The sequence below is a fragment of the Diabrotica virgifera genome, chromosome 6, assembly GCF_917563875.1.
Source record: "Diabrotica virgifera virgifera chromosome 6, PGI_DIABVI_V3a".
In the NCBI taxonomy this organism is placed as follows: domain Eukaryota; kingdom Metazoa; phylum Arthropoda; class Insecta; order Coleoptera; family Chrysomelidae; genus Diabrotica; species Diabrotica virgifera.
In genome coordinates, this window is record NC_065448.1 from 203905534 (window position 1) to 204049712 (window position 144179).

A 144179-nucleotide genomic window follows, 5' to 3' on the forward strand; every position below is an offset into this window, starting at 1 on the left:
TTTTTCAAAGTTCGCCACTCACAGCAATTTTGGGCAATTTTCCTTGTTATTTCGCAAATATTGTTCTGTAACTTTTTTCTACGTAACTTTAGGTATATGCAATGGTACACGTAAGATGAATAGAAATCAATTACCTTTAAAATGGTCTACTGTATAATGTTGTACGACTTCTTTTAAAGAGGTTATCTTTTTCAAGACTTTTAACGAGTTTTTATATTTTTAAGATTATTCTTTAAATTTCGCATTATAACTTTTTTTCTATATGGTATATATTATATAATAAAAAAGAAAGCTTATTCTGTTTACTTTAAAATGGTGTATTATAAAAAATTCTAGGGTTATTTTTGAATAAGATATGCTTTTTCAAATTGTAATAAGTACTTGCAACGATTTTTGATTTTAGGATTATTTTTTAAATTCCTCATTATAACTTTTTTATGTGATTGTGTGTTATGATTGAATCTTATTTTCTATAGGTAATACTTTTGATCCACTTGACTCGGCCGGGCAAACTTGAAAATATGGATTAATTCCAATATTTACTGTCAAAGCTACTGCACCACAAGCTTTGCTTGAAAAAAATAGCATGAAAAAGTACCAAAGGATGTACAAAAAACTGCGGTTGTAGGAAGATAGGAATTAGTTGTTCAATATTCTGCAAAGGGTGCATGTGCATGGGTACTAATTGTGGGAACTCTAAGATAACTGAGGTGTCAGAGGAAGATATTGAAGCTAATGCTAACGAAGAGATGGACTTTGATTTTGAAAATTTTTTAAATGTCAACGTTTAAATAATTTTAACTAAAGTGATGTTTTTTAAGACTTATGTTTTTGTAATTTTTGTAAAAGAAATATTTTAAATAATACAGGTAAAAAAATATCAAAGAATCACTCGGTTTCCATTATGTATTTAAATATAGATGATACACCATTTTAAAGAACAGAAAGTAAGCCTCTTTGTTGCGCAATATATAGATAGTATATTCATGTACAAGAAAAAAAAAGTTATAATGAGAAATTTCAAAAATAATCGTAAAAAATGTAAAAAATAATATTTTTTTTATATTAGGTATTATATAATATATTATATAATAATTTTGTTTTATTTTTATATTGTATTGAAAACTTTGAAAAACCACAATCTCTTTAAAAAAAAGTCGTACAACGTTATACAGTAGACCATTTTAAAGGTAATTGATTTATATTCCTATTACGTTTACAATTGCATATACCTAAAGTTACGTAGAAAAAAGTTACAGAACAATATTTGCGAAATAACGAGGAAAATTGCCCAAAATTGCTGTGAGTGGCGAACTTTGAAAAATCATATTTCGAAAACTGTAAATCCTAATGACCTATACCAAACATCATTTTAAAGATAAAATATGTGATTTTTTTTTGTGAAGCAATGTCTATACCTATATCCCCGTGGACAAAAGTTATGGGGCAAAAAACAAAATTTCTTTCTTTTGGGTTTCTTTGTGCTTTTTTTTGAATATATTTTTGTAAAAAAAAAGTATCTTTGACTTTAAAAAGTTATTTTTAGATAGAAAATTTACCCAGGAACAATTTTTATGTAGACGTATTTGTACCAAAAGTGCATAGAACTCACCCTAATGTAACCTGTGCCCAGGGACTAATTCACCCATTTCTCAAAAACGCACCGCTTTAAATGGTAGCACTCCGCGGTTTTTTCATAAATAGATGTCCATTGACCGTATCAAATAATAAAACCCCGTTAACGTTGTAGTTCCTTTTAGCTATCTTATTTTGAATATAATCAATAGCCTACTGTGGGTTTGTTATATTATAAGGACCTCTTTTTGAGTGAGTTTGTGCAAAAAAATCCAATGGGAATAATTTACCTAACAGGGGCGACGATACAGCCTGGATTATATTTAATGGATTAGGAATTAACATTCAAAACTTAATACGGAATTTCCGACAAAACTCTCGTTATTATTTTGTGTTATTATACACTTAGTTACGTAATAATTTATTGGAATTAAGTATCATTAAATTGTATGATCATAATTTATTTTTTAAGCACACGAAAAACGTTAAACATTTATTCAATTAGAGCATTAAAATTTAATGAAAGTCCTTTCGGAGGACATTACAAAATAGTAATGTTTAACGAATTATACTACGTCCTGTTAACACCAAAGCTCTTATTAAGATTTTAAAAGTGACCATTGCACCTTAAAGAAAATTGGTATATTTCCATAATGGTAGTACTAATATTAAATGCAATGACCTCGCGCGTTATTATAAAATTATGGTACCTATTAAAGTTGCAGCCGTTTTTCTCACTCTTGAGGAACTGATACTATATTAAATGTACCATTTAAACTTACCTCTTGAGAATTATTTTGTTCTTTAATGTTGAATAGATTTGGATCTATAAACTAATACATAATTAGAATATGTAAAGCAGAATAAATGCTCTAGACTTGAAAAGAAGGCAGAATTATACCAACATTTAAGAAAGGAGAAGTAACAGACTGTAACAACTATAGAGTAATATCTCTACTTCTACTGAGTACAACACACAAAATTCTAATAGGCCCCATCAGACAGAAACTCAATCAATTCACGGAGAAAAAAATACTGGACTACCAGCTAGGATTCAGAGAAGGCAGATCCACTAGATAATCCGGTCAACTTAGACATCAAAATGCTTGGCAAATAACAAAAATTGCCGGAGAGCCAAATTTTGGTGGAGAGCTAGGGTATACCATAACAAATAAAGTTTAAAAAGTCCCCATCGATCCCATGTGTGCGTCAAAAGTTATTCGGGGTCAAAGGTCAAAATTTGAGATTTTTTGGATTTTTTTCGAAAACGGTAAGTTTTATCAAAAAAACCTCAAACCAAAGTTGTAGATCTTAACATTCTCTACAAAAATTGTCCTTACAATTTTTTTCCTAAGAGTTACCATTCCTGAGATATCGCGATTTTAAAAGTTACTTTATACATTATATGCACATGTAAGCCACGTATATACATATGTGGCCCTTAAGACAAGTATAAATGCCTATTTGTGTCTCTTTTATATAGCATATTATACTATTCTGAAAATATTTCTTCAAAAGGTAATCAGTCCCAAATTGAATTTCCTCTATCCACGTGGCCTTGAAAAACATTTGGCTATAAGTACCATTGTTTAAAAAAGAACAGATTGTCTATTATAGGCAATGGCTACAGTATTGTCCGTAGGTCTGGTTCATAATATTTTCTGTTTCTTTTAGTGCTAAATGTTCAGTTCAAGTGAATATAAGTACTTATTACAAGCGTCTACCATTTAGTACCGTTACCGTTATTTGTACAATTTTATAGTTTTAGAAATGTCTCAGTTTTGCTTTATTTGCAATAAACTTTTAAGTGAAACTAAAACAGTTGTGGTTGATCGTGGAATGCCAAATTTAATCGAGGCTAGTGTCGAGGAAGGTGATGAGTTTATTGAGTATTTAAGAACTCAAAAATCCGTTACAATACACGTGAATTGCAGAAAATCATACATTCGGAAAACTTCAATCGCTGCAGTGAAAAGACAACGTGAGGAGGAACAGGCTAGTACTTCAAAAGTACGTCCACCTCATACTAGAACGCGAGTAAGTAAATCACATTTTTGTTTTAAAAAATACTGTTTATTTTGTGGCAATGAAGCCAATGAAGAATCTGAGATAAAGAAAGCACAGCATCTTCGAAAAATAATTCGTAACGTGACTACACTAAAATTCAAAGAATCCCTGTTGAAATTAGCTAAAGATCGTTCTGATGATGTTTCGAAGGCTGTTCTTGAACGTATTAATTTTGAGTATGATTTGGTCGCTGCTGATGCAAAATACCATGACAGTTGTTACAAATCTTTCTTAAAACCTAATACTGGTCGTAAAATTGGCCGTCCACAAGATGAAACTGTAAATTCTGCGATGGAGAAAATGTTTCAATTCTTAGAAACGAGTGATGATTGCTAGTTTTCGTTGGATGAATTAAGGAATGTTTGTCAAGATGTAGTTTTAGATGACAGAACTATAAAAATACGATTGAAATTGAAGTATGGTAGTAGAATTATTATTACAGAAGAGAAAAGCCTGGAAAATTAACATTTATTTGTTTTATTGACAATTACCAAGATATTTTAAGTCAAGTTTGGTCTGATAAAAAAGACTTGGATGAAAAAGACAAGCGGTTAAAAACTTTGAAAGCCGCAGCAGCAATTGTTCGTGAAGATATTCAATCTTGTGTTTTCGATAATACTATGTACCCCCCCCCCCCCCACCAGGTAGAATGTTCGAGGATATAAATAACGATATTCCCGAATCATTGTCATATTTTTTGGAACAAGTCATCTTAAAAAACAAGCGTCATAATTTAGATCATATAAAATTAGTTTGTACGAATATTAGCCACTGCATCATGACAGCTGTTCGGCCTAGAACCTTTAAATCTAAACTACAGCTGGGTCTTTCAGTTTTTTTTCATCGGCGGTTTGCTTCGAAACGTCTCATACAAATTTTTTCGTCTCTTGGTTTATGCGCCTCTTACAGTGAAACAATGAACTATGTAGCACTTCGAAATAAGGGGGAAGATAAAAGCTTGGAAAATTTAGATACTGCTTAAATACAAAAGGGTCGAGAAAACTAGGGGATATTTCTAAAAACTACTTTGCTACGGCGGCTCGTGTTTTGGTTGGAGAGCTAAGGTTGTGAGTTCGTTAAGAAGAAGTTAGGGATTAGGGAATATTTACTACTATCAAAAATTTAAACAAGGGTACTTACAGATATCCTGGGGTGTTAAATATAAATCCTGGCTATATTTTGTTAGGGCGCCTTACCAGGAGTTTTACTTTCTATGATCATCCAACATCTTAAAATTTGACTCTAAAAAGCTTTTAAAGTTTGTGGTTAAAATTTTGCCAATAGGTTAGCGGTAAATAAACAGGACAAAATACACAGTTATGGCATTTATTGAAAAATTATTCCTTGAGATAACAAAACTTTCAGATTACATAAAAAATTACCTGTAAAAAAAATACATCTACTTTTCTGAACATAGGTTATGGTGCACCAAAAGATAAACAATAATATTATTGCATTGAGGATTTGATATCTGACTTAATTATGACTTGTATAACTGACTGACTGACCTAATTATGACATATATTATAGCATTTGCATTAAAACAAAAATTTATATTCATTCAGGGAACAATGTTTACATTAAAGAATTACTGACTACTCCTCGTAGTACTTAATTATTGAAAATAGCAACAACTATGTCACCTGTCAAATATCATTCCGTAAATCTTTTATTTTTAACTATTTCAAAAGGTTTCAAAAAGGATTTTAACATTAACTTACAATTATGTCTTTACAATAATATTTTAATGATGGAAGCAAAATTATTCTTTGTTCTGTTCAACAATTTACTTTTTCATTTTTGTATTTTAAGTTCCAAAAAGATTTATTTTTTTATGTTGAAAGAAATTAACGTTATTAGTTTGAGAATTTTATAATTATTAAAAGTCACTATACCTTAAAATTCAAAACTTCACCATTGTGAAACTTGACATGACACTTGACAGCACGTACGTAGTTCATACGTCACTCGAAGGGGAAAATGTCAATGGAAAATTACTGATTGCACCATATACCATTATACCATGAAAATACCATAAAACAAAAGAAATTTGCTTATTTACCTCGGGAAATAGATTTTCTAATCCAGGAGACGGGAGGCTTGGGTTTAATTCATCACTACGATATTAGTACTATGCCGGCTTTCATAAATACATACGCAGTATTTTTACAAAGCGTATATTACACTTTTACCATCAAAAAAGGAACTGCTACACCATCAAACTGATGGTACACCTACTTAACAACAACACAGAAGAACTTCGATAGATCCCATTTACTTGGAAATTCTTTTTGCGTCACAAAAAAGCCGGTTACTGACTATCGATGTTTACTGATTCACTACCATTGTAAGAATGCCTGCTTTCTTCTCCGTCTCCTGCCAAAATTCCTTGATCCTGTCACTACGCAATTTCCGGCTTCCGTTCTTCGGAGCCAATTACGAGCTTCGATCTTTGTACCAAATTCAAACAAACCAATCAAATTGATTTTCAACATTTCTTCTAGAAAGTTCATCTACGCATTAGAACTGTACTTTTGTCAAAACTTCTTACAAATTCTGTTTTTGCGTCTCAAATAAACAGGAATCTTGTAACACATTGAAATGTGCGCAATACTTTGTAGATGTATACAGGTGCGGTTTTAGAAAATTCCTTGCAATCTGAATTTAAGTAAAAAACTGAATAAAAAAATTTGGACTTCTTAGAGAGGGATTGTAAAATCTATACAAATCTAAAGATCATATCTTCACTGGTTTTCTAAACGCTACAACTATGAAGCAGCAGCAGTTTTCAGTCATCCACCTCACATTTTACCACCAGAAACAGGCACATTCATCCAATATGTTGCAGACAATGGGTGGAATGCATAAAACGTAGTACCTGCTAATGCTTCAAGTATGTACTACTTTTTTGAAGATTTAACTACACTTACAAAGCATTAAATGCTTTGTAAGTGCAGTAAAATAATTGCAAAGCACTTGTAAGTGTAGTAAAGCTGTGTAAGTGTAGTAAAATCTTTTAAAATGAAGTACATACTTGAAGCATTAGCAGGTACTACGTTTTATGCATTCTACCCATTGCTGACATTAATGTAAATACTTTGGACGGCAATGATACGCTTCATATAATGGGTATTATCCAAGTTGTGACTCCCAAAAATTCAATATTACAAGAAGAGCCGATGCCACGAGTAACTGAAGTTCTTTCGGCAAAAGATTTTGCAGCAAAGGCTCATGTACCTATACAGGTCTATCAAAACTGGTGTTGTTTCCTTAAATTATCCTAAAATTGTCAAAACAGTTAGTGGAGTAGGCCTACAGGGGAAACCACGGTAAAAAAAACGCGCCCAGTACACTACCTCACAGGTGATGTGGAAACGTGTGCATATCATGTATAATGTGACTCTTTGAATCGAGATATCTCAGGAATGGTAACTCTTAGGAAAAAAATAGTAAGGACTATTTTTGTAGAGAATTTTAAGATCTATAACTTTGGTTTAAGGTTTTTTTTTGATAAAACTTACTGTTTTCGAAAAAAATCCAAAAAATCTCAAATTTTGACCTTTGACCCCGAATAACTTTTGACGCACACATGGGATCGATGGGGACTTTTTAAACTTTATTTGTTATGGTATACCCTAGCTCTCCACCAAAATTTGGCTCTCCGGCAATTTTTGTTATTTGAAATGTCTATATAGACCGGGTTATTATATGTAATTTGTATATATTATATATTATATATTATAGAGATACGATACATATAATTACACAAAAAATCGAGAAATGCCACGAACACTACATAGAACTTCATACCTTTTTCGTAGACTTCAGACAAGCCTTTGACTGTATTGGAAGAAATAAATTATTTATTGAAATAAAAATCAAGACATACCGGCAAAGCTAATCAGATTACCAAAAATGATTATGGACGGGCCTCAAGCAAAAGTAACAGCAAAAGAAGGTAGCACAAAATTAATTGCAATAAAAGCAAAAGTGCGACAAGGCGATTCCCTGTCAACCACATTATTCAACATAACAGTAGAAGAAATAGTCGATATATTGGCTCTTAATGCAGGGGAGTTCGTTAAGGGGGGCCGAAAAAAAATCTATCTTTAAAAAAACTCGAAATCGTCAAATTAAGATAAGGTAAGTTAAGTACATGCAAAACAGTGTATATTTTAAAAATCTAACGATTAGAACGCCAGGGGCGTAAGGAAATTGGCGAGTCCCAACGTTTCACAAGAAAAAAGCGAATATTTCGCGAAATGAATGACAGATCGAAAAACTAAAATATACGTGCTTAATATTTTTCAAAAATCTATCGAATGATACCAAACACGACTTCCCACGGAGAGGGGTGGGGGTAAATTTAATATTTTAAATAATAATCCAGCGATGTTTCGCGATATGAACATCATAACGAAAAACTGAAAATAATAATACTTATTCAATATTTTAAAAAAATGTATCTAATGGCACCAAACACGACCCCCCACGGAGGTGGGGTGGGGGGTAACTTTAAAATCTTAAATGGGAGGTCCCCATTTTTTTATTGCATATTTGGATTCCTTACGTAAAAATAAGTAACATTTATTCGGGAAATTTTTTCGAGTTATAGATAGATGGCGCTATAATCTAAAAAACGATTGTTGGAAATGGAAAATTAAATTAAAAATGGAAAGTCCTCACTAACATGGAAAACTTTACTTAACTATTTTTAGTTTGAAGACCTACTCTTCACAACCCAATAGGTCCCCATAACGCTCGAGTGACTGCACATTTAGCATACTTTGCTCCCCTACCATTTAAAACTATTCAAAAATATATTCAATTTAATAATTGATAACATAACTCCACCTTTGACAACATTGCCAATATTGTAAATATATGACAGACAACAATTTTTAGTGTTCATGTGCACATAAAAGATATAATATGTTTTCAAAAAAAGACTACCGAAGTACCAGAGTACCCGCCCACATCTCAGAGAAAATTAAGGCCTAGACCAAACAACATCGTTTGGGAGTTCTCAAAAAATTGTCAAAAATAGTGCCCTTTTAGCTTTTATATGTCTGACGATGTTTTCAGTACCATACAGAGTCAATAATTCAGCATTACGGCTCATCCTCCCTCCTCCACTCTGCTCTCACTTCATTTCTTTGAGGGCTAAATATCATTCTGAGAACCTTCCTTTCAAATACCAGCAGTGTCCAGCAGATTATTTATTTCCCGCTGTTGTAGAGTCCATGGAAGCGAAATTTGACTTTGCAAAAACTATCGCTATTGTTAAGTCAATTAGCAAATAAAGATAATAAGAACCAAAAAGATAGATAATAAGAAAACAGAAGTTCTGCTAGGTTACAAATTTTCAGCCAGTTGTCTACAAGAGGCACTAAAATCACATAATAGACAATCGTTTAAGAATCAAACAACAACGTATCATATTACTTAGCTTTATCTTATACATTTATTTTTGATGTTGAAGACTTCATTTAAAACTAATTGCATAATGATGATACAGCAAATCGAATGCTAATTTTTTGCTTTTGTGTTATAGATACATATTATACATATAAGTTCTGCGTGAATAATGGGCTATGTATTCGTTAATAAAATAGAAGAGAAGAAAAAAGCTATTCTTATAATTGATATGTCAAGAAACCGTGCTTATGATCAGAATATAATTATGAGATTGACTGGATATTGTAGTGAGAACACAAAAAAGTGTGAGTACAAATAATTGATTTTTTGTAAAGTATTTAATTCTATACACTTAAACATGAGTGTACAATGAGATCACTATGTTTTTATATAATTACATAAGAAAGCATGAAGTACAAAAACAGTTAAAAAACTAAAGAGCAAAAAAGCTGTAGCTAATGATGGGATACCAAATGAGTTGTTGAAATATGGTAGAGCCGCAATGAGGGATCAACAACTGACATCATTAATTAACAAGATTATAAGATTCAATAGAATACCAGAAGAATGGATGACCAGTGAGCTAATCCTGTTATGCAAACAGGGCGATTTGAAACAACTAGAAAACTACAGAATTATCAATTTGCTAAATACTACTCTGCAATTGACAATTAAAATTTTGCAAGAACGAAAAATTAGCTCATATTATTAAACATCGTTTTCGTACGGGAAGGTCGTGTACCAATGCAACATTCGACATACAACAGAATACAGAGAAAGCATTAGAATATAATAGACTCGAAGTTTTATTAAACGCTTTTTTTTTAACGCTTTTCTTTAGTTCAATAGGTTGCTTCAAATCTTTAGACGTTAATTTGACTGCCTTTTCTTCAATGCAAATGAATGAAAATTTGCAGACATATGCATTCGCGGGAACAATACACGAATAGTCAATAAATTCTTTTTATGTTTATTAATTATTGTTTAAATAAAAAAAAACGATTTTAATGGAAAATGCTTAAATTTTCTTGTTTTTTACAATGTAGAAACTTGAAACTTTTACGGATTGTAGCTAATGATATGAACTATACATAATTTCACTTTTTACGTTAATTGTTTACGTTATGCTTTATAAATAAACAATAAAGTTTCAAATTTTGAACGCTTAGATATTTGTTTATATAAAAGTCGGTGCTCAATCGTGTCAAATTTCAATACGATATGAAACAAAACTTCAACCAAAACTCGAATTTAAAAAATTCGTGTTTTTATCGCAGTCTTAGAAAAACCACCGGTAGAGACGTTTTGTGCTACAATTAACATTAGAATTCGTTTTGGCGTATTAATTAATTAAACGCTTTTCTTTAGTTCAATTGTTTGGGTCAAACTTTTGGACGATAATTTGACTGTCTTTTTTAAATGCAAATGACTAAAAATTTGCAGACAGATGCATTCGTGGGAACAATACACGAATAGTCAATAAAATTTTTTTATGTTTATTAATTGTTTAAATAAAAAACGATTTTAACGGAAAAAGCTTAAATTCTCTTGTTTTTTACAATGAAAAAACTTGAAAATTTTACAGATTGTAGCTAATTATATGAACTATACATAATTTCATTTTTTACGTTAACTGTTTACGGTATGCTTCATAAATAAACAATAAAATTTCAAATTTTTTGCCGATTCCGACTACTTTTCATGTTTGTACAAAATAATAAAATAAATATGTCTTATACATATTTTAATAAACATGACGATATATTTTAATACTTGAAAAGTATAAGACTAAAAAGTAAAAAATTAAACAATATGAAAAAAAATTAAGAAACGCTTTTATTTAGTTACGAGTGACTAAAATTAAACATATTATAAAAAAATCGGGCAACATTAAATTGGAGGGTCCGAGAAGTTAGCTACAGATATAAGGACATGAAGGCGTGACAGTGTTGCCATGTGTTCTTAAAATAAATCGGAAAAGAACGTGTGATATATTTTTATTAATTTATTTATTTATTAACATGGAAAACATTAACTATGTAGATAAAATAACGAGAAAAAATTTTAAATTTCTCTAATTATGGCGACATAACAAGATTTTAGTATCAATAATAAAGTTAAAAAGTGTAAAATAAGTAAAATTCTGCTGCTTCAAGATTTTACTTAACATTGATTAAAGACAGAAATATTAAATATAATGTAAATAATAACAGACTCCAGAATATATGCAACTGAAAACACAGATATACAAACAAGTCCACAGAAATATTAAAAAGCTGTGATAATAAGAGGCTCCAGAATATATGCAACTGAAAATACAGATATACAAGTCCACAGTACTATTAGGAAAAATAATTTCTCTAAAATGGAAGTTATATTTATATGGATAAAAGGACTATAAGTCTTTCACGTGCTACAATAGTTGTAGGCATTTTAATATTTAAAAAAATACAAAATAAACCCAAAAATAGCGTACTGACGAAGTGAACACTTTTCAATAACTAAGGGCATTTCAATATCCAGGTACATTCATTTCAAATAATAAAATAATAAAAAGAAATATTTATAATATAATAAAAAGAAAGTCATAAAATGTATATCTGCGGAACAACTGTGCAATCTGGAAAACGCAAATTTAAACGTTCTGACTCTATTGCCAAATCTCTCCAGAAATCTATCAGGGCAATTGCCACAAAAAAATTTCTAGTAATTAACTGCAATGAGTATCAAAACAAACAACGAATATTTATTCGTTCGTGTTTTACATGAATTAAAAAATATCAAAATCCATAGAATACTGTAAAAAGGTAGTTTTTGAAGCTTTCTCTGTATATTTGAAACCTGCAATATATTATACATTATATACATTATAATCACATGGCAACACTGTCAAACTTCAATTCAACGTTCTATGAAAATCTAATGTGGCTAACTTCTCGGACCCTCCAACTTAATGAAGTCCAAAAAATCAACTAAAAAGCAAAAAATAAAAAAAATGAAAAAATTTAACACATTCGTCAAAGAAAAGCGTGGCGCGTCTTCATCATATAAACGGTTTTCGTTTTCGCACCACGCTTTTCTTTAACGAATGTGTTAGATTTTTTCAATTTTTTTTATTTTTTGCTCTTTAGTTGATTTCAACCGAATTTCATGAAATTCGGTTGGGAAGAGATAACCAGACTTGCGAGCTCCCACGTCGCATAGGATTAGCCTGGGCAGCGTTTGGTAAACTGAGCTATAGTAATGTATTTAAATCGGACTTACCCATATGCCTGAAAAGGAAAATCTTTGATCAGTGTGTATTGCCTGTACTGACTTATGGAGCGAAAACATTAACACTCACAAAAAAGGTAGTGAACAAGATTCGCATAACTCAGAGGGCTATGGAGCGCCAGATGTTGGATGTCTCCCTGAGGGACCGAATCCCAAACGAAGAAATACGTCGTAGAACAAAAACAGCGGACGCCGTCGAAAGAATCGCGTCACTCAAGTGGAATTGGGCAAGACACGTCGCCAGATTGTCAGACAACCGATGGACAAAACGTATTGTCGAGTGGAGGCCACGAGAAGAAGCACTACGGAGCAGATGACGACCACCAACCAGATGGGCTGACGATCTGAAGCGTATTGTCGGCAACTGGATGCAAGCCGCACAAAACAGAGAAAGATGGAAAGAGCTGAGGGAGACCTATGTCCAGCAGTGGACGCGTGCAGGTTGATGATGATGAAGATGAGTTGATTTTTTTATAATATGTTTAATTTTAGTCACTCGTAACTAAAGGAAAGCGTTTCTTAAAAATATTCTTTTCATATTTTTTTATATTTGATCGACTTAAAGACAGTGGCAGATCCAGAAATTTAGTTTGGAGGGGGTCATGGGTCTTGAGAATGATTTAATTACCTATCTCTGATGCAAGGTCACTTAGTCTTACCAACCCTAGGATACGTGGGTTTACAATTATGGGGGGGTCATGACCCCCGTGACACCCCCCCTGGATCCGCCAGTGCTTAAAGAAGGCATTCTTACAGAGTAAGACTTCTTCTTCTTCCTTCTTGTATGTAGGCTTTAAAGCCTGTTTCTTCTTCAATATTAGCCTCCTAAATTGTTTAAATTATCGCAGCAGTTTTTCTTTGTCTGCCAATACTTCTTCGTCCATTTGGTGACATATCTCGTGCTATTCGTACTATCCTATCCTCTGCCATTCATAATGTGTTCGTTCCACTCCTGTTTCCGTTTTGTCACCCATCCATTTATGTCTTCTACATTGCATGATCTTCTTATGTTTTCGTTTCTCTCCCTATCCAACAGACTTTTCCCTGAGTATTTTCATCTCTGTTGTTTCTAGTAGTCGTCTCGTTTTAGATGTGTCAGGTCTTGTCTCCGCCGTGTGTCAATATAGGTCTAATTGCTGCTTTATAGATTCTTGCTTTTGTGTCTTGCCTTAGGTGTTTGTTCTTCCAGATTGTGTCATTAAGAGATCCCGCCGCTTTACTTGCTTTTAAGCTTTGTTGTCGTACTTCCTCTTCAACATCTCCTTAACTGGTCATATCTATTCCCAGATGTCTAAATCCGCCTGATTTAGGTAGTAATTATAACCTTTGTCAAAATCTACCCTATACCGAACTGCGCTTTTGCCCTGGGGGTGAAAACAACCCCATTTAGGGGATACAATTTTTTTTAATCAAATTAACTATGGAAATCGACAGAGTGACCAATTCTGAGTAAATTTTGTTCTATAAAATTTTTTTGCAAAATTGACACTTTCCAAGTTATTTGCGATTGAAACTATGCATTTTTAGATGGACACCGTGACGGATCTAGACATTTGACTTGGGAGGGGAACTTGCCTTAGGGGGGAACTTTCAATGAAACATCAACCAAAAGACATAAAAAAGATAAACCCAAACTGCATAAAAGACATACCTAAATAATATCTTATATGCATTAAGTTCAGTTAATTTTCCTAACTAGCGTGTTTATTAGGTTGAATTTGTCTGTCTGTAATTTAGGTTTCATGTCAGCTGTTATATTTTTATTTTCAACAATTCTTTTTGTTTCATTTTGGACTTTGTTAGGGGGAAATTCCCCCCTCCCCCATTTTCCCTCTCTGTAGATCCGCCACTGGATGGATAACTTATGGAACCCAAACCTAAAGGCAATGGGATAAGACAGGGGGATTCACAAGCCTTAGGCTATTAAATCTAATTACGAATGAAGTCATAACGAGCGTCAATGAAGGAAGAGGATACAGAATGGTGTACTATAAAGTTAAACTTCTTTGTACGAATGAAATATTGATAGCTCAAAATGTAGTCAGCCTTTAGCCTTTAAAGGCTATTCAACAGATTTAATACAAGAGCAAAAGATTTAACAAGACGAATTCAACTCATCATAAAACAGATAGAACAATAATAATGAGTAGATACCTAATAAGATTGAAGTCGATTGACTTAGCAGTGAACAAGTAATTATAGGTAATAGTAATAAACTAGGGATTACACGGTCCAGCTATGGAGACGTTGAAAAAGAAGTAAAAGTTAAAAGATCAAATACAAAGAGCAAATAATAATATGTTAGCAAGATGCCTAATATTGCGTAACTGGCACACCAACTGTGAGATGAAATCAAGAATTTACAAGGCCAATATAAGATCAATAATGACCTATTGTACCCATTAGAAACAAGACCCGACACAGCCAAAATGCAGAGAGTGCTGGAAATAGCAGGAATGAGAATACTCAGAAGAGTTACATGAAATACACTGAGGCCGAATAAGGGGTGACGAGATCGGAACAAAATGTAATGTCTTCTTCTTCTTCTTCTTATACTTTTTGTAGATCTGTCGATCTGTTAATTCCGACGTTAAAGTATTTCTTGAGAGGTAGACTGCCAGCTATCTCTCCATCTTTTTGGTGGTCTCCCCGGTGGACGCTTGTCTGCTGGTTTTCCTTCTAGTGCAATTCTTTGTAGTCTGTGCTCCTCCATTCTTTTTACATGACTGAACTATTCTCTTTGTCTTTGCTTACTCCATCTTACTACATCTTGCACGCCACATTGTTCCCTGATGGTGTTGTTTCGTAATCTATCCCTTCTTGTATTCCCTGCAATTGCTCTTAGTGTCTTCATTTCGGCTGTTTATAGCTTTTCGTTTTTGGCTTTTGGTTTTATTGGTATCTTCTCTTGATTCAATACCATACGTCATAACAGGTCTGATGCAAGTTTGATAAATTCTAACTTTGCTGTCCATTCTCATATATGGGTTATTCCAGACCACATCTCTTAAACATCCAGACATGACTGCGACATTGTATAGGCAGCAGTGTTAATGTCAAAATGTAATGTACAGCATATAAATGAGTGGACACTAAATAGAACAAAAGAATGGAACAATCACATCAGTAGAATGGCGGACGCATGAGTCATTAAAATAATAAGGGACAAATCACCAAGTAATGGAAGAATGAATTATTATCGACCGAACGTGAAAGAGATTGAGTAACAATCCTCCATAGAGGCAACAACTTGCCAATAAAGAAGCAAAATTACTTATATAAGGAAAAAAGAAGCCGCAGATTTTTTTTTGCAATTTATATTTCTTTAAAACTTCCATTTGGAATTAAGTGTAATAGGCATACAGCACAAAATATACAACCCAAATAAATAAAGAGAAACTGACCTGAAATAGAAATGGATACAAAAAATGCAAATAGTCTATAAGAAAAGTATATTGATAAATTAAATACGACAGAAAAAAAAAAAAGATTTAGTGGAAACTATGAATTTGCGGAAACTTTAGGTACTTATGTACTTTAAGTACTCTCAATCTAACAATCGTTACCTGGAATATAATTTCACTAAGTGGAAAAGAACTTAACTTATTAACTTGATAGAAAAAACGAATAGCAATTATATCCAGATATGTATTAGGAATCACTATCTACCTAAATCCAAAAAATAAGAACGAGGGAATGCCAAAGCTTATTGTAAAATCTGACCAGAAGAATGAAACAAGAAAGTAGGATCCTTTTAACCCTTAAACCAAAAAATAATAAACATACAATTTAGAAACTGGAAGAGAGAATTAAGATAATAAAATATAAAATGCAGTAGTGGAGGAAATAGTAACAGAAACATAAAAGGCCCTAGGTACCTACTTCAAAAGTTTACCTTATTAAATTAAGTTATACAATTTTTATACCTAATTAATAAAAAATTTTCATCAAGCAAAATCATTAATTCATATTCCCAGCAACGGATATAGATGCAAATATAGGTATTCATTGTTTTCATTCTTTTTTATTCATGAAAAAATGTAAAATATATTTTTTGTAAACCATGTTAGTGCTGCCCTCTCTGGAAGGTATCGAGAAATTGTAACTTTTTAAGTTTGCCAAGCGATGCCGCTGCCGGTATTATGAGAAGTTGTGTTCAAAAATTAAAAGAAAATATCTAAAGAAGGATCTTTTGATTCGAATTAATACAGTTTTCCTCCAAAAATTTGATTTATGATACTTTTTCCCGAAAGAAACGTTAAAACACATTGGTGTTGTATGGTCGCTTTGTGAATTAACACTTTTTTTAAAACGTTTTTCACCGGAAACTAGCGCACCTTCTTGTCACAAGTTCGAATGACAATTATGTCTCTGGTGAACCATACGCCGCCAAGCAAGTGTTATTCGTCGTTGAAATTCGCAGGTCTGATTTTCCTTGCCTATTCTAATTTCATAACCGAGATATCTGTACTTTTCTGTCAATTCTACCACTTGATATTGATCTTGGATGGTTAGATGTTCGCTGAGAACTAAATTTGTCATAAATTTGGTCTTACTGATGTTCATATTTAGACCTATTGTTTGAAGATACGTTGTCTAATTCTTGTAGCATTTGTTGTGCTTCACCCAGATCTTCGGTATTAAGTACTATATCGTCGGCAAAACGCAGATGATTGAGCTTTTCCCCATCTATTTTTCTTCTCTATTTTCCCACTTTAGCATTTTAAAGGCGTATTCGAGGACCGTTATAAGTAAATAATTTAGATGAGAAAGTGTCGCACTGTCTCACACCTCGCTTGATGTGAATTTCTCTGGTGTTATTATGTAGTTTTACACGCATTGTGACGTTTTGGTATAGGTATAATTTTTGTACATGGTAATGTTTGGTAAGTTATATAAATGTTAACTAATCAACAAAAAAAAATCAGGTGGTTAGTAATCGTTTTTTAAGACCTCGTTAATGATACATGTTGGGAAGGAGGGATTCTGATAAAACCTTGTATTTTGTAGGACAAATATTTTTTCGGTTAATTTAGATAATTATGCTATCCTTGTTAGCACCACAAACGGAAATTGTCGTAAGGAAAAAAGTCGGGCGTCTCGTCAAAATGAAGCTACTCACGAAAAATTAGCTTGTTAGTAGTAAATGGTGACAATGGGCCAGGGATCCCGGACTAATAACTTCCCCTAAATACATCCCATAAATACATCCCTAATCCAAAATAGTTACAAATTCGGGAAATGTACTGTAAGTATACTGAATATTTCACTTACCAATGACCCATTAAACTGTATGCCAATGTGCCACACAAAAACCACGTAATCCAAAAATCAAGATTTCTCGAAAAAAAAAGTACCCCGCACAAATCTTATGGAAATTAGGTCCCAGTGGATTTAGTTCATACTTTGGGAAAATAATCTTTAAAGCATCCTGATAAAAAGTTCTCATGGGCACATCTCGATCGTATAAAGGATTTTCAAGATACATATCGCACCTCGGCAACAATACTGTCATAAGTCGAAATTCAGTGTTTTTTTATGTTTGGTTCATTAAATGGGTATTTTGTTAAATTTTCGTCTGCATCACTGTCGAAAAGATATTTTGTGTTATAAGCGCTAGATGGCGACTTACGTCTGTTATAGCAATAACTATTTTTAAACAACTCTATTCAGCAACACTGTAAGACCTCACTTATGACAGTGTTGCAGATATATTTAGATACATTTTTTAAATTAGGTGCGCTATAATGAGTGACAACACTGTCACATTATTCTGAGAACCACGTTTGTGGTGTGATTTCAGTTAGTTATAAACGTGTTTTTTTGTGAATTTGTCGTTGAAAATGACTGATCGTTCAAAATATATATTAAAACTTGCTACTACAAAAGCTGTTTATTTGAAAAGTGGACAAGGAGGAATATCTGGGCAACAAATTCATACAAAATTACAGAAATGAACTTTACAGATTTTTTTGATGTAAAACATTTGCAGGAGAAAATGGGAAAGAATTTTGTTTTAAATTCTGACGGAGAAAAAGTTGTGTTGTCCGATATTGCAACATTACAAGTACCTACTTAGAGATGAAATGTTTATCGTTTATTATAAAACTTCTTACAGTGATAGCAACTTCAAAATAAAATTTTAATTCGGAAAACAAACAGTAGAAATTCCATTGGCTTAACTCCTGATAATATTGAATTAAAACAGCTATATAACGCACCACTGAAACTTTTCCAAAATAAAATAGATGCCTTGAACTTTTTATCCAACAAAAATCACATCATTTTAAAATAATATGTATCATAATTTTTATCGATCTTAGGATGCAAAATAGACCCTCCTCTCAGATCCTCCTCCAATCATCAAAGAAAGGCGTCAAAAACCAGTAGTTACTTTAATATTAATGTTAAAAATCTAAATAGGTACATGTTTCTAACGAGTATTTTGTAATAGGCGATAAGCGGATTTATTTTATGTTCTTATGTAATTACGTTTGTGTTGTATTCTTTAAATAAATGTACAGTGGAACCCCGATAAGTCGATCCCCGATAACTCGGAAGTCCGGCTAACCCGGACCGATTTTCATCAGACAAAACAAAAATGTTTTCATTTCAACTGAGTTTTTTACCAAGAAATAAACAATACTCTGTATTACATACAACTGTATGTAATTTAGATGTACTGTGCATATGGATTTCATGTTTTGGCATTTATAATGGAGTTTATCTCTAAGTATACCGTATTTTAATAATTTTTGCCATATTCTCCGACTAACCCGGATTTTCGATAACCCGGATCGGCCGCTGTCCCGATTAATCCGACTTATCAAGGTTCCACTGTATTAAAAAATCTTAAAAATCATTATAACCTATCATAGTTTTCACGTTGAACCTCAATTTCTGTGCAATTTCCAACCACTATGATCAGCAACAGTGGCACATTGTTATAATCCATCTTTGGGTTTTCAGCAACACAGACACATTTGTTAATAATTAATAAGTTAGTTTCAAATTTCTACAATAAAGAGTACTAATTGATAAAATAACCTAAATTAATCTTATTGAAGAAAAAATAACAAAATTATTGTTCAATTTATAGAAATAATCGAATGTTATATAGTAAGGATGATCTTCATACCGGATTTACTCAAAATGGCTATTTTTGACTTATGACAGTGTTGTTGCCGAGGTGCGATATATATAGGCACAAACTCGGAAAATTATAAAATTTACCGGGTATTCCAATTTCCTGAGTTACTGGTTATCTGGCAGCATGCAGAAGTTTGGATTAAGTAAAAGTACTAGTTCTAGGATTTTTTGCTGGCTATCGAGTGGTTCGGTGGTTTCGAGAGTTTTCAGTATTAAATTAATTGATTTATTTATTTATAGGTCATACAAATGACCTGGCCTTTTGAGACTAATCCAGGTCGTTTTTTGATGGGATTACAGTAGTTGATACACATAATTTTTATTTTAGCAATTTTCTAATTTAATTTAAATAATTAATAATGCCTTAATCTATTACTAATTCTGAAAATGATAAATTATAAATAATTCGAATTAACAATTTTAACAAACAATTCTAAACAATTTTAATAAACAAAATATAATTTATACCTTTTTTTTTAATTGATATAAACAGATTACTCATGGGTTATTGGGATCGCTAAACACGAATATGCCATCAGAATTGACCTCCGGAGGCCGTGGTGGCCAGGGCCACTGCAAGGGACGTTATCTTCTAGAGTTTCGATGGTTTTCGGCATTTAATCGATGCAAATGAATTACTGAAGGGTCTTTTGAGGTCGCTAAACACGAATATGCCACCAGAACCGACTCCCGGAGCACCTGGTTTCCAAGGTCAATGAAAGGGGCTCCTGGAGTTTCGAGGGTTTTCGGTATTACATTGATTCAAATGGATTACTTATAGGTTTTTGGAGTTGCTCAACACAAATACGCCATCAAAACAGACACCGGGGTACCTGGTGCCTGAGGCCCGTCATGTTCTGGGGTTTCGAGAGTTTTCGGTACTAAATTGTTGCAAGCGGATTACTCTTGCGTTTTGGGGGTTGCTGAACACGAATATGACTTAGATAAAAGACTCTGAAGTATCTAGTGACCACGATGAATAACACTATCAAAATAGAATATAGTAATTCGATCTTAAAATAAATGAAGAAAAAACATTGTCAAATATAAATTGAGTTTATATTTATAAATAATTAAAACAATGGAATAGCCAAAAAAAACTTTACCCAGTAAATCTTATAATTTTCCGAGTTTGTGCCTCTATATCTTGAAAATCCTCCATACGATCGAGTTGTGCCCATGAGAACTTTTCATCACAATGCTTCAAAGAGTATTTTCCCAAAGTATGAACTAAATCCACTGAAACCTATTTTCCATAATGGGACCGTGCAAGTTCGGCAAAGCGACACCTGGTTTCTACGCTCAGCAACATTTTTCGCACTTTTAGTTATATTGGCCAATTATATTACTCCTGGTTACTGAATAATTGTCAAGGCCATAGTCCAAAAAAATAATAAGAAGAAAAAATAAGATTCAGGTTATGTTATTAAAACGTAAACAATTGTATGTATTAAATAAAATTAGTTATTAAAATGTAGTACTGCAAGCAAAATACAATTAATTAAATTTACCTTTATATATATAATTTTTTTTCTTCAATGACAGTAAGTATACAATAGGGTGGTGCGAAAAAAGTCAAGTTGATAATCCAGTATCGCTATAGTGTGGAAAAGTTGCGATTGGTAATTACAAGAAAAACAAAACAAAAATTATTCAAATCGGACTTTATCTTCCGATCCCGCAACGGGCCTAAAGATTATGGAAAAATGAAATTTTACCTTTTTTTCGGAAATTTTTATTTATTCCCCATGTACATTTTATTTATCGCTATAGTAAAATTTATTTACAGTTTGCATAATTGAGTAATAAAAACAATAGTTTTACGCACTTAACGAATATCTTCTGATCCCGCAAGGTTAATCAAAATCTATAAAAATTTGAAATTGTTGATGATTTTGATAAATTAAAAAACATTTAATGATCTCATTTTTCTGTTGCATTGTGAAGCTCTTCGCTTGTTTAGATATTGTATAATAATATTTAAACGACCCAGAACTCACAACAAGAAAGTGGTTGCACTTTTTACTCCACCCACACCATTCTCTCCATAAACCAATGATTGTGTGTTTTTTACATTATTTACATAGTACATTTCTTTTTCATTTGTTTGTGTCCAGCTTTTAAACGTCAACTTCGAATTTTGATTTGGTGGTAAAATCTGGTAGCATGGACCTTGATTTAAGGGTTGCCTTGATGAATCCATCCCTTGATTGGGTCCCACATACATTAGACGATACTTCCGTGACCAACTCTACGTACCGCTAGACAGCTTGCGTATGGCAGGGATGGTTTTGTACATTCCAGTCTGGTGTGTTGCCTGATATAATGTAGCAACTTATATCTTCATTTGAAACGCTTTGAAGAACTGGTGGAGAAGATAGTTTTGCAACATTCCAATCTAATATTTCAGTGTAGTCCTGTGCTTCAAAATTTAAAGTAGGAGGGATGAAATTTCTAATACGTTTGTCCTTGGCTTTAATCTATCCGGCTTTTAACACTCTCCTTAGCCCTAGCTCTCTAATGTGTTTCCTTTCTCCCTAGTACTTGAAATTTTGAAGCACGGTACTAAACTGAAATAATAGACTGGAATATAATGTTGCAAAACTATTGCAGACTGTTGCAAAACTATCTTCTCCACCACTTCTTCGAAGTGTCAAATGAAGATATAAGTTCTTGCATTACATCGGGTGACATACCAGACTGGAATGTACAAAACTATCCCTGACACACGCAAGCTGATGAGAGGTGCCTAAAGTTGGTCACGGAAGCATCGTCTAATGCAGGGGAGGCAAACCCGTCAATCGCGACCCCTAGGTCAGTCGATCGATGGCAAGAAAAAATTATCTACCTACCTACCAATTCCCGTTCTAAATATTACGAAAATTCCTAGTCGGTAGATCGCAGAGAATTAGAAAGGCAGACAGGAGATCTCGTGTCCGATTAAGTTGGTCACCCCTGGTCTAATGTATGTGGGCCCCAATCAAGAGATGGATTCATAAGGGTAACACTTAAATCAAGGTCCATGCTGCCAGATTCTACCACCAAATCACAATACAAAGTTGACGTTTAAAAGCTGGATACAAACGTGAAAAAGAAATTTACTATGTAAATAATGTAAAAATCACACTTATTGGTTGGTTGGAGAGAAGGGTGTGTGTGGAGCTAGAAGTGCAACCACCTCCTCGTTGAGAGTTCTGGGTTGTTTAAGTATTGTCATACAATATATAAACAAGCGAAAAACTTCACAATGTAGGAAAAAAATGATATAACTAAATGTTTTTTAATTTATCAAAATCATCGAAAATTTCAATTTTTTATAGATTTTGATTGACCTTGCGGGATCGGAAGTTATTCGTTAGATGCGTAAAACTGTTGTTTTTATTACTCAACCATGCAAACTGTAAATACATTTTAATATAGCGATAAATAAACCGTACAGGGAGGATTAATAAAAATTTCCGAAAAATAGGTAAAATTTCATTTTTTTCATAATCTTTAGGCCCGTTGCGGGATCGGAAGATAAAGTCCGATTTTAATAATTTTTGTTTTGTTTTTCAAGTAATTAGCAATCGCAACTTTTCCGCACTATATCGGTACGGGATTATCAATTTGACTTTTTTCGCACCACCCTAGTATACAATATACGTCAATTTGACAATTTCAAATTGAATTCAATTGAGAATATGAATTATTTAAGAAAGTTGAAATATTTCACCGCCATTCGCTCTAGATCGTTTCTCGTAACCCATCCAAGTACTTGCACACCGCGATTTTTAAGATGTAACTACCGGGTGGTGAATTGGAAAACGGGCCATAGGAAACTCAATGTAAAATTCTAAACTGTCGAATTCCTGCTTCCCTAATTATTTTACATCAAAAGACATCAGAAACTATTTGTAGAGGATTGAAATCTGTATTGAAAACAACTGTTAAAATTGTTCTACGAATTAAGCATATTCCAAAATTTTGTAAAAATAGAATACATTTTTCAGTTTCTCAGCCCAAAATTAGGCCACACACAGTGCAATAATGTGTCACAATGAAGTTATTTTCACATTTTTGAACTGTCAATATTTTTATTTTATCATTTATTGTTTAAAACAATACAGTTGATAAGATACCCTCAGTTGCGGAGAAAGTATTAATAATACAGATTATTTATTCAGTCAATGGTGTGAGCACTGCCAGTTAAATAGTAACGTGTGGCCTAACTTTTACACACATACCTACTGTGGCAAATGTATTATATTTTTCTAAATTTTGGAATGCGTTTAAATCGTAGAACAATTTAAACTTTTGATTTTAATACAGATTTCAATTCTCTACAAATATTCTCTCATCACTTTTGATGTAAAATAATTAAGGAAGCAGGAATTCAACAGTTTAGAATTTTACATTGAGTTTCCTATGGCCCGGTTTACGATTCACAACCCGGTATACATTATTCAGGCATACTCTATAATTTTATAAATGATACAAGAAGTATAATACGAGTATATATTTTATATTAAACCAGTATTGTGTTAAACTGAGTCTGTCTTCGTAATATAGGATATTTTTAATATTGCAAATTAGCATCTCAAGTCCTCAATAACATCCTTTCAGTTATACGAGTATAATGTTATATAATTACGATAAACGTTATTTTCACGTTGTTTCTCTGAAATGTATTAAGTGTTTCGTGGAATGGGCTCTATTTAAAGCCTCCTTGTGGCAAAGCTTCTGGTAAATTATTGCAGTTTCTTTTGTAATTTAACGAAAACGCGAGAGCCTCGGCTATGGTTCAAGTAAATTGATTTAACATGATCAAAGCCTTATTGTTCGTGATTATTGTAATGACACGGTCAATTACCATATTTAAGTCAAAATGATTATGGTAAAGTGTACCTAATAAATCTATATAAAAACACTCTTTAGCAAAGTGAAAAATGACAGAAAATGACATTTAACTTTAGAAAAGGGAGCGACAACGTTGGCGTAATTTTTTTTCAAATTTTAAAATTTTACTTTTACATAATTATCAGTAATCTTGTTCATAATAAGGAAATATTCATGAAATTTATTTACATCTTTGCATTTCTGAAATATGACCTGTCCTATAATTAGGACACTGCGCGTTAGGGTTATCATAACTAAAATTTTTATGTACATCTAATAAAAACAAGTTTATTGTATATGATACTGTATAAAACAATTTTTACACAATTTTACAGTACATTTTCCACAATATACATACAGTGATGAGTGCGCTAGTAACCGGTAAAATAAAGGAAAAGACGAAAAACATAATACGTCAGCGTCAGATCAAAAACCTAAAAAGTACGTGTTCAATATTTTTCTAAAATCTATCTAACGATACCAAACACGAGCCTCCACGGAGAGTGGTGGGGGGAAATTTAAAATTTTAAATAGGAACCCCGCAATATTTCTCCAAATGAACATCAGATCGCAAAACTGAAAAATACACGTATTCAACATTTTTGAAAAATCTATCGAATGACACTAAATACGACACCCCACGGAGGTGTAGTGGGGGGTTACTTTAAACTCTTAAATAGAAGTCCCCATTTTTTATTGCAGATTTGGATTCCTTACTTAAAAATAAGTAGGTAATTTATATTCGAGACATTTTTTCGAATTATGGATAGATTGTTGGAAATGGAAAATTAAATTAAAAAAAATGGAAAATCCCCACTAAAATGGAAAACTTAGCTTATCTTTTTTTGGTTTTAGGACAACCCAATAGGTCCTCATAACGCTTTAGTAACTGCAAATTTAGTATCCCTGTCTCCCCTACTATACAAAACATCCAGGGACTAACAGCAGGCTCAACAATGCAGTGCAACATTCAAGTACTGCTTTTAATCCTAAAAGTCAAATCTTCGAGATCATTTTTAGTGATTGTTTTGGCAGTAAAAAGTCATCATATCCACTACTTCCACAAAAAGCCCAAAATTTATTGCCGAATCGAATGGGCTTTCCACGTATAAACTGCTTCAATGAGTATATCCATAGTATTTCACAATCATCTAGTCAATTGTTTGTAGTCCTGTCGCCAGTGGGGGTACAACGGCCTCCTTAATTCAGATGGACTTACGCAAGTTTTTTTATGTATTTTGACCCGTAGAACACGAATTTTTTGGGTAACAGTCGATCCGGATGTCGATAAGATTGTTATAAACAAATAACTTGAGGAATCACATAACAGCGATTTTTCGCAAAACAAAACATTGTTTTGTATTTTCTGGGTCATTCTAAGCAAAAAATGTTTTTACAAGTTTTTTCGCAGGATGCATAGTTTTCGACATAAACGCGGTTGAACTTTCAAAAAATCTAAAAATTGCAATTTTTGAACCCGAATATCTTTTGATTGAAAAATAAAACAGCAATTCTGCTGACCGCATTTGAAAGTTCAAGTCAAATTCTATCGGTTTTGATTACTTTCATTGCTAAAGATTAATTCTTTTATTGTTAAACAAAGCTATAAACACATAGTGATTGAATGATGTTTTCAATGCATTTCCCATTTGAAATCGAACGAGTAGGCGTGCATACAGACAATTTGTACCTATACTTTGGGCTAATTAGCGAAATTCATGGAAAAGTTATTTACCAGCAATTTTATTGCTGGAATCGAATTATAAGATCCTATATATTAATAATATAGGTATGCAAAGTCCGCAGATAGTGTGCTACTTTTTTTATAAACAAAATGGCGCCGACAAATCGTATTTTTTTCAATTATTGCTCTATAACTCCGAAGATTTTAAGTTTACAACAAAAACACCCAAATAAAAATTAACCGCAATTAAACTCTGCATAGAGATATGTTTTTCACGATTTGCTCCGACGAAAATTTTCCTCGGAAAATGCGGGTTTTCCTAACAAAAAGTATAATTTTCAAATAAAGTTTTAGGTAAGTAATTATTAATCAATAATTAAATATCTTAGTGACATCAAAGATTTCTTGGTATAGATTGTAATTCCAGAAGCCGGTGAAAATTAAAAGAAATGTTTTAGCAACAATTCAATTGTTAATTAACAATTTACGATCGCAATAATAACCAAAATAATCATGATACATTGATCAAACTTATAAAGATTATAAAGATGAGATGCTTGTTTAATATTTTATCGACAAAATATAAATTTTTCTTTTTTTTTGCATAATCTTTAAATTTTGAAAAAAAAATAGTTATAATACGTTGGTCTAATTAGTAAAGTACAAAGAAAGGTTATTTACCAGCAATTTTATTGCTTTAATCGAATTATAAGATCCTATATATTATTAATATAGGTATGCAAAGTCCACAGATAGGTTGCTACTTTTTTTATAAACAAAAGGGCGCCGACAAATCGTATTTTTTTCAATTATTGCTCTATAACTCCGAAGATTTTAACTTTACACCAAAATAACTCAAATAAAAATTCACCCCAATTTAATTCTACATAGAGGCATGTTTTTCCCGATTTGCTCCGACGAAAATTTTCCTCGGAAAATGTGGGCTTTCCCAACAAAATCTCGAATTTTCAAATAAATTTTTTGGGCCAGTAATTATTTATCGATAATTATATAGCTTGGTGAAATAAAAAGCTTTCTTGGTATAGATTATAAATTCAGAAGCCGGTTAAAATGAAACGAATATTTTAGCAACAATTCAATTGTTAATTAACAATTTACAGTCGCAATAACAACCAAAATAATCATGAGACATTGATCAAACTTAGAAAGATTATAAATATTATAGGCATTTTAAACAGGTCAAACTCCTTGAGTGTATTGATAATATAAATGTAAAAGGAACTACAGAAAGGTGAAGACCAATTTTGAATTAGGAAGGTAGTTAGGGAGTTGTTTTCACTGATTTTTTCATAGAGAAAAGCAGGTACCGACTTTTTTTGATTATTAGTCACTTAATTTTCATGCTAGAAATTTCTTATTATTTTTTTTGGAAGGTCTAATTATATACTTGAAAAAATATTATTTAGGTTTTCCTCGAAAAATGCAAATTTGTTCCATTATTTGGCTTTGAATATTTCAAATTATGCACTTGACGAAAAAAGCTAACTTTTAACATGCCGTATCTCGGTTTGTGTTGGTCTTATAGATATTATTGGAAAAGAATTTGGTTTGTGTTACTAAAAGATACAATTTTGTTATCAACAGTTTTTCTGATTAAATGCATATTTTTCGAGGTATTCTCAAAAATCCCTCTAAAAAAGTCGATTTTTTCGTCGAAAAACTGTTATTTTCAAGCGCGAATAACTCGAAAAATATTAGTTTTAGGAAGAAAATGTAAAAAACATTTTTTTCTTAGAATCACTTTTTCTATCGAATTACATGGTTAAAAAAAATGTAATAACAAATTCCCACTCCCACGGTTTTAGCGTATGATAACGGCATGATATAGAAAATGATCCTTAAACTATTCCCTACCTTCTGTGAAAATTTCAAGTAAATCCATGCTGGACCAAAAAATTTCGAGCCAAAATGCTTCATTTCCTCAATCGACTATTGGGGCCGACCGACCGGCTCTGTCTTTCATACAGCTGACCGATTATAATAACTTTTATTTATATTTAATTTAGAATGTGTGTACTGATTGTCAGTCTTAGTAAATGGAAATAATTGCCTTCGTAGGAAAGCAACTTTGATACCCTCTCAATAACCCCTGTTCTACGTTTCGCTTGACCGACCGCAGTATGTTTCTCTACACACTCACAGTAATCAACTGTGAAAAATCTAGCTTTAGTAAATTCAAATAGATTTTTCAGCGCTGCCTCTCCGTCTATTAGTTAGAGTATGTATTTATGAATGAGAGAATTAAAATTTTTATGTACATCTAATAAAAACAAGTATTTTATTTTATAATACTGTATCAAACAATTTCCTACAATGCTACCATACATTTTCCACAGTATATTATTGGTTTGGCTTTACAATAAAATTGTGTCCCTGATATCATCTCTGCTTTTCACGTTTTTCCATCTAGTGTTTCCCATCTAATCGTACGTCCATAGAAACTTTTGATGTTGATTTACTCGGTCTTCTTACTCTACTTCTTCTACTAAGAGTCACTTTTAGGTAGGTAACTGCTTAGTGGCGGATCCAGAAATTTTTTTGGGGGGTCATGGATCTTGAGGGTGATTTAAGGTACTAGTACACTTTAGAACACCAAAAATAAGTATTTTTTTAAGATTTTTTTTCTCAGAACCTTTATTAGAAATGAACATAAAACTTTTTACATATTAATATCTAACTCTTAGAGAATAAAAAAAATATACCCTTTTTCATTTATGCACGTACAGTAATATTGTAGAGGGCGCCAAAGTCGAGGCCTCGAAAAAAGTAGTTCCGATGGCGGACAGTTAATCTCAGGATTGGGATCTCTGAAACAAAAAAAATCGTACGGAATTTGAAAAAGTTTCTTACTTGACAATTTACCACTATTAGTGAAAAATTCGGCAAAAGAAAGATTTTACGGAAATTTGAAAAAAATTTGTGAAAAAATCGCCCGTTTTTCTTCAGTTTTTCATGGTTAAAAAATATTTAGTTTTTATTTTTTGGTCAAATTGTGGTAAATTGTCACGTAAGAAACCTTCATTTTTCAAACGCAGTACGATTTTTTTGTTTTGGATATCTCAATCCTGAGATTAACTGTCCGCCATCATTTTTCGAGGCCTCGGCCTTTGCGCCCTCTGCAATATTATTCTACGTGCATAAATGGAAAAAGATATATTTTTGTACTCTCTAAGAGTTAGATATTAATATGTAAAAAGTTTTATGTTGATTTCTAGTAAAGGTTCTGAGAAAAAAATTCTTGAAAAAAATGATTATTTTTGGTCTTCTAAAGTGTACTAGTACCTTAATTACTTTTCTCTGAAGCAAGGTCACTTAGTCTTACCACCCCTAGAATAAGTGGGTTTTTAATTATTTTTTTGGATGGGCCTACATTTTTTTTAAGATATTTTAGGGTTATTGAAATGATATTTATTTTCGTTGGGGAGGGGGTCATGACCCCGTGACCCCCTTTTGATCCGCTACTGTAACTGCTTCAGATCCACAAAAATATAATAAAATAATATTGGTCTTATTGACTCTTTTGTAGAGAAACAATGAATTTACAAATGGCATATCAATTAATCATGTAAATATTGGCAAAATACCAGTTCTTGGCTTGGATTTTAGTGGTGTGATACAACAAACTAGTTGTGTTGATCAACGTCTCCCATGTAGTTATTATAATTTTTTAATACCTGTAGTTGAGAAATTAAACTCTGATTTTTGCATACTCTGAACCAATTACTAGCATGTGCGAGAGGTTTTATATTATCAAAATTAGATGCTACAGTATTTCTCATGATCATCTTTCAGTGCGTCACAGTTTTTCGATTTCTTTCTAACGCATTAAATTTTATGTGACAGAAAAAAAGGCACGTCGGTGATTACATTTCGTCGGTGACATTTTTATAACATTTATTCTAGTTATTCTAGTTGTCGATATATGGCGCCATAATAAAAAAATAATTTTTTTTAATTAGATAATAATATTGCAAATATAATCTGTATAATTTATAAGCCTATACAAATCAAAGAAAATACCATTTTATAAATGCAAGAAACATTTTTGATTTGTTTTTATTCCAAATTGAAAATAAAATGTGACAACTGTCAGATTTAACTAAAATGTCATGTTAGAATAAATGTCATAAATGTGTATTATCACGGACTTACCCTTTTTCCTATCATTTGTTACGCACTGAAAAATGATCATGAGAAATACTGTATAATACCTAACACATTTTTTTACAAAAAGTATTGCTCCATATTACATAAAACTTAAAAACATACCCCAGGCTGTGGGTGAAAAAACGTGATATAATTCAGGAATTTTTGAAACCTATCAGGTGTTGTAAAGGATGATGCCAGGAATACTAAATATACCTACTAAAATGTAACCAAAAATATTGTGCGCTTTTTTACTTATGACGTTTTTCATTTGTTAAATTTGCAATTTTTAAAGATTTTTATACCTGGTTGCACCAACGGATCTTAAGCTTCAGCTTAGCTAAGCTCTACTTATAGATAGAGCTTCCTTGAGTATCACTTACGTTGCACCATAATTTTAGATTCTTACGTTACTATCAATTATATCTATTATTATATTATGGTATTTTTAGTATAATATATTATAATTATATTATATTAATTCTAATGATATTCTCGACTTAAGCTTAAGATCTGTTGGTACAACCGGGCATAAATTTTGCAGCTTAGGATATTCATTTTAGTGAAAAACTTTTAAATATAAAGTTGTAGTAAATTAAAAAACCAACAATTTGAGCTATGGCAAGTTTAATTTCCTTAATTGGTTATTGCAAAACAGCCTGCAAAATGTCTAAAATGGCCGTTTTTTGCAATTGCATTATTTATTGTAAAAATTACTGTTTTTATTTTTTTAATGCTTTAAAACGAAGATCTTTCAATTCCAAACTTAAAAAAAATTTGTAAAGCCCTATTGGTGAACTCGTTGCTTGGATATTATAAATTGTTTATCACGAGAGGTCAAATGTCGAGGGCTACAGCTATAACTTAAAAAAAATCATAGAGAGTTAATACTAGATCCACTCTCCTTCTAAAGACTTATACTTTCATATTCTGATGTAAATAAATGCACGAAACATTTTTCAATCTCTTGTTTTGAGTATAAGGGGGAAAATTTCGTTATAAACATTTAGAAGTGAAGCGGCCCCCATACATCCTATGAGCTTCTAACTTGCAGATTATTGTTGCTGACTACAAAATCCAGATTTAAAACAAAATAAAAATTTTCTACAACCAATTGAAGCCGAGATCATTGTTTTTGTTTTCTTAAACCGTAGTGACTTTATTTATAGCAATTAAGAAATTATTTCACAGTCATTGACTAAAGATAGATTTATGTTATATTAAAATAAATATTATTTTTAACGAAAATTACATTTAATTATTAAAAATGATTTTTAGTGGAGTGGAGATTTATTTTTCATTACGATTGTGATTTACTGTATCGGTTGCCCTTGGCAACGTGAGTACATTGAATCACGGTTTTTGCTCCAAATATACGTTCAAAATAAGTCCGCAAATGGATAAACTCACTAATTCTAAGCAACTTTTGTTCTATAGCATTTTTTTACTAAGTTAAAACTTTTCGAGTTATTTGCGAGTAATTACGTTCATTTTTCAACAAAGAAAAAACACGTTTTTAGGCGGCTTTTGCAAATAACTCAAAAAGTACGTATTTTATCGAAAAACAAACATTCTTATGAAAAATGTAGTTCATTAAAAATTTAAAAAACTTGTGTATGTACAAACTCTCTAGATCCAGTCGAAGTAAAGTTGTCGCTAATGGAAAATAGGTTGATATCCGTCAAATTTCAAAGTGAATATTTCAACGTGAAATAACCAAAAAAATGATCAATTTCACCCCCTTTTGGGGGTAAAAAATATTCGTCCAAAGAAAGTCAGGAAATGGATAAACTGGCTAATTTTAAGTAACTTTTGTTCTATAGAGTTTTTTCACTAAATCAATACTTTTCGAGTTATTTGGCAGTGAATATGTTCATTTTTTCAACAAAATAACCACGCTTTTAAACGGTTTTTTGGAAATACCACAAATAGTAAGAATTTTGTCGAAAAAACATTCTTAACAAAAATATAGCCTATAAAAATTTTTAAAAAATGGTGTATACATCTCGTCTCTACACCTAGTAGAAGTAGAGTTATAGCTAATGAAAAATAGGTTCATATTCGTCAAATTCCAAATGGAATACTTTAACGTGAAATAACCAAAAATGAAGCACATTTCGGGGAAAACTCATTACAAATTATTTAAAGTGTTTAAAAAAAGCTTCATTTTTGTTTTATAAAAAAAATTTCTAGCATCAAAATTAAACAAGTTACGCTCAAAATAAAGTTAGTCCCTTTTGGTTTTGGTAAAAAAATCTGGAAAATCACCCCCTAATTAGTATCTTAAATGAACTTAATCGTTACGACTTCACAAGTTTCTTGACTCGTGTATATATTGTTTATATGATCTGTAAGTCTCATCGGTTCAAAGTCCTTATTATTGAAAGGGCTGTAGTTAAAAGGGGTTGAACGAGTCACTGATCACGAATGTATGCAAATTTAGAAACACCAAATCTTAATCAATTTTTGTCTAACAGAAAAACAGAAAAATACATGATATTCAGAAAAGCAAATCTGACTTTTTTTGTTTTTCGAGATTTTTGATATCTGTAACAATTTTTAAGTTATTTTGAAAAAAAGCATATTTTTCAAAATTTAAATTTTTAAAAATTTTTGAAACCAAATTTTTTCATAAATAAGCACTTTGAACCGATGCAACTTACAGATCATATAAACACAAGATAAGTAAAATAATTTGTGGAGCGGTAATGATTAATTTCATAGTTGCTAATTAGGGGGTGGTCTTTCCGATTTTTTTTTGCAAAAACAAAAGGGACCAACTTTATTTTGAGCGTAACTTGCTTAAATTTAATACTAGAATCTTTTTGTAAAAACACAAATAAAGCTCTTTTAAACACTTTCAATAAGATATAATGGGTTTTCCCCAAAAAGTGCTTACTTTTTGGGATATTTGAATTTGAATTATTCTATTTGAAATTTGGTAAATATGAATCTATTTTTCATTGGCTATAACTCTGGTTCTACGAAATCCAGAGAACTAACGCGTAAACCATTTTTTTTACTTTTTTATAGGCTATATTTTTGCTAAGAACGTTTTTTTCGACAAAGAACTTACTTTTTGAGTTATTTGCAAAAAACCGTCTAAAAATGTGGTTATTTTGTTGAAAAATGAACATATTCACTCGCAAATAACTCGAAAAGTGTTGACTTGGCGAAAAAGCTCTATAGAACAAAAGTTACTTAAAATTAGTCAGTTTATCCATTTCCGGACTTATTTTGGACATATATTTTTTCACCCCCAAGAGGGGGTGAAAGTCACCCCCAGGGCAAAAGCACACATCGGCACAATATCACTTTTTTTCTTTGGCATGTAAGCTATAAGTATGCCAAATTTCATGTCAATCCAAGCGGTTCTTTAAAATTTACAGCAAAAACCGTGAAAGAATGGACTAGAGGGTTTATTTAAAAAAACGGATTTAAAGTAATTTTTTATTTCCAAATTCACTTCATTAAGTGAGGTATATAAAAACGTTTTAAAAAAGAAAACACTGTTTATTTTTAATATTTATTTTAATACGATTCGCATACAAAAATAAGTACAACTAACATAGTGTTTCAGTAAAATGTCTAATTAAAACTAAATATAGTGATAATACCTTCATCTTCATCTCACAGTTAATTTAGATATTCAATTTGAGATGTTTCTGTTATAAGTTATTTTTGTTGTCCAGCTGTTACGGAATATTAGACAATACTGCAGTAATTACTCTAAATGTATTTGTCGGGTATCTTAGGATTGCTTAGGGCAGCAGATGCCGGCAAATCTAAAACAAAATATGTAGGTTATTATTGGTTCTACAAAATTTTAAAATATATGTAGATAAGGACACACCATTAAACTTGATAATAATAATAAACTTAAAGATAAAACCCATAACTAAATTAAAATTCATGGTGACGTTTCAATTATTACTTTAATCATCGTCAGAATAATAAGTTTCTTGAGCGGATGCTTTAAAATAGTTTTAAAGGAACAAACAATAATTAATGAAAACGTAAAAAATGACATTGACAATCATTGGTTTAAGTCAATAATTTCAAACACGCCATGTCTTGTTGCGTGTTTAAGGGTGGCTTCAAAAGAAATATGGATAATGCCTCCTTGATGCTGAGTTCCGTTGGAGAACTTGCATGACCAATGGTTGAATTGTGAAAAAATCGTTTCCATGTGAAAGACATGATTCCTAGTGATCTCGCATCTAACATTATATACCAGTTCAAATGTAGTAGCTGTGCAGCTACGTACGTCGGGAAGACTCGACGTCACTTTAATGTCAGATGTTGCGAACACTTAGGTGTCACTCCACACTTAGGAAGACGATCAAGAACAATTCCAAATTCAGCGGTATTCCAACATATGACTGATTCTGACCACCCTATTAGTCGTAAGGACTTCTCAATCCAATGACTGTCAATGTCATTTTTACGTTTTCATTAATTATTGTTTGTTCCTTTAAAATTATTTTAAAGCATCCGCTCAAGAAACTTATTATTCTGACGATGATTAAAGTAATAATTGAAACGTCACCATGAATTTTAATTTAGTTATGGGTTTTATCTTTAAGTTTATTATTTTTATCAAATTTTAAAATATTTAGCCAAGCACCAATCTTGGTTAAGACCGTATGACACTATGCATTTTCTTGTATCATTTCTTATACCGTTTCTGATATGCGAAAAAACGATAGTGTCATACACGAGTACAAGTTCTTATTTCAGGGATCCAAACACGACCCCCCACCTTCGTGAGGGATCGTGTTTGGTGCCATTCGATAGATTTTTCAAAAATATTGAATTCGTGTATTTTGCAGTTTTTCGATATGATGTCCATTTCGCGAGATATCTCGGGGTTCGTATTTAAAATTTTAAATTTACCCCCAACTTCTCTCCGTGGGGGGTCGGGTATCATCCGATAGATTTTTGAAAAATATTGAACACGTATTTTTTAGTTTTTCGATCTGACGTTCATTTCGCGAAATATTCGTTTTCTTGTGACGCATTTACTTACGCCCCTCTTAAATCGTCAGATTTTTTAAATATACACTCTTTTGCATGTACAGTAATATCTGTGTTAACGGCCACCTGTCAAAACCGGACACCTGAACTAGCCGGCCAGTTTCAAAGTTCCCCAAACCAAAATTTGTGGACTACAAAACCTGGTATTAGCGGCCACCTTTTTATATCGGCCAATAGTTTTGTCATTTTTAGTGACCGTTATTGACAGGTTTTACTGTACTTAACTTACCTTATCTTAATCTGACGATTTAGATTTTTTCTAAGGATAGATTTTTTTTCGGACCCCCCTTAACGGACTCCCCTGTATTAAGAGCCAATAGATGGTAGAGGTACATTTACAGGGTACAAGATTTCTTCCTATGTGATAATCTGACGCGCTCGAGTAACTGCAAAAATCCCCGCTTGGGCTACCCTACCATAAAAACAAGAGGAAGAAATATATAAGTTAAAGTCCGTCATAGACTGCTAATAGACTAAGAAAGACATAAGAAAGGAACAAATATCAGTTTTTTCGATAGTTTCCCGAAAATTACACACCAAAGGCTAGGCAAAAGGTTATTCTAATATTCAAGTCTCTATTTGTGCAGAAATACTCTTCTTTAGGATCAGAATAGGAGATTTCTCTGTATTTCTCTCTGTTGTTATACATGTCACCGTCACCTATTTCTGACCAGGCCACTCTCTCATATCTCTTTGTCAACTCCTCTACAACTTTTCCGTGGTCGTCCTCTTTTTGTCCTTCCTTTTGGATTCCATTCTCATACTTTATTTGTGATTCTAGGATTGGGAATTCTTTGTAATGTCCATATATCTATTACTACAATACAGAGAGAGTCTGTAATTTGGAATAAATTAAATATCTAAAATACTAATTGTTTTTTTGAAAAATGCTCAGACCCGTCGATTAGTATTTCAAATTGTCCTTTTTGATATACAATAATAATGTATACAGGGTTTCCCAATTTAGAGATATAACGTCATCGTTGATTTTCTTAAATGGCAACACTGTCATTTTAATAGCTATTTTGATAGGGTGTGTAAAGTTATACACAACTGCAAAAGATCAAAGTTTTATTCTCTACCATTTACAAGATAATAGAAAATAACAAAGTTATGTTTGTAATTTGGAATAAATTCAATAATTATAATACTAATTGTTTTTTTGAAAAATGCTTAGACCCGTCGATTAGTATTTCAAATTGTCATTTTTGACGAACAATAATAATGTACAGTTGAGTCCGCGAGTCTTTACCCGTGCGTCATCATTTAAAGCATACGAAATAAGTCGGAAATTTACTTAACGTAACAGCAAATGGATATTATTCCGATCACGGGTTATTATAAAATTTGACGTTATCAAATAAATAGAATGTCAAATTTAAGTTTTGCTTTAAAATTTTGGTGCGTAATTACAGCTACATTTTTTGAAGTAGCTTAATAAATTATTTTATTATCACTGATTAATAAATAAATAAACAATTTATAAAAAAAAATCAATAAAATATTTTCTTTTTGTTATTTTATTCACTTTGGCGGAACCTTAGACACAAGCATTCAACTGTGTCAACAATGAGGTTAGCTTTGTACGTTGTCAAAATTTATCGTAAAATAACATAAATTTATTACAAAATTTCTAACTCCAATAGAAAATTAGTTGTGACAACAACTGTTTGTATACTATAAAAAACTTCAAAATGCAAAAATTCGACAAAATAACAGCAAAAAATTCAACAAACTTACAGCCACAAAAGTACCTAAACAAACCAAAACGTCAGAAATTGTACTTAAAATATGTGAAGACATCCCAATCGTCTTTCTTTGTATCTATCTCTTTTCAATACACTGAGTCTAAATCGTTCATAAAAATAACATGTGTTTTTACTTAATAACAGACGGCAGCTGGTTTGTCATTAATTTCATGCGTGGAAGAGAATGATGCTAAATAAAAAGTATGTGTTTTATCTCACCAGGTATTAATGACGAACGGGTAAAGACTCGTGGACTTAACTGTATACGGGGTCTCCCAATTTAGAGATATGACGTCATCGTTGATTTTCATAAATGGCAACACTGCAATTTTGATAGCTATTTTGATAGGGTGTGTAAAGTTATACACAACTGCAAAATTTCAAATTTTTATTCCGTACCATTTAAAAGATAATAAAAAATAACAGTTATGAAAAACAAGTATGTAATCAAATAATAACTGAATTTAATTATTTCGAATAAGCAAATGCTCATAATGTTGCCCATTGACAATTTGACAATATTTGAGGGCAACATTATGAGTACATTTTTGCTTAATTGAAATAATTAAATTCAATTATTATTTGATTATGTACTTGTTTTTCATAACTTCGTTATTTTTTATTATCTTGTAAATGGTAAGGAATAAAAATTTTAAACTTTGCAGTTGTGTATAACTTTACACACCCTATCAAAATAGCCATCAAAATGACAGTGTTGCCATTATAAAAATCAACGATGATGTCATATCGCTAAATTGGGACACCCTGTATACATTATTATTATATGTCAAAAACGACAATTTGAAATACTAATCGACAGGTCTGAGCATTTTTTTAAAAAACAATTAGTATTTTAATTATTGAATTTATTCCAAATTACAGACATAACTTTGTTATTTTCTATTGTCTTGTAAACGGTAGAGAATAAAAATGATATTTTGCAGTTGTGTATAACTTTTCACACCCTATCAAAATAGCTTACAAAATGACAGTGTTGCCATTTAAGAAAATCAACGATGACGTCATATCTCTAAATTGGGACACCCTGTATACATTATTATTATATGTCAGAAAGGACAATTTGAAATACTAATCGACGGGTCCAAGCATTTTTTATAAAAACAATTAGTATTTGAGATATTGAATTTATTCCAAATTACAGCCTCTCTCTGTATAAATACCAATATGACCATACAAATTATTTGGTTCGTATCTTGTCTGGGTTGTCATGTCTTAATTCAATAATTTGTCTTCCGTTTTTATTTGTGACATTTCTCGTCTTGATTTTTGTGCTATTTATCACCAGTAGTTCAACCCTGTGGCTCTTATTCTCATTTCTGTCTCTATACATGATTAAGTCCTTTACGTGTTGTGAATGAATTCGTTTTTTTATTTGTGTTGTGTATTGTCCTAATATCTGTATAACGTATAACTATTCAAACAATAAACATTTAAAAATCAACCAAAATCACAACCAAATAAACAATTTTGAAATCATTATTATAAATTAAATTTTGATAATATACGCCAGTCAATGGTAGCAAGAATATGATATTACCTCCAAATTCTATCCTACTGCATGGATTTTAATGAAATTTTGGAAATAGCCTCTACTTATCTCCTAAATCAAAGTCTACCCTATGCCGATGTGTGCTTTTATCTTGGGGGTGGTTCCTACCCCTTCTCAGGGGTGAAAATTTTTTTGGTTAAAATAACTACGGAATTCGTTAGAGAACCTAATTCTAAGCAAAAACTGTTCTACATCTTTTTTGTAACTCAATACTTTTTGAGTTATTCGTGGTTGAAAATTGGCCATTTTCATTGAAACATAACACCTTTTCGGACGGTTCTTCGCAAATACTTTAAAAACTATGCATCTAACTAAAAAACTATATAAAACATTTTTGTAGGCTATAAAAATACAAAGAGACGCTTGCCTTCACAAATCTTCCACTTATAATCCAAAAAGAGATATGGTAGGTGAAAAGAGTTTGTTTGTTTGGTACATGCCCAAATTGGTGTATTCAACTTGAAATAACAGAGAAACGGTCGATTTTAGGTGTATAATGCCTTTTGTAGTGCTTGAAAAGACCTTTAAAATGAGCAATATTAAAAATCCATTTCATTCAAACTAAGCGAGATATGCTGCAAACAAAATTGAAAACTAATTTATTTTAAGAAAAAATGAGAAGAGATTTTAACCCCCATCCACCAGAATGTAAATGCATCGTTTTAATTTTACAATACCTTTTATTATAGTGTTATTTCTATGTTCAAAAAGTTGGGCGGGTTTAAAATGAATGGTTTTAAAAAAAATAGATAGATAGATAGATATGTTTATTGTTTCTAATGAAAAATCATATAACAAGAGGTTGAGTACAAATTATTACACATAAATAGTCGACGATTAATGGAGATTTAGTTACAATTATTCATTTAATATAAATGAACGCAATCTGAGTGCATTAATAAAAAATGTACACAGTTCCTTAATCTCAGTGGGAGAATGGGTTGTATTTAAAAACAGAAAAAAGCTCTCGGTATTCTCTACAAATGATCGAATAAGGGGTGATCTAAAACACGAGTATAATGGACATTCCAACAAAATGTGGGAAAGAGTCTCTAATTTGTGTAAATTACATATTGAACAATTTTCAGTTTGGTCGATGTGATACGAAATCCCTTTATAATAAAATTTTATGTAAAGTTTAGAGCAAAGTCTGATTTGTGAATAAAGTCTTGTAATATATATGGGAGCTTTTATTTGTAAATAGCTTTGCGGTTGCCTATTGTGTGAGAAATGTTTATAGTACAAAGAATAGCGAGAACTTGTTAATGCTGATAAGTCATCTTGGAAGAGTTTTTCTTTCATTTTTAATAACAAACCGTTTCTTTGATGCCTCAGTAACCCCCATGATAAATTTTCCCAAGTTTCTTTTGCATCAATTTCAGAAAAATAATTTTTTAGCTGAACTACCCAGTTATAATTCTCATTATTGTCATTATTGTTACATAGCTGACGAAGACGGTTATAACAAATTCTTGGATACCTAAAATTCTCTCAAGCCAATTAAGTGATATTTTAAAAATTAAGTATTTTAAGTGAACTTGGCCAACTTCTAGCCTAACATAAGTATTGCGCGTATTTTTTGGTAGATGCAGCAGTCTCTTAAAGAAATTAGTTTGAATTTGTTCTAGAGTATTTGAGTAGCGCAGACCCCAGACAGATATACACTGAGAAAGACAGTTTAAAATAATGGAATTATATAATGTAATTCTCGTCTCCCATGAATTTACTATTGCATTAGACAAGAGGTTCATTACTGCTCCCATAGACTGCTTGGCTCTAGCAATCGTAGAAACGGCCATCTCTCGAAATAACGAGGAACTACTAAACGTTACACCCAGATAATTAAATTTATTAACGCTTTCAAGTTTTTGACCATTTAGTAGGAATTCTCGCTCCTTGGAGAAATGGCCACCCCTCGAGAAGACTAAGATTTTGCTTTTGGAAGTGTTTATAGTCAGTTTATTCTGTGAGGTGTAGGTTTCCAATATTCGTAATTTGCGAGTCATGTCAACTTCTGATTCTCCTAATATTATCAAATCGTCGGCATAGAGTATATTTAACGCCTCATCCATCAGAATTAAAATACATCGTTTTGCTTTTACAATACTTTTTATTATAGTGTCATTTCTATGTTCAAAAATTTGGACTGATTTAAAATGAACTGTTTTTGAAAAAAAAAATAAGATCAAATTATAGAGCGCATTTTTAAATTTTCTTAAAAATCTTTTTTTTCTCCATATGTAACTTGAAAATGATAAGAGATACAGTACCGAAAAATCAAACGAAATTTTTACCTAAAGGAACCCCACATTTGTGTGTGGTATCTTTTTTTTTCGTATCTCTTATCATTTTCGAGTTACTTGGAGAAAAAGGAAGATTTTTTAAGAAAATTTAAAAATGTGCTGTATAATTTCATCTTATTTTTTTTCAAAAACCGTTCATTTTAAATCAGTCCAAATTTTTGAACATAGAAATGACACTATAATAAAAAGTATTGTAAAAGCAAAACGATGTATTTTAATTCTGATGGATGAGGCGTTAAATATACTTCTCATTTCGTCTTAAAATACATTAGTCATCAGTTTTTTTGTAGCATCTCGCTTAGTTTGAATGTAATTGACATTTAATATTGCTCATTTTAAATGCCTTTTCAAGCACTACAAAAGTTATTAGTATCATTAAACACCTAAAATCGACCGTTTCTCTGTTATTTCAAGATGAATAAACCGGTTTGAGCATTCACCAAAAAAACAAACTTTTTTCACCTACCATATCTCTTTTTGTATTATAACTAGAAGATTTATGAAGAAACGAATCTCTTTGTTTTTTTATAAGGTACAAAAATATTTTATATAGTTTTTTTGTTAGAAGCATAGTTTTTAAGGTATTCGCAAAAATCCGTCCGAAAAGGTGTCATTTTTCAATGAAAATGGCCAATTTTCCAACACGAATAACTCAAAAAGTATTGAGTTTTCAAAAAATAATTATAAAACAGTTTTTGCTTAAAATTAGGTTCTCTAGCCTCTTCCGTGGCTATTTTAAGCAAAAAATGTTTCATCCCGAAAAGGGGTGGAAACCACCTCCAAGATAAAAGCGAACATCGTCATAGGGTAGACTTTGTTTCTTAAGCTATTTTTTACTTACTGTGAAAATATCAAGTAAATCGATGTAGTATCATGGAATTCGGAGCCAAAAACCCTCATTGACTGCTCTAATAAATGCATTAGTCCACAAAATATGTAGTTTCACAATAGTCAAACATTTTTTGGTGAAGGCGCGAGGTGTTCTTGCTTTCTTTCTGACAGCAAACTCGATATAATAGGGACACCGACATTCTTATTTTATGTATTTCTTATGAGCATTGCATCTGCAATACACAAATCGTCTGCAATAGCAGACGTGTCTCTACACATGTATGTGCAATTGCAGATTCCCCTGTGAATGTGTTAAGGGGATGGGTACGAACTTTCGGCTTCAATGGTATTTAACCCTTAACTGGTCCGGCGTCGTCTAACAGACGATTCAATAATTTTGATTATTTTTTATTGGAAAGTGGTACCGCTTACAGGCAAGTCGTTCTATCTAATCCTTAAACTATTGGAACTTGACAAGTGGGTGTATTTAAGATAAGTTTCTCTCAGTTCCTAAAAAGTTATCGCAACAGTTAGGTTGAGAGTAGTTTCTCAGACGACGCCGGACCGTTTGTGTCACTTTTTTGTGTTCATACTTGGAGCTCAAGAAGAACAAGAGGATGTTCTTATTTTAGAAAAACGCAAGATTTGCAGTTTATGTCCTTGTAGAAAGCGCAAGATGAAAAAATACCTGTGCTTGCGTTGCAAAAAGCCTGTTTGTTTGGGATGTACAAAACCACTACCTATGTAAAAATTGCATATAAAATTGGTATTTGACTGATGCTGGAAACAAACATTTTTGATCGATTTTTATTTTACCTAGTTTTTTGTTTAGTGTGCAGTTTGAACATTTATCCTAGAAATACATTTTTTTTCATGTTGTTTTTTATATTTTTTTTTATTTACTTTACAAAAGTATCTAATTTTTCACAAATATTTGTGCGGATTTCAGTTTTATTTTAATATTTTTTTCTTAACCCAAATAACGCCCAAATCTAATACGTTCACTTTTATATAAATATATCAGGGTATGTTTGTAACATTTATTCTTAATAAAAAAATTAGTTTTGAGTGTTGTTTTGCTTTCTTAAAAACAGTAGTTTCGCAGACGACGCCGGACCAGTTACGCTACTACTACAGTACCGGACCAGTTAAGGGTTAAATGGGATTCATTTTTTTCGAATCCTGAGAAAATAAATATGTATTTTTGAAAAATTTAAACGCAGAATGAAATATTACGTTATTACCGAGGGCCGTAAGTCCCTGAACACTTTTATAATGTTTATTTTAATAAGTTACAGGGGTGAAAATCTAAGAGAAAATTTAGTGTGATTTTTAATTTAAAATATCTGATTCAAAAGAAACTTTTTATTTATTCTAAGGGACTTTCGGTCCTCGGTAATAAAGTAATATTCTTTCCGCGTTTAAATTTTTAAAAACTACTTATTAGTTTTCTCAGGATTCGAAAAAAATGATTACATTTTAAAATACATTGAAAATTTTGACATGCGTCAAAATTTTGCATTTTGTTCCTTTCCACTTAAGAGCACACAGCAGCGATCAACAGGTAGCAACAAACGCGTTCCAAGATTGCGGCTGTAATTTTTAATATTTTGTCGAGATATTTGGCACACATATTCGTAATATAATAAAGAATGGCGGTACAGAGCCCAATTTCAGAAATATGTTAGTATGTGGAAATTATTCTACAACTAAATAAAATATTGCAAAATGGAGCCTGTACCGCCATTAAGAAAAACAAAAAAATAAACTTTCTTCAAATAAACTTTTTATCCCGTGCCTAGATTTTGTGTCACATTGGAACTACTAAAAATCGATTTTTTTATAACAAGAAATCGAACGTCACTGACTTTTAGGCAACATTTCGCGCCTATGTGTATATGCTGTGAGCTCGTACGTAGAGGGGATATTTACAAATTCGCGAGCGCCAGAAGTGGCAAGTCTGTAAACGTTTACCGGAAATTTGACATAAATGTCAAAGTGATTAATTTAAAATTAAAATTAAAAACATTAATTATAAAAAATATTAGTTGGTCAAAGCTGTGGTATATATTTTTACCTTAAATATACTTACGTTTTAAATACTGAATATAAGTTTTTTTAATGTTCCGTAATATGTAATTATAATTTAATCCAAAATTCTTAGCGCCATCTACACGATAATTGTGAAAGTATCCGAACTAAGAAATTCATGTTTTATCAATAGAACGTCAAAATGATTAGCAAAATCTTAAAAAAATCGATTACAATTTAATTACTTTTTTGCGTTGTAAATGTTAAGCGATAACAATTAAATAATAAATTTAAAAATTACCGGTGAAAGTTGAATTAGTAATCCGCTAGGAGCGCCACCAGCGAAGCTCAGAGCGTATATTATTATTGTTTTTGATAGTATAAACGTCACTGTCAGTGTCGAATTACCAACGCACTGTTGCCTCACTTTTGAAAGTTCGCAGAACTTTCGCAATCTTAGACCGCGTTTGTTGCTACCTGTTGATCGATACTGTTTGCTCTTAAGCAGAATTAAGCAGAACTTATTTTTCAGAATGTGAATGTGTTAAGCAGAATAAACTAATTACGAAGTACAGATTGCTATGATAGTCGCCATCATCCGAAACTGATAGGCACTACAGGAAGAAGAACTTAATTTGATTTACACCAATAAAATGACATCTATTGCAATCAAGTAAAATTATAATTCTAATTGTTTTTATAAACTACTTACCCTTGTAAATCACAGAAATATTTTTCGTACGTTTGAATATCAGTCAATTTCTCGTACACTTGACTACAGTGGTGAATTAATGTACATTCTCCAGGTTGACTCAGAGGAGTTTCTGGACAATCAGGTTTGCTAGATTCGGTTTCATTAAGACCTAGCTTGAATTTACCTAAAAAAAATTATAATTATATTTATTTCATATATATTTTAACTATATATAGACGAGAAATAAGACAAATTCTCTTCACGTCGGCGTCGGCTTGCGTATATTATTAAGTTTTTGGATATAGAGCATAAAGTCTGATATCTACTCATAGATAGAGAACAAACTAAAGAACCAAAAGACAGTATACGCTATAAAAACAGGTTATAAATTGAGGTAATACATAATCCGTGACATTAGAATTGTTACACCCAGAAGGAAGAATTTCTTAACTTAATTTTTTGTCAACTGAATGACTGTATTTAAAGCATGCTATGATAACAATAGGGGAAGTATGCCTGAGACGGCATACTGGCTGAGATGGCATATCACGCGTTTTTCGAAAACTATTCCAAATTTGGTGCTTAGTGTGACAGTTTTTAGTTCCTCAAGTTAAAATTTGTCAACATTGTTGATCTTATGCATGTTAGTTTTATTTTGACAGCAGTAGCCTTTGGAATGTTAATTAAGTAGGACAAAATATTTATTGACTTTTTTTGTATCACATTATAATTCGCGAGTCTTTACACCCGAGTTAAGTTTTTAAATTTTGTGATGTTCTTTTACCTTATGCCTATCATGCATGTATCGATTTATATCTTAAAAATATGCCTAAGAAAAATTAGGTTAAAAAAACGGTATGATTGCAATGTTGCCTGAGATGGCATAGTAAGCATGTGGATTAGATGGCATAGGTATGCCATCTCACCCTTATGCGTTTTTACACTGCATTAATTTTGTTATATGATTGAAGTTTATCGTTACAGTTATGGGTCGTTTTAAGAGGAATTCGAACCGACAAAATCGATTCCGTCGATGTTGAGACAAGTGACGAGGAAGATGCTGCTTGCATTTTTTGTAATGGCCTCTTTTCATTATCTCGTTCTCGAGAAACCTGGCTAAGATACCAAATTTGTGGCAAGTGGTCATATTCCGAATGTACCGGTGTACCCAAGACTACAAAAAAATTATTTGTGACTTATGTCGAGATTAGTGCCTTTATTTCAAGGGTATGCCATCTTACCCATATGTATGTGGGTGAGATAGCACATGTAATACTTTACAATTTATTTTTTCAGAAAAAATCTATAATATGTAGGTTGTTAAAAAATAATATTATATTTATGTAAATGGTCCTAGCACTGACTTTGATTTTTATTACATGTCTAACTCTATCGGTTATCGATTACAAAACATTTAAAAAAAAGTATGCCGTCTCAGGCATATCTCCCCTATCAACGTTTTATTTTTATAAACATAAAGTTTTCCCTTTAAATTTTTTTGTGAAGACACCGATTTATGAAAACCATCTGGTACAGAAATGTTTAGTTATTATCCCTCGGTCTAATTGGATTCAGTGTAAAGCCATGGTTTGTTAGAACAGTGAGTGACGCACGGCATACGCGTACAGCAGAATCTGTTGTACTCGACGCACGGCAGATTTGACTGGGTCGGTTTGTTAGCATATTCATTCTGTCGCTCTCAAAATAGTTTCATTTTTCAGTTTGACGTTTGTTCTCACGAAGGGTATACGTAGAAAAATGAATTCTGACAAAATCAAAGCAATCATTTTATTACTCCTAGAAGAGGAGGAGGAAGAAGAGTTAATAATACTACATTTAAATAAAAGAAATAAAAATGTAAACGAAATGTTTTCATGTGCATTTAAATTAACAGTCGAAATAAGATTGTTTCAGAACGAGGAAAAATTTCGAGAATATTTTAGACTGTCCAGGGATTTATTTGAAACTGTATTACAATTTATAAGGGATGAAATTACTAAAAAACCCTACAACAGAAGACAACATCCTATTTCTGCAGAAGAAAAATTAAGCATAACTTTGAAGTACCTAAGTTTTTTTTTTATTTAGAGAAAAAATAAAAATACAGTGTTTAAGTATATTCTGGCGAAAATACAAACGAATGCACGCTCTGAGATCCTATATTGGGTTCCAAAGAATTGTTTGGTCACAAGAATTATTTGTTATATATAGGAACCAATGTCATGAATAGAACCAATTCATATACCTAATTCATTTGCAACCAGCTCAGTTTCATATCGCGAAACAATATTCATGAGTTCAGTTTTTATTCTTGCCTTTTCAATGGTACGAAATTTCGATACTTTGGAAGCCACACTTTCAAAAACATGTGTATAGAAGGATAACCTGATTTTTGAGCTAATGTCGATGATGTTTCCGACTTTTTAACAAGTTTTTCAATCAAAGCGGTTAGTTCCTCTCGTCCCATTTTCACTCATTAATGAGAAATTTCTGTTTTTAGACATTGACTGTTTTCGGTTAGGAGACTCCTTGTCAGACTGAAATGTCAGAAATTTCTCTTATGTGGAAGTTATTGACCATTTGTATTTTATATTACCATTACATTGACCAAAAATGGTTTCGAAGTATTTAAAGAGACTTAGCAAGTGTATATTTCTGGCTCCTAGCGACAGGAACCAGGAGTAATAAATCGTATAATACTATAGTAATAGAAACTAGATGTTCGCTTCCCGTGAAGCATATGGAGTCTTTGAAGGGCACTACTGAAATGTTTATATTACCTATCTTGTGTTAAAGGCAACCTGCTTTTCTCTTTGAATATTTACCCAAAGTATTGACCTGAAAACAGGTCAATTAACAGAGAACTATGTACATATTTAAAAATATGAAAATAGAATATTGATAAATGAGATATTCAATCAAAACCTACTTTAATAGTGATCAGGGATCTGTATAATATGTCAAGACAAAATTGTGTCACGTGTTGAATAATAACGATACACTTTATTTTGTACCAACGTTGTACCAACAAATAATAGTAATAATACCAATTAAATACTAATAATATCAATTTAATACAAGTGACTTTTTCATTTACTTTGTGCAATTTAAAATATATCAAATCATCTAAACTTATTTTTGTTTGAATGAAATAATTAGTTTACCACCATGTTGTACGCCGTGAGTTCAGCTGAACGTTTGCGTCCAAATCAAACCCCAGTTGATTCCAGCGCACACCGTCGACGTACACTGCTGTCGGTCTTCAGAGCGCGCAACTCAGCAGAACCCAACAATCCGTTAACATACAGAAGCCATTCCTTTGATTTGGACTGACGTGCGCGGCGTTCGACTGACTGTGAGTTGTGCGTCGCTCACTGTTCTAACCTAGACAAGGAAAGAGAGAGGACGAGTAATCCTATGACCAAAAGTGAAGCCAAACTGACACCAGAGATTTTGATCATCGACGTATCTTTGGGGTATTGTTATGCATTGAGTATTTAAAATAAAAACATGAAATGTATTTAAAATGAAGAATTTGTGTACGGTAAATGTTTTATTGAGTTGCTCATATTACGTACATATGTTTCAATACATACATATGTTTTTATTACGAATTTTAGATGATGATTTACTTTATTTTTTATGAAATTTTAACCTTCAACGAACACCCACCACTGGCAACCCATTGTTATTTTTGACGTGACCGCCATGTTTCTGGTGACAAACAAACCAAAAACTGGCTTCACTTTTGGAACGTGTGTTTTAAATGAGTGTTATGAGTGTTTTACCCGTCCTCTCTTTTTTCCTTGTCTAAGGTTCTAACAAACCGTGGCTTAAGAAAATCCCTCGAGGTCTGCAAGATCGCTTTGCTACTCCGCGTCCAGATAAGATAAGATAATCGCCAGTGCCGGATTAAAAATTTTGAGGCCCCTAGGCAACCAAAGCTATGAGGCCTCTTAAGAAAAAGTTACTTTTTTATGGTTTGAGATTTTTGGTATCTCTAATAATTTTTAAGTTATTTTGAAAAAAAAAGCATTTTTTTAAAGTTATTTTGAAAAAGTTCAAAGATTTTAATTTTTTATATAATCATATATAATTTTTAATACCTACAAGAACAATTTTAGTTATAAACAATTTAGTGTCAAGAAACGGCCTTTTTCCCTTTTTTTCAAATCAATAGAAAATATGGTTTTCCTAATATAAACATCTTCGAGAGCATGGAAAAAGCTTTAAAATGGCGTAGTACAAAGTTTGATATGCTCATTTATTGCTAATAAATTATTTTTTATAATATTATAATATACTATAAAAATAAGCCACAATTATTTTTTTCAATTTAATTGTGGCTTATTTCCCATCTAAATAGTTAATTATTGTTAATATAATTGCGAAAAAAGTCGAAATTGTGAAAAAAGTCGAAATTACAAAAAAATTAATTTCACAATAAATATTATAAAAATTAGTGTACAGCTTTAAAATTTTTGTCAAATGAGGGTTCTTTGGTGCTTAATAGGTGATAAAAATTTTACAAGTGTCAAATGAAAGAGCACGAGCTAGACTTTCGAATTGGTTTAAAAACAGTCAATAAAAAATGCATTTATTAGGAATAAATAATTACTTTTTAAATAACTTTAAAAAAAAATCTATTTTTTTACTCTGTTTTAGATGCACAACTAATAAGTAATATTATTTATATATAATTGATAAAAAATTGTAATAAATATATATATAATTTATTCAATAAAAAATAAAGTTTATAACAAAAGATTAATGACACTTTTGCATAATTATTTATTACTAATAAATCAATTTTTATTTACGTTTTTTAAACCAAGTTGAAAATATAGCTCATGCTCTTTCATTTTGGATTGGTCCTAACATCATTTTTTTTCTGACATGTTATTGCAAAAAACTGCTCTCTGGGATAAACAATTTGAATAAAATTTAAACGATTGAATGCATCGCTTTGAAATTTTTGTCATATATTAAAGCATCAAAGAACCCTCATTTGACAATAATTTCAAAGCTGTACATTAATCTTTACAATAGTTATGCGAAATAAATTTTTTTGCAATTTTGACCTTTTTCGCAATTATATTAACCTTTGTAATAATCCATTAGTATATCAAACTTTGAGTATCAATTGAGTGTATCAAACTTTGTAATAATTAATTTTAGCTTTTTCCATACTCTCGAAAATGTTTGTACTAAAACCCATAAGTTTCACTGTTTTCAATTGATTTAAAAAAAAGGAAAAATGCCGTTTTTTGACATTAAATTGTTTATAAATAAAAATTGCTGCTAGATCCTACGCAGGAAATAGTTACAATTTGCTCTTATTCGCGGTGTGCAAGTATTTGGAGGCGATACGAGAAACGATCGTGCGAGAATAGCGGAGAAATTTGTAACTTTCTTAAATAATTCATTGTCAATTGAAATTGTCAAATTGACGTATATTTCATATCTACTGTCAATGAAGAAGAAAAATTATATATTGCTCCACAATATTGATATGATATGCAATTATTATATAAAGGTAAATATAATTAATTGTATTTTGCCTGCATTACTGCATTTTAATAACTAATTTTATTTACTACATACAATTGTTTAGGTTTTAATAACATAACCTGAATCTTATTTTTTCTTCTTATTATTTTTTTGGACTATGGCCTTGACAATTATCCAGCAACCAGGACCATATGATTGGTAAATATAATTAAAAGTGCGAATAAAAGTGCAGAGCGAAGAAACCAGGTGTCGCTTTTCCGAACTTGCACGGTCCCAATGGCATTACTTGTCGAAAAAACGCTTCAGTGTCCTTGCTCTTGAAGTGTCATGGAAAAAACCTTAGGTATTACCCTGGACTATATACATTTTATTGAAAATAACTTACCTGGTTTTAATATTGTAGAGATCAAAACAAATGCTTTAATTCCAATATTATACCAAGCACAACAGATAAATACACTAAGTCAAAAATTAAGGTGTCTGGCGATCACTTAAAAGTGCCTTGGCACTGCTTTAAAATGAAGAGTTATTAGAATAAAATATTAATCAAACTGATGTGCAAATTTATAAAATCAACTATTGCACCTAACTACACGATAACAATTATTCTCTTCCAAAGAACAAAACCAAACTAAGAAAAGATGACTTCGATATAAATATTAGATTGAAAGAACCATCTGTATCAACGTTTGAGTTAGTGCAGAGAACGGGAGCATTGGGTGGCAGAGTGGTATAATGTAGCATTTAGCGATAAATCGCGATTTTGTTTAGGAATTCATTATAGTCGTAGGATGGTAAGACGCTGCCATGGAAAGTGACGACATATCGGGTTTGCTGTTGAGAGGCAAGTACTTGCTTATGGTAGTCGATAATCACTTGTTTATTCGAGGCAGTCTGACAGCTGAGCGTTATGTTGACATTCTATCGAACATGTGTGGGATATGATATGAAGCAGACTGTCCACTTTGCACCATCCTCCACAGACACTCCATCAAATTCATGTTGCTTGGAACGAGGTGCCACAAGCAGACATCGATCATCTCATTTTGTTAATGCCTCCTATATAGTAGCGTATTCATCTACGGGGCAAACACATTGATTTTATTTAGTACATGTTAATAAAAATTCTTGAAGTAAATCTACCATGTTGCCAAAAAATTAAGTTCAAAAAATGATTGACTGGATCAATTTAATATAATAAAAAGTATATAAATCATATTATAGGCTTAATAATGATTATGAGTGGATAAATCTTTTATCAATTTAACAATTTTTAGGCCTTAATGATCTAAGAAATAAATAAAATTGATTAACTCACCTTTTGAAAGAGTTAATACTTCATCATCTTCTAAAATGGCAGCTAGCCAAGGTAGTTTCTCCTTCAACACTTGAAGTAGTGATTTTGGAGTTTGTGTATTGCATATTGGTGTAAAGGGCGTCGTACTATAAGTGGTTGGTGGTCTAAATGTAGTACTTGGGTATATTTTGTTGCTAAAAGTGGGTGCAGGCAAAGCTCCTCCATAAATTCTATCTGACAATGAATCAACATCAGATTCAGCTGCTACTGGAGAAGCAAAGTAGTTCGGTGCTCCAAAGTTTGATAAAGGAATGTAACTACTCCCTTAAAAAATATTGATAAATAGAATCATGTGATCATATTATTGTAGTGCATAGTAATTTCGATAGCCCAGCTTATATGCAACGTACAAATTAACGAGGTATATGGTTTGAAATCGACATTTCAAGCACATTTTTGTATTTTTTTTAACTATGGTAGAATTATTTTTTTTTAATTAAATAAACATAGGTATTCACTACAATTCAAACATTCAAAAAAGTTTCACGGCAAAATATTGAACAATAAGAAAACGGTCGCAAATTTTAGAGACACTGAATTGGTGAACACTGGTCATTGGATCATGTGAATCAAAAAAAATTAAAACGATTTTATTAGCTTACGAGTTTCTCGAGATAACTCTGTCGAGCTTTTTTTAGTTCTAATGATTTTTGACTTTTTGTTATCACTAAGAGAACTCAAAATAACGAATTTTTTTTTTAAAAGGGCGAAAATCAACTTTTTAATTATTGTTAAACAAAAAATATTCATAAAACCAAAAATATCTCGACAGTGTTACCGCACGAAATGTTTAAATAAAATCTATGAAAAATTTCAGTCTGTCTAATCAAAAAGTGATGCTGATGCACACTGGAATATGTTTTGAATCGCGGAGTAAATTACAAAAAAAAAGAGGAAAAGCTGTTAAATGTCTCTCTCTAGGATCATGCTGTATTTCCGATTAATTTTGCTCCGATCAATCTGAAATTGGCTACGAAGCCAAGAGCCTCTAAGGCCTGTTGTAGTGCTGTTAATATACAATCTGAAATTTTCGGAGACTATTCTTGAAGTTATGTAGTTTCATCTAAAATAATAAAAGAAATCGAAAATTTCAAAACTTTCAAACCACATTCCCCCTTAAGGATAGAAGTTAATACAATACTTTAACCATAAATAAAACACAAACCTGCAGAGCCTAGCATAGGTGCTTTGGACTGTAAAGCTAAAAAGGATGTGCAGGAAGAATTAGAGAATGTAAACCTTTTAATACAATATAGACGTACCTGATAGAGGAATTCCACTGGCAATTATTGGATAGCCTGAAAAGTACAAATTATTCTTTAGTACTGTATAATAGGCACGATTAAAATAAAAATATTAAATCTAGCGGTTATTTTGTATAAAAATGTATATTAATCACAAAGACAAATTATTTATTTATTCCCACATAACAATGATGTTCGCATCATGTTCAAAACATATACCGCCAACATTCGTCGGAGTATATTTTTTTTAGTATATACGTAGTACAAGCATAGCATGTACCATAAAAAACATTCTAAATTTCATGTCCTTTGCATATACTTCAAAGAATATTCTCGTACCGAATATACTGAGTACATTCGTGTAAATAGGTAGTATCTTGGAATATTCAAAAAAGTTGATTCTTAGAATATACCTTTATCGAATATTCCATAAAAGTATATACTTGACATATACTTATAAGTACTTTTAAAATTTCTTAAAAAGAAATATTATGTATGTATAAGAAGAATAATGTTAGCCTATAGATTATCAACTTCGTTAAGAATAATTAATAAAACTTCAAAACTTATGCTTGTAGGTAGTGCTATTGAACTACAGAATTCATTATTTAAAATTGTTTTAATTGTATGGTGAAAATGTTAAAAAAATTAATTGTATTAACGAAAAAGGAGAAATTCTCGTTTCGCTGTCATAATTGAAATGCATTTACTATTTTGATTTATGTTTGTTATGAGTATTTTTATGTAGAATTTTATTTTTACATGGAACTGACAGTCAGGTAAGCTAGGTGGCTGAGCCAAAACCCACAAACAAAGGGAAACGACCGCTGTATACCTGTTTAAGGGGTAGGGGGTTGTGAACAAAGGCAAAATACAAAATATTAAAATATGTAGTTACAATTAGGCATTTGTGTCTACACTCAACACCAACACTAACACTGTCTGTGCTGTGTTATGACGAAGACCAAGTGTTTCTACAACAACTAAGAACATGTATAATGAACCTTTTTATTTTGTTTGCGGTCAACTTACAAATAAAAAATTCATTTTGGTACTTCAATATTACTTAAATAGTAAGTATGTATATAGGTACATATAAAGAACATACAAATTTTAGTTATTTACATAAATATTACATAATATATATTTTTTGTACTATGTATTTATATATTCATCATTTTTTATTTTTATATGCACATAATAACTAAATATACATGTATCTACTTACCTATATAATATTTATATAACTAACTAAAATTTATATATTTTATATTTACTTTTTAAGTAATATTGTAGAATGTACTAACTGCATTCTCACATGTAATATGTAAATTTAGTAGAAAGTAGAACCTAGGATGAGATTCGGTGATGCTGAAAACATACTTCTGAGCAATATAGTACTTCCTTGGAATATTCTTAAAAGTACATTCTTCCCACATACTAAAAAGATATGCGGTAGTATATTCTAAGTATATAAATAGAAGGTTTATAGCACCCCTTAGAATATTCGAAAAAATATATTCTTGGTATATACTGAAAAGAAGTGCGGTAGTACAAAATAAATAGAACGTTTAAGTGCTGTAATGTAGTAGATACTCAGCATCTGCTCTGCAAATTCCCAATGATAATTACGCATATTCTCAGCATATACTTTTTCTGAAAAGTATGTTCTATGAATATACTAAGAACATGAAATCGTTATGTGGGTTCAAATTCGTTTATAATAGAAAACAAAAACTGGTTTCCACGTCATAAAAGTCTTACATGCTAGTTCGATCCTGGTTATTATCTTTTTATCAAAGTCACAATTTAACTAGGTATTTGAAATGATTAAACCGTTATAATATTATCTCCTCTCCAATAAGAGAAAGCAGACCTTGATCTATATTAATCTTTACAATTGCCATCTACTTTGTCTTTGAAATATTGATTTTAAGGCCTCACTGATAACTGATGTCTGGAGTTCTTGTAAATTTTCTGCAAGAATGGCTGTGTCGTCAGTGTATCTGATATTGCTGATTACTTCTCCGCCTAGTCCTACTCCCTCTTGTCTGTCATCCAAAGCATCTCTAAAGATTTCTTCAGAGTACAGATCTTCTTGATGTGCCTATTTACGACGAATGTTGGCGATCATCATGCCAATCTTCACCTTATCTGCAGCAACGCGGAAAATCTGCACAGTTGCTGTGTTGAACCAGGTTCTGAGGTTTTTTAACCAGGATGTTCATCTTCTTCCTGGACCTCGCTTTCTAAATATTTTACTAGCAGGATGACTTGTAGGAGGGCATATCTGGATTCATTTCGCATAATGTGTCCAAAGTATTCCAACTTTCGAGATTTGATGGTGGTCAGGACCTCTCGGTTCTTTCCCAATCTTCTAAGGACCTCCTCATTTGTCCCGATCAGTCCATGGGATTTTAAGAATTCTCCGATATAGCCACATCTCAAATGCTTCCAACTTTCGGCACATATCCTCGTTCAAGGTCCATGATTCAACACCATAAAAAAGGACAGAGAAGACGTAACATCTTAACATTCTTACTTTTATACCAAGAGAAAAGTTATGGCTCTTGAAAAACGCGCCCACACGGTTGAAGATTGATCTAGCTTTTCCGATGCACGCTCTTATCTCTTGGTGGTTGGTCCATTCTTCATTTATTATGGTGCCGAGGTAGTTGTAGTGCCTCACTCTATATACAGGGGTTTGATTGATATAGAGTTGACCTTCTGTTATCTTTTTCTTGCTGACAATCATAAGCTTTGTTTTCTTTACGTTTATATTGAGTCCAAATTGTTGACTATAATACGTGATTTTGCTCGTAGGTCTTCTAGGTTGTCCGCAAATACTATGGTGTCATCTGCATACCTGTTGTTATTTAGCCGGTACCCGTTTAGTAGAATACCTTTTTCAGTTTCGTGCAAAGCTTCGATAAATATTCTTTCAGAGTAAAGATTGAAAATTAGGGGGGAAACAATGCTGCCCTGCCTCACTACATGCATGATTTTTACATATTCGGTGTGTTCACCGTCAACTCTGAGGTTTGAAGTCTGATTCCAGTAAAGGTTTCTAATTATTTTCAGATCTTGGTTGTTAATTCCTGCTTCTTTTAGTATTTGCATCATCTTGGCGTGCTGTACTCGATCAAACGCCTTATCGTAATCAACCAGACATGCGAATACGTCGCAATTGACGTATCTGCATCTCTGAAATAAGACTGGTATTGAAAACAAAGCCTCTCTCGTACCAACAGCATTTTTTATGAACCCGAACTGGTTGGGCGAAATTTGACTTTCACATAGCTTGTAAATTCTCGTATGGATTACCTTTAGGAACAATTTTAGGAGATGACTCATCAGGCTATCGTACGGTATTCTTCGCATTTTTTGGCTCCTGGTTTTTTTGGAAGTGCAATAAACTCAGACTTCAGCCATTCTGTTGGTATTTCTCCAGAGTTGTATATGTTGTTGAATATCTTTGTGATTATTTTTGTCGATTCGTTGTCCATCAGTTTAAGTAGTTCTGCTTGTATATTTTCGGGACCTGCTGCTTTTTCATCCTTTAGCTGTGTTATGGCAGAGTATAGATAAAAGAGTAAATAATAATAAGATCAAACAGATGTAATGGCTCATTTGGCAAAAAATTAAAACTTAAACTAGCAACCAAGTGCATCTTTAAACCAATACGGACCAGGCAATCCAACTCCAAAACTATACAATGACTTCAATTAAAAATACTCCATTGCATACTCCAAGTTCTAAGATACTTAGTAAACAGATATATGTATGACGACCTGTACATCTTCACCGTTGATTTTTTTTTTTAGTAGTAGGGTAGGTATTTCCAGAAATCATCCTGCATCAAAACGAAGAGATCGATTATTTAAGTGAACTTTTAGCAGTACGAAAAACCTAAGCACGACCAACTGATTTGCAGCTTTTTCTTCATGTACCATATCATTTCAGAACGTTGACTTCCATCATAGCTATCTTCATTTTTATTTACTGCTACCCTAAATAGCATGTATGTATCAATACTATATCATTCTCGCAAGTTATTCAACCATGAAGTCCTTCTTCATTCTGAACTATGTTTGCCTTCTATTTTTCCTTGTATAATATTTTGTAGCCACCTAATTTAGGACCTCTCATTACTATCTATCTATCAGCGAGGTTCCTACAGCCTCTGCCGCTTCTCGCATTTCGACCGCCATCGTTTTCTGTCCATCCATTCGTCTTCTTTGATGGCTCTATCTTTCATGATGTGCCGTACATTTTCTTCCCAGGCAACTGAAGGTCTTCCCCTTCTTCTTCTTTGGTGTGGTATGTAATTTAAAGCTTTCTTTGGCCATCTATCTTCATTCATTCGTTTCACGTGACCATACCACACTAGTTGTCTAGTTTCAATCCTATCTACACTGGAATATACAGTATGTGTCCTCCTTCTAATATCTTCATTCCTGATGTGATCTTTTTTAGATATACCACACGCTCTCCTTAGATAATCCATTTCTACTACTTCTATTCTTTTCCTATCTTTTTTTGTCATCTGCCAAACTTCTGTCCCATAAGTCATAATAGGCTCTACCAAGGTACGATAGATTGTCAATTTCGTTTCTTGCCTTATATCTTTAGACCACAGTAGAGAGCTCAGAATGTTTACCGCTTTTTTGCCCTGCTGCGTTCTCTTTTCGATGTCTCTTTTGGTAGTGCCTTCTTTAGATATTATAGATCCGAGATATTTATATTCATTACATCTTTTCGTGGTTCTAATTTCTAACTCTGGATCTTCTTCATCATCCCCTATTTTAAGATACTCTGTCTTTGACATATTCATATTGAGGCCCCATTTTTCATATTCTTTCTTTAGTTTTCTAAACATGTAGTCCATGTCTTCCTCATCATTCGCTACGACTACCTGATCATCTGCAAAAAACAAAGTTGTTAGACATTTACCACTGCCTATGTCTATTCCCATTCCGGATACTTGTTTCCTCCACTGCTCTAGCGATGATTGAATATATATTTCAAATAAAGTCGGAGACAGACAACATCCTTGTTTAAGCCCCTTTGATATAGGGAATGATTCAGATATAAAGTTTCCTTCTTTAACGACACTTCTTGCATTTTTGTATATACAGGGTGTCCCAGACTAATTTACCCACGCTATATCTCTTAAACGAATAGAGATTTTTGAATGGGACAGAAAGTGGTCTCTTCTACTTGTAATACACTTTAATATGGCGTAGAAAAAAATCATCCCCTAAATATTCATCCCTTAGTTACAACCCCTAACTTTAATTTTTTTAATAGCACCCTGTATATTTTTTTATTGTTTTGGATGAGGTCTTCTATCGTCTATTCAACACATTTTTTGAAAATAAAATCAGTTCGCAAATAACCAAGAAAATATCAGTTTAGTTTTGTTAATTATGTGTCCCAGACTAATTTATCCAGACTATATTTCTTAAACGAATAGAGATTTTCGAATGGGACAAAAACTGATCTATTGCATTTATAATACACTTTAATATGGCGTAGAAAAAAAATTATCCCCTAAATATTCATCCCTTAGTTACAGCCCCTAACTTTATTTTTTTAAATAGCACCCTGTAAGTTAGGGATGAATATTTACGGGATGAATTTTTTCTACGCCATATGAAAGTGTATTACAAATGAAATAGATCAGTTTTTGTCCTATTCGAAAATCTCTATTCGTTTAAGAAATATAGCCTGGGTAAATTAGACTGGGACACACAATTAACAAAAATAAACTGATAGTTTCTTGGTTATTTGCGAACTGATTTTATTTTCAAAAAATGTGTTGAATAGACGATAGAAGACCTCATCCAAAACAATAAAAAAATATACAGGGTGCTATTAAAAAAATTAAAGTTAGGGGTTGTAACTAAGGGATGAATATTTAGGGGATGATTTTTTCTACGTCATATTAAAGTGTATTACAAGCAGAATAGACCACTTTTTGTCCCATTCGAAAATCTCTATTCGTTTAAGAGATATAGCGTGGGTAATTTAGTCTGGGACACCCTGTATTTGCGATAGCATCCACATACTCTCTACTGAGACCTACCTTCGTCAATGTTTGAAACAGTTTTTTCAAAGGTACCGTATCGTATGCCTCCTCCAAATCTACAAACAATAGGTGGATAGATAGATTCCTTGCCTTCCGTTTTTCTATTACCTGCTGCAGAACGAATATATTATCAGTGCACGATCTTCCTGCACGAAATCCACTTTGTTCTTCCATGTCTTCGTATTCTGATTCTATTCTTTTCTTTATTATTCGACCGTACAACCTCCCTACTGAGCTGGTAACAGTTATTCCTCTATAATTAGAGCATATGCGTTTCTTTCTTTTCTTGATCCTTTTTATAATATCAGTATTCTTGCTCAGACGTTCTAGTATTGTGGAGTTTTAAATTTGTTTCATCCAAGAAACTTTTAAAATTCTAGGCGATTTACATTAATTTTATTCACAGTCCAAGACTAGACACTATAAAGTAAGGCCGAGAAGACACACCAGCGAAGTAGGCGGATCCTCAATGCCAATTTAAGGTTTTGCTACATATTAGACATTCTTCTAAAAGCGGCTCTGACCTGATCTATCATGGATCTAATTTCAGCGTGACTCTGCTGATTTGCAGCAACAAGAATAATTTAACTACAAATACGGAGTAGTGTCCATCGACAAACTCTCCCTAGAACTACCATAAATAGCATATTTATTTATTGCTTCTGTAATTTGTGCAAATTGTGGATTTTTCATTATCAATAAAAAAATCTTAATTAAATTGCAACAAAAGCAAAATACTTACGTTTATCACTTCCATCCTCAGTATCCACTGCGTCCGTTTTATTTGGTTTAACAACAACCAAGGAAGTGACATCGCTAACGAATGAATATTTCAACGCTATCCTGAGAGCTTCTTGGGTTGGTCCTGTTTTGTTGTCGGCTGCTTCTCTCTGTTTTAGATATTGTTTTAATGTCAAATAAGCCCAAAGTCGTTCTAAACTACCAACAGCTTGATTCAGAACTGGTACTAGCTTTACTGGTCCATTTATGCCCCAACCTTCGACGGTTGAAGGAGAAAATCCGGGATCTAGATTATCAAAACCAAAAGTAGTAAATTTAACATTAAAAAAGAAAGGATTATTTATTTATTAACTAAAGAAATTCCAAATTGACAACATAGATTTTTTAAATTTATAATTAAAATAAATGTTGGTTGTTATTTGTCAACACTTCGTCTTGTTTAGAAGTTACCTGTTTAGACTACTCATGTGTAAATAAATGTATATACAAATAAAGAACTGGATTATCAAGTAGCCGTAGGCAAGAGATTCCGATTACTAGGAGAGGAAGAGCATAATGTGTAGACTTAGGACAAGTATGGAAGCGATTGGTATCAGTTACAGAACAAGCAGCAACGGAAACCATTGGAAAAAGAGGACTCGTCCAAAACGGAAATGGTTTGAAAACAATACGAGGAAATGTTGAAAATACAAACTCACAAAAGATTAAAAATGCTACACAATCCCACAGATGAGAACAAAGCAGATTTTCATAGAATAAGAGCACAGATAAGGCGACTACTCGGAACTAAAAAGAGGAGCTTCTTCTTCATGTACCATGTCCTTTCGGAACGTTGGTTACCATCATAGCTATCTTAATTTTATTCACTGCCACCCTAAATAGCATGCTTGTATCAACACCATACCAATCTCGCAAGTTCTTCAACCATGAGGTTCTTCTTCGTCCTGGACCGCGTTTGCCTGCTATTTTTCCTTGCATGATATTCTGTAGCAACCTATTTTTGGGACCTCTCATTACATGTCCGAAGTACTCCAGCTTTCTCTGCTTGATGCTTTTTATTATCTCAGTAGTCTTGCTGAGACGTTCTAGTATTGTGGAGTTTCGAATCTTCTCCACCCAGGAAACTTTTAAAATTCTTCTATAGCACCACATTTCGAAAGCCTCAAGGCGATTTAAATCGATTTTATTCACAGTCCAGGACTCGACACCATAAAGTAAAACCGAGAACACGTAGCAGCGAAGTAGGCGGATTCTCAATGCCAATTTTAGGTCTCTGTTACATAACACCTTGGACATCCTTCTAAAAGCGGCTCTAGCCTGCTCTATCCTAGATCTAATTTCGCCGTGACTTTCTGCGTTACAATTTAGTTGCTGTCCAAGGTAAACGATTTTATCAACTTGCTCAAGTTTGGTATTATTTACATACATAGACGGTTTTATATGCCGCTGTTTACTTATTACGAGTATTTTGGTTTTCCGTATGTTCAGATCCAGACCTGCCTCCCTACAACTCTCAACGACACTATCAAGTAGTGTTTGCAGATCTTTTTGAGTAGAAGCTAGGAGTACTGTATCGTCCGCATATCGGAAATTATTGATGACTTCACCGTTCACAAGTATTCCTTCTTGTTTTTCAGACAAAGAAAAAGAGGAGCTATATAGAACAAAACATACGAGAAATGGACAAAGTGGGGAGGGAATCAAGTAAGGAAATTCTTTAAGGAAGTGAAAACAGACAAAGTGGAACTGTTAAAGTAACACAAGCTATGAGAATTAAAGCAGGTGAATTAGAAACAGAAATCGTCGAACGATGGAAGGGATACTTTCTGAATGTACTAAATATTGAAAGTGAGATGAGGGAAGCCGATATTACATTTCATTCTGCAGATGTGGAAATACGAGTACCAACACTCCAAGAAGTAAAGATTGCGATATCATCTCCTAAAGATCACCAAGTACCAGGAAATGATGCTATAAATGGAGAATTAGTAAAAAAAGGAGGAAACTTTTTACATCAAAAATTGTTACATGCAAAAATTCTGAGAGTATGACAACAACAGAAAATGACTAGGGAATGGAATGGAAGCGTTATAATACCCATTCATAAAAAAGGAGATAAAGAACAATTTGGAAATTATAGATCTATTTCGCTTATTATCACAGCAGTGAAAGTTCTATCAATTATCTTGCTAAAGGGGGTCACTCCATATTCGGAAGATATTCTAGGCGACTAACAATGTGACTTTCGTGCGAGAAGGCCTAGAATAGATGAAATGTTTACGATCCAACAAATATTAGAAAAAAAACTGGAAATTCAACCGAGATGTACAACAAAATTTCGTAGATTTCCAGCAAGCATATGATAAGATAAAATGAAGCAGATTATGGCTAGCAATTCTAGAAATGGGAACAGCATGAAAACTAGTGGAGCTAATTCAAATCTGCATGACAGACTCATATGTACAGGTAAAGATAGGAAACAGAACATCGATGCCACTTAGTATAATATCAGGACTTAAACAAGCAGACGCCTTATGACCGTTTCTACTCAAGTTAGCCTTAGAATATACCATAAGTAAAATATCGTCTGAGCTGATGGGGATTTGCGAATCGAGGAGCAAAGCTATTGTTGGCCTTTGCTGATTATCAGCGGGAAATAAAGAAGCTGTGGGTATTCGAAAGGAAGGTTCTCAGAATGATGTTTGGCTCTCAAAGAGATGAATTGACAGAAGAGTGGAGAAGGTGCCGCAGTGCTGAATTAGTGTATGGTACTGAAAACATCGTCAGACATATGAAATCTAACCGGATAAGATGTGCAGGTCATCTGGTAAAATCAGAGGAAGACAAAGAGTATTAGTGACAGTGTTTTTGAGAGACCAGACGGTAGAAGATCATTAGACCGTCCCACAAAAAGATGGAACGATGAAGTTGAAGCCGATTTGTCTAGACTTGGAATACAATAATGGGAAATGGAACTAAAATATCGTAGAAGATGGAGTTGTAAAGTCAGTGAAGAAGATGTGTAAATCAATATTTCGATAAAATTTTATATAGCTTGTTCAGAAACAGGTACTAAAGGTTAAATGTGAAGCCAAAACTGAGTTTCTTAGTTCAACTACCTTACAAATTTTTCTACAATATAATTAAAAATCTTTGTAGAGAATATGAATTTTCTCAAACTATATGGAACGACCGGTTTTGATAATGGATCAGTATTTTGTCACTTCATAATGAAAAGAAAGACCAGATTTGGTATATCTTTGAAACAGATTTTTTTTGATAAACCAACCAGTCTACACCGTAAACTTGAATTACAATACAAATTAATTTTAAGGGAATAGGCGCAAAATTTCGCTTGTCAAAATGTTCAATGTTCAATGTTCTGTTTTAAATGTATTCCTTTTTATCGAATCCTAAGAAAACTAATAACTATTTTTGAAAATTTTAAACGCAGCTTGAAAGATTGCATTATTATCGAGGGCCGAAAGTCCCTTAGAATAACCAAAAAGTTTTTTTGGATAAGATATTTAAAATTAAAAGTTACGCTAAATTTTCTCTTTTTGTTTCACCCCCTGCAAGTTATTAAAACAAACATTATAGAAGTTTTCAGGACTTTCAGCCCTCGTTAATCACGTAGTCTTTCATTCTGCGTTTAAAATTTTCAAAGATACCTATTAGTTTTCTCAGGATTCGAAAAAAATGAATACGTTTATAACACATTGAACATTTTGACAGGCGACATTTTGGGCCTATGCCCTTAATACTCCGGTCAACTTACACATCCGAGGTTACAAAAATTACCATCAAGCTGAAAATTGGCAGGATTGTTCAGAATACCATCATAAATGATATTAAAAAGACCTCATAAATCCGACCCGAGCTAAAAAATTTACGCGGGGTCAAAGGTCACCAAATATAGATTTTAGCGATTTTCAGCGAAACGGTAAGTTTTATCATAAAATTAGTTCTAACAAAAAATGTAGATAAGATAATTATCTATAAAAAATGTCTTTATTACTTTTTTTCCTAAGAGCCACCGGTTTTGAGATACAACGATTCAAAAAGTTGTAATCGTCATAATATGCGCACACGTTTCCACACCACCTTTGAGGTAGTGTACTTAGCTTGTGTTTTCTTTAACGTGGTTTCCCAGTAGGCCTATTTCACGGATCTGTTATGATTCTGTTTAATTTGAAGCTATTGAGTAATTTATATTGGCAAGGATTACAAATCATAAAAGTTATAAAAAGCGGTATGAATTAAAAAAAGGGAAATTTATCCAACTGGTTCATAATTTTCTAATACTTCTGCTTCCTCTTCTCCTTGTTCTTCTTCTTGTTGTTCTTATTCATCCTGGGTGCAAGTAACTTGCCCCAATCCTCAATTGTTGGTGATTCAACATTGGAGCACGACCAAAAACAGTCCAACTTTTTTGCAACCACATTTAGAGCTACACCCCTCCTTACAGTTGCAAAAAATTGTGTTCAGGAGTTTTTCCGGCGCAGGTGGGAGTAAAGTTTGAATTGGTTCTAATGAACTGTCGACTAATTTCCATCCCCAGTCTTTTGGATCTAGCTGATAACCAAGCCACACTTGAACTTGGTAATATACCCGAGAAATATGTTGATGAGCAGCCGCTAAGGTAGGAGGAAAACAAGATAATTGCACTTGTTTTTTATTACGAGTATTTTTAAAGAAACATGCATATCGAAACTTATCTAAGCACGTAGTTTTTTAGGCGCTCCATACATAGAGAGAAGAAAGCTAGTTCCGTTGGAAATAACTTCTTGTGGAGTTGAATTAGTTTTTTTTAACTTCAGCATATTCAAGTAATAATAGGTTTAACACGTATTTTCACTCCGAAGTAGTACTCAAGACTAATTAATACCTCGAAGGTGTCATCTACCTGAAGGATTTCGCCACCCAGGAAGATAATGGTGTAATTTGCATAATAGTAAACAAACTAAATTTGCATGAAGTTTATTCTATATTGAAATATTTATTAGTACTTAGCAATAAACATTTTGCCTAGAAAGTTGGCTTTCATTATTATATTTAAACCCTTCTGAGAAAAGAAAAGGTAGGGTGATTAGATTAGCCGACGCGCGACGTACCGATAGAACGTGCTTATTTCGATAAAACCAATCTTTGCAAATTGAATAAGACGCATAAGTAAGAAGAATTATTATAAGTTAACACTTTTTCATATCAATTTACTATTTTTGTTGGGAATAAGCCGTAAAATTGAAATAATAATTCTTATTATTTTCGCGTTACATTCACTTTGTAAAGATTTTTTTGTTGGCACTGTCATATAATACAGCTTATACATTGCATCTCTCGGTAGACTGCAAGCTGTATACTAGAAACATTATCATATTTATAATATCTTATATTATTATGTGTAATATAAGTTAAGTTAACCGATATAATATTATGTTTACTTGTATTACAGCTTCAGTGATGTATAAATATACGTGGTGTACTAATACATATTTATGACGATTATAGTCCATTCTTTAACGGTTAAATATTGCAAAACCTCTAAATTTAAAAAAACCGCTTGGATTGACATGAAATTTGGCATACACATAGCTAACAAGTCAAAGAAAAAAAGTGATATTGTGCCGATATGTGCTTTTGCCCCGGGGGTGCTTTTCACCCCCTCTTGGGGGTGAAAAAGTATTCGTCCAAAGTAAGTCCGGAAATTGATAAACTGACTAATTTTAAGTAACTTTTGTTTTATAGAGTTTTTTCACTAAATCAATACATTTCGAGTTATTTGCCAGCGAATATGTTAATTTTTCAACAAAATAACCACACTTTTAGACGGTTTTTTGCAAATAACTCAAATAGTACGTATTTTGTCGAAAAAACATTCTTAACAAAGATATAGCCTGTAAAGAATTAAAAAAAATGGTGTATATATCACGTTTCTATACCTAGTAGAAGCAGAGTTATAGCTAATTAAAAATAGGTTCATATTCGTCAAATTCCAAATGGAATATTTTAACGTGAAATAACCAAAAATGAAGCACATTTGGGGAAAACTCATTACAACTTATTTAAAATGTTTAAAAAAGCTTCATTTTTGTTTTATAAAAAAATTTTCTAGCATCAATAGTAAACAAGTTACGCTCAAAATAAAGTTAGTCCTTTTTTTTGGTAAAAAAATCGGGAAAATTACCCCCTAATTAGTATCTCAAATGAACTTAATCGTTACGACTTCACAAGTTTCTTGACCCGTGTATGTATTGTTTATATGATCTGTAAGTTTCATTGGTTCAAAGTCCTTATTTTTGAAAGGACTGTATTTAAATGGGTTGAACGAGTCACCCATCACGAATGTATGCAAATTTGGAAACACCAAATCTCAATCAAATTTTGTCTAACAGAAAAACAAAAAAATACATGATATTCAGAAAAGCAATGCTGACTTGCTTGTTTTTCGAGATTTTGGTATGTCTAACAATTTTTAAGTTAATTTGAAAAAAAGCATATTTCTCAAAATTAAAATTTTTAAAAATTTTACTGTAAAACCAAATTTTTTCCAAAATAAGCACTTTGAAAATAATATATTGTGGATAATCCAAAAATAATTTGTGGAGCGGTAACGATTAATTTCATTTGAGTTGCTAATGAGGGGGTGGTCTTCCCGATTTTTTTTTTGCCAAAACAAAAGCGACCAACTTTATTTTGAGCTTTCCTTGCTTAAATTTAATGCTAGAAACTTTTTATAAAAACACAAATAAAGCTTTTTTTAAACACTTTAAAAAAGTTATAATGGGTTTTCCCCAAAAAGTGTTTAATTTTTTGGATATTTCACTTCGAATTATTCTATTTGAAATTTGGTGAATATGAATATATTTTTCATTGGCTATAACTCTGGTTTTACGAGGTCCAAAGACCTAACGCGTACACCATTTTTTTTACTTTTTTACAGGCTATATTTTTAACACGAACGTATTTTTCGACAAAATACTTACTTTTTGAGTTACTTACGAAAAACCGTCTAAAAATGTAGTTATTTTGTTGAAAAATGAACATATTCACTCGCAAATAACTCGAAAAGTGTTGACTTGACGAAAAAGCTCTATGGAACAAAAGTTACTTAAAATTAGTCAGTTTATCCATTTCCGGACTTATTTTAGACTTATACTTTTTCACCCCCAAGAGAGGGTGAAAGTCACCCCCAGGGCAAAAGCACACATCGGCACAATATCACTTTTTTTCTTTGACATGTAAGCTATGCGTATGCCAAATTTCATGTCAATCCAAGCGGTTCTTTAAAATTTAGAGCAAAAACCGTGAAAGAATGGACTATTAGAACTCTTTTAATTCTTTGAATCGTTGTATCTCAAAAACGGTGGCTCTTACGAAAAAAAGTATTAAAATATTTTTTATAGATAATTATCTAATCTACATTTTTTGTTAGAACTAATTTTATGATAAAACCTACCGTTTCGCTGAAAATCGCTAAAAGCCATATTTGGAGACCTTTGACCTCGCGTAAATTTTTTAGCTCGGGTGGGATTTATGAGAACTTTTTACATTTCATTTATGATGGTATTTTGAACAATCCTGCCAATTTTCAGCTTGATGGTAATTATTGTAACCTCACTCCTATTTTTGAGTCTAACTGGACCGGTCTATAAGTTTATTTTTTTATATTAGGTACTTACCGAGGATTTGCCCAGAGACAACTAGCTCGGAGCCTCCAAACAAGATGGGAAAGACTTGCTTAGTCACTTCTGTTACATTATTGACATACTTAAACACAACATTAGACAAAAGAGGTGAGGAAATCTGTTTATAGAATTCTTGTAACTGTAGAGATGCGTCCGCAGCTTCGTAAATATGTCTGTTAAACCCTAAGTTCTTCAAGGCTAATTTTTGCAAGAAATTCTTGTCGGCGCCATCTCCAAATGATAAAGAGAATATCGGTGTTTTGCCGCTATTTAGTTCAGTGATAGTAGTGATGATTTTTTCATTGTTCGTTTCTCCTACAGTTGCTTCTCCGTCAGTTAGAAAGACTATAATCGGTTGGTGGGTTTTGTCTTCCTTATTTTTTAATATAATTTGAAGACCAGTGGTTAGGGCTGAGTTAATATCAGTACCGCCAAAAGCTTTTAGTTTTTCTACAACATCCTCCGCCTTTTTAATATTTTCTTCCGATGCAGGGTATGGTGGAGGAATCGGTTGTTGCTAAAAGAAATGAAAAATATTTATGGAGAGTAGAAATATGATCAAAATTAAACAGCGTAATTTTATCTATTTTCTAATTATAATGGTTTCTATTTCTCACTGTATCTTTATTATTATCCTTTTTTTCGGTTAAGAACTATTGTTAATATGTAAGAATTACAATATTATGAAAACATCGAAAAAAAATAAAGTTGTAATGTTTGAATGACCTCTGAAGGGATATTTGGTTCACACAAGGTCAAATGAACGATTGAAGCTTTTGAACCACAAAATTGCCGGACCGGATGGCATATTTCCCAGGTTAATCCAAGAGGGACTGAAAATAATTAATATGAGTCCCCTAATCGCAATATTTATAGCTTAGCCATGTTCTGGGATATATTCCCAAAGCTTGGAGAAGGGGAATGGTAGCATTTATTCCCAAACCAGGAAAAACAAAATGACAAAATTCCCCTTTAGCAAAATCATTCAGGCCTATAATATGTCTGACTTCATTCGTGTTGAAAACCATGGAAACATTGAATGAAATACATCAAGAAAAACAATCGTAATGAAAACCCTCTGCACAAACGGCAATGGGTGTATCAAAAAGAGTTTGCTCCAGAAAGAAGCTGCCCTTGTTGCATTTTTAGATATAGAGGGTGCGGTTGATAATACTTGGAGGCCGAGTTATGTATTGAATAATCACACAAACACTACTGACAATATACTTGAGGGATCCATTTATATGATGAAGTCAGATCTCTCAGAAACCTGAGAACTCTTCACTGAGAATATTATCACAATTATACCATCTAGCGAACAAAAAGTCCTAAATATTAATGGGACGGTGGATCACAAATGGATTTAAAACTGCTGCCCATGGTACTGAATCAGTAGTCTTTGGGCAAGCATTCAATTATAATAAATCTTACAGCCTAGGTCAATATACAACCGTGTTCTAGGCTAAAGTTTCTGCTTTGGTGACCTGCATTGATAAAATCATAGATGGAGATCCTAATTCTAAGAGAATCAACATTTATACAGATAGTAAAGTAGCTATTTTGGCAGTAAAGAACCTGCTAACTAAATGAAAACTGGTGAGGAACTGCAAAGATCTCCTCAACAATCTGGTAAAAGACAATAAAGTACCTTTAATACGGGTGCCGGGTCATTAAGGGGTGCAAGGGATGAGCGAGCAGATAATATATGGGCAAAACAAGGCATGAGAGAAATCTTTGAAGGCCCTGAACCTTCTTATGCAATCGCTAAAGATGCAACGACAAACGAGGTTCACAAATAGTTGATATGGAGTCATAAAGTCTAAACGGACTAACTAGTCACGCCTAATTTAAGAAAAATAAGAAGAAAAAATAACTGTGGCTAATCCACTATAAACACAATATTTAATAGTTTTTTGAAGTTATACTTCTTTAGGCGCGATGGGAGTGAATTTTAGATCAAAATCCTTAGTGCCGGACGCACGCGCGTTATACCTTTGCTCTGATTGGGTGTTCAAATTACATGTCAAAAATTATCCAATATGGCGGATGTAACACAGCTGAGGTTTGATGTGGTCTATTTTTGTGGTTATGGCTGTTGTGTTATAAAATTTGTGAGAAGAGAAACAACAGACAAAAGTTAGTTAATAGTTGTTATACTACCTTTTTAAATAGTTTTCGTATAAATTTACTTATTAACATAGAAAAGATGCCAGGTGTGGAAGCCCATCAAACAGAGAAGTGGAGTTTTATTCTGTGACTGCGGTTTTCAATCACAAAATTACTGATAAAAACCGACTATCTCGAAGGCGTAGAGATTTGTGGATAACATCAATCAAGCGGGACGATCTCATACAAAACTAAAGAATCAGAGAGTCGAGTAATATTGTAGTGACTTTTTAAATAGTTTTTAAAAGCGACAGGTACGTAATAATTGTAAATGTTTCAGTATCCTAATAAAAATTTTTATAGGTACCTACCTATTGGGAAAATTTAAAAAGAACCTACCAAAATAGTATGTAATGCTTTGATTTATATAATTTGATTACCATCAAAATTTCTATCAATATTCACCTAATATATTGTTTTCTTACTTATGTTATGTTGTATTTTCTTTCAATTTCATTCAATTCTAAATAATATCAATTCAAAATCAAAATAATTTGGTTAAATTCAGAACCGTCAAAAGTTTAATCCGTTTAGTTAGTTGATCTTCGCACGTGATGACACATGGTCTCCGTGGGTAAAAGTTTAAGGTGAATGAATTTCAATAATAACTGCGCTGATAAGCGGGTTCGAACTCCAATGGAAACTTTTATTTTTTTATTTTTTTTTATACATTTTATGATTGTCAGTTTACTTATTATATAATTTTTTTTCAGAAAATACGTATTTAGTTAAAATTTTTTCCTACATTGTTCAGAAATCATTTGTGGCATTTTTCAATGTGTTTGTTTGTGTGTGTTTTTTCTTTTATTATTTTAATTTTTGGCACCGTTTTAATAAAAAATTTTGAGAAGTAGTAAGTATTAAAATTAGTTTAATATTTAAATAAAATATAAATAAACTGTTTAAAGTGTAATAATTTCGTTGAAATCATATAATAGAAGTATAACTTCTTACGTGCGTACAAAGTACACACACATTCTTTTTATTCATACTTTTTGACTTTTCCGTTACTTCTATGGTAAAACAAGATGACACTGAAATAAAATGCCATTAAATGTCTATACTTACAGTTTTATTTTTGAAAATCGCTTCTGGATCTTCTGGTTCATAACCCCATTCATCGATACCAGACTGATATTGAACAGCAGACTTGTCGATGTTCCAAACTTTGACCACAGAACCAAATTCAATAATGCTAAATATATCTTCTTTTTTTAATTCTGGCAGAATGCTCTTCATAGCTTCCTTTAGTTGGGTTATTCTTATTCCTTCCATGCTACCGCTGGTGTCCAAAATGAAGACAACTTGTTTTGGAAGTGCCGGAATATCGCTTGGGGCAAAGAAATGGACGAAATGTCCTCCATCGACTAAAACCTAAAAATAATATAGAATTCTTTGATGACAAAATCCTAACCTGGACTTTTTGAAATGTGTATTTTTAAAAATAACATTACCAATTATTAAGTCTGGTATTCGACACATTGCAAATTTTCTCTTTAAAAGTACGGTCCCTTTGTGGACGGTCGTTGCGCAAGAAACTGGCTCTCTAAAGCGGGCCATTCACGATCTGATTTGTCGTACCTCTAGTGGTACTAATAGTGGTATTACTAGTTGGATATTCGGCACCATTCACGTCCCAACATTTGATCTTTCTAGCCTCCAACGTCAGTCTTACCTTTCAGTCACCTGTTTTCACGGTGGCGTACACTGCTCAGCCAAAAAATGTATCGAGTAAAGTCTATGCAAAATATAATTCGGAGGATTTGTGTTTTTAAAAATTGGGTACATGAGTTGAGGTTTCATAATTAAGCATGCCATAAGTTTCGTTTCTCTAGCATTTGTCTAGGGCTGATATGAACTAATTAATTTTTACGACTCTTGTAATTTTTACGACTTTTTAAGATGTAGAGTAAGTAGTTATATTCTATTTTAGAAAGAAATAAAAACTTGTTCTAAACTGGAGCTGGGCTTTACTTTGCTGTGTGTGGGTGTATCGTGTATTTTAATAGTAGCAATTTTTAGTGCCATTAAAAGTTATTTTCTATTATTTATTTGCGAACCTAGGGATCTTTGCTCAGCGATGTACCAATTGAGATTTTGTTTGGAGCTGATGTTGTAAGCAATTGTATACACGGAGGAAATACTAGTTACGGTGCGGTCTCGTAGCAAATTTACCATTTTAATTGGGAATAAATCACAATGTTATTTAGAAATTAAATTTGTTTGACGTTTCGACTTCTACTTCTGAAATCGTTATCAAAATGTTCCGAAGTGGAAGTCGAAACATCAAATAAATTTAATGTATAACTAATATCGTGGGTTATTCCCAATTCAAATAGTAAATTTGCATAAGATGCCAAAAGAAAATAGTTTCAGATTAATAAGAAACTGGTCTTTATTTACAGAAAGGAAAATGATTGGTCGCAACAAAAAGTAGATAATGAATTATTTTATTATTATTTATTTTGTATTAAATATTTGCAAACTAGGAATGTTTGCGTAAAGAAACTTGTAGACATCCCATACGTAATATACTGCGAGGCATAAGTTAGGGATATTGAAAATGTATGTTCATTTTCATAGTTGATTTTTTCGTGATTTCGTATTTCTTTCGTATTTCTTTAATATTAACACAGTTATGCAAAGATTTACCTACTCAAACTTTTTTTTGTACTTATACCGGGTGGAGGAAAAGAAATGTTTTTCTTATGTTAAGTTTGAAACACCCTGTAGGGAGGACGAGGTACAATAATGAGTATGCATCGGAATCGTATTACGTATTATAGTCTTGTTTGGTGAAAATTTTTTTTAATGTGCCTGATATCTTTTAAAATAGACGGTTGTGTATTTTAACTTGTGTTTTAACCGAAACAAAAGTTTGAGACACTCTTTAGGGAGGAAAATGTAAAATGGTGGTTATGCATCGATACTATGTTGTAGTCTCATCTTTTGTGAACCATTTATTTTTTTAATTTTTCTGATATCTTTAACAACAAAGAAACTAGACGGTTTTATTTTTTAATATATGTTTGAACTGACGACTGCGATACGTGAGGAAGTCATGTCTTATCATACCACTAAGACGAAATTGTTTCCTATATATGTATAGTGCGAAAGAAAAAGAGTGTTCAAAGAAAAAGAATATGTGTAATGTACCTCTCGATATTTAAAGAGCCTCCAGGTAGACACCGAATCCGTATTACTTTCAGGGAAATTCCACCCCAAAACATCATAAAGCCCCATTAAACAATCTCGTCTCTCTTATGTTGTGCTGTGCATACCGCTTACCTGATCGACAAATACCTCTTATAGGTGTCGATACGAACTGTTTAGGTTATGTGCCTTTCTGTTTTTAAAGTTTTGTTAACTGTTATTTTTTAGTGCTAATTTAGCTTTGTTTCAGTTAAAATACATGTTGGAGTAAAACCACTTATTTTCTTTGTTATTCTCTTTATCTTTAGAAAGCTAAAGTTATCAGGGAGATTCAAAAAACAAAATGTTCACAAAACATAAGACCACAATACGATTCCGATCTATACACAGATTTGTACCTCGTTCTCCCTAAAGGGTGTTTCAAACTTAACATAAGAAAAACATTACATTTCTTTCACCTGGTATAAGTACAAAAAAGAAGTTTAATTAAATATTTGCACAACTGTGAGTAATACTAAATTACTTGATTACTCAAAAAAGTTTTTCGCCTTTTATCGGAGTTTGGCAGGGATGTATTATGTCTCCATTACTCTTTAATGCATATTAGTGGCGCCATTTTTGAAGAAAAATTACGATCTCAAAGTGAAGGAATAATAATTAACGGAAGATCTATTAATAACATTAATAACATAAGATATGCAGATGACACCGTGATTATGGCAAGCTCTGCTGAACAACTCCAATTACTACTAAACAAAACAAACAGTTTTGTGAAGAATATGGACTAAAAATGAATATAAAAAAGACCAAATACATGATAATAACTAAGAATCAACAAAACATACATACAAGCATACATTTGGGAAATGGGCCGATAGAAAAGGTTGACAATACAAATACATAGGAACCTGGATTTCAGAGAAAAATTATCAAATGACAGAAATAAGGACCAGGATAGGAATACCAAGAAATGCCTTTGTAAAAATGAAAACAATTATCTGCAACAAAGACTTTAGATTCGAACTGAGAGTAAGAGCTTTGAGATGCTACGTGTTCTCGATACTGCAATATGGACTTGAAATCTGGATATTAAAGCAAGAACACCTAAATAAGCTAGTCATTTGAAATGTGGTGTCACAGAAGAATGCTTAGAATAGCATGGGCACAGAAGAAAAGGAACACGGAAGTATTGCGAGAAATGGGCAAAGAATGCGAAATAATAAACACAATAAACATAAGGGGACAGCGATATGAAATGCTAAGACTGATAATACAGGGAAAGATAAGAGGCTGAGGAGTGTAGGAAGAAAGAGAGTGTCATGGTTGAAGAATTTAAGGGACTGGTTTAAATGCAGTTTTATAGTACTCTTTAGAGCAGCGGTGGATAGAGTAAAGATAGTGATGATGCTCTCCAACCTCTGATTAGGAGACGGCACTTAAAGAAAAAGAAGGAGCTAACTTCGGTAGACCTACTGACATTTCGGTAGCCCTAAACCATATTTCTATTCTTTTCTCTACGAAAATTTAATGGGAATTTTGGCATGGAATCGTGGAAATACCAAATTGTATTGTCAAAGCAGAATACGCTAATACATTTTCTAAAGAAACGCTATTCTCTTATCCATTGCTTGCTATTCTCTTTGTTATTTCTATTTATATTGTTAACATACGTGACATAACAATCGAATGAATATTAGGATATTTGCATTTTTGTTTACATTACTGTAGTTCTCTACTTCTCTGAAAGGATAACAAAAGGCTACCTTCCTTCATTGTTTTAAACATGACTGGATTCAAAAATTCAAACCGTCATTTATATTCCGAATCCGAAAATTATTTGATAATTCTCAAAACTGAACTACTGGCCGATAAAACAATTGTCGTGTGTGCGCACTTTGTAGTTAGCCAATACTGATTAAACAGTCGGCCGACAGTTGGCCGACTTTTTAGTTTCAATGCAATCGGGAAGCCCATCAAACTTTTTTGTCGGCCGAGACTGAATCGGTGTAATGTGCGCATCTGCATGCATACTTCTCTGTACTGATTAAGAAGCTGACCAAACTATCGGCCGATAAAAAGTCTGCAGTTTGCGGGGGCTCTTAATTGAACAATGGTCAAACAACTGTTTAGTCGAATGTATGCGAGGGTCCATCTAAGGCCGATGTCAGATTATGCCTTTTGAACGGATGCGTTTCCGCCGCATCCGGTGAAAATGCATAGTGTGACAGATCGGTCCGGTTGCGTTGGAAACGGATGCGTTTTGAGTCATCGGTACGCGCTTACAAACTGCACCAGACTAAACGCATAGTGTGACAGGTCGGTCCGGTTGCGTTGGAAACGGATGCGTTTTCACCGCATCCGGTCAAAACGCATAATGTGGCATCGGCCTAACGCCATAGGAATTGATCTGCTTGTTGATAGTTGTGCGACTTTTCAGTCAAAAGGCAATCGAGGAGGTCTTTTGATTTTTTAGTCGAACGACTATCGAGTTGACAGTATGCACACTTCAATATATTGTTATAAATAGTTGTTCGACTAAAAGTATGTATGCAGTGGGTCTAAAGATGCAATTGGAACCGAAACCTGTCCGAAAGGATATTCCCGGTAAATATTACATACGATATTATTATTATTATCTCTTTAAAATACTTACTTCTCCTCCAGGACCAGCCTTTTCAACATCATATTGGACGACGAATTGTCCTGCTAGGCCATTTTCCGCATTGGTTCCCAAATCGGTAGCATATTGTTTTTGTTTTTCTATATCTGGACTAAACTTGACAACGGCTGACGTGGCATTCACCTTGACGATCTCAGCTTTTGGATTCAGTGATTCACCTTTCTTAGCAATTTCATTTCCAGACCTTAGTGGTGGAGCGTTTATAAATTTAAGAGGGCGAGATTCGTCAATATGAACCTGTAAACAGATAATTATAGAATACCAGAATATAAAAAAGATAAAAGTTCAAAACTAAACTGAATATTTTAAGAAATTACTACTAGTTAAAAGAAGTACATAATTAAGTTAAAGAAGATTGAGGGTTTTGTATTTATATTTTTGATTAGAATATTTTATACAGTGAGCACGTAAAGGTTGGAATAAATTAATTTTTTCGAGAACGGACGATTTTGGAAAAAAATCCCGAAACAGGTCAATTTTTATTCTTAAATTAAGACATATATATCATACTAGTGACGTCACCCATCTGGGAGTGATGACGTCATCGATGATTTTTTTAAATGAGAATAGGGGTCGTGTGATAGCTCATTTGAAAGGTAATTCAATTATATATTTAGTAGTATAATCATTAACATAATTAGTTATACAGGGTGCCCAAAATTTTTTTTTTAATTAAATTTGTTAACATAAAAAGAAGAATGTATTATTGTGTTTTCAATTTATCAATCAAAAGGCAAAATAAAAATTAAATTAAATTTTTTTAAAAATAACGCGGGCACATAAATTTGATACACCCTGTATATTGATCTGTAAATATTTATTAGAATTTAGTTTGGATGTAAGTGGATTTCTTTTTTAATGATCTTTCCGATGAACCATTAAAGAATTTTGTGAATAATTAAAGTGAAAAGGACGATGTATTTAGGTTTAAAATGGAAAAAGATTGTTTACTACGGGAACTATAGAATCCACAGGTAGAGGTAATTATCATTTTCTAGAAAAATGGTTTAAAAGAAAGTTTGGAATTTTAATATCTTTGTTTCACCCCGAGTAAATGTTGTAGAGTTTCCCCGAAAGTAATTAAGATGGTCGGAATAATTTTGAAATAATGACTGTTTGTTTATCGAATGCAAAAGAGAAATGTTTCTGATGCTTGGCAATTTGGAAGGGGAAAAGTGGTTGGAATGATTGAGTGAGTTTGAAAAAGAAGTCAGTATGTTATTGGCATCGCTGAGGAGCAGTTCGACGTTTTCGTGGATAGATAGTTAGCAAGTACCAGTGGTTGTTTGATAGTGGAGAATAGTGCTGAAAAGTGGAACGAGAGACAGATCAAATTGAGACGAAATACCTCTTTGATTCTGTATTATTGTGAGAAGGAGAGCAGAGAATTTTTTGGAGGCTGTTTGAATCGAGTACTGGTCAAAAGCTTGTTGGAGAATTGGTGCTGGTATGCTGATAGTTTTGAAGCTGGAGAACGGAGAGGGCTTTGATAAGTAGCCTTTAACATAGTCAACGAGGGAGAGCTGTTTTGGGTCACGAGAAGACATCAGAGTGAGTGAAGCAAAAGGTCAGTCAATTTATGTGAAAGATATTTTTATGTTCGGAAACTAAACTTTTGACTAAAAAGCATATGAATTAAAATTCCAATATTTCAAAAAGTAAATAGGAAATATAGGTAATCTTGCGAATACATAAATTTGTTTTGATTAGTTTGTTGTACCAAAGTCATCGGGAACAAACCGATAAATTGTTTTTTTTATAACTAGAATAAATTTAAGTGGTAAAAATTTCATTCGGACATCTGTGTCCACAGGTTTTAGATTTGATAGATTTTTTAGAGTATTGATTTTGTATGTTATTTTATATTTTGCTTTATTTCTTTTTTCCTATTTTTACCCCGATTAGGATCAACTAAGAGATACTTAAACCACGAGAGAAGATAAGTATAACGTAAGATAATTTAGACATTTTTTAATATTATAAAAAGGCACCCTGAGATTTTTTTATTCATTTTTTATGTATGATTTGCGACAATTAAATAATTAATCAAATAAATAATAATTAATGTAAAATTAATAAGAAGAAGATCATAGCAGTATGTAATCTATTTAATTCAAAATACATTTAACTGCTCTCAGAAAACGGAAAAAGAATGTTTATTTAAAAAATAAATATTGTTTTTTGCTTAAATTCAATATTAATGCAGCCACCCACCTGCCTCTCGACAGTTTGAATATTTGCGATGATTATGAACTTGAAAAGCGATGATTATTTTTCAAATAAATATTTTTTTCTGTTTTCTGAAAGCAGTAAAATATATTTTGAATTAAATAAATTACATACATTCGTCTTTTTATGCCAATAAATTTAATTTAAAATTTTTTTTGGACACCCTGTATAACTAATTATGCTAATGTTTATACTACTGAGTAGAGAATTGAATTACCTTTCAAATGAGCTATCACACGACCCCTATTCTCATTTAAAAAAATCATCGATGACGTCATCACGCCCAGATAGATGACGTCACTAATATGATATATATGCCAAAAAGTCTTAATTTAAAATAAAAATTGACCTGTTTCAAGATTTTTTTCCAAAATCGTCCATTCTCGAGAAAATGAATTTATTCCAACCTTTATGTGCACACTGTATGTATCGTCACTGATTAAAAAAAAGTTTCTTGTCACCAAACAATTATGAGTCTATCTCAACAACAATAAGTAATACACTTGACCCCTTTTTACAGAATAGGTAGAACCTTCGTACGTATGATTTTTGCACATAACCCGTCTTTTTTCATTTTTTCAAAATTTTAATCATTCGCTGCGAATTCTAACCCGAACAGTATAGATCAAAATGTAGATTGTTTTTAAAACTAAAAAGTTCAAAGTGAACATGTCAGTGTACGAAATCTTTGATATATTATGAAATTGAGGCTCCATAAAAAAGGAAAGAAAGAGAGACGTCACCGTGATTGTGGCAAACTCTGCTTAATGACTCGAACTACTACTAAACAAGACAAGCAATTTATGTGAAAAATATGGACTAAAATGAATATAAAAAGACCAAACATAATAATAACTAGGGAGCGGATTTATGTGCGAGCAATTTTGATGAAATATGCGCATACATATGCTGTAAAGAATTACGAAATTTGCGCAAGATATGCACAATAATTTCAAAAAATGCGCATTTTGAGAAACCACATATTTCTCTACAATAAAATAAATGTATCGATTTTTCACTATATTCTTGATTTTTTTATGGTATCGTTGTAAATTTGAGGTACGTATTTTTTCTCAATGTACTTTCATCGGGAACGCTTTTCTTGGAATATGTTTTCAAAAAACTTTTAAACATAGGATTTTGCAGTTTTTTCAAAGGTATGTTTGCACAAACCATCGCCTCGAATAATTCCGAATTAAATTTATATTGTTCATTGGATGAAGTCATCAACGATTGTCTACTGTCCATGGAAACTGATCAACTTTCTATTCGCTCATCTTCTTGCATTTTGACTTATGTAGTTCTGTCCCGACGTATTGTGTAACCGAAAATTTTCGCTGAGATGATGTCTACGAAAAATAACACATACTTTTTCAAACTGTTTAAACTACTTAAAATGTTGAGGATTCGGCGAAATATTATTTATTAAAGAAAAAAGAGGAAGAAAGCAATCTTAAAACTCACCAATTTACTACATGCTTTGCAGAATAATTTTCCATTTGGTGTCTTGGTATAAAGAAGCTGGGGATAGGTTGTGATCTGAGAATAAACCTGGCTATAATCTTTCGGCATATTGCACTGTTCACAAACAGAAGTGTTTTTACACAAAAACTAAACATTTGAATTGACCGACTAAATGTGACTAATTTTACTGATTTACGGGATTTCATTTAAATCTTATTTAAATTTCCATTAGAGAATCGTAAAACGATATTTAGAGATGTAAATATTCTTTTAAAAATAGTGTATTTAACATCATACAATAATTTTATGACGGCATACTATACGCACTTTGTGGGTAAAGATCGGGTGTTTTCTAAGAAAAACCGAAAGAGCCGACTTCAGGTAGTTCTCGAAAAGATATGACATAATTTGCGGGGGAATATTTTGGGTCGAATTAAAAAAAAATGAATTTTTTCGTTTGGACAAAAATGTTTTTAAATTTACACGTAATATGCAAGTTTTTTTTTAAAATATGCAAAATTTGGTAATGTTCTCAAATATGCGAAATATGCAAGCAATATGAATTTAGCATAAAATCCGTTCCCTAATAATAACATAGAAAAGAAAAAATATACAAACAAATATACATTTGGGAGATGTACCGTTAGAAAGGGTTGATAAATGCAAATACCTGAGAACCCAGATTTCAGAAAATAATGATCAAACAACAGAAATAAGGACCAGGATGTACATAGCAAAAAATGCGGTTATACAGATGCAAATTTTCTACAATAAAGACCTTAGATTAGAACTGAGGGTAAGAGCTCAGATGTTACATGTTTTCGATATTACAATATGGGCTTGAAAGTTGAACACTGAAGCAAGAAGAAATAAATAAGCTAAAGCCACAGTCTTTTGAAATGCGGTGTTTCAGAAGGATGCTTAAAACAGCATGGGCACAGAAGAAAACGAACCCGGAAATATTGCTAGTTACTAGGAAAGTTACAATATCTGGGACACGTAATAAAGAGACCGCGATATGAAATTCTAAGATTGATATTACACGGAAAGATGAGAGGAGGAACGAGTACTGGAAGAAGAAGAGTGTCACGGTTGAAAAATTTAAGGGACTGGTTTAAATGCATTTCAATAGAAACTTCACAGCAGCGGTAGATAGAGTAAAGATAGTGATGATTATATCCAACCTCCGAATGGGAAGAAAAAGAGCTGATGTCCAACATAAAAAAGTAAAAATTTATACTTCCGTCAAATTATAAGAAACAGTAAAGCGAAAATAAAAATAGAAGGTAAGTGGAGACTGGGAAGATTTAAACATTAGTGATTGCATTTACTTAAAGTATGTCCAAACTATCAATTAAAAAGAGAAACCAACCGTATCACCAAATCCACAAGTAAATTTTTTTTTTAATATTTATGTTTTGGCTTTTTTCGTTTGAAGAAAAGATGTGATTTTTGGTAGATTTAATACAGCAAAACATTTTTTAGCTCGAGGTTGTCGATTTTTATATTTTTAACGATTTTTGAGTTCATGGTATTACTCGGACGTCAAAGAAAACGAAATTCTTTGTAACAAAAGTGTGAAAATTTATTATTGTTGAACAAAACATAAGCATAAAAGCAATTATATCTCTCGACAGCGTTACCTCTAAAAATGTCGAAAGAAAATCTATCAAAATTTCAGTTCGATTGGTTAAGCAGTTTTTGAGTTACAATGTACACCGCCTTTAAAAAACCAGCTTTGAGAAAAACGCGTTTAAAGTTTTGACAACTTCGTCTTCATCTTCTTGTTTGTCTGTCAAATTCTAAAGTAATGCAGACCGGAATATATTTTTGAATCGCGGAGTAATCTACAAAAGAGCAAAAGAGAAGGAGAACCGTTGTTGTTGAACGTTTCTCACTACGCTCAAGCGCGAAACGACGGTAAAGCGAGTCGAAGGTAGGAATATTCAATAGACTCTGAAAATTTTGCTCCGATCAATCTGAAATTACCAGAGTAGTCGTGAAGCTATGCACTTTCATATAGAATAATAAAAAAAATCAAAATTTCAAACCATACCCCCCTCATCCCCATAAATATTATTTTTGGCAATCTTTAAATCAAAATAAAATGGATAAAAAAAGCGCCAGTTTCTTTTGTTTATTCGCCTTACCTCTACGTCTAATTTTTTGACTGGTTGTCCTGGATGAATATTAATGACAAGTTCGTACTGGTTATTAGCACGTGTTAAAAGCTCTTCGTACTTCAAATAGAAGACTGCTTTCTTTTGCGGTTCAACGTTGACAGAAACTGTAAATCTATTGGAATCTCTTGCGCTGACTGATACATGAGCTGCAGCTTGTCCACTTTCAACAGCCTGAAAATAGATTATTGTAAAAATATACAAAATTATTATAATTATTTATTATTATATCATAAAAGAGATAAGCAAAATTGCTCTAACTATAGATAAAGTATCTTACTAGATGCAGTATACAAAATACTAGTTAGTCCAGTCGGATAAGGTTAGACGAATAACAGAACTAACCTTGTATGCCGAGCTACCCAGAACACCAACCAAACTACGTAAAAGACGTAAATAATAACTTATATGCGTTATGTATTAAGTTCACTTAATTTTATTAACTAGCAAGTTTATTGGCTTGAATTTGTCTGTCTCTAGTATAAGTTTCATGTCAGCAAATATATTTTTATGTTTCAACTATTTTTTTTAATTTTGGACTTTTATGGGGGGATTTCCCCTTTCCCCACTCGTAGATCCGCCATTGGTTCTTCCAAAAAATTATAAGAAATCGCAATTGCAAAAATTTCAGTCCTTTTGGACACTTTTGGTCGAAAATTTGAAAATGGCGAAGATATTGAACAAAAACAATTGCTATAAAACCAATCAGGTCCTAAGCTCGCGCCTTTTACCGCGTACTTTCTACCTTAAATATTGATTTTAGCAATGTTTGTGCAAATAAAAGTAATCAAAATTGTCTAAAATTTAATTCCCTCCATTTTTCTATAGGTACATTTTTGTCGTAAAACTAATAATAAACGAGAACATTCAATAATTATTATGCTCTGTCACTATTTCCTCTTTAACTCAGGAAATATCCAGCGCACGAAAAAAATTGTAATAAAAGAAACTACGTATAGAAAATCGCATTTTCAACAATTTCATTTCTCACACTTTTTGTCGAAAAGTTGAAAATGGCGGAGATATTGGACAAAAACCGGTTTCCTTTAAAATCAAGATGGCGGCTAACGCAACGGCTGAATTCAATCGCGATTTTAAATTTACAACTACTGACTCCCCTAAGGATTATAAAAATAAAGTTCTGGGTAGGTCGGCATGCAAGGTCAAAAGCTATTGTTGCACGTATTGACCCTTACTGATTATATTATTTTTTATATTTTAGACACTAATTATTTATTTAGAATTGACTTTATTTATTGTTTTTCTAACTTACATCTAAATAAATGAAAACACCAAATTTATATTCTTTAATTACAAACTTTAATTTAATACTAAAACATTTAATAATAAAGAACAAATAACTAAATCAACTCACAAGTAATAATTTATAATTATTAATAGTTTATCTTACACAATTTATTTGACCGCGTGACAAAAAATCGATACCGTTTACCGTTTATCGTAGACTGACCAAATAATAACAAAATAGCGGGTTTTTATACCTTTACGGTTTACGTCGAGGTTCTTCTGGAAGCAATAGAATAACTTAAATAGCCAAAAACGTGTTATTGTCTCGTCCAAAAAAGGGTCAGACTGACCGGCGGCGAAATGGAAGCTTCCTGAATTGGCAGGGCCAGCTTGGGAGCGTCACACTATCACTATACCGACTGGACTAAGTCGGAAGTTTATTAAACTTAGAATACACAAAAACTGTGTTCTGTTATTACTAGTACTAGATCAATGTAATAAAACAATGTTTTTACTACACTATGCAGATATGTCTGTTCGTTCACAATATACATAACTTTTTTTTATTAGCGTCTTTGAAATCAAGAAATATCTATTTGGATTTCTTACCTTAGTGTAGGTGTTCTTAGCTTGTTCCTTTTCCTGTACATAAGCCTTGTATTGTTTGCCTTCAATCTCCATAATAAATTCAGAAATATAAGCCTGTTCAGGAATAACTACAGAAAATGTAGCTTCGTGTGCGTTTTTGTCCAAGTTTCTAACCTTGCTAGTAATTTGACATTTGGCAAATCTATTGGAAACATTAGCGTCGACTCTCATTTCGTATATTTTAGGAAGAACAGGGACATTTTCCTAGAAATAAAAATCAAATGTAGTTAGTTAATCATGAAATGGTAACATTATAAAAAAAAACAGATTAGTAATATTTTGTGATAAAGATTTTGGTTGATATCACCGCGGAGACTACATCAATTCCCAAGTCATAAGAATTATAATAATTTAATAAACTTGCTTGCATAGAAATCGGCCCTCTTAAAATTTTTTTATTTTTGATGTCTCGAATTTCCTAAACCTGTTGTCCGATTTAAGTGATTTTTTTAATATGTAGCCTTATTATTTAACAATATTGCTGTAATAATATTGTTCCTAAACAAACAGGTAAATTTTCATTGTATACCGGGTGTACGCATCAAACTGTGTTTTTTCTCAAATTTCGCACCACCCCATGGAATATTCCAGCATCTATAAAATATTGAAATTAAAACCAAATTTAGCCTCAGGTTTTCTTAACATTCTGTTTTTTGATTCATTTGCTTATGTTGGATAATAAAAAGTTAGGTACTTTAACAACTAGCCATGTTCTTCGTCAGTACAGGGTGTTTCTAAATAAGTACGACAAACTTTTAGGGGTAATTCTGCTTAAAAAAATAATGGCAGTTTGCTTTATAATAGTATGTCCGCAAATGCTTCGTTTCCGATAAAGGGGATGTTGACTTTTTTTTACAAACTGGCAATTTATTTATTGCTTTAAAACCGGTTGAGATATGCAAATGAAATTTGGTGGGTTTTAAGATGTAATTATTGCACATTTTTGACATATAACTAAGAATTTTATATTCACCATTGGCGGGCATACGGGTAATATGATCGTCCATGTTACCCGTATGTCATATACCCTAACAAAACGGCATAAGCCATTACTTTTTTGTAGTATTTTTGTGTCGCCGAACTGGACCAAGCCCAGAGCGGGATTAAAGCATCTCACGCTGTCCTTCAATATTTGGTAAATATTTCATATGGGAATTCTTATACCCATTTTGATGAAAGTCATCAGCGTGCTTTGGGAGGAAAGCCTAGGAAGCATTGGGGCTCGAAAGGGTGATCCCTGATTTATTTGTTCCAATCTTCCTCCTCTCAATAAATTGTTTGATCGATTGTTCATATGGGTATGAAAGCCTTTACCAGGTGAGGTTTCTTTTATTTGCTTCTTGTTTTTTTCAAAGAAATATGTGTCGAATAAAAACGAAAAATGGGGAACAGAGAAAAAATTAACCACACTAATAAATAAAGAAAATTAACTTAAACCAAGCGTAAAAAAATGAATGCTTTACTGCAAAAGAATAATCCGGAAAGCCCAAATAATGAAACACTGGGAATGAAAAGCCTGATGATGACCCTGTCTTTTAACGAAAACTTAATATTTAAAATAACATTAGAATTTTTTATTTGTTTAAAGTTATGAAATTTATCTTAAATATACACAGATATATAAAAATATATCTGTGGCAAAAAGGTTAGCTAATGCCGTCCCATCTTTGTGAACGCAGACAAATAATGTGAAAGATATAAATATGAATATATAATATGTTATTTACTTTACCTTGTTTGAATTGTCTCCATTGTTTTCAACAGAATCACTTGCAATTGATGTAACCAGACTGTCTGATTGACTTACTTGTGGGAAACAAGTTACTATTGAAATACACAACAATAAGCCCAAAAGGGCTTCCTTTTGAATCACCATACTATACCCTAAAAATAGCATAATGAGCTGATATACTACGATATATTATTATATTATTAGTCACTACAGCTTTAATATGAAAAATTAATTATTTAGTATATGTATATATTTTTAAAGCCATAAATCCTGAATTCATAGAAATAATGACTAAATCAATAATAATAAACAATAGCAACTATTAAAAACAAAATAAAAGTGTCGTTTAATTAGAACTAAAATAATAAAATACTATCAGGCAACTAAAATAAATACAAACATTAATCACAATATGAGATCCCACTGCAAAATTACTACGTTCATAAAAGTAGTTAATTAAAATCACATTTTTACATACATTTAAGAATAGGAGAATACATTGATAACAGGCAACCAGTCAAAAAGTGGCCACAAATAGTTTTAATTAAAAATGATTAACCATTTTCAATTTGGTTGCAACACGAAACTACAGCCGCATTATATTCTAGTTCAATCAAAGATTGCAGCAAGCACCTCGACCGGTTTCGAAACTTATTAGTCTCTCATCAGGAGGCACATATGCTGCTTTAGTCTCAGCATCCGTTATGGCTGGCAAATTTTAGAAGCCCCGGAGGTGTAACCAGAGAAGGTTCCCATTGTTTTCAATCTGGTGGGATGTAGAGTAATATTTTCAGTATTGTTTTATGTGCTATTAGATTGAAAACTTAGTCTTTTGCTAGCAGTTGCCGCTAGCGTATCCCTACCAGACAGGAAAACTAAAGACTAGGAAACTAAAAAGTCCTCAGACACCAATACCACCAATAAGAAAAAACAATTGCAAATGGGCAAGAAATAACATGGAGAAGGCAGATGCCTTTGGTGGCTATCTCTTACAAGTCTTTCAACTAAACAGTTTGGAATCAACACCTGAAGAATTGGAGGAAATAAATAGAGTACTAAATGAACCTTACCAAATGGAGCTGCCCATACCGAAATGTAAGTACAATGAAGTTAAGAATGTAATAATGAAAGAAATTAATCCTAAAAAAGCTCCTGGTTATGATCTGATAACGGGTAGGATACTACAAAAATTGACAAAGAAAGGAATAACGGCAATATTACAAATTTTTAATGCAATAATAAAATTAAATTATTTTCCGCAACAACTGAAAATGGCAGTTATAATTATGATCCCAAAACCAAGAAAAAAACTAGAGGAATTAACATCATATAGGCCAATAAGTTTACTGCCTGTGCTTTCCAAAGTGCTGGAAAAATTAATAATGAAAAGCATCAAGCGAATACTAGATAGCAAAAATTTCATACCAGAACATCAGTTTGGGTTTAGACAAGAACATGGAACCATAGAGCAAGTCGATAGATTAGTAAAGCATATCAGCAACGACTTTGAAAATAAGCGATATTGCTCATCAGCGTTTCTTGACATAAGCCAAGCGTTCGATAAAGTCTGGCACAAAGGTCTACTCTATAAACTACAAAACCTATTGCCTCATACATATTATGAACTTCTAAAGTTTTGCTTATCTGGCAGATTCTATTCAGTTAAATACCATTCAGAATATTCAGAATTATATCAAATATAATCAGGAGTACAGCAAAGCAGCATGTTAGAACCAATGTTGTACCAGCTTTTTACTGCAGATCTACCAACTTCAAAAACTACAATAACAGCAACCTTCGCAGATGACACTGCAATACTCGCCTCACATCATGATCCAGTAACTGCCTCAAGAAACTTACAAGCCAGCCTTAATAATATCCAAGCATGTTAAAAAAATGTTAAAAATGAAAAATTCGAGTTAATGAAACCAAATCAATCCATGTTACCTTTACACTAAGAAGAGGTATATATCCAACAGTGTTATTAAATAATTAAATGATTACTCAGAGAAATCAAGTCAAATATTTACGTTTACATCTTGACAGAAGATTAACATGGAGAACACATATATTTACAAAACGAAAACAATTGGGTCTCAAACTAAGACAACTTTACTGGCTTATTGGCAGGAAATCACAATTAAATCTCACAAATAAGATCTTAATATACAAAGCCATACTGAAGCCAATATGGACGTATGGAATTCAATTATGGGGTCCTGCTAGCAATTCAAACCTAGAAATCCTACAAAGATTCCAGAACAAAGTTCTTCGAATTATAACCAATGCTCCGTGGTATGTTTCGAACAACATAATAGAAAAAGACCTCCAAGTTCAATCCATAAAAACTGAAGTCACAAAGTACAGTGAAAAATACAAAAACAAAACTAGTGCTCACTCTAATGACTTAGTGCGCGAACTGTTTAATGTCAACGATGAAGTGCGTCGACTAAAGCGTTTTAACTCTACAGACTTAATAAACAGGTTTACATAAAATTAATTAACAGTTACCACTACATTATTAACTTTGTTTGTTAATTAATATGTTAAAGGAAGCCTCTCAATGGAGAGAATTCCTACAAGTCATTTTTTTCCTAATTATTGTCATAAAATTTACTTATTGTTACGAGTGATAACAGATTGTAAATTAAATGGAGCTACAAAAAAAAGATTGAAAACTTAGTCTTTAGTTTTAATTAAATTAATAGTACATAGTTCATTTAAAAAAATTCGATCATGACGCAGGTGCATGTTTTTTATATCTAATTGAAGCTAATTTTTTTCCAATACGATGATATAAGGTTGCCTGAGAAAAATGGCCAAAAGTGAAAAAGAGCTAGCGCGCAGTGCCACTGGTTTGACAAGATGACTGCTTTAATAACTCACACTCGCCATCAAACCTTGTCGACCTTGTCAAGACAGTGGCATTGCGCACTATTAATCTTTCACTTTATACCAAACCCCTTGTATTTTAAAGCAGCTGGCAACCCAAATTTGTGGTCATTATTTCACAGGCAACCTTACATCATCATATTAGAAAAAAATAATACAAAAACAAAATACAAAATAAAAGCAACAGAGATGGAATTCCTAAGAAGGAGCTGCTGAGTAACAAGAAGAGATAGAATACATCACATAGAGATTAAGAAAAGAATGGGAATGAACTCAGATAATATAATAGACTACATAGAGCAGAAGATATGTTACGGACATGTCAGAACAGCAGACAAAACTGTTAGATAAACAGAATAACAAAGTGGAGGCCGATATAAAGAAGGAAGGGAGGCAGACCCCGAAGATCTTTCAGAAATAAAATGGGCAAAGCAATGGGAAGAAGTCTGCACGAAGGGGACTGGCAAAACAGAAAGAACTGGAGATAACGGTGGAGTGAAGGGATACAGCAAAAACGGTGGAAATCCTTAGTGTATACATAGAAGAAAAGGTGCCACTGTTGTAGCGTTTCTACTATAGCTTACGGTCTACCTATGCGGTTAAACAACACCATGATCTTTTCTCAAAATGGTTTGCGCACAATAATGAAAGGCAGCAAATCGTTTGTAGACAAAATGTTTGTTGCTAAGTAGTAATAAACGTTTTCAGATACATACAATAAACTTATTTCTTTACTATTATATAAATAACACCATAATATTCTTGGTTAGGGTGCCTGCATGACTTTGTTAAGCTAGAATCATTGACTGCCTTTCTCTGTAAGGTGCATTTTTTTATTTATAATAATAATTTAGCTGTATCATTTTGTAAATAATTAGGTTACATATACATTTTTTATATAAATAGTTCGGGTGCATTTTTTTTTTGTAAATTGTTAGTCCCCTTTCATTTTACGTTTATTTTCCTCCAAATGTTTATTACTTGGGAATATCTAAGAGTTGACAGACGAAAGTAGATCAATACATACACTAGCGGCCAAAATTCTGGAAACTTTACAAAAATTTTAGTTTTGTTAGCAGCATTCATCTCGATGAAACTTGGTGCATTCGATTCGTAAGAGCCTTAGGAAGCTTTGTGAACTAAAACTAAAGTAATGATGACGAAATAAAAATTGCATTATTGAACAAAGAAAATGCATTTTCCGAAATGCAATTCGAAGTGTTGAAAAATGATAAATTTTTAATTCCGAAATAATTGTCATAAATTAGTTCAATATTACTACACGGAGGTTTTTGGGTTCGCTGAACACGAATATCATGACGACGATGGCCTCCGAGGCACCAGGGGCCTCGGAGACCATCGGAGCCATCGGTGCCTCGGACACACCATAACATTCAACTCATTTATGGCAATTATTTCCGAATTACAAATTTATCATTTTCCAACACTTTGAAATGCATTTCGGAAAATGCATTTTCCTTGTTCAATAATGCAATTTTCATTTCGTCATCATCACTTTAGTTCACAAAGTTTCATAAGGCTTTTACGAATCGAATGCAACAAGTTTTATCGAGATGAATACTGCTAACAAAACTAAAGTTTTTGTAAAATTTCCAGAATTTTTGCCACTAGTGTAGGTACAGGGTTATTCACTATATTTTGACCCCCCTGTAAACTGCTTTATTTACAGAAATAGAAAAAATGTAAAATACAAAAGTTATTCTATTTTTAAATTATGATTTTTTGACATATATCGTACTAGTGACGTCATCCATCTGGGCGTGATGACGTAATCGACTATTTTTTAAATGGGAATAGGGGTCGACTGCTAGCTCATTTGAGAGGTTATTCAATTCCCTATTAAGTAATATAAACATTACTATGATTAATTATACAGGGTGACCAAAAAAAATTTTTTAAATTAAATTAATTGACACAAAAAGAAGAATGTATGTAATTTATTTAATTCAAAATACATTCTACTGCTGTCAGAAAACAGAAATAAATGTTTAGTAAACAAATAAACATTACTTTTCACTTAAATTCAATGTTAAAACTGCCACCCATCTGCCTCTTGGTAGTTTGAACATTGAATTTAGGCAAAAATCAATGTTAATTTGTGCAATAAACTTTTATTTCTGTTTTCTAACAGCAGTAAAATGTATTCTAAATTAAATAAATTACATACATTCTTCTTTTTGTGTCAAAAAAATTTTTTTTGGACACCCTGTATAAATAATTATCTTAATGTTAATATTACTGAATAGAGAATTGAATTTCCTTTCAAATGAGCTAGCACACGACCCCTATTCTCATTTAAAAAAATATTCGATTACGTCATCAAGTCCAGATGACGTCACTAGTATGTTATATGTGTCAAAAAATCATATTTTAAAAATCTAATAACTTTTGTATTTTAAATTTTTTTCTAATTCTGTAAATAAAGCAGTTTACAGGGGGTCAAAATATAGTGAATAACCCTGTACGTACATGTGAATACTATTCGAGTAGGGACATCTTATTTTCCCGGATAGTTACCCAATTTCATCGGCTATAAGTCGTTTCATTTTTACAATTTTATAATATCAATTTTAAATGAAATCCAACCACTGTTTAATTCTGGAGCTATTTAGCCAGTTAAATGAGTTCACTGAGGATGGACTGATTTGGCCGGAAACGTTCTGAACACTTAGAGCCCGTTCACATGACCGTTTTGATAACGCGCGATTACAAATACATACATTTTACTTGAGACCGTTCACATGCCAACACGCGTTTTAATCACCTAAAATTCGCGTTAGCGTGTAAACTGCCTCAAGTAAAACGTATCTAGTTTTAATCGCGCGTTATCACAACGCGCGTTAAGCGCTTGTCATGAGAACGGGGTCTTATGTAATCCGTTTGGATTTTTTAAATTTTAATTCCTAATTAAAATGATACCAATTAAAAAGATAAGTTTTACTTAGATGTTAAAAGTTAATTTGATGATCAACAAATAACGAATTTGCCTTATTTTGCAGTTCTTTAAGAAACAAATTCACTTTTTAGCTTTTTTGAAGCTTTTTCAATGTAAAAGATCAAATTTTGTAATTTTGTGTCAACAGCTTAGCTTTATAATGGTGTGTAAAAATCGAAAAAATCGCGATTTTCGCATTAATTTCTTAATGATTATTAAAAAACGGCTCCGAACTCTTGGCAGAAAACAGGCAGGTTTTCTTTCTTTAGGGTTTACAATAACTAAAAAAGTTGTCAACCTGGATCATTCAAAGTCCTGAGAATAATCTTAGTTCCCTGAACTATATCTAAATCTTCAGAAATCCTATCGACGTTGTCTATTCTAACAATATACTAATTAAATAAAATATGGTAATATACAATTATTGTAAATAGAGTATACGCGCTTCACGCTAGATTAAAAATAAATTACGCTAATCGATTTAATCATCTTGTCAACAATCAGTTTAAAATTTATTCAAAGAATTAACTATTATTAGATAATCTTGTCAAAAGTAAAGAGTAGTATCATTAATATAAGTCAATGAAATAAAGAAATCAATAATTCTGAGAAAATTATATATAAACACAAACAAGCTGAAAAAAAAATAGAATTTCATTAAGGCATGAGAATACGATTGATCACGTACTTGGAAAATTTCAAGAATTGGTATGTTCTTTCGCATGAAATTTATATAAGTTATTGGAAAAATCATTTGAGTAGGATGTAAATACATTTGAGACTGAGATAGGCAAGAAGAAGTAGAGAAGGCCAGCGAGAAGTAGATTGGCAATTTGCCAATACATGCCTGTTTAACCAAGAGAAAAAATCCTAGTAGAGAAAGTAGTGGAATACAATATTTTCCACAAAGAAAAGGATGTTCACAAACCCTTTTGACACAGTTGAGCTCAACAAAATACTACAGGCGCTCAAAGAATGCAGGCTAGAGTATACAGTGAGCGCGTAAAGGTTGGAATAAATTCATTTTCTCGAGAATGGACCATTTTGGAAAAAAAACCCGAAACAGGTCAATTTTTATTTCTAAATTACGACGTTTTGGCATATTATATATCATACTAGTGACGTCACCCATCTGTGCGTGATGACGTCATCGATGATTTTTTTAAATGAGAATAGGTGTCGTGTGATAGCCCATTTGAAAGGTAATTTAATTCTCTATTCAGTAGTATAAACATTAACATAATTATTTATACAGGGTGTTCAAAAAAATTATTTTGAATTAAATTTATTGACATAAAAAGGAGAATGTATGTAATTTGTTTAATTCAAAATACATTTTACTGCTCTCAGAAAACAGAAAAAAATGTTTATTTTACAAATAAATATTGTTTTTTGCTTAAATTCAATATTAATGCAGCCACCCACCTGCCTCTTGACAGATGAACATTTAATTTAAGCGAAAAGCCATGATTATTTTTCAAATAAACATTTTTTTCTGTTTTCTGAGAGCAGTAAAATGTATTTTGAATTAAATAAATTACATACATTCTTCTTTTTATGTCAATAAATTTAATGCAAAAATTTTTTTTAGACACCCTCTATAAATAATTATGTTAATGTTTATACTACTGAATAGATGATTGAATTAACTTTCAAATGAGCTATCACACGACCCCCATTCGCATTTAAGAAAATCATCGATGACGTCATCACGCCCAGATGGGTGACTGGGCGTGATGAATGAAAATGAATTAATTAGAATATTTACGTGCTCACTGTATATGTAGGTATATATAAAATTATTATCCAATATTATACCTGCAGGCAACAACCACTGTCAAATTACATAGGTACTAATAGCAATCGCATAAAAATAGAGAGGGGGTTACATAAAGAGACCTAATGTCACCTAAACTTTTTAATACAATTCTGAACCACGCTTTTAATAATTCGTTGAATTAGTAAAAATTGAATTCGTTGACAAAGGGAATAAAAATAGATGGATAATATCTAAACAACTTACGTTCACCGATTATATAGTCGTAATAGCTGAGGATCTAGGAATGGCAAGACGGATGGTATAAAAACCCGTTGTGACTACAGAAAATGTAGGTTTAAATATAAACATCTCGAAAAAAAAAAACAAATAAAACTCAAAATTCCTAGGACATGAAATGATGATTGGCAGGGATATTCAGACCCATGAACTGAAGAGAAGAATCGGTCTTCGGTGGGCAGCATATGAAAAACTAAGAAATACTTTTAAAATGGAGCTACTATACCCTGAAGAGAAAAGTATTTGATTAATGCGTCCTCTCAGTGTTGACATAGGAAGAAGAAACCCAAACGTAGAGTCACACGAGACTGCGAGACAAAATAAAAAATGAAGAGATCACGAGAATAACCAAGGTGACGTCACCGAAAGGATAGCCAGATTAAAATGGGGATGAGCAGGACACATAGCTAGAATGAGATATGTATATATAGGTATGTATATATTATATATATACACTCACCGGCATAAAATTCCGCCACCCAAAATTTTTGATTAAGTTTGACAATTTATAACTATTATTTTTTGTGACCCGATTTTCAAGAACCTTGCACCAGTTTGTAGGCACATGTATTATTATCGTTTGGTATTATTCCGGTAGCAAAACAATTTGCTTGCATGGCATTATACAGGAGTGAATGGAAGCGTTGTATTTTCTCCTAACTTTAAAAAATTCTGTGGAAAAATAGAAGAGCTGATTTTGTTTCATAGTCCTGTCATACAGTGTGTCCACAAAGTAACGCATAAATTCATTATTTCGTAAACCGGCGACTTTAAGAAAAAATCCCGAAACAGGTCGATTTTTATTTTTAAATTTCGATTTTCTGGCATATATATCATAATAGTGACGTCATTAATCTGGGCGTGATGACGTAATTGATGATTTTTTTAATGGAAATAGGGGTCGTGTGGTAGCTCATTTGAAATGGTATTTAATACTCTATTCAATAATATAAACACTAACATAATTATTTATACAAGGTCTTCAAAATAAAATTTTTTAATTAAATTAATTGAGACAAAAAGAAGAATGTATGTAATTTTTTAATTCAAAATACGTTTTACTGTTGTCAGAAAACATGAAAAAAATGTTTATTTGACAAATAAATATTGTTTTTCACTTAAATTCAATGTTAAAGCTGCCACCCAGCTGCCTCTTGTCGGTTTGAACATTTCGTTTAAGCGAATTTGTATTTTTCAAATAAAATTTTTTTTTCTATTTTCTGACAGCAGTAAAATGTATTTAGAATTAAATAAATTGCATACATTCATCTTTTTGAGTCAATTAATTTAGCTTAAAAGAATTAAAAAGAATTGTTTTTGACACCTTGTATAAATAATTATGTTAATGTTTATATTAGTGAATAGAGAATAGAATAACCTTTCAAATGAGCTATCACATTACCCCTATTCTTATTTTAAAAATTAATGATTACGTCACCACGCCCAGGTTGATGACGTCACTAGTATGATATATATGCCAAAAAATCGTAATTTGAAAATAAAAATCGACTTATTTCCGGATTTTTCCTCCAAGTCCCCGGTTTACGAGAAAATGAATTTATGCGTTACTTTATGAACGCACTGTATTATCCCGGAGGCAACACAAAAATTGTGTTTTTTGAATTATCCCAATATCTCTTTTATTGTAAGATCTGTACCACTCTTTGTAAATAAAAACACTGATTGACTCATAAAAGAGAGGTTGAATTGACACGATTAGAATGGCCCACACGCAGCGCTGATCTCAATCCTATTGAGCATTTATGTGATGAATTAAAAAAGCTGGTACAATTTGGTGCTAAAAATTTGGTACAGTTATGGCCCTGGTAGAGGAATATCGGGCTATTCCCCAAGCAAGGATAACACATTATCTTTATTCGATGCCAAACAGATTGCGAACAGTCGTTGCTGCAAGAGGTGGACACACCCGCTATTGAATTGCTTTGTTTTGTTGTTAATTTTTGTTTTGTTTTATTAATTTTAGTGCGTCTGATATTTTTTATTAAATAAACCTTCAAAGCAGCATTTTTATTTACAGCTCTTACAGGAAAAGAGATATTCCGATAATTCAAAAAACAAAACCTTAGTGATACCTCGAGTATAATACAAAAGGAGTCTGAAACAAAATTAGCTCTCCAATTTTTCCACAGATTTTTTTAAAGTTTGGAAAAAAATACAACGCTTCTATTCCCCCCGTATAATGCCATCTAAACAAAAATTGTTTGTTACCGGAATAATAACAAACGACATCAATACACGTAACTACAAACTGATGCAAGAATGTTAAAAATCGGAGTTCAAATAATAAAGTTATAGATTGTCAAACTTAATCAAAAATTTTGGGTGGCGGAATTTTGTGCCGGTGAGTGTATATACATAGTATTTAAAAACACTAAACAAAAACTGGACGAGATAGGCGCAAAATAGACACGAGGAGCAGGAAGTTCAGAAGTAGACTTCTTAGGCTGGATGATGATTATATCTTATTATACGTATTCTTTCTTATTGATTAATCTGGCGACTAATTTAGAATAAATTTTTTAGACACATTTAGAATAGTTTTTAGAACAAAACAACAACTTTTAAGAATTTACAGATAGGTACACCATTGAATTGCACATCTGATACTATGTGAGATTATTCTATATTAATTTTAAAAAAATGTATAAAAAGTTTTATTGGACTGTATTAGCAATATAAATCAATTATGCTAATGGAATAATATAGTTGATATTATCTATTTCAAAATATTGAATAAAATAATACTTGCCTGGTACGGTTCACTAGCATGCGGTCATTAGTGTTATTTGGTTATACAATATTAGATATTTAAAGTATGTCAACAATCTATTCAATAAAAAACAATAAATTACAGAAAAAATGTTTTTCCCACATACATACACAAGTAGGTATATACCATAATATAATATGTAACTATTATGATTTATAATTAAGTATTTTACTAAAATTAATCGGGACAAAAAATATAAAAGGACTGAATTTAAAACAGGTGAAATAAGAAGAGTCTTTGAGAACCTAGGCAAGTACCATTTAAACTGAACAAGATGAACACGGAGAAAACTGTATCGAAGATGTCTCAATACTGTAAGAGTATAAGAATAAAAATATTGTGAAACATAGAGGACAAAGAAAACAACAGAATTATAAAAGACCGCGAGTATCATATTATTACTACCCAGTTATTGGTCTATAACTGGGTATTACATAATATGATATTTATAAAAGCCATAGAATGTAAGTGGATTGGAAGGACGCTAATAAGAAGACTTGGGGGAGCATTCAGGGGAGGTGCGTATTCAGTAATTGATGAGGAACACTGGATTAAAAAGAAGATGATGATCGTCAGGGGAAGTTTTCATTACCAAATAGGTTACAAGTTTCGAACGTCAGACTACGAAAATGTCACATGTATTTTTTCGGACGGAACTTTCATATGATTTGTTACCCTTTCATTAAACTCTTATGCAAAAATCAGACTGCTATTTACCACCAACATAATTCCTGCCATTTGACGTGTTCTATGTGTCGGACTTATTAAAATGCCCTAACTGTCGGACAAACATTTTTTCATATAATATAAAGTTTGATACTGAATAAAGTTTAAAACAACCTGTTAGTTTTCACAATCATAAAATTGTCAGGGTGACACGTTCTACAATTAACATCACGTTCCACAATTAAATCTTCCCCTGTTTCAGTGTTCCCATACGTCAAAGATTGTCCGACTATACACCGTTAAGCTATTAACAAATTTTCAGCTTGCTATTAATAAACTTTTTTTTGTACGCAGGATCCAAGCCTATATTCACTTTATGTTTGCTATAGGTAAATATTTCTGAAACGAGATCCATTTCCAAACACTTGTATCCGATTTTAAACCAAATATATTTAAGGGGATGGGTACGTAGTTTCTGCTCCAATGCTATTCAAATGGGATTCATTTTTTTCGAATCCTGAGAAAACTAATAAGCATTTTTGAAAAATTTACGCAGAATGAAAGATTACGTTATGAGCGAGGACCGAAAGTCCCTCAGAACTTCTATAATGTTTACAGGGGTGAAAAACGAAGAGAAAATTTAGTGTGATTTTTAATTTCAAATATCTCATTAAAAATAAACTTTTTATTTATCTTAGGGACTTTCGGCCTTCAGTAATAATTTAGTCTTTCATTCTGCGTTTAAATTTTTCAAAAATATTTATTGGTTTTTTCAGGATTCGAAAAAAAAACACAATGTCCGCAATAATATTTTCCAAATCTATCTTTGTCATACAACGCACTCAGTCAAATAGAATATGTTCAGCGTATTGTCAGTCAGACAGTGACAATTTTAAATATTTGACATGGCATCGGGAATATTTTAGTCCAGAAAGCCACTACGCATCCGCTAGGAAAAATATTCCGATTCGGATTTTTTGCACAATCTTACTCAAAAAGGACCCCATTTAACAAATTTGCATGTTGCCAGGACCAAAAGTGGGTCAAAATTTTTTTTAAACGTTTTTTTTTGTTTCTTTCCTAAAATTATTTTTTTGCATGGAACAAAGTTTTTTTATGTTTTTTGGATCATTCCAAACAGAAAAGATTTTTAGTGACTTTTCTCTAAAGTTGATAGTTTTTGACATATAAGCAATTAAAAATTGTGAAATTGGCCATTTTTAACCCTCAAAAACTATGTGAAAAATTGAAAATTTGAATGTTGCCAAGGTAGATAGATATTCTTTAAATATCGGTTGATGAAATCCCGAAGAGTTTTTTGCAATACATACAATATTCAAAACTCCTTTGTTTTTTAATTGCTAATCAAGCGTGCGCGACACTATTTTCCACCGACAGTATGGTGCAAATGAAAGGAATAAATTCGTTATTTCGTAAACCGGCGACTTTAAGGAAAAATCCCGAAACTGGTCGATTTTTATTTTTAAGTTATGATATTGTGGCATATATGGTATACTAGTGACGTTATCCGTCTGGGCGTGATGACGTAATCGATGATTTTTTTAAATGAGTATAGGGGTCGTGTGGTAGCTCGTTTAAAAGGTTCTTCAATTCTCCATTCAGTAATGTAAACATTGACATAATTATTTATACAGGGTGTCCAAAAAATTTTTATTAAATTAAATTATTTGAAAAAAAAGAAGTAGAAGGACACCCTGTATAAATAATTATATAAATGTTTATATTTATATAATTATAGCGGAGCGACAGCGGAGCGAGTGCTATACATCGCGTAAGTTCCCAAAAAGTACTTCACGCACAGTTTCAATTTTATCTACGATAAACAAATAAAAAAACTGTAACCCTTCGTCACTGGAATTCATTTCTATTATACAATTATTAGAACTTTGACATTTAAAAATTCTAACATCTTTCAAACCACAAAAGTGTCAAAACTTTTGTAGTAATTTATTGCTCATTATGTCATCACCATGACAACGCGAAAGTTAAGGATATTTGATTATATGAAAGTGTGCCAAAAAACATTGCGAAAAAGTAAATCCCATTTAAAATACATTGTTACTTCACGCACACTTTAAACCCTTCACGCACTGCTATCTATAATGACAGTTTTCACAAACTAAAAACTTATACATAATATGACATAGGGTAGATAAATAAGTTTTTGGATATAGTTAAGTTATTGGAAATCAAGAATAAATTATTTCGTAGTTAAATAAATTAACTGTTGGATTTTACGTTCCGAAATTCCTTTTACGCGATAATATAACATTCTTGGCAAACTTAGTATTTCATATTTTTTATTGTTTATATAAAAAATAACCTTAAACAAAACTAGATTGTTAGTCCATATAAATATTTATATAAAAATCTTGGAAATAACGTTACTTATTATGGAAAAGATCTGTCGATTACAAGAACATATTTGATACTGTTCACCGTAAGAAGTTTTGCTATTTTAAATAAATATTATATAGGTCTGGAAAAACGGACCATTCAGATGATAAATAACGTGAAAAGGATCTGTTCGCTTCACCATGATGCAGCTTGTAAAGGATTATCAACATCCAAAAATGAGAGCAAGATATATTCATTTAATTTTTAAATGTCACGTTTGTTTTTAATTAATTAGATGACACAGATTTCTCAACACAAGCACACTAATCGGCAATAACGCTGTATCAGCATTCAAAACAACAACACCTTACACTTTATTTATACATCCAGCAAAAGAAGCGTGATTCATTCTAATTCTCATTCTAGTTCTGATTCTAATTCGATCTGGCATCAATTACCATTCGCTCAGATGGTTATAGCGTAAGCACACCAACTCGTTACTAATATATTTAGTAGTGTTCAGAAAATAAGTATGAACAAGTAGTGTTTTATCAAACCAACCCTCACCTCCAGTTAATCAACACCACGAGTACTATTATAAGCTTCCTCCAGACGAACGACAATTCCAACGCTGTAAGAGCAGTAAAGTGTTGCTCGAAAAATGGGTCCCACAGTGAGTATAGTGGATGGCCAGACAGCGCCGTAAATATACTCACTATAATCACTGTAGGACCCATTTTTCTAGCTTCATTTAACTGCTTTTAAAGCGCTTTAATTATCGCTCGGCTGGCTACAGGGTTACTTTGTGAATGTCTCTTGTTCTCCACATAAGCCTACTGTCAGACAAGCGACAATTACAGCGCTTTAAGAACAGTAAAATGAAGCTAGAAAAATGGGTCCCACGGTGACTATTTATAGTGAATCTGTGCAGCGATATTTACAGCGCTGTCTGATTATCCACTATAACTCACCGTGGGACCCATTTTCGAGCTTCATTTTACTGCTCTTACAGCGCTGTAATTGTCGCTTTTCTGGCCGTAGGCTAAGATGCGAACCAACTTCTAAGTGGTTGGTTATAAAGACTGATTAATAGATAAATGTTTGTCGGAGAAAGATGCAATTCAAAGAGCTGGGCAATATCCGGGTACAAGTACCCGAATTTTGTACTCTAAGTACATTTTGGGTACTCCATACCCAGTACCAGAGTACATTTTCAATAAAGTACTCGGTACTCGCACCCGTAGCGTATGGGTAAAATACCCGGTACCCGCGTTTATTATACGAGTACGTTTTCCGAGTACTTTTTGCAAGTCTTTGTCGCTGCATGTGGGACAGCAAATTAATAGCAAGCAACACGCAAAACGCCGTTTTCAGTATCAGTCCATTCGCAAAGTCAAGCAAACGCCTATTCTCTTATGCCATAATAATTAATAGCCCTTCAAGAAATGCTCTGAAGAACTGGTGAAACTTTGAAAAATTAGTTATCTTAGGCAGGCCGCACATCAAAGAAACATGAAACGTAAATTACGATTCATGGAAATAAACCACTGCTAAACAAATATATGTCCGGCCATTTATGAAACTCTCCGAAAATAAAAATGTGTCATGAGCATGAATCACACTCGTTTCATTGGTAGGCGGACTTTGAGATTTGTTTAGCAGTGTTTTCTTTTCATGAAACATGTTTTTCGTTTCATGTTTCATGTTTTTCGATTCATGTTTCTTTGGTGTGCGGCTTGGCTTAAGGCACATCAAAGAAACATGAAACGTAAATTACGTTTCATGGAAATAAACCACTGCTAAACAAATATAATATGTCCGGCCATTTATGAAACTCTCCGAAAATAAAAATGTGTCATGAGCATGAATCACACTCGTTTCATTGGTAGGCGGACTTTGAGATTTGTTTAGCAGTGTTTTCTTTTCATGAAACGTGTTTTTCGTTTCATGTTTCATGTTTTTCGTTTCATGTTTCTTTGGTGTGCGGCTTGGCTAAAAGTCAGTAAAATTAATCAGTGAGTGTGCGTGGTGTTATACTGATTACAGTAAAACCTGTGTTACCGGCCACCTGTCCTCACGGCCGGTTTCAAAATTCTTCAAACTAATTATACATATGCATATTTTCTTATTTATGACCTGCTATTTACGGCCACCTTTATAATACGGACGCGGCAAAATAATCACATATTTTTAAAGCCCATTTTATAGAAATTGAATGTGTATGTTGGCCAAAATAATTTTGTTAAAATAATTTTGTCTATTTGTTGATGGAAATTCCCAGTACTACTTAGGTATTAGAACCTATTGTATCTACCTAAACAGGAGATTAAATACCCCGCATCGGGTCGGTGGTCACAATAGGTTATTAAAATCCTATAATAAAATTCACAACTTTACAAATTCACACTTGCCGTCATTCTTTCAACATGTAAACAAGTCAAATCCACAGATCAGATGTTACCTAGGGCAGATTATCTAAATATTTTAAACATCCATATTTAATGTAGCTTTTTAAACCAATGTTTCCTAGACGGACTTCTTTTACTGGGCTTTGACCCACATATTTTTGTTAAATACTATCTTGGTGGTTAGCATGTAAATTGCACGTAAGCACTGATGATGACTGGTAAACCAGTCGATAACTAGTTATGTGATTTTGATGTGGCCCTTTTGAGGGTTTTTAATTATACCTTTTATACAGGATTTTACTGTTTTTTTTTCTATAATAAAATGTCGTAAAAGTGTTGTAAAAGAGAAACGTTTGTTACTATTTATAAGTATGACTACAATTCACAAAAGTTGGCTGAAAAATATGGTGCAAAAACTCAGATTATCAAAGGATATAAAAAAATAAAAGTGGGTTGAAAAATTCTTTAAAAAAGCTTAACATTGATCTGTTTTTTTCCGTAGTATAGTTTTGTTTTATATTAGAATATTAAAGTAGTTTTAGTAGTTTCCGTTTATGTACCTATAGAATTATATTTGCTTTTATTAAAAAAAATAAACAAAGTTCCAATTATCTTTTATATATTTGTGAACTACAAAAACTGGAAATACCGGCCACCTTTATATATCGGCCAATAGTTCCTTTATTTTTAGTGGCCGTTACTGACAGGTTTCACTGTATTAATCAATGATCAATTTTTAAAATTCTTATTTTTTTATTTAAGTTGAAGTTGTACGTTATTTTATGTTTTCATGACTCATAAATAAATATGTTTAGAGAGGCAGAGATAATTATTACCCTCTTACCTTTTTTCGGGTTCTATATTCAAATGTACTCGAAATAAGTACCCGAGAAATTCGGGTACTTGTACTTTGAGTATTGTACTCTGAGTACTTTTTTTGAGCAATGTACCTACTCTGTACTCTGTACTCGTTCCTCAAATATGAAGTACTCGGTACTCTGTACCCGAGTACAAATCAGTACCCGGCCCAGCTCTGGCAATTCGGTATTGAAATAAGTATTAGAAGACGGTGAGATTGGATTTTATTTTGAAGCACAAACGCTTTTACTGTAAAATTTTGTAATACAACAAATTACTAACTCATTTTTTTTAGCTTTGTTTTCTGGAAAAATTATGAGAATTCATTTTGCGAAAATGTATGAAGACGTGTGATGTGATCATCTTGACTTTGGCCGTGATAATAATTGTCCCGGAAAAGAAAACAGCCTTTTATAGGAATCCTACAAAAAGAGGGACCACCTATTCTTCAACCATTTTAATGTTTATTTAACTGACAACTTCTAACGTACTTTTTGGGGGTTGTACTTTGGAATCTTGAAGCAAATAAAGTGTTTTTTGTAGTGGCATATGAAAAGCTTTTAGTAGAATTATAGAAACAAAAAATGCAGACCTACGGTTCGTATGACCATATCAGAGGGTGCTTCAATTGTTTTTATGAGGCTTTAAATTTACTAACTGTCTATACAAAAACGGATTCGGAAATTAAGGTAAAATAAGTAAATAAAAGTAAGAAAAATAATAATATGTGTCGAGTTTTATTGATTTACGAGGCAACCAGCAGTTAATATATCGTCCCTTATTTGCGGCAAAAGTACATTTATATGCGAAGAACTAGTGGTACGCAGGCGTACTCTGTAATATTAACAAAGAAATATATTAGGGCCATATTACTAAATAAATATGTTTTTGGCGATATGTTACAAGGTTGGAACAGGACCAGAAAAAGGTATAACGACCGTATGCTGTTAATATGGCACGAAAATAAACAACTGTAAAAAACATCAGTAAGAACAGTATCACTGAGAATGACGTCGGCCACACAGCTACATTTAATAACAATGTAGCTCTCTCACAAATAAAGACTGACACCACTCAAGAGAAATACATGTGAATCGAAAAATCAAAAGGCACATTTAACAAGATACATAAAGTGCTCTGTAATTGCTTTCTAAATATCCATACCCGAATAAAGATTCTGAGATTATATGCACTCTCGACTTTGCTTTACGGAGAAGGAGCGTGGACTCTCACAGATGCCTCCTATGAAGACGGAAATGCATTTGAGCTGCTATCGACTCAAGCTTAAAGTCCCACGCATATATCAAATTATATATTTAATGGAATCATCTTACAATGTATCAGTGGAGGATAAGAATACCTCCCACATTTTGGACACACCATGAGAAATGAGAAGTATTGCTGCAACTTGCTGCAGGTGAAAACAGAAAATCGAAGCTAGGCAGGTCGTAGATAAAGATCGTGGTTGTGGAACCTACGAAGATGGATGAGAATGACATCAACATGTTTATTCAGAGCGGTAGTAGATGGGGTAATATCAAATACATTGACAATAATACATACAACTCTTGGCATTTTCCATTAATATTGTGGAAGCAAACAAAATAGCGCCATCTAGTGGTATGGGTTGTAACCACAAACTATGCATTTAAAAGAAAGGTATTTTATAGAATTAAATCAAAATACAAATTTAGTTGTGAGATACTTTCGTTAATTTTATATTCTTACTTTTTAATTTACATAGTTTTTCCTTTTTCTATCGGTAAATTTATTTACATACGATTTTATTAAAAGATCAAAATATTTATCTAAATAAGTTTTGTGACAATTTGTAGGTAGGTACCTACATACATTTTGGAGAGTTTCTTGTAAGTAACATTTTAATTATAAATTATATTTAACATTTTTAACACTCTCTTCTATATAATTTTAGAAAATACCTTTTAAATATATCATTAAGTTTATCTGAAGCTCCCTTTATAAGTTACACCTAAATTTCACACTATCAGGTGTATCCTTAGCCCTAATAGTAGAAAATAAATTTTCTGTACAGTCTGGGGTTAGCCTGCTTGTAAAAAGAAATTGCAGCTAAACGCCCTCTCATCGTATCGGGGTGAATGGAGGCAAAGTAATACAATTTGTACTTAATTTTGTTGCCATCCTAGGTATTTGCTGAGAATCCATTTTACCGAACCTATTTTATAAGAAAATTAGCTAATTAATTATCCAAAAATTAACAAAATTAAATTTATATGTTTACGTTGAGAAAACGAAGTTCAACTCAAGCCGGCAGAGGCGCTAGTGGCAACGTGCCTCCAGTTTTCTGTGGGGGTTGTATGTATTATCGTCTAATGTACTTGGTAATATCGTCCATTGTGATAGCCAACATCCATAGTCTATAGTATATAATAGAAGATAGGCGCTTTAAAAAAAAATAGTACAACAAAAAAAAAAGAATGTGTGTGTACTTTGTACCCACGTAAGAAGTTATACTTCTATTATTATGATTTCAGCGAAATTAATATACTTAACAGGTTATTTGTATTTTATTTAAATATTAAACTAACTTTCTTTATCTACCTACTACTTTTAAAATTTTAATTAAAACGATACCAAAAATATAAAAATAAAAAAAGAATATAAATCGTCCGGGATTTGAACCCGGGACCTCTTGATCTCCGGTCACACGCTCAACCACTGAGCTTTTGCTTTGACAGGTTACAAGATTTCTCATACATACTGACAAATTTAATAGACCAAGTGAAGTATACAAAAATACTTTAAATATACTTACTATTATTATAAAATATCTTATTCCCGAGGAAGACAAATCCAAAGACACAACAATTATAATAAATAATACATTTACTAAGAACACTAATATATTCTTTTATATGATATAATATGACTTATTTGAGCTGACAGCGCTGATACATACATATCTTGAAAGATTAGCAACGAAATACATACTATCTGTGTGCGCATGCGCCCGGCATTATAAAATTTCACTCTGGATCGTAAAGAAGTATAACTTCAAAAATATTCATATACTTATTTTAATAGCTAAGTTAAATTAAAACTTTACATAATACCGCGTCTTCACTGGTAAAAATTGGCATAAGAACCAGCTGTTCGTCGCAAATATTTACGTGCTCGAGGTAAATTGTGCTAACGTGGACGTGTTCGTCGCATGAATCGGACGCAAGAATTATCGACTCACACAACGCACACGCTCCATCGGTTGTCGGTTTTCGAGCGAAGATCAAATTATTTGAGCACCGCGACCTCACTGGTAAAAATTTGCGATGCAAATTCTTACGACGAACCATTAGTATAATACGCACGAAAAATTTACCAATGAGGATGAGGACACGGCTTAACACTACTTAAGTAGGGGAACAAGGGGCTTGTTGTAACAGGGGTAAGTAGTAACACGGCTCTTTCATACGTTATTTGAACGTTTTTAACTAATTTAGCTGACTCAATCTTATTCTCTTATCGGCCTGCAAATGACACCGTTTAGCCAGCCATCCTCCGATAGTTTCAAATAGTAGTCTTGTGCAGGTGCTTCATTTGAATGAGGTAATATAAAATTTGACACTCATAAAATTTTGGTTATCGCTGTTGTTTTAAACGGAAATGAAACTTTCGGTGTTCATTTCTTTTCTAAATTTAGTTACTTTGATGTTGCTTAACAATTTTACGATTAGAAAGTTATTTTTACAGTTATTTTAATAAATATACAAAAGTGTGCTACGGGGTTTGTTGTAACAAAACGTTGGGGCTTGTTTAACATGTTACAACTTGCGCTAAATCTTACTAAAGGCCCCCCGTTAAGATAGGCAAAATGCCCTCACTCTTAGAATTCAATATTTTTAATTTTTTACGTTCTGTGCAATTAAAAAATGAGATAACGCGGATTTTTAGCTCGCTACCCCCCTGCCCCCTCCCCCCACAGCCAAAAACGTAGATTTTTAGATTTAATTTTTTTTAGTTGGGTTGCAATTTATTTAAAAATTTCAAAAAATTCACACTTATACCTGAGGCTTTTACAAAACATATCCATTTTTTATGAACCCTTAGGTCGAGTGTACATAACCTCAAATTTTTTCTTAACTATTTTAAATCCTATCACTTTTTTTTGGAGGGGGCTGCAGGTCCAATTTTTTTTGGATTTTGTGTACTTTATCAAAAGCTATCTCTCTGATTTTTTTTAGATTTTTCCGTCAGGTGCGCCATCTTGAAAAATCCGGAAAACTATTTTTTATGGGGTTTTTAAGTCATTTTCTCCATTTTATATACTGCAACATAGATTAACTCAAGGCTTTGTCAATAGATTGTGTATAATTTAAAATAAATGAGTATTTAAAGATTATCAAAAATTGGGCAAAACACCTTTAAACCCCCCAAAATCCAAGTTATGTAAGGGTTTTTGCGGGCTTAATGATATTTTTTGAGATCGATACAGCCTGAATATTTTTTTTTCATTCTTTTACGTTATATGTGATTAAAAAATAAGACTAATCGCATTTTTAGCTCAACACCCCCTCCCCTGCCCCCACAAAAACGTCAATTTTTCTATTTCTTTTTTGTTTAATGTTGCAATTAATTTAAAATTTTTATGAGGCTTCTACAAAACATATGTATCTATTTTTTATAGACCCGTGTAGGTCGAGTGTACAATACATATAACCTCAAAATTCCTTTTTTATTTTTTTAAAACGTATTTTTGACTTCCAATCGATATTTTTTTAAAACGTCCAATGAATATTGTACATCTCTCTCTCTCGCGTACGTCCGCTTCAATACATGCTTAGCGCTCATTTTTAACTACTAAAAATAATAGTTAGAAATAAAATAATTACAAAAATTCTTTAGGCTATTGCAGGGGAGGCTTTAAACTTTGAGTTGATCACTTTATGGCTTTCATAATAATAATTTTTAATCGAGTTATTAGGCCTTGAAAATGGCTATTTTCGCGTTTTTCAAATTTGAAACTGCATGTAACTCGACAACAGTCAATTTTATAGAAAAATCACAAAATACTTTTTTTGCTCAGCTTGATCCATAGAATCTAAAACAAATTTGTCCTAAGTGAAAAAATTGATTTTTTGAATTCGTTTAAAAAAATGTTTAAACAATTTTCCGACCGTTGTACTGCCTGGCACCTTGTGGATTTGTTATAAGTACCTGTTTTTGAGTAAGTTTGTGAAAAAAAAATAAATGGGATTAATTTACCTAACGGGACAAGCATACAGCGTGGATTATGAGCCAAACGTAGATGGTTTGTAAAATACACAAAACACAAAAAAATTAGCAGCCATCGCCAAAAAAAGTTATACGTACCTATTAAAAAACAAAAAAAATGAGGTTATAATATGTACACTCGACCTTCGGGTCTTCGGGTAAATGAAAATAGATGTGTAAAAGCCTCAGCTGTGCGTGTGAATTTTTTGAAATTTATAATTTAATAATTACTATCTATTCTAAATGGGAAATAAGCCACAATTTTACTAAAAAATGATTTTATTAACGTTTCGACGTCCACCACGCACGTCGTTGTCAAAATACAAAATATTAATAAATTAAACAAAAATGTTGCTTGAATCTTCTAATAATTTAATTTAATCTGACTTAATTTATATAGATCGTCCCAAACCATTTTTTCAGTGCGTCACAGATTATCGAATTCTCTCTATCGCATTACAGATGAAAAATAAAATATTTTTTAGTTAAATTGTGGCTTATTTCCCATTTACAATAGCTAATTACAAAAATGCCACAAAGAAATAGCTTCAGAACAACATTTATAGTTTAATTGCAAACCGACTTAAAAAAAAATAAAATCGAAAAATTGACATTTGGCTATGGGGAAGGGGGGATAGGGGAAGTGGGCTAAAATTGAGGTGAGTCCTAATTTTTTAAAATCATATAGAACGTAAAAAAATAAAAAAAAATATTCAGGCTGTATCGACCTCAAAAAATATAATTAGACCCGCAAAAATCCTTACAAAACTTTAAACAAACATGGTTTTTGGGGGTTGTAAAAGTGTTTCGCCCAATTTTTAAATATCCTAATATACTCAGTTATTTCAAATTATACATAATCTATTAACAAAACCGTGAGTTGATCTATGTTGCAGTCTATAAAATGGAGAAAATCCCCAAAGCCCCCCTAAATAAACAGTTTTCCGGATTTTTCAAGATGGCGCACCTGACGGAAAAATCTGAAAAAAATCAGAGAGATAGCTTTTGATAAAATACACAAAATTCAAAGAAAATTGGACCTGCAGCCCCCTCAAAAAAAAGTTATAGGTTTTAAAAAAGTTAAAAAAATATTTGAGGTTATGTACACTCGACCTAAGGGTCCATAAAAAATGGACATATTTTGTAAAAGCCTCAGCTACACGTGTGGATTTTTTGAAATTTTTAAATCAATTACAACCCAACTAAAAAAAATTAAATCCAAAAATCTACGTTTTTGGCTGTGGGGGAGGGGTAAGGGGGGTGGCGAGCTAAAAATCCGCGTTATCTCATTTTTTAATTGCACAGAACGTAAAAAAATTAAAAAAATTGAATTCTGAGAGTGAGGGCATTTTGCCTACCTTAACGGGGGTACCCTTTCTGAAGTGCGCCGAAATATATTTTGGACTAATTCCAATGAAGATGCGAAAACTGGCTTACTAATGTGCCGTGAAACTCAGTGCTAAGCAACTTCCTTCTTCTTGGTATCAAAATTATACAGTTGGTCTAGATTGGGTCCAAAATTTTATGCGTAGAAATCTACAAATTTATTTAAGAACACCGAAAGCCACGTTATTAAATCGAGCAACATCTTTCAACAGGGCCAACGTTGGCATTTTCTTCGAAATATACCAAAAAATTCGAATATTCCTACTGTTACAACCTGCCCCATTAGCTGTTACAACTAGCCCCAAGCGCGGGGTAAGTTGTAACAATGCACTTTTTTTGGTAAAATCCTAGTTGATTAAAAAATACCAGTCTTTTTAACTTTTTTTCAGTTCAATTTTATTCAGAAAGAGTTAAACTAGCGTTTAGTGTTTAATTAATGATAATTGGGAAAATCGCTGTCAAGATATATTTGATTATATGAAAATTGTTACAACTAGCCCCCTGCTCCCCTACACAAAAATGGATAATGGAAAGAGCAAGGTTAGACATACGACTGTCAGATAAAAAAAATCGAGGATATCAGAAGTATTACCTGATTTCAAAACTCAAATAAATCTTTGCAAGCCTCACTGCTAGAGGAAAAGACTACCGTTGGAACGCCACAATACAACGTTGTAGCAGAGAACAACAACCACATGTAGACCTTTTAAAAGTAAACGACCAAGAGGATATAAAAACAATGGCCGGAACAAATTGTAAGTATATTGCTCAGGATAGAGATCGGCGGAAAGAATTGGGAGAGCCCTATATCCAAAGATGGACGATAGAAAGCTTAGAAGAACTTGGCAACGGCTAACCTACCGAAATCTTTTATTTTTAAGTCATATACCTAGCAGCCTAATTTAAAGATTTTTTTTTCGATTTAAATACACTCACCGGCACAAAATTCCGCCATCCAAAATTTTTGATTAAGTTTGACACTTTATAGCTTTATTATTTGTGCTCCGAGTTTTAAGATTCTTGCACCAGTTTGTAGGTACATGTATTGAAATCTTTTGGTATTATTCCGGTAAAACAAAAATTTTGCTTACATAGCATTATACAGGGGTGAATGGAAGCGTTGTATTTTCTCCTAACTTTAAAAAATTCTGTGGAAAAATGGAAGAGCTGACTTTGTTTCATAGTCCTGTCATATTATCCCGGAGTTATACCCTATTCCACGAACATACGATTGTTTTGGATTACTTCGACAACGAATATTTTACTGTGCAAAATAAGAAGAACGAAAGTAAATTGCAAATTACATTGTTGTTTATTGAAATAATTATTAGCGCCATTTACTTTCGTACTTCTTATGTTGCACAGTAAAATATTCGTTGTCGAAGTAATCCAAAACAGGCGTATGTTCGTGGAATGGCCCATATCGCTGAAATTGTATTTTTTGAATTATCTGAATATCTCTTTTCTTGTAAGAGCTGTACCACTTTTTGTAAATAAAAACACTGATGGACTCATAAAATAGAGGTTGGATTGATAAGATTAGAATGGCCCGCATGCAGCCCAGATCTCAGTCCTATTGAGCATTTATGGGATGAATTAAAAAAGCTATTCGCCGTCATCTTAGGCCTCTAGAAAATTTGGTACAGTTATGGCCCTGGTAGAAGAATATCCGGCTATTCCCCAGACAAGGATAACACATCTTTATTCGATGTCAAACAGATTGCGAGCAGTCTTGCTTGCAAGAGGTAGACATACCCGCTATTGAATTGTTTTGTTTTGTTGTTAATTTTATTTTGTGAATTTTAGTGCGTTTGATATTTTTAATTAAAAACATCATCAAAGTAGCGTTTTTATTTACAGCTCTTACAAGAAAAGAGATATTCGGATAATTAAAAAAAAACGTTAGTGATACCTCCAGGATAATACAAAAGGAGTATAAAACATAATCAGCCCTCCAATTTTTCCACAGAATTTTTTAAAGTTAAGAGAAAATACAAAGCTTCGATTCGCCTCCGTATAATGTTATCTAAACAAAAATTTTTGTTACCGGAATAGTAACAAACGACATCAATACATGTACCTACAAACTGATGCAAGAATCTTGAAAATCGGAGTACAAATAAGAAAGTTATAGATTGTCAAACTTAATCAAAAATTTTGGGTGGCGGAATTTTGTGCCGGTGAGTGTAGTATTTCTGAGATTGTATTTTGAAACTTAAATAAATAAGTAGATCATAAGGGGGATTTTACGAAAATCAATAGATACCTATGGTTTACACTTAATATATCTAGAGGGAAAAAGGAAAAACTAATAGTTTTATTTCAATTACTTACATGCAAGACACAATATAAAGTAGAAACTGAAAAGTGGAAGTAGAAAACATCCGAAATTGGAAATAATTCCTCGATCAAGATATACTAAGGAAATCACAAAAAAGACTGATTAATAACTTAATAGCGACCAATAAAAATCAATCAATTAAATAAAGATTAATTACTTACTTAAAAAATGAACAAAAAGTATAATAGATTTTTAAATAATAAATAAAATAATATTTCTTCAGGTAAGAAAATACCGGCAATTAATTATGTAAACAAAAACCATTAATAAACTATTTACAATCCACAGCAGAGTAAAAATATCAAGGAACATTTTTTACTCAACACCACTTAAAATACCACTTGCCCTTAAAATGATGCTGCGGGTTCATTGTATTGTTTATAAATAAAACTTACCTGTAGTCACCTGTAGTCGGCTTCGATGTTAAACTATGTAAAATACGTATCAGACTAGACCTATTCCAAACCACTTTAGTCGTTAAGCCAACTTACCCCCCCTACAAAACAAATAAATCAAGATGACCCTGGGTTATCCCAGCGTATTCATACAGAATCAAAACACTACAAGCTGTATCGTATGTAAAATGCCGGCTTTGATATAAAGGAGACAACACAACTATACTCGTTTTAATTTGATATGCATAAAACTCCAGTCAACGGTAAAATAACTATCATTCTATAAATAACTAAAAAATAAGGAAATTTTCCAATCAACTGAATTTTTAAAACGACTTATTGTTTTCCAAATGATTTTTAAATTATTCATAATTTGAATGCTAAAGAAGAAAAAAAATGCCATAAGTATTTCGAAGAAATCTATCAAGAATCGGATAGAGAAGAAGAAAGAGAAATAATAATAAACAAGGAACAAGATGAAGAAGAAGAAGAATTGACCTTTATAGAAGGAAAAGATAAAATTCAAACTAAAAAACGGGAAAATAACAGAAGACGACGGAATATGTACAGAACTTATAAAATCCGCTTAAGCTTAAGAGGCATGATATGGAATGATATGGTATTTTACATCGGGACAGGGTTCATATGTAAATAATACCAAACTTGAGCAAGTTGATAAAATCGTTTCCCTTGGACAGCAACTAAATTGTAACGCAGAAAGTCACGGCGAAATTAGATCTAGGATAGAGCAGGCTAGAGCCGCTCTTAGAAGTATGTCCAAGGTGTTATGTAACAGAGACCTAAAATTGGCATTGAGGATCCGCCTACTTCGCTGCTACGTGTTCTCGGTCTTACTTTATGGTGTCGAGTCCTGGACTGTGAATAAAATCGATCTAAATCGCCTTGAGGCTTTCGAAATGTGGTGCTATAGAAGAATTTTAAAAGTTTCCTGGGTGGAGAAGATTTGAAACTCCACAATACTGGAACGTCTCAGCAAGACTACTGAAATCATAAAAAGCATCAAGCAGAGAAAGCTGGAGTACTTCGGACATGTAATGATAGTTCCCAAATATAGGTTGCTACAAAATATTATGCAAGGAAAAATAACAGGCAAACGCGGTCCAGGACGAAGAACAACCTCATGGTTGAAGAACTTGCGAGATTGGTATGGTGTTAAAACAAGCATGCTATTTAGGGTGGCAGTGAATAAAATTAGGATAGCTATAATGGCAACCAACTTTCTGAAAGGACATGGTACATGAAGAAGAAGCAGGGTTCACTTGTGAGCTCTTTAAACAGTTAGACCTCCTATGGCGGGTCCATTGTATCACCTCTATCTTACGGAGCAGGTCCATAAGTACCTGGTCTTCGGCCTTTCTGAGGCCCAGGCTGCACTGGGCTCCTATGTCTGTCAGAATCAGCAGGGTCTGCAAATATGAGCTCCTCCTACCAATGCCAACCCGAACGTCTAATCCCCCAGAATGCCACAAGTCTTTTCAAAGGCAACTCCCTCACCTCACTCGGCTGCATAGATGCCAATCTCAGGATCTGCCACCTCTGATTTGCCAATGCCAAACATTCTCAGAGGACATGTGAGGAGGTTTCCTCCTCCTCATTACATAGATGGCCCCATGAGCCATCCGCCAATCCAAGCAAATGAAGGTGGCGTCGGAGTCTATAGTGGCCGGTGAACATACTGACCACCAGGGATCATCTTCTACTATCAAGGAGAAGCAGTTGGGCTGTAAGACTTTTGGATGGCCCCACTATGTAGAACGTAGCCTGCCTCAATCCTCCACAACAGGTCCAGGAGTCCTGGAACCTCCGCAGAAGAAGCTCCCTGAGACTACCCCGACCAGTACTGAAAGGCACTGAATGAATCCCACCTTGCTTGGGCATCAGCCCGTTCGTTGCCTTCCACACTTGTGTGTCCCAGTACCCATGCCAACCTAACCCTGTTGGTCAGAGCAACATCATCCAGTGCTCTCTTATACTCAAGAACCAGCTTAGAGCTATTCTTGGGCGTTTCTAAAGCCATTAGCGCTGCCTGGCTATCAGAGCAGATAGAGATGGTCCTGTCTGAGCAAGCCCTGTTTGTAATCTCTTAAGCACATACCAGGATCACAAAGATCTCGGCCTGAAAGACTGATACATGAGAGCCGAGAGCCTGGCAAGACTCAAATCTGACTCCACCACCATACACTCCAGCACCTGCTCGCTCGTCCATTCTGGACTCATCTGTGAACCAAGTGAGCCCATTCCGACAAATTAGTGTGGGTTATCGTTCTACCCACTCATCCCGGTCAGGAAATTGAACCAAGAAGGAGGATGAGAACTTAAACTGGTGGGTCATGCTGTCCTGTACCATAGAAAGCACAGGACAACACTCGAGAGCATGTCTCCAAATGTCACAATGGTCCATCCGCCAGGGCCGGACTGGCTCATAAAAAATGAGCACCAGACCTCCCTCTTAAGCTTTGACATCAAACTTTTTTAAAATCCTAATGCGTGTAAAGTAAATCAATATTAATTTTAATTTAAATCCATAAAATAATTTACTATTTTTATTGGGAACAGTAAATTATATTAAGATTCCACAAAAATATAGCTTCAGTTTCCCAGTATCCGTTTTACTCTGCTACACTCTTTGATACTCTCTGAAGACTCCAAAACAATCTTCGAAAAATGTGAGTAATTTTCACTTGCTACTACAAAAGAATCTATTGGTTCAAAAACATTTAACAAAAATCATGATGATTTGTGTTCAATAGAAGTCACCTTTTGAATTTTTTCAAATTTTTTACTAAATTCCATATAGCATAAGAGTACTTAAACCTAGATAAAAAATTCGCAACCACACACGGTGTCAGGCGATCCGTGCCTAGGTGGTGAATGGCCTAACGTCAGACGGTCGCAAACGGAGCCCTCGGACAGCTGGTGAAACTTCTTTGTAATTCAAGCCTTAGCGTTGGCCAGGGCGCACTGCCTCGCCAGACAGTTTAATTCGCCCCTACTCATGGGAACTATATGGATAAGTATTTAATCATGCAGGAAAAAGGGAAACAACAAAACGAAGGGATAATGGAGCGAGTCACCAGTGACGGTGCAGCTGGAGCAAGCTATGAATGAGATGATAAGGTGTTCATTGTAGTAAAGGGAACAAAGGGAAAGTACTCAGCGTAGAAAAAAAGAGGAAGGAGGAGACTATGATCTTCGGAAGAAGATCAGTTGGAAGATCTCCAGTCAGGGGTACTAGCGACCCAATCAAGACGGATCTTCCAGAGGAGACAACCTTGCAAAGGAGCTCCTCACTTGGGGAGAAAACACCTAGAGACTTAGAGAGATGGAGGAGAGCTCGAACGTAACGACCATGGTAAGAGCAATGGAGAAACTTACCAGCGTTACAAATAATTTAGTGAAACTAATGTTCGACCAAACAAAAATTTAGGTCGAGATCAAGAATGAGGTACAAAACTTTAAGAGAGTCACCGAAGAGATGGAGGTTACTTTCAGACAAGTCGCCCTCGGCAGCATTAAGAAATGAAATAGAATAGTGTAAAAAACCGGTGAGGAGAATACGACTAGGGAGACTGTACGAGTGTCCACACAGATGGATTTCGATTAGTTCTTCCCCGAAAATCTTAGTGAAGGAGAGATAAAAATGATCGCAACGGTACTGAACTCAGGAAAAAGGATCTTTGAAAAAATATAGGACATTATAAAGTCGAATTGGAAGAGGATAACTATAAAGTCGCTAAACCGGGAAGAGGGAATAAACTTGCAGGCGACTTAGTAGTGGTCATGGGACATGGACTTTTCGGTGAGGAAGAAAGCTTCTAGGAACTGATAAGGGAAAAACATGAACTGGGAATATGTGCAGGAGGTGCAAACACACCAGGAGAGGTGGAGTACCTCCAACTTAATACTATGACTACAATTACAAGGAAGAGTCAGAAGGAAGAGAACCGAGGAAACCGTCAGACTATTTTTATGGTTCACCGTAGAAACAAGGGTACGGAAATGGACGGGGACGAGAGACTACTGGCAATTATTTATAAATTGAGGGAAGACATGGACACACTGGAGACCAGAGAGGCATACCTAAGAGTAGTGGGGGTTACAGAGGTAGCAACCTCAGGAAGCTCCTGGAAATCACCTTTATGGGTGTGGACCTCCACCTCGAGCTGGTGTGGACCTCGGCGAAATGAGAGTGGAAGCGTAGAAGGTGATCGTGAGGCAGAAAATCCTACACCGAGTTGCTCAAGCAAATCAAGGGTAGCGTAGACACGAGGAAGAAGGGGATTAGCGTTAAAAGCATTAAAGAAGGCATAAGAGGGGACCTCATCCTCGAAGTGACAGGGAAAGAACAGACCGAGCTCCTGAAGAAGACTATCGTGGCCGCACGGAGGGAAACGCAGTAGAGGTTGTCCAGGGCTATCAGGTCCAGGTGTACCTATTTGATATAGAGGAGTCCCAAGGTAGAAATCCTGAGACAAGTTTGGAGGTATACCGGAAGCAGGGAGCCTGACGACATCAAACTCGTCTGTATAAGGGAAAATAGAGAACACAAACGTTACGGTTGGACTGACACGTATCGCAGCCAAGAAGGCACTGGAAAGAGAACATATACCTATTGGCTGGAACTCATGCAAGATACTATAGTGACTGCGTGTCCAGGGATGCTTTAGATGCCTGCAGTTCAGGCATATTAAAACGGACTGCAAGAGAGAAAACAGGGAGGACTCCTACTACAGATGTGGTAAGGAGGGGGTACAAGTCACGAGAGAGCAGTAGTGAGACCACTTTTTCCCTCACTTTTAAAGAATCCGGTCACAGTGCCGACAGCTTACAGCGCCCGGAGTGTAAAAAACTGATCCTGTAAAAGCGGGGCCTCAAGAGACACCCTGCCACAAGCGATAAGAAAAGTGTGGGTGAAAACACCTAGGACCAGGAATCAGACAGCGTATGGGTAAGTAAGTTAGAAAGATAAGAACCGTCTAATACGCAGTTCCTTTAAATAAATGTGGGAAGGGCGAGGGCCGCTCACGACGTTGCAGAGGCACTCACACGAAGGGAAGGTATGACATTTGGTCTTTCGACAGAGAATCGTTAAAGATAGAAGATCTGACGTGACCGTATACGTGGTGAACCGAGGTATTGGAATCACCAGACACTCTGCTAAGAATGTTAATAGGTATGTTAAGGCATAAGTTGTAGACCGGCTGGCGTACAATTAATATGTTTCACCAAACGTCCCGCTTCGAGAGGGGAATACCTATCAGAACGGATCCACGCCATGGGACTTACCGTGCTAAATGACGGTAAGCCACCTACGTTCGTAAGAAGTAATAGTGAATCCTTTCTGGATCTCTCGCTGGATTCAACATCACTTCTAAAAAGTGTCATAAGCTGGACTGGTTTGGAAGAACAATCGCTCAGCTTACATAAGTATGTGAGTTTTGAACTAACGAGCAAAAGGAAGAAACAGAAAGATGAAGATAGCGATCTAAAAAGATTTTCAAATCAGGAAGCTTTTGTGGATGCTCTTGGCTTGATTGGTCCGATATACGAGCGAGGATGTGAAGGAGTTGCCGAGAGATCAGGTATCAGATAACCAAATAGCTTAGATGCGACGCGTAGTGCTTTCGCGTATAAATATACGTTATTTGATAAACAGCGGAAATTGATACCCACGAAAGGTGCCCCAATCGTAAAAATGGCCTTCCAGGGCGCCGCTCGTTGCATCTAAGCTATTTTTATAATAGAAACAGCGGAAACTGATACCCAAGAAAGGCGCCCGAATCACAAACATAGTCTTCGAGGGCGCCGCGCGTCGCATCTAAGCTATTTATTACAATAGAAACAGCGAATGTTGAACCTACGAAAGGCGCCCGAATAGTATAAATGTTCTTCGAAGGCGCCGCTTATCGTATCTAAGCTATTTGATTATCTGATATCTGGTCTTTTGTTGTACCTACTGGCTTTATTATGTAGGTTTCTGGTGCGCCTTCGGTGCCAAACGGCGAAATCAGAAGCCAGTAAAAACATTTTTTTCGGGGAATGATAGCTGCATCATTTTTGTGTAAAGGTTCAAAAAAAAATTTTTTCAACGTTTAATTTTTTTAATGGATAGATACTAACCAAGGCAAAAGGCGCACCGGCCCGCCGACCCAGTCCGGGCCTGCCATCCGCCCATTCATTCCCAACCAGTATCCAGAGCAGTTGAGACGATAGCACAGTATAAAGAGGGACAGTAAAACCTCTTCTATGTCGGCACTTTGACCTCAAGAAGTAATACCGGCAGTACGCAATTAGTAATTTACCAGTGGTGGATGCGGGTTTTTCCTGTTAAAACCCGTACGTTTCTACGCGACTACCAATGCAAGAGTGGGATCTAGCGACTGGAAACCTTGCGCGGTCGCCATGCGCGTTGAAAGGTTTTACTTCCAATTTTTCCAATACTACTGTCCCTCTTTATACTGTGACGATAGGCTACCGTCATGGCTTTGTGCTGTACAATGAGATGTAGAGGAGATAAATCCAGCAGAACCTCAAGATCTGCTGTGGGAGTGGTTCTCATGGCTCCTGAAATGCCAACGCATGCCAACGATAATTTTAAGAAGGGTAGAAATGACAATGCGAGATTCCCAAGCAACAATAGACACTGGAAGAGAAAGAACAGAAATAATAGAAATAAAAAATGGAACACAACAAGGAGATGCGCTTTCACCGGTACTATTTTTTATTCTATCAGACACGCGGAGACATGTGGAGGAAGACTTAAGAAGTATGGAAATGAGAAATATAAGAAGGACAATAATATACCCCATTACAAAACAAATAAATCAAGATGAATCTGGGTTATTCCAACGTATTCATACAGAATTAAAACGCTACAAGTTGTATCGCATGTAAAATGCCGGCTACAACACAACTATTATTCTCGTTTTAATTTGTAGGCTATCGATTATGTACTATAGAAAGGAACTACAACGTTAAGGGGGTTTTATTATTTCATATGGTCAATGAATCTCTATATATGAAAAAACCGCGGAGTGCTACCATTTAAAGGGGTGCATTTTTGAGAAATGGGCGAATTAGTCCCTGGGCACAGGTTACATTAGGGTGAGTTCTATCCACTTTTGGTACAAACACGTCTACATAAAAATTGTTCCTGGTTAAATTTCGTATCCAAATGTAACTTTTTAAAGTCAAAGGTACTTTTTTTACAAAAATATATTCAAAAGAAAAAGCACAAAGGAGCCCGAAAGAAAGAAATTTTGTTTTTTGTCCCATAACTTTTGTCCACGGGAATATAGGTATAGACATTGCTTCACAGAAAAAAAAACTTACATATTTTGTCTTTAAAATGATGTTTGGTAGAGGTAATTAAGATTTACAGTTTTCGAAATATGTTTTTTCAAAGTTCGCCACTCACAGCAATTTTGACCAATTTTCCTTGTTTAAAAATTTAATCAGGAACAATTTTTATGTAGGTATGTTTGTACCAAAAGTGCATAGAACTCACCCTAATGTAACCTGTGCCCAGGGACTAATTCACCCATTTCTCAAAAACGCACCCCTTTAAATGGTAGCACTCCGCGGTTTTTTCATATATAGGTGTCCATTGACCATATGAGATAATAAAACCCCGTTAACGTTGTAGTTCCTTTTATCTATCTTATTTTGAATATAATCAGTAGCCTATTGATATGCATAAAATTTCAGTTAACGGTAAAATAACTATCATTCTGTAAATAACTAAAAAATAAGGAAATTTTCCAATCAACAGAATTTTGAAAACATCGGTTTTTTAAAGTGATTTTTACATTTCTTATAATTTATATGAAAAACTGATTTAAACAAATACTACTAACAAAAGAAGATCTAGTAAGAAAAGAAGACCCAAGTAATGAGCTAAATGTATTCCTATGAAGAACAAGATATCTAACTATAAAGATAAATAAGTAGAAACAATATAAATATATTATTATGTTGAATGGATTGCATATGTGAGTTAATTTTAAATGAAGTAAAGAAACACAGAAACACAGACGTACTCACAATCATTTAATTTTAATTTTAATTTACTTCGACGACCGGTTTCGATCTCTAAAATATATTATCTTAAGGTCGGCGTTACAAGTGATTAAATGATGCCGTTACAAGGGATGATTTGTAAGTTCATCAGTAGCATGTTTAAACGTCCAGATTATGCTAGTAGGATGGATAACTAGGTGAAGGACTGGGTAGGCGGACATGCTTCGTAGGTCAAAACACAGTGTATTGGAATGGATCCTGAAGGCAGATATGTGATGTGAAACAAAATATAGATGTATTAGTTATGAGAAAGACAACGTTCGGATGGAACTGTTACACTGTAACACTAAAGTGTTAATTAGCTGTGTGTATGCACTTGTACGATTGTAAAGGTCTTTGCTCTTAGGTGTTTTGACCTGAGGGCAAAGGTCGAAGTAAGGAAAAGACAAATAGGAATCAATTGTTAGATTGTATTGTTCCCAGTCAAAGGGCTAAGGGATGTCAGTTAGTTTGTATCACTGAAGGTGCCTGACACTAGAAAAGCTTTTAAATGTAGAGAAATACAGGAAAAATTAATTAATTAGATAAAGGGCAGGTCAAGTTAAAATATTGGATAAAAACTGGAAATTAATAAAGGTGTTTTGATAAAGGGAGGGTTGTTTAAGCTATTGGATGATGGTGTATGTTCAGAAAAGTAATGAATTAATAATTACAGGGTGCAGGCACTTACATTGAGAAAATTAAAATAAATAAATAAATTAACATAATATAAAACACAAAACACATAGGATTTATCACAACTACACAGACGAGCCAACAAATGGTTTAAAATTGGTAAGTAGTAGCACTACATTTGTTAAATTCATTGAAATAATTAATTTTTTAAGATCTTAAACTTGTTTTTTTTTTGTTAATCAATTAAATGATTGTGAGTACGCCTATGTTTCTTTACTTCAAATATACTTTTCTTCTTCTTGACTGGCGTTACAACTCAAGGTAAGTCTCCGCCATATTCATTATGGCCCTCCATATTCTACGATCTTGCCCTTCCGTGTTACATTGTTGTATTCCAATACAGGGAAAAAGAGATACCGAAGAAAGTAAAAACGGCAGTTTTTAGATTAGTAGTTACACCAATAAGCATGTATGGCAGCGAAAGTTGGACATTGGCGGGGAGACAAAACTCCAGAGTCAATGCTATGGAAATGAGGTTCCTGAGAAAAATAACAAACAGAAAGGGGGCAGACCAAATACGAAACGAAACAATCAGACAAAACCAAAAACAAAGGGAAAAATAAAGGGACAACTACGATGGTTCGGGCACGTGTGTAGAATGTCGAATGAGAGACTAACAAAACGAGTGTTCGAAACGCGAGTGAAGGGGACAAACAAAAGAGAAAGGCCAAGAGCTATGCGGGTAGATGAAATCCGGAAAAAAGTCGAGACGGAAGGATTGAGATTGGAAAGTGCAAGAAACCTAACACAAGATCGGAAAGCATGGAGACTACAATGCCAAACTTAGCTCCACTAGCCTTACACCTAAAGGTAGCGAGGCTTAGGACTAAGTAAAGTAAGTAAAAGTACGCCAATGCTAGTTAAATAGGCTTCAACGTCATCCTTCCATCTTCTTCTGGGATTGCCTATAATATTTACCGTCTGGTCTCTTAAAAAACGCTGTCTTCAATACTGTGTCTCCTTCTGATCTTACCACATGATCTGCCCATCATATCCGGTTAGCTTTTATATGTCTGACAATGTTTTTGGTACCATACAGAGTCACTAATTCAGTATTGCAACGCCTTCTACACTCTCCTGTCAATTCATGTCTTTAAGACCCAAATATCATTCTGAGAACGTTCCTATTAAATACCAGCAGCTTATTTATTTCCTGCTGATGTAGAGTCCATATTTCTCTTCCATATTATGCAACAACTGGGCGAATAATTGACATGTACAGTTTTAATTTAGATTGTCTTTTTAGTAGCATAGATCTTAATAATGATGATAGGAATTATATCCTATTCCTTTGTTCGCCGCAGCTATCCTTGCATAGGAAGACGCAGAATATCGTGGCTGCGCAACCTGAGAGAATGGTACGGAGTACGGATGTACATCAAATGAACTTTTCAGATTGCCAACCTCTGTTTCATGGTGACATACATAATCATTCCAAATTAAATCTTATGTGTAAATTTATTCAGTGAAGTTAGTATCTTTAATCATTCCAATATCTATAAGTAATATTCATTCATAGAGAATCCTAATCTTAATTTTTATCTATTTATCTTTTAACTTAATTTAATCTTTGCATTCCAACATCACTAATAAGTATCCTATAATTATTTTAAAGAAATCAGCTCTATTATGTATTTTAATTCCAAATTCACGTGTCTGTAAGTTGAAATTGTCACATACATTCTTGCCAAGGCCATGTAGTTCAGATAATGAAAGATTTTTTTGTGTGTAGTTAATTGTCACATACAATCTTGCCAAGGCCATGTAGTTCAGATAATGAAAGATTTTCTTGTGTGTAGTTAATGGTTTTTTTACATTACTATCTATACTAAAAACACTTTCCTAGTTTTTCTTCGTTCTTTCCTTTGATCCTTTCGTACACTTAAGAATTTGAAGTAAACGGGAATTGTGTTTTTTTAGCCACTCATGTGAAAACTTAAAACCACCTCCCAACACCGAGAGGTCAATCTCTAACCATAAGTCACTTGGGAGTCAGTCATTTGGGAAACAAACTATGGATCGTTCCAGCTCCATTGTCTTCTTCTACACCTGTGCTTACAGGAAGCATGGTTTGGCGCTATCCTAGTGCTCATTTTCTGGGAACCTTTTGGTTAGCCGTTTGAGGAATGGAGTTGTTTGGGAACATTCAGTTTGGTGATTGTAGTAACTATTGCGTATCATATCACAGACATTTGGTTGATGTACTACGTTATTAATTTTTTTTTCAGATTTAGCTTACCTCTGTTTTTTATATAACATTTGTATATTAGTGTATTAAGTTCCCAAACTATTGTACCTATGGTAAGTTACTTGTGCACAAAGAATAAGCCCAGAAAATTAGGTTTTTGTACTTTATTATTGCTTTGATTGATTGAGATTATTAAGGTAAATGTAAGTTGTAATATTAATTGCTTGTTTCCCAGATATTTTGTTGTCTATTCGCTTTACTTCATTTATTCGGTCATTTTAAGTCGTTTGTATCTTTATCTTAACTTCAATTTATTTAACGTTTATTCATTAACTTTGCTTAATTCATTCTATTGTATTTACCCTAGTCAGGCTTGTGCCTGCGTATTTATATTATTATTTATGTCGGTATTTAATTTAGTTCTACGTAGCAAGCGTACTATAACCATTTGGTACAGATAGTCTCATGTGAGTTGTACTCTATATGTAAGTAAGAGGTATTAAATTTTGTAAAATACATATAACAGGACTGTTGTTATATTGTATATCCTGTTAAAGTATAACCTTGTCATGTTAGAGTCACATACTTACTATTTAATTTTTAACTCGGAGAATGTGCAAATCTAGGTATCTAGTTATTTTTAATAAATATTTACTTATTTTGTATATCATTTATTCTTATTATTCCTTTATGCTCACATTTACTGATTTAATATATTTAATATTTGACAGCAGTGTAAGATACCTGGGAAATGATCGGTGATCATTTCCTGGCGTTCATGATTTGTTTGTTTTTATTTAATTTGTTCATCATTATCAATTATTCATCTTTATTCATGTTCAGTACCTTATTCTTATCTTAATATTTTCATTCTAGTCATCATCACTATCTACTTTGAGCTACCGTCTTCGACAGGCATGCAAATTGGCCGTATCCATTCTTGAGTGTCAAGTGGTCGTTCTCTTGCATATATCGCTAGCCTAACTCCATTCAGTTTTCCTCTGTCTTTTTTGTTACATAGGATTCCCAACGTAGAAGCCCTTCATTTCGATACACTTAGAATCTTTTCTTTTTCTTACTTCTGGTGGAGTTTATCATTCTCTTTACTTTCACTCCAACAGAAGCTTTCTTTTTTGTTACACACTTAAAGAAGAAGATCCTTGCTGATATTTTTTTTTCTATATGGTTCATTTCATATTCCACAACTATGTTGTGGTTGATAACATAAGCAAAGTATGGAAAACGAACAGCTAATCCAAGGAATACTCAATTCCTGTTCAAAAGATAGGAGAGATGATGAGAAGAGTTCGAAATAGTTAGTCATAAGTCATAATACCCTTGTGAAGATAGAATAGGCAAAGCTTACTCTCTCTAGTGAAGAAGAGCAGGAAGGCTATTTATCTAACAATAAAAAAATGAAATCTTTTTTTTTCAATAAGTACTACCAAAAAATTTATTCTAAGTTAACGTCACAACAGCTCTTTCGGCATAGTGCCTTTCTTAAGGGATATACTTTACTATGTGTCTGCTTTTTAGTGGTCATTTGCTATTCCCTATAATAGGGGCCATATAGTTTCTCATCTCATCCTGTATGGTGAAGAACTAAAATATGAAGCTAAATGATGAAGCTAAATAATATTTCTAAGACATTTCAACTTTAAGAAAACATCCGCAGTCCGCGTATATAGACAGAACTGAATTATCAAAACTAACAAAAATATAAACACTAATTTCAACAATTCAACATAATCGATAACTAGAAACGGTAGTTGTTATCTACTAAATGCGTATTTTAAGCATAATAGATTTCAATCTGTGTAAGACGGACATTTTTGGAAAAAAAAATAACTACACTTATTCTTTTAACTACACTTTTATGACCATATTATAATAAAGTATCAGTTCGTACAATGGAAATATGTACGTAAATAATGCTTTTCAATTAAATATCCGCTTACAGTGGATTATCCGAATCCCCGTTTCAAAAAAGTGTTATTTACCTAATCGGATTTCCCAAAAGTATATTTTGGTGAAAATCGAAATCGTTCTTAAAATACAAATTATTTTATTTTTTATACTAAAGAAAATTCTCTTACTTACTTACTTAAGCCGTCCTCTTGTACCTTACAGTGTCGAGGTAAGTGGAGAAATGAGACGTCTCCATGCCTTTCGGTCGGTAGCTAGTCTTTCTGCTTCTCTCCACCCAATATTTCTTTTTCCGCAAGCCTTTCCAATATTTGCATTCCACGTTCTTGCTGGCCTGCCTCTTCTTCGTTTGTTGTCAGATGCCGCTTTCCATACCCTCTTTACAGTTCTACCTTCACTCATTCTCGCCATATGTCCGAACCACGATAACTGTTTCGTTTCAAGTCTGTCTAAGGTCCTTCCAACACCGCACCTTTCACGTATGTCTTCATTTCTTATAGGATCACGTCTGGTCACCCCGGATACCGCACGTAAATATCGCATTTAGCATGCTTGAATTTTACTACGGTTGTTGTCGTTCACTGTCCACGTTTCACTACCGTAGAGTAGCACCGGCTCGTATACAGTTTGAAATACTTTCATTTTTGTTTTCAGGCTTACTTCTTTCTTCCTAATAAAACTTTTATTTAGTGCATAGTATAATTTTGTTGCACTCATTACCCTGCTGTTTATTTCTGGTTCTATATTTCCTTGCCCATTCATTGTTGATCCTAGATACTTGAAGTCCTCAACTTGTGTAATGGTCTCATTATTCAACTTAACATTTATATTTTCTTGTGTTTTCGATATTACTAAAGCTTCTGTTTTTTCAATATTTATTCTCATCCCAAATTTCTTAAAGGCTTCATTCCAAACATTCACATTTACTTGCAAGTCTTTTTCTGATTTTGCCACAATTACCAGGTCATCGGCATATATCAACTCTGACACGCATACTTGTTGAAGTTTATACACCCCAACCCTAGTTCTTTTTACCTTACCCCTGCATTCTTTTGCAATTTCGTCCATTAGAGTGATAAATAACAAAGGACTCAGAACACCACCTTGTCTGACACCTATCCTTGTGTAGAATTCAAGAGATGAGCAATTGTTCGTTCTTACATTATTACGTGTACATTTATATATACTCTTTATTGCTTGGATTAACTTCGGTTTCACATTTCTACGGTTTAATATTTCCCAGATCTTGTTACGTGGCGCCCGATCAAATGCTTTTTCCAAGTCCACAAAACAGAGATACAACTTACTGTTATGCTCTAGGGCTTTTTCTGATTACTGTCTCACCGTGAATATGAGATCGGTTGTACCTCGCCCTGGCCTAAAGCCGCATTGGCTGTCATCCACTGTGGCCTCGATATTTTCTCACAGCTTTTTCTCTAGTATTATTTCGTAGATTTTACTAGCAACTACCAACAATGATATTCCTCTATAGTTAGAACACTTATGTTTATCGCCTTTTTTGTGTAATGGTAGAATAGTTGCAAGCGTCCAATCTCTAGGTATGCATCCGGTACGCCAACAGCTCTTTATGATCTTCCATAGTAATTGTAATCCTTCTCCTTCCATATATTTAATTAGCTCAGCCTTAATATTATCGTGTCCTGCAGCCTTGCCATTTTTTAAATTTTAAAATTGCTTCCCTGTATTCTTCGTATGTTATGTCATCATCATCTTGTTGTTCATTTAAATTGTACTCCTCCCTGTCATTCTCTATTTCGTTGTTGTCTCCCATTATTAACTCCATAAAATGTTCTCGCCATCTTTCGGTAATCTCTTCATTTTTTAATAATATGTTACCATCTTTTTCCTCTAAACCTGTTACTCCGTTTGATTTCTTTTGTCTTAGATTTTTTAAAGTCCTATAAAGCAACTTCGCATTCCCCTTACTATCACTTTCCATTTTATTTCCAAATTCTTCCCATTGTCGATTCTTAGCTTCTTTAATTTTATTTTTAACCAGTATTCTCTGTTCCTTATATTCTTGATAATTACTTTCACTTTTATTGCTTATATATTTTTCCACAATTTTTTCTTCTTCGAAACTTCCAATTTTATGTCATTATTCCACCAAGCTGTACCTTTCAGATATCTTCTTTCGTTACACCACATACTTTACTCCCAGTTGCGTACACCAGCTCCTTAAAAATGTTCAATAATATTTCTATATCCTCCTCATTTTTCAAATTTGTTTTTCGTATTTCTTCATTTAATTTACGACAGTATTCTTTCCTAATATTTTCAGATTGAAGTTTGCATACTTTAATACTTGGTTGTTCGTAGCGATTTTCTTCATTTTTAATATTAAATGCCTGTTCTCTCCTTGTCTTTACTTTAGTTTCAACGAGAAAATTATCCGAGCTGATCTCATAGCCTCTTTTAACACGCACGTCCGCTATTTCATTTTTGTATCTGTTCTGTACTAATACTAGGTCAATAACGGATTTTTCGTTCCGCGAATCCATCACTCGTGTGTATTTATGAATCTCCTTGTGTTGAAAAAATGTGTTACTAACTTGCATATCATTCATGATGCAAAACTCGATGAATCTTTGTCCATTATTATTCCTGACCATTTCTCCATATGGTCCTATAGGGTAGTCATATTCATTGCTTGACCCCACTCGCCCATTAAAATCGCCTACTATTATGACCTTATGATTTATTTGGTCCATTTCGTCTTGCAATTGTTCCCAGAAGCTATCTTTGAGTTCCTTGGCTTCATTTTCCGATGGTCCATACCCAATAATAATTGTTGTCTTCTCGTTTTTACTCATATCTATTCTAAGGAGTCTTTCCGAAATATTTTTTCCATCTAGTGATATTTTTATGCTCATTTCTGTGAACCATTAGGGCAACTCTTGCCCTCGCACGTTCTGACTCATTAACACCTCCAAAAATCATGTAGTGCTCATTTCTCATTTTAATACATCCACTACCTTTTCTCTTTGTTTCAGTTAATGCTAAATAATCAATTTTTGTGTTTTCAAACTCATCAATAAGTTCCTCTTCTTTACCATTTAGACTTTGTATATTCCACAACCCAATTTTCCAATACTTATTTTGTTTTTCATTTTTTGCATTTATAGTTCTTTCATTTTCTGTATTTTTATGGTTTAGTTTTTGCATATTTTTGTCAAGACTCGCATCGATTTTGTTATATTCTCTCATGTCCATAATCTGTGCCATGTTCGTATCCATATCCATCCTCGAATTTGCATTAACTAGTAGTTTTTTAAACCAGTTGCTGCTACATTATCTCTGACTATTTCTATATTATTCGTACTATGGTTCCATCTCCATTTGGTGTCTTGAATAACGATAAAACCATAACCCATTTTTATTCTTTTGCCATTTGCCTTTTCTTTTGCTGCTATATGTCTAAGATTTTTCTGCATATCAATCTCTTTAAGTGTTAAATCGCATTCAATGTATACGCGGTGTTGTCTATAACTTCTAAGATTACTTTTTGCTTTTAGTTTTTTTTTTTTTGCTTTTTTTTGCTCTTAGTTTGTCTTCAAACTTACTAAACTCAATAATGCACATATTGTCGTTGATCTTTTGTACCTTATTTAACTCTGCCATTATTCGTAGCTCTTTATTTAAAAAGTTTCCTATTTCATTCTTAAGCTGTTCCATATCAGACGTACTTATTGGCAAACCCTTCATTATTAAATTATTTTTCTTTCTTTCTTTTTGGCAGATTTCTAAAGTTAGCTCTAATTTATCCATTTTTTGTTTCATACTCATCATTTCCTTTTTTAAATTTTCATTTTCTTGAATTATTTGTTTAATCTTTTCTTTGTACTCGCTATTATCTTTTCTGAGTTCTTTCATTTCTCCTACCAACTCCCCATGTCATGTTAGAGTCACATACTTACTATTTAATTTTTAACTCAGAGAATGTGCAAATCTAGGTATCTAGTTATTTTTAATAAATATTTACTTATTTTGTATATCATTTATTCTTATTATTCCTTTATGTTCACATTTACTGATTTAATATATTTAATATTTGACAGCAGTGTAAGATACCTGGGAAATGATCGGTGATCATTTCCTGGCGTCCATGATTTGTTTGTTTTTATTTAATTTGTTCATCATTATCAATTATTCATCTTTATTCATGTTCAGTACCTTATTCTTATCTTAATATTTTCATTCTAGCCATCATCACTATCAACTTTGAGCTACCGTCTTCGACAGGCATGCAAATTGGCCGTATCCATCCTTGAGTGTCAAGTGGTCGTTGTCTTGCATATATCGCTAGCCTAACTCCATTCAGTTTTCCTCTGTCTTTTTTGTTACATAGGATTCCCAACGTAGAAGCCCTTCATTTCGATACACTTAGAATCTTTTCTTTTTCTTACTTCTGGTGGAGTTTATCATTCTCTTTACTTTCACTCCAACAGAAGCTTTCTTTTTTGTTACACACTTAAAGAAGAAGATCTTTGCTGATATTTTTTTTCTATATGGTTGATTTCATATTCCACAACTATGTTGTGGTTGATAACATAAGCAAAGTATGGAAAACGAACAGCTAATCCAAGGAATACTCAATTCCTGTTCAAAAAATAGGAGAGATGATGAGAAGAGTTCGAAACAGTTAGTCATAAGTCATAATACCCTTGTGAAGATAGAATAGGCAAAGCTTACTCTCTCTAGTGAAGAAGAGCAGGAAGGATATTTATCTAACAATAAAAAAATGAATATACTTTACTATGTGTCTGCTTTTTAGTGGTCATTTGCTATTCCCTATAATAGGGGCCATATAGTTTCTCATCTCATCCTGTATGGTGAAGAACTAAAATATGAAGCTAAATGATGAAGCTAAATAATATTTCTAAGACATTTCAACTTTAAGAAAACATCCGCAGTCCGCGTATATAGACAGAACTGAATTATCAATACTAACAAAAATATAAACACTAATTTCAACAATTCAACATAATCGATAACTAGAAATGGTAGTTGTTATCTACTAAATGCGTATTTTAAGCATAACAGATTTCAATCTGTGTAAGACGGAAATTTTTGGAAAAAAAATAACTACACCTATTCTTTTAACTACACTTTTATGACCATATTATAATAAAGTATCAGTTCGTACAATGGAAATATGTACGTAAATAATGCTTTTCAATTAAATATCCGCTTACAATGGATTATCCGAATCCCCGTTTCAAAAAAGTGTTATTTACCTAATCGGATTTTCCAAAAGTATATTTTGGTGAAAATCGAAATCGTTCTTAAAATACAAATTATTTTATTTTTTATAATAAAGAAAATTCTCATAATTAAAAAATAATTATTGTTACTTAATTAGGGGGGAGTGTTGTACCTTGAAGCAATTTTTAAAATCATCTGCAATATTATTCTGTTTTCTGGGATAACTTTTCTAAGTTCACTTAGAATGTTTAAGAAAAAATAAATTCTATCTGAATTAACCCTTAACTACTGGTACTCACATCGATGTTTTAGGAAGTAGAATCTGATGTGCGGTATGTCATACCGTTGCTTATTCTCCTTTGTTTTCAATATGAATTTGTCTTATATTACTGTATTTGTTTTTATATCAACGACGGAATGATTATTCAAACTACTGTAGAATAAAATACTTCTCCAAATAAAATAAACTTAATTTTTTCAAGAAAATTATGAACACATGCATAATATTAAAAAATGGCGGAGGTTCTAACAAAATCCTTTATAAACATATGTAGTTACAAAAAAATTGTGTATTGGTAACTACAAGCAGAGCTGCGGTACTGATTACCGACAGTACTTAAAAAATGTACTTAAGGACTTTAAGTACTTAAGGACTTAATATGTCTACTGGTACTTGAACTTTTATTTATTCCGACAAATACTTGTACTTAATAGTAAAATTTTTGAAGTTATACTTCTTTACCGGCGATATGAGGGTGAATTTTTATATGTTAAAACCTATGATCCCGGCGCATGCGCATTATAACTTTGTTCTGATTGGATGTTCAAATGACATGTCAAAAATTATTCAATATGGCGGCTGTGGCACAGCTGTAGTTAGATTATTTATGGTTGTTGCGTTTTAAAATTTGTGTGAAAAGAAACAACAAACAAAAGTTAGTTAATAGTTATACTGCCTTTTTAAATAGTTTTCATATACCTATATTTTTGGACTTTTGGACTATTTTGGACAAGGAAAACTCATTCTAATTTGGTAAGTAGTTTTTATTATAATCATATTGTAATTATACATTTGGATTAGGTTGAAATACAGTAGAGCGTCGATTATCCGAACAAATTGGGGGACATAGGTGTTCGGAAAACCGATTTGTTCGGATAATCGAACTACAATATATTGATACATATTTATAGTAATACACATTTATCCACAAGTGAATAAAAGCCATATTTATATACCTACATATTTATTTATCTTGATAATGACAACTAGCAACTAAACAAAAAGTGCAGTCTTTGCAACAACATAATTATTTTGGATACAATATTGAAGAAAATTGAAGATATTTTAAGCTTCAATTACTAACGCTTGCTCGGTATTAGAGTGCGGGACGCAGGAGTCGATAGTTCGAATAAGCGGTCGTTCGGTTGATCGACGTTCGGATAATCGACGCTCTACTGTACATTTATTTTCTCAAGAATGGGGATTTTAGAGAGAAATCCCAAATTAGGTCCGATTTTTATTTTTAAATTATGATTTTTTGGCGTAGATTTATTTATCTAGTAGGTATGTAATGCTTTGATTTACATACTTAATTTGATTACCAACAAAAGTTCTACCAATCTTCATCTAATATATTGTTTTCTTACTATTTTGTTATATTTTTATATTTTCTTCCACAAAATTTAAACTACATAATTTAATTATATTTAAAACAACTGTCAAACAGTAAAACGTTCAGTTACCCTATTTTTCCACATGACAAATAATGTGGAATTGGACGAGTGAGTCTAGGCTTCGATTACGAATCAAAGCTCCACGAAATTCACGGGTTCGATTCCCGATGCAAGATTTTATTTTTTTATTTTTTTATGCATTTTATGATTGTAAGTATATTTGTTATATAATTTTTTTTTCAGAAAATGCGTATTTAAAATTTTTGCCAACAATTATAATCGTTCAGAAATCATTTTTTCTTTGTGGCATTTTTCAATGTGTTTGTGTGCGTTTTATTCTTTTATTTTTTTAAATTTTTGGTATTGTCTTAAAAATCACATAATATGTAGTAGAAGTATAACTTCTTACGTGCGTACAAAGTACACACACATTATTTTTTTTAAGTATATTTTTGCTTGCAATTTAAAGGTACTTTAGACGAACCCTTCACGAAAAGTTGTGAAGTATTGCGGATGCTAATATCTGCAAAGTTTAGTAGTTAATTAAGAATAATATAATTTTCATTGTAGAATAATAGTTATTTATGATATAAGTGTTAAAAGTACACGTTTAAGGCACGCATGTAAAAGTTTGCAGAATGAGCGAAGGGAATTCTGCAATTCACACGAGTGCCTTAAAAATGCACTTTTTAACACCTATATCATACAATATTTTTTCTAGAAACGTCTTATATATCAACAATTATAATTTATTCATTCTCAATTACAGGACACTACAAAAACTTTTACTTGAACTTGCCTGATATTCCACTTTTATATTTTTCTTGACAGTACATCAAAACTGCCTTTGCTGTCAATAGGTAAATCATAACAACTATAGAATTATAACATCTACTTTTATTGTTGTATATTCTAACAGAGTTTAATAGTTTTTTTCTACAAACGTGTTAAAAATGCAATAATACAGTTTAAATTAAATTTTAAAAACCTTTTTCTACAACCGTGTTAAAAATGCAATTTTTAGCACTCCATATGAGCGGTACAAATGCTACTTTAAGGCACTAGTGCTTTAAAAATTTTAAGGCACTGCAGCTCATATTGACCGTACAGGCAATTTTGATGTAATGTCAAAAAAATATAAAAATGGAATGTCAGTCAAGTTCAAGTAAAAAAGTTTTTGTAGATATTATCCTGTAATTACGTTTGTAGAAAAAATATTGTATGATATGCGTGTTAAAAAGTACATTTTTAAGGCACTCATGTGAATTGCTGAACTCGCTATCGCTCATTCTGTAAACTTTCACATGCGTGCCTTAAACGTGTACTTTTAACACTTATATCATAAATAACTATTTAAACCAACTTTTTCAAATTGCGCAAGTTGTACTATTAATATTAATGTTAATAAATGAAATATTTTGACGTTTCACAATTTGACAATTCACTTTTAACTGCAGTGCCTTAAAATTTTTAAAGTAGCATTTTTAACGCTCCCATGGAGTGCTAAAAATTGCATTTTTAACACGGTTGTAGAAAAATGTCATTTATCACACACTAGTTTATAGTTAATTTATTTTATTTTCTAAAAATTTAAAAAAACACTGCTGTTACGTCCTTTAGAACTCGCCAGCCAGGTTTTTCGTATCCGACAAATAAATATTATTATAATAACATATTTCCGTTACTGTGAGTATATTCATTTATTTTTGTATTGGCAAAATTATTATAATTTATTTATATGTTCCTGTTTTAACATTCAGCTCTTCATTTCATACAACAGTACTCCAAATATCTAATATTTAAGTGTTCTAATCTTTAATTTCAATCAGATGTTCCTGTTATATACGAGTTTTTTTACTTTTACACAAGTACTTAATAGAACAAATGTGTCAGTACTTATACTTGGCATCGATATTTAAGCACCTATAGTCTGGGCTGATTATCTGAGAATAGGCCATTTTTGGGAAAAGTTATTTACCAGCAATTTTATTGCTGGAATCGAATTATAAGATCTTATATATTGTTAATATAGGTATGCAAAGTCCTCAGATAATGTGCTACTTTTTTATAAACAAAATGGCGCCCGAAAATCGTGTTTCTTTTTAATTATTGCTCTATAACTCCGAAGATTTTCACTTTACAACAAAAACACTCAAATAAAAATTCACCGTGATTAAATTCTGCATAGAGACGTGTTTTCCCGATCTGCTCCGATGAAATGCTTTCCTCGGAAAATGCGGGTTTTATCAACAAAATCTTTAATTTTCAAATAAAGTCTTAGATAAGTAATTATCTACCAATAATTAAATAATTTGGTGACTTAAAGCCTTCTTAGTTTAGATTTATAGTTCCAGAAACTGGTGAAAATTAAACGAATATTTTAGCAACAATTCAATTGTTAATTAATAATTTACGGTCGCAATAATAACCAAAATAATTATGATACACTGGTCACACTTTGAAATCTTATAAAGATGAGATGCCTATTTAACATTTTGTCGACAAAACATAAATTTTTTATTTTTTTTTTTCATAATCTTTAAATGTTAAAAAATAGTTAAAAACAAATTAACGTTTATCAGAAAGTTTTTATTATATTTTAATTTAAAAAATAGCTAAAATGCGCATTTCAAATATCTTGAAAATGAATGCTTTAAAACTTTTTTGCAACCATTTGCAAAAAAGTTATGAAACAGCAAAATAAACATACGATTACTACGGTGTTTATAATTTCTTTAAATTCTTTCAAAGCGTAGAAGTGAGTTTAAAGTACAAGCTAATTATTTACAAAAAAATATCGATTATCAGTTTAATGGTTATATTTTAATTAAAGATTATAAATATATTTTTTGTAATTTACACGCGCGGAAGTAGACTAATACAGTACTGTAGCTAAAATTTTCACTCGGAGCGACGACCGGCCGCGCGACGACACTTTTAATAAATAATGTATTCTGCGTGTCAGTCGCTTCGAGTGAACATTTTAGCTCCGACTCTGTATCAGGCCTACTTTTGCGCTAAAAATTACAAAAAAAGTATTTTTAACCTTTGATTAAAATATAACCATTGCACTAATTTTTGACATTCTTTGCGAGTAATTAGATTGTACCATAGACTCACTTTTAAGCTTTGAAACAATTAAAACAAATTATAAACAACGGAAAAATCGTATATTTATTTTGCTGTTTCATAACTTTTTTGCAAATCTTTGGAAAATTTTTTTAAAGCATTCATTTTCAAGACCTATGAAATACGCATTTTAAGTATTTTTTTAAAATTAGAATATAATAAACAATCTCTGAGAAATGTTAATTTGTTTATAACAATTTTTTTTAAACATTTAAAGATTATGCAAAAAAATGAAAAATTTATATTTTGTCGACAAAATATTAAATAGGCATCACACCTTTATAATCTTTCTAAGTTTGATCAATGTCTCATGAATATTTTGGTTGTTATTGCGACTGTAAATTGTTAATTACCAATTAAATTGTTGCTAAAATATTCGTTTCAATTTCACCGGCTTCTGAATTTATAATCTATACCAAGAAAGCTTTTATTTAACCAAGCTACATAATTATTGATAAATAATTACTGGCCCAAAAAATTTATTTAAAAATTCGAGATTTTGTTGGAAAACCCACATTTTCCGAGGAACATTTTCGTCGGAGCAAATCAGGAAAAACATGCCTCTATGTAGAATTAAATTGGGGTGAATTTCTATTTGAGTGTTTTTGGTGTAAAGTTAAAATCTTCGGAATTATAGAGCAATAATTGAAAAAAATACGATTTGTCGGCGCCATTTTGTTTATAAAGAAAGTAGCACACTATTTGCGGACTTTGCATACCTATATTAATAATATATAGGATCTTATAATTCGATTACAGCAATAAAATTGCTGGTAAATAACCTTTCTTTGTACTTTACTAATTAGACCAGCGTATTATAACTATTTTTTTTCAAGATTCAAAGATTATGCAAAAAAAAGAAAAATTTATATTTTGTCGATAAAATATTAAATAAGCATCTCATCTTTATAAACTTTATAAATTTGATCAATGCATCATGATTATTTTGGTTATTATTGCGATCGTAAATTGTTAATTAACAATTGAATTGTTGCTAAAATATTCGATTAATTTTCACCGGCTTCTGGAATTACAACCTATACTAAGAAAGCTTTGATGTCACTAAGTTATTTAATTATTGATTAATAATTACTTACCTAAAACTTTATTTGAAAATTAGAGTTTTTGTTAGGAAAACCCGCATTTTCCGAGGAACATTTTTGTCGGAGCAAATCGTGAAAAACATATCTCTATGCAGAATTTAATTGTAGTGAATTTTTATTTGGGTGTTTTTGTTGTAAACTTAAAATCTTCGGAGTTATAGAGCAATAATTGAAAAAAATACGATTTGTCGGCGCCATTTTATTTATAAAAAAATAGCACACTATCTTCGGACTTTGCATACCTATATTATTAATATATAGGATCTTATAATTCGATTCCAGCAATAAAATTGCTGGTAAATAACTTTTCCATGAAGTTTGCTAATTAGCCCAGAGTACAAATATGTTAAATGTAGGTACTTAAGTACAAAAATCGCTTACTTAATACTTAGTACTTAAATTTAATATTTTCAAGTACTACTTAACAGAAATAATTAAGTACTTATTTGTTCTTATTATATCATCTTATATTTATTCTTGGTACTGGTACTTATACTTGGTTCCACTTTGAATAAGTACTGGTACTTAAGACTTCAGTACTTTTTGTCGGTACTTACAACAGCTCTGACTAAAAAATAGTAAAATAATGTTGAAAGCAGTTGAAAGTAGAACAACTGTAGATGAGCTTACTGCCATACGAATAGCGAAAGAATTCACCGGACTGCTTTTAACTACACAAACGTTAAATTTGACGCATCCGGTAAAATTTCCGAGCTCCATAGATACGATCGAATCGTCTGAACGTTTAAACTGAGCAATTCGACCGATTCGAAGAAAAATCACAATTTGTACCATCTGAAGAGCTGTTTAATTGATAGTTACAATCTCAAGCTAGCAGGAAAAATATTTTTTCTATGGATATTATACAATCTGCAACTTCTCTCACTACTTACATACATTCAAAACGAACAATTTCTCACGCAGTGAGGAAAGTCGGCCATTGCAGTGAGAAATATTTTTTCTCACTTGTTCTCCATACATATGATCGCCGTTTTCATGGTAACATGTACAATACAAACACGATTATTTTTGTCAAACAAAATGTTTTGAAGCAAAACTTACCAAACTTACCTTTCAAAACTGTTCAAATATAACTGTTAATTATAATTTTAAATAAATTAAGTAGGTATATAAATTTTAAGAATATTAAATACCTACATGCACAGTGGAGCCCCGATAAGTCGGCCTCCGATAACCCGAAAGTCCGGCTAACCCGGACCGATTTTCATCAGACAAAACAAACATTTTTTCATTTTGACTGCGTTTTTTACCAAGAAATGAATAATACTGTATACAACTGTACCTAATTTAGATGTACTGTGCATATTTATTTCATGTTTTTTCAATTATAATGTGTATTTGTTTATTATTTATATGTATTTTATTAATTTTTACCATATTTATTCTCCGGCGAATCCGGATTTTCGATAACCCGGATCGACCGCGGTCCTGATTAATCCGACTTATCGAGTTTCCACTGTACCTATATGTATTTTATTTCGATTTATACATATAATGTACCTAAAAGCAGCTAAATTATATCCACTGGAACTGGAAGTGTAAAATTCTCCCTACTCTAAGATTCATACCATACCTACTATCTACATGAATTCATACCGAAGTTATACAACACACAATTCTCTTTTGGAATTCTGTTCAATCATAGAAATCAACAATTTAGAAAACGTAAAATAAAAAATATCATACACGATACACGAATCAGAGCTGGGCAATACCCGGGTACAAGTATCCGAATTTTGTACTCTAAGTATTTTTCGAGTACACTTTACGAGAACTTTTTGCAAGTCTAAACTTGTCGCTGCATGTGGGAGAGCAAATTAATAGCAACACGCAAAAACGCCGTTTTCAGTATCAGTTCATTCGTCAAAATTTATTAAATTGTAACAAGATGGAACTCTTATTATAACTCGGATTCGCAAATTTTAAGTGAAAAAGAAAAGATACCGTCTCTTTTTCAAAGGCTTGATATAAAAAACTTTAAAGAAACTGAGTTGCTGTACTTAGAGGAGTACTGTATGGTCTTGAAACCTCTCGCTACAGCCCTCGATGTTCTGCAAGGAGAAGAATGCATCTATTATGGGTACTTATTTCCAAGTCTGCTACCTTTGAGGAATAAGTGGGAGAAGTTAAAGCTTCAAACACTGGGCAGTGACTTTCTTTCTAAAAATATGTATGCAAAACTTGGAGAAAATATTCTCTGAAATAATTCATTTTTCATCGAAAGAGGCCATTATATCCGCAACTGTCCATCGTAAATTTAAATTTCGTTGGTATAATGTCAAAAATGCAGAATTTTCTATGGACGCTTTGAAAAAGAGTGATTAACCCTGTTGAAAAACTAACTTCTTTCGATTATTTACATCCAAAATAGAACTAGAACTTTCTAGACAGCAAAACAAATTCTTTGTTAAATGAGTTTCCTATAATTAAAAAAGTTTTCCTAAGATATAATACATGCTTGTCTTTTGCTGCGCCTGTAGAACTCTTATTCTCTTATACTACAATAATTATTAATAGCCCTCGACGCTCTAACTGATAAAAACTTTATAAAATTTGTTATCTTACGAGCCAATAAAAATAATCAGTGAGTGTAAGTGGTGCTATCGTTTATACTGATTTTATTAATCGATGATTAATTTTTAAAATTCCTATTTTTTGTTTTGTTTCATTTGGAATTGTACGTTATTTTATGTTTTCTTGACTCATAAATATGTTTAGAGATGCAGAGATAATTGTTACCTCCTTACCTTCTTTGGGATTCTATATTCTAATGTACTCGAAATAAGTACCCGAGAATTTCGGGTAATTTTACTTTGAGTATTGTACTCTGAGTACTTTTCTGAAGTAATGTACTCGGTACTCTGTAGTCGTTCCTCAAATATGAAAAGTACCCGGTACTTTGTACCAGAGTACAATTTATGATTACCCGGCTCAGCTCTGACACTAATTCATGATGGAAAAAACACAAATATGGCAAATATGGAAAAAAACATCAAAAAAATAATAAATGTAACAGTAGAATATCTTATTAGTAACATGATTATACCCTATTCCACGAACATACGCCTGTTTTGGATTACTTCGACAACGAATATTTTACTGTGCAAAATAAGAAGAACGAAAGTAAATTTCAAATTACATGGTTGTTTATTGGAATAATTATTAGCGCCATTTACTTTCGTACTTCTTACGTTGCACAGTAAAATATTCGTTGTCGAAGTAATCCAAAACAGGCGTATGTTCGTGGAATGGCCCATAATAGAGTTTTTGCTGTTTAGGATATTTACAAACACTATCCAAAACACTAGTTCTAGAAGCAATCGTGAATATTTTTAAACCTAAACCATATAACTACATTCATACAATGAATTTAGTCACTTAAAAGAATTAGCAATGAACTTCAAATATGACCTAACTTTAAAGTTTATCTATAAATTTATTTATACCTATAAGTTTATCACAATTGTCAAGGTTTTAGTAACATGAAAACAAAATATACAAAGTGTCCCGAAAAGAATGGTCATAAATTATACCACACATTCTGGGGCCAAAAATAGTTGGATTAAACCTAACTTACCATAGCACAAATGTGCTCATAAAAAAAGTTACAGCCCTTTGAAGCTACAAAATGAAAATCGATTTTTTTAATGTATCGAAAACTATTAGAGATTATTTATTGAAAATGGACAAGTATCATTCTTATGGCAGGAATATCTTAAAAACAAAATTATAGGGAAATTTGTCCAATCCATAACAGTTTTATGGGGGTTTTGTTCCCTTAAACCCCCCCCAAACTTTTGTGTACGTTCCAATTAATTCATTATTGTGGTACCATTAGTTAATCACAACGTTTATAAAACTTTTTTGCCTCCTTGTATTTTTTCGATAAGCCAGTTTTTTTAATATATTTACATAAAAATTTTATGGGGGTTTTGTTCCTTTAAACCCCCCAAATGTTTGTGTACGTTCCAATTAAACTATTATTTTGGTACCATTAGTTAAACACAGTGTTTTTAAAACTTTTTTGAGTCTTAGTATTTTTTTGATAAGTTACGTTTTATCGAGGTATGGCTTCTTTTTCAAAATATACCTAAAAATGTAAATTACAAATAAATTTTCAGACTATTAACAGGTCTCTATAATAATCGTACTTAACCATATAAAAGTATGAGGTGGATTCGACAAATATTCAAAATATCTCGATAACCAGTGGCTTATCGAAAAAGTACTAGGAGGCAAAAAGTTTTAAAAACATTGTGTTTCACTAGTGGTGCCACAATAATAATTTAATTGGAACATACCCAAAAGTTTGGGGGGTTTAAGGAAACAAAACCCCCATAAAATTTTGGACATCTTGGATTTTAAAGCACCCTACGTAACGCACAGCTGGCACAGCTGAATGTGGCTGCATTTTTATGTTTGTGTATCACAGTGTTGCCATGCTGTTTTCTATATATTTCTTTCATAATTTCAATGTTAAATATACCTACAAGAATAATAGAATAATAACATTTACTTCTCCGTCATTATACTAGGTATAATGATAACTGAGGTGTCAAATTAAAGCTTATAATCCAAGGATAGTACTAAAGGTAAGAAATTAGACCTAGGTTGTCTGTCCGTCTGTCTGTCTGACCGCGAATATAACTCCTCCGTTACTATACCAGGTAGAATGACAAATGAGGTGTCAAATGAAAGCTTATAATACAAGGATGGTACTAAAGGTGCAAAAATTTGACATAGGCTGTCTGTCCGTCTGTCCGTCCGACCGCGAATATAACTCCTTCGTCACTATAGCAGGTAGAATGACAAATGATGTGTCAAATGACAGCTTATAATACAAGGATCGTACTAAAGATGAGAAATTTGACATAGGCTGTCTGTCCGTCCGACCGCGAATATAACTCCTTCGTCACTATACCAGGTCGGACGGACAGGCGGACAGACAGAGTATTTGTCAAACTTCTCATCTTTAGTACCATCCTTGGATTATAGGCTTTCATTTGACACCTCATTTGTCATTCTACCTGGTACAGTGACGAAGGAATCATATACGCGGTCGGACAGACAGACGGACAGACAGCCTAGGTTAAATTTCTCACCTTTAGTACCATCCTTGGATAAGCTTTCATTTGACACCTCATTTGTCATTCTACCTGGTATAATGACGAAGGAGTTGAGTTTGCAAACAGACAGACAAGACGGACGGACGGACAGACGGACGTGGGCAATTCAATGTTTTCACATTTTTTCAAAATTGGTGAAAACAAGAACATAATAAGCTTTACTTAATTGGTGTTTCAAAACTACTTACTTTTAACACATTAGGTACACAATATTACAAGGTTTCTAGCAAGTTAAACGTCACAATGATTTAAAATAATCAAGTAAAAACCTATATATACATAACATATTAGAACATACCTAAAATACACAAAAATGATACATTTCACACACAAATATAATATCACAAAAAATTGTAACGTAATAGTATGAAAAAATAGAGGATACGGCAACGGTGTTACATGTGACGGTCGGCCCGGGTCGGATTTAATGCCAATATCTACACAGACATATATTAGGGTGCTTTAAAATCCAAGATGTCCAAAATTTTTATGGGGTGCACAAATTTCACTTTAATTTTTTATTTAAGATATTGCTGCCATAATCATATCACATGTCAATTTTCAATAAAAAATCTCTAAGAGTTTTCGATATATGAAAAAAAATCGATTTTCATTTTGTAACTTCAAAGGGCTGTAACTTTTTTTGTGTGCACTATTGTATATAGGTAAGTGAGGTTCAATCAACCTATTTTGACCCCAGAATCTGTGGTATAATTTATGACCAATCTTTTCGGGACACCCTGTATATTTATACGATAATTTGTTTGGTGTTCATACATAAATCTATCTCTTCAGTCTAGACCCCCTGGAGGAAGTGTGGGGGTCATCGTGATGTCGTGTATTGTTCGTCTCTGTAGATCTCTGTCTCTGTTCATTTCTTTTAACTCCTGCATAGGTCTTTTACATATTTCTGTAATTTGGTCGATCCATCTTGTTGGTGATCTTCCTCATGATCTTCAGCCTTCTACCTCTTCAGGTAGAAGGCGAAGGAGTAGAAGGTAGAATAATAAGTAAATCCATGGTTTCTGTGTTTGCTCTGATAATATGTCCAAAGTAGGGATGGCGGTTTTTGACAAAACACCGGTTTTCGGTTATACCGGTTTTTTTGCTTACGGTTTAACCTGGCGGTTATAACCGGCCAAAAAACCGGTTTTTCGAAAAACCGGTTTTCGGTTTTTTTAATCCAATAGGTTACAATGTTACATTTACAATGCACTTTAGTTTGCGATACTCCACTCGACTCGATACTCGATATCAATATGATCAAAATTAGTACTATCGAAAGAACATGAATATCAATATAAATAAATCACAGTTTTTAATATAACCGTTTTAATCTATTCATTATTATATTTATTTACTATTTTATTATTATTATATATTTATTGATTATTATTAAATATAATATAGCGTAAGAATAATATATACATATTGCAATAATATACACTGTAACCCAACCTTTTCAACTTATAAAAAATTTCCCAGACTCTTTCAAATGGGATTTAAAAAAAATAATATCAACATAAATATTTTACTTAAAAATAAATTGGACAATGCAATTGATCTTTTATTTTTACTACCATCAAAAAAAATTATCATGTATTTCGTTTAACACGTTTGTTTATTTGTATAATAGTTACATTTTTTAACTTATTTAACACTTCCTGTATAAGTGTATCGTTTTGAAAACGCAGGGAAATCCTTGGAGATTCGTATTCGTAATCGGTAATTCAATATTCATAGTCAGAACATTATTTTGGTAATCAGAAAAAGTCATTCATCCACTTTCAATGTCAAGAGTCAAGTGTGAAAAATAGATGATGTTTGCGTCTACTTCAACGAGATCACTTCTTATGTAAATATTATGATTATAAATACCTTTTCAACGAAATATTATAATAAAACTTAATTGTTTCTGGCTGATGTGAGTTTTCACTTTCAGTTTGCTTCTGTACTTATAAAATAAAATTTTAATTATGGTTTTGTTTGGAATAATTACTTGAGAATAATAATTATGATTGGGATCCGAAATAATACCTAACCTAATCTTAATCCCCGTAAAAGCCTTAAAACCGGTTTTTACTTTAAAAAGAAAAAACCGGTTATAACCGGGACAAAAAAAACGGTAAAACCGGTTATTGCGAAGTAAAAAAACCGGTTTTAGGTTTAAACCCAAGGTTTTTCCCATCCCTAGTCCAAAGTACCTATAACGTATGTCTCTAAAGTTTTCGGAAAATTTTAGATTTAAAAGTATTATTGGTAGGAAGCTTTGAATGAAGTTGCCATTGGAAACCAAAGTTAGTAAACAATTTAAAGGATATATACAGTGTCAGTTTTGACAAATAGGGTCCATTAAGATGTCGTACAAACTTAATATTCGTCAATGTATTTATCGTTTAGTTGGACATGTACCAAAACGCGATATTGTAAGAATTTTTAGTGCTCAAAATATTTCTATGTCAACGATTTACCAGACAACTAAAGAGTGCGAAAATGGTATACCATGTCTTAATTTGCCCAAAAGTGGAAGACCTAGCCAATGCGGCATACTTTGCTTTGAACAAAAGGTTTTGGTTTGTTTATAAAATCAAATTTTTGCTTATTTCTTTTTTATTTACATGTTTCTCCACGTTAATCAAAAAATTTTATACAGAAAAATTATGCAGAATTTTTTTATGAAAATTTTAGTACCATATTTGTTCAGTAACCAACGAGTTATCAGTCATAGTCATTTTTTTGATTATTACTCACATATGTGCCATTATGGAACTGGGCAGGACGCATAAGAAGAATCTTCTTCTTTACGTGCCATCTCCGCGATGGAGGTTGGCAATCATCATGGCTATTCTGATCTTAGATGCTGCTGCTCTGAATAGTTCAGTTGATGTTCATCCGTACCATTCCCTCAAGTTACGTAACCATAAGATTCTTCTTCTTCCTTTACTTCTCTTGCCCTGGATTTTCCCCTGTACAATTAATTGAAGTATGTTTTATCTCTCATTCATAACAAGCCCCAGATATTGCAGCTTTTGTGTATTGATGGTTTCCAATATTTCCAGTCTTTTGTTGACTCTTCTTATGACTTCGTTGTTTGTCACATGCTCGGTCCATGGTATCTTCAGGATTCTTCTATACACCCACAGTTCAAATTCTTCCAACTTTTTAGTAGTCGACGCGTTAAGTGTCCATGCTTCTATCCCGTAAAGCAGAGTCGAGAAAATATTTATAACACCTTGCCAGCCCAACTCTCAATTCTAATTATTTCAGTTCTCTTGCACAAAGTACCTTTCTCATTTTATTGAAGTTTGTTCTTGCTTTCTCTATTCGAACTTTGATTTCTTTGGAGTAATCGTTTGCGTGATTAATTATTGTGCCAAGATAGTTGTAGTTTTCAACTTGTTCTAAAGTTTTACCTTTAATTGTCTTGACTTTGATATCTTCATAAATTTAGTTTTCTTGATGTTTATTGATAAACCATATTCTTCTCCATACTCAACTATCTTGTTCATTAGCTTTAGAGGTCTTGAAGGTTGTCTGCTATTGTGATAGCATCGTCCGCATATCTAATGTATAATTTCTTCAGAGTATGCATTGAATAGTAGTGCTGACAATATACAATACACCCCTGTCGCACTCCTCTTTTAATTTCAAACTCTTCTGATGTGTTGTTTATAATATAGATTTGTTATAATTCGAAGGTCATTGTATTCTAATTGTTTTGCTTTGAGAACGTCCATTAGCTACTTGTGGCGGACTTTATCGAAAGCCTTGCTGTAATCTATGAAACAGACGTACATATCCTGGTTCACATCCAAGCATCTCTGGATTAGTACATTGAATGCAAAGAGAGCTTCACGGGTACCTACGCCTCTACGGAATTCAAATTCGGTTTCTTCGATATCCATATCAAGTGTTTGGTAAATGCGTTTATGAATGATCTTTAAAAACCTTTTAAGTGTGTGAGGCATCAGGCTTATGGTGCGGTGGTCGGTACATTCTCTAGCATTTTTCTTTTTTGGGAGACAATTAAATGTTGAAGTCAACCATTCATCATTGGGTATGTCACCCGACTGATAAATTTCATTAAAGAGCTTTAAGAG

The 144179-nt window shown here is 32.7% G+C and overlaps 1 protein-coding gene across 2 annotated transcripts; it reads right to left on the reverse strand.

Annotated features, from left to right (window-relative positions):
• Positions 1-33723: 33723 nt before the first annotated feature.
• LOC114328539 (inter-alpha-trypsin inhibitor heavy chain H4) lies at positions 33724-111092 on the reverse strand. Of its 2 annotated transcripts, XM_050653666.1 has the most exons (13): positions 110912-111091; positions 84558-84709; positions 82787-83029; positions 80900-81103; positions 75030-75293; positions 70292-70597; positions 67052-67574; positions 59371-59655; positions 52556-52591; positions 52459-52494; positions 51255-51557; positions 44444-44609; positions 33724-33996 (listed from the first exon to the last, which is right to left on the reverse strand). In XM_050653666.1, exons 2-13 carry the CDS (start codon positions 84699-84701, stop codon positions 33963-33965), a joined length of 2544 nt encoding a protein of 847 aa, XP_050509623.1. In that variant the 5' UTR covers positions 84702-84709; positions 110912-111091; the 3' UTR covers positions 33724-33962. The 2 variants fall into 2 exon arrangements, with proteins under 2 accessions (XP_050509623.1, XP_050509624.1); XM_050653667.1 differs by lacking the exon at positions 52459-52494 and having other exon boundaries at positions 110912-111092.
• Between the last annotated feature and the right edge of the window lie 33087 nt (positions 111093-144179).

Coding starts and splice junctions, on each gene's coding strand:
- LOC114328539 (XM_050653666.1), bottom strand. CDS start 84,701: ATGGTGATTCAAAAGGAAGCCCTTTTGGGCTTATTGTTGTGTATTTCA. Junction 83,030..84,557: donor ATGGAGACAATTCAAACAAG/GTAAAGTAAATA, acceptor TTTTATTTCTAG/GAAAATGTCCCTGTTCTTCC. Junction 33,997..44,443: donor TATTTCTGTGATTTACAAGG/GTAAGTAGTTTA, acceptor ATTTTGTTTTAG/ATTTGCCGGCATCTGCTGCC.